The following is a 139,007-nucleotide window of genomic DNA, read 5'->3' as shown; positions in this document are numbered from 1 at the left end:
GTATATATGGTTGAGTTGGGGTGAAAAAAAAAAAAAAAAAAAAAAGTGGGGGGGGGGTCCTTCAAGGAATAAGAGGTTATTATATCATTCTTCAAAAAGTTCAATCTCAAAGACTCCCACGATGGCAAAGACATGCAGCAGAGATGTTTCTTGATATTTAGTAAACACTGCTACTCAGCTATAGCTTCCTTTCTTCAAGTTAATTCTGGTTCAGGAGCACAAGAAAACACATAAAGAACTAACATATAAAGCATGGTAAGAGGGTGAACATTTACACAGGCATAGACCAAGAAAAACAAATCTAAGTTGCTTTGCCTTTTAGCCTTTCCTATTCTCACTTTCTTGTTGTGTTTTTGTAGGAAGTTAAACTTGGAGGAGACGGTGCAACTGTAAGAGAGTATTTGGTCTATAAGATCCTGCATCTGTAAGCTCTCTGAGATCAAGCCACATGAGTGTAAATCCTCTCTCACAGACTCCAATTTCACAGACACTTTTGCAGCTGGAATAAGCCAGCAATACTAGTTATAGAAGTCGTCCCACCACTGTCCTGCATGGCTTCCTAGTGTAGCAGAAGGGCTGGCCTCAGCCTGTTTGAAAGAAGTTCATATGGCCTTTCTGTCACTGCCCAGTGACAAAAAATACAGTACCATTTCCCTGGGTCACTATGTGGTTTCCCACACAGACACATTCATCTTTTCAAGTGCTAATACAGGGAAATCGCCTCTAGAAGAAACTCAAGCAGTAAAAAGAAAAATATACAAGGAAAGAGGGTGGCCTGAAGTCAGTGCACTAGCTTTCTTCTATTCTCCAGCTGATGGCAGCTCAGGACAGTGTCCACCACACCACGTTAATAGCAACTGCACTGCCAGCCACAAAGAACCCAAGACAGGTTCATTATCAGAACTGCTTCATTTGTGTGTCCAATCGCAGTCTGTCCCACCCCAAGAACTATCACAGACAATCCTACTAACTTCCTTATCCTTTGCACAGGCTCTTGGACAAGGAGCGAAGCCCCCATCATTCAAGTTAGTGCCTCACTGCAAGTGCCCTCCTTTATCAACATCAAGCCCAAGTTTTAGTCATTTAGTCTTTTTTCACTCCAGGTGCTTCAGGGCAGATCTACCACAAATGCCACACCTGCTGCGAGGATAACCACAGAGGCACAACCAAACATTTCACCTTCTGTTAGAAAAGGGAAACGTTTGCAGTTAAACTAAGAACAAACTGTACGCAAATGAAGCTAGCCTGAACCTTCACCCATTAACTATATTTCAATCCTTCAAAGAGACAGGGATGTATTTGTAATAGGTAGTTTTTGCACACAGTTAAGGTGAAACACAACCCTGCACATTCCACTTGCCTCTGCTTCTAACCCACCAGCCTCCCTCTGCCGCTGTGGAACTGCTAAAGCACACCAAAACTTCACCCACAGCTCCTTCCTCTGCCCTCTCATCATCCCCATGGTGAGAAAGGGGCAAGAATAGGCTGATCCTAGTGTCAGAGGACCTCAGTTTTTAGCTTTTGTCCCTTTACTACTGAAATCATACAAACCCCATTGACTTCGGGGCTCAGCCTCTGATCCAGAACACACATGGGAATTTACTCATCACATAGCAAATCAGAGGCAGAGATCAAGGAACAGATCTTGAGACTTTACTATAATGTCTATACCTCGAGGTGCAATTTTGTCTTCACTAGCTCTTCTTAATTTTACTTTTCTGATGAAAATAATAATTAAAAATAACCCTACACATCAACATATAGTAAAGTGTAATGGGAAGCTAGTTTCTTCTGCAACTATGATGAGAGGCTGAGGGATATATTCAGTTCATGCTTATGTATAGTAAAGCCTTCACACATTAGGTTTTTTAGTATCACATAAGATTCTTTCATTACAAATCAATAAATAAATTTCATAACATAACAATAAAGTAACATGCTTTACTTTTACCATATTTTACCCTACCACAGTGCTCACAAATACAAGGCACCTTGTATTTAGCCGTGATGACTAGAAAACTCTTTTTTTTTTTGGCTAGAAACAAGCATAGAGTTTGCACTTGAACAAGATCTAACACAACAGAAGCATGACTGAAACTTCTGCCTGCTACTACGAGAAATAGTTCAGTTACAAACAACCCTGAACCCCCACGTTTATTAGAAAAGCATTGGAAAATCCTGAATGCTTACGTAGACTACATACAATAGCAAGTAAATACACACCTCACATATCAGAATTTTTACAAGAGAACAATGAATCCTCCTGACACGTTCCAAAATTAAGTCATCTTTCTCAATGAAGGACCAATTTTGCCAGCCTCTTCACAAAGTCTTCCCAGGTACAAACAATACTTCTTCCCCTCCCCGCTGTAACCTCACCCCTGACACCACCACCACAAAGAACAACTGCATGGCTTGCTGCCCTACCTGTACAGCAGTGCTGCAAACCCACCTCAGGGCAGGGACAAGAGCACATCTTCAGACCAAACCTCTCCCTGCGCCGAGGGCCTGACCCCAGGACTTGCTCAGGGCCTGCCATGGCCACCACAGCTCTCATTTGCCCCAGCTGCTGGTGCTGGCTTTGGCACAGCTGGGGCTTGTTATGGCCCTGCCGACTCCACACTGCTGCTTAACAGCCTGCACCTGTGACAAGAGCAAGGTTTCATCCCCTCTCAATGTGCCTCTTCAGACCTGTCTGGAGGCAAAAATTTCCCAAACCCAAGTGCAGCAAGAGGTGTGTAAAGCTGCTGCCAAAACCTCCTAAACATGAGTGAAAAGGTTGAGCAGTAAGTCACCTCCACATGGACAATTGCTACCAGCAGTAAAAAATACTATCAGTACCGCAGCTGTCCCTGGGCAGGGAAAATAGCTTTATATATGTAAAGGTTGAATGAGTAAATCATTAAGTCACTGGACGTAAAACAAGGAACACAACATTTCCTTAGCATATAGGGTGTTGGGTGGTGGTGGGGGGAGAGGCTGGAGAGCACAATGTGTCCAGGTGATGTGGTGTGCAGGGTGTTTGGGGAGAAAATGAAACACTCGGGGAGGGAAAAGGAAATGGAATCTCTTTTCTGTTTTTTCTCTGAAAGCTTCACACCTCAGCTCCCCTCTCCTGTTGTGATCTTTCTCTCATTAAAAGATGAGCCCTACTCTTCGCTTTGCCAACATCTGATTCCCTTGCCAATGCTTTAACTTCTTCCCAGGGTACTTTTTACGGAAGAATCAACTCTTGCTTTGTAAGCGCCATCTTCAACGTCTGTCTCAGCTCTGTATAATGCACATCGAGCACTGCAGTGTGCTGACAGCTATGAGTCTACATTTGCAAATACAGCCCTTCTATTTCTTCCTCTGCTTTTCTCATCTACCTGCTTGCTCTTCTTTTTAGATTAGACATGGACTTTAGGGCAAGAACTACCATGTTACCTAAAAATGTAGATCCCCCATGTGGTGGGATCCTGAGCTGCTTGGAAATATGGTTATCAGCAGAGAATACAGAGATTCAAGTGGGCTGTGTTACTTTATTACCCATCAATCATATCTGGGCTTGCAGCAGCTTTTCAAATGCGGAGTATGAGTAAAATTCAGCAGAGATGTAAAGATTATTCTTCAGAAACAGGTTAGCCATTACAGTATTATAGTTTTCACTGCCATGGTATTGTGTGGGCATGAGACATTACGGAAACTTCATGCTCGGGGTAGAGAGAAAAACCAGGAGAGAGAAAGCACAGGACATAGAAAATTAACCTGAGACATTTCCAGGGTGGATGATGCAGTGGACATTTCACAGACAGAATGGAGGCATCTGGAGCTGACCTAAGTAAGAACTGCTAGATTTCGGTTCATATAAACAGCAGTTCCTTTACTGTTTTTGCACAGTTAGCACACTACTTCAGAAACAGAAAGATGTGGTATCTGAACATACTTACTGCACTGTCAGACACTGGAAGGCGCTAATACAGATTGCTGAGTAGAAACTCTGAATCACTGCAACGCAGCCAAACTGATGCTCACTTTGCCACTCCTAATTATAATTGCATAACACGCAAGAGAAAGAGATGACAATACATGTTTTTGAAAACATATCACCATAGCAGATGTCAGCCCTTCTTTTCCATTGTACTTATGCCTATTGTACACCCAACAATGAAATCATCTGTCACTTCAGCTATCCTCAGGAAAGAGAGTTGTATATATTCACACTGACATGTCAAGCAACAAGTAAATTTGATGGATATCAGCAATATTAAAACTTACAATAAGAGGAAAAATCGTGCACTTCTAGATCCTTGTAAAAAAATTCCTTCTCTTTATAGCTTTCAAATTTCAATTAGCCAAAGAAAAGCACAGGAAGGGGGGAGAAAAAAAAAAAGGACATGACCAGCAGCACACTGGAGAAGACGTGATTAAATCCTGGCTAGATGCCTCCAAGTACTGCAGTCCAACTAACATTGTTAAGGGCCTCACTTACTCAAACAGTCAAGCCCGCAGGTCTGTAGCAAGCACACCACTCCTTTACTCTTCCCAGTGCAGGAATATCACCAATACTCTGAATCCTGGCCCTGCCCAACTCTGCTAGTGACCTGCACCTGTGAAGCACGCGTGTACTGGTTCTCACCCTGCCCCATGCTCCCTCTGCCTCGCGGCAGGAGAGAATGATTCATAGGCTCCAGGGGGGCAAGGCAGGGCAGGCTGAAAAACAAGACACTCAGACCATGCAGAGGTCAGAGGAAGCAGCTGCTGGGCTCTCACCAGCAGCGCGAACTGGCAGAGGGAATAGCATGCACGACCCAACGCCATCGGGAAAACAGCCACCAGTCATCTAAAACCAATAGCAGACCAAGTGCCAGGGCTCTTCTCATCCTCCCCCAAGCTGGGGCAAGAGATTAGTATTTTCCTCATCTCACAGTCTCAGAAGGAGAGGTAGCAGAGTGCTGACCTTATTCCAGAAGTTGTGGGGAAAAGGGGATGAAACTGTCCCTCCTCTAACAAGCTCAGTTGCTTCTCGGAGGGTTCTGGAGTATTCACAGCACGAGCATATTAGGACCCGGGGCAGTTGTATTTGAGACTTTCTGGTCTCAAAGTCACAAGTTTGAGGAATCACCCTGTTAAACTCCTAGCAGGAGACTTCATCTGGTCTCTTTATTTACATGATATACAGTAGCATCAACAGAACAAAATCCCCACAATGTGGTTTTTCATTGGTAGTTTTGGTATCAATATGGATTTCTTAATTTAGGGATAAGTTTGCAAGGCCACTTCATCTGTCTCTTTCCACTGTGAATCTCAAACACATTTCTCATCTCCAAAGAACAGCAGAGGACTGATCAGTAGTCACAGCAGCTACCGACAAACCCACAAGTATTTGGAGTAATTTTTTTCCCTGTTTGCATAGATCTGTTTTGAAAAAGATTTCAAAGAGTCGATTAGTGTTTGGTCATTGGGCATCTGTGACAGAAGATGACTAAGTGAATCAGTAGTTCCTTTCACTTATAATCACTCATTGTGGGTATTGGGTAGCAGTTGCACAAAAGTGTATGGTTACTTTTATTGTACATGGAAACGAGCTTTCAAAGCAAACGGAGGGACAAATGTTGCTGCTCAGAACACCCATTAGCCTCCTGATCAAATCTCTCTTTGATATCCAGAGTGGTGCGTTCCAAGAGCACATGCTATTGACTGCAGTACTGTGAAAACTGGCTGGTTCGCATGCAGGATTGTAATTTTGGTAAATCTGTTTCCTTTAATATACTTACTTTTTGCAGTGAGGAGGAAAAAGGGTTGTGGGGAAGAAAAGGGATGTGAGGTAGCAAAACAAGGCAGAATGCCAGCATTTTCTTTCAGTTAGTGTTCGTACCTATTAAAACATTTTGCCAAATCAAAGAGATGAATTACCGCACTGTTTCTGGAGCCTGATGCAACTCTTTTCACTCAGTCCGAGCCTGCAGTCAGCTGGTATCATTTTGCAGGCTAGGAGAGCTGCGATTTACAGTCTGGGGGATATGAACTCAACAGTTGGATCACAAGTTTTGGAACTTTCAAAGCACAACATTGGACGTCTGTTCTTTCAGGACATGTTTTGGCAGATGGCGGTAGCTGAGGAAATTCACCCAGCCTTCCATTTCCATTAAATGTTGGCTGGTGGTAACTAGTGCTCTGTGTTTATATATAGTTGGTAGTATCATCATTGTTCTGTGCTCCTGTAATGAAACAATTTCTTCTCTGCTCCTGCTGTGAATGACACTGAATGAATTGTATTATCTTAGCCAAAGTCACAGCAGGCACTGGGTCAACGGGTAAAACTGTCCAATGTAGGAAGAAATCTCACCCAACAGCTCAATCTCCAGCTGTTGACATGAACTGGAGGGAAAAAAAAAGATAGATGTGGGAAGAGACAACATTAGGTTGAAGGAAAAAGAAATTAATAATATCAGTGGGAAAATACCCAGAAATGGACTAAACCCAAAGCAAGACACACACAAAACAGTCAGAGAGAGTAATTCAGATAGGTAGCTTTTGAATTTCCACATTATCGAGGAGAATGGGCTGCAAATAGCTTAGTATTTTTGCAGGGCTCTTTGAGGTATTGAATTTCATATCTTGCACGCCCCCCACTCCAATGAATTTGAGTACTCTATTTCCTCCTGAGACCTGAGGGTGCTGTGCACATCGCAGATCAGGCTCTCTGTTCACCTGCTTTACACAATCAGACCCAACCTCCCAACATCTTACTAGCCAAGGCTGTAGCGGAGCTGTGAGCCGGTGGCTCAGAACGGGCTGGTAAATCCCCATCCCAGTCCATGGAAAGCACAGAAACAAAGACAAAGTTCAGCAAAGCAGCTGCTAGTTCATCAGCTCTTTTGGTGAAATACTAAGCACGCTCAATTCTTTGAATATTGCTGCAGAGGTACTTACTGATGATCTACAATATCTGCCTGGAGTCTCTGGGGTCTACATCTTGGGAAAAAATCCAAGAATGTCTGTTTGCAAAAAAAAAAAACCCACAAAACCCCTCTACTAAAACACTACAGTGTTGTCAGCCCCATAATTTATTACTTTCTAAACCCAGCAAGTAGGAGAGTGGGTGCTGACCTGCACTGCATCTGCAAGCCCGTAGGATCTCTTTGGGAGACTGATAAGTGCAGCAGGAACGTGTGCCTGTGATCACACAGTCCCTAGCGTAACTCTGGATTCTGGTCCAAGTGTGAAGGCTACAGGGAGTATGCTAGTAGTCATACCCAGTTGGGTGGTGGTGTTCATGTCTGAGTGGGAAGAGTAGTTGCTGTTCAGCCCTGGAGGTAACGTAGGCTGCTTGTATGAGGACAAGACATTCTTGACTGGAATTTTTGTTGGGTGGGTCATTTTAACTTTTGTATTTTATCTTAATTCCCTATTGAATTTCCCCTGAAAATGGTGGGCTTTCTTGTTAGTGTTTTTTTTAAAATCCACCTTTCAAGAACTTAATTTTATATCTCATTTGAATCGCTACATTTGAACTGCTACCTTTTCAGCAACTGCATCCTCTAATTCATCATGCCAGTGCTGGACCAGCACGGATTCCAAGACAGGGCAACAGGCCACTGATTCACCAGCATTTCCTGCAGCACAGGATTGTCCTTTAGTTATTTCTTACCTTTGCAATGGTGTCCCCTGAGCCTGTTTAGTTAAGAAGGGATAAAGTGACCTGAAATGAACTGCCCAGCCCCACCACCCAAAGAACAGTCTTTCCTCTTTCTCCCTCACCTTGCCATTCCCAGTTCCACAACTACACCACTTGCCTTCAGTGGTCCGGCATGCACCCACCCTTTTATGAACTAATTCAGCCTTCTAAAATGGCAGAGAACGGGCTCATGAAAAAAAGCTAGTAGTTTCCTATCAGGTTAGCAAGCTGGATTGTCTCAAAAGAGGTCAGGCCATTGCCAGAGCCAGCACAAAGCCAGCAGTGCAAACAGGAAACTCCAGGAGGCAGGAAGGGAGACTGCCCTCTTTATGCAGTGGAGTGTGCTTAATAGGCTCTACACATTGTAAATAAGAGAGTGGGTGCTGAGCTACACCGTTTCCCATAAGAGCGTTTCAGGGAACTGATAAGCGGAGAGGAGGAATGGAGTTCGGCACCTAGCATACTTGAATCCCAGCTCACAGTGCCCACAAAGTTGGGATCATGTGGCTGAGAGCAGGGAAAGATGGGCAAGATCACCTCTTTCAGCCACCATGAGATGACAGGCTGGCTTAACTATTGGAGTACACTATGCCTACAAAGACCTTCTGGCTGGGGGGAAAAAAAAAAAAAAGATTTTGCAAAACACCCCTTTTGTCAGCTTGGTCTACTAGTAACATTATGCTAGTTTTCTATTCTGAAAAATCGAGCAAACTCAGAGTAGAAGTTGATAAATTAAATGTTGATAAATTAAAATATACTCTGAATACAGAAAATATTTGCTCTAGCATAATTTTCTATCTTCTACATGGAAGTTAATGAGTTATTAAATAGATCTCATATTTGTTTTGTTGCATTGTTTTGCCTTATTGCCTTTGATGTGTTAAAGAGTTTTTCTTGCACTGATGAATGAACAGGAAACACAAGACAGAAAAAAATCAGTGTGTCTATTTCGAGCAGTATCACGATGGCAGTGGGCTAAGAGCCGTAGAGTGGCATTGTATTTCTTTACCTTATGATCTCCCTACCTTTTGTTGATGTTTCCATCACGAAGAAACACAGGTACTTTCCTTGTGAGAGGACATATACAACACCAATATATACCACCAATAATAGAGGTAATTTCTATTTTATATTAGAACAATTCACCTCTTTGCTGTTAGGGGGGAAAAACCTAGCACACTATCTGCCCTGGATTTTTAACACATAGGCTGTAAAGCTTGGATTTCCTGCAGTGTTTCAAAAACATTGCATTACTGGATTTTAAAAGTACGTCTTCCCTTGAAAGAACTGAGCGTGAGAGTCTTATGCACATACTTTTGGGAAGGAGATGGTGTCCAAGCGGTAATCCTGATGGAACCGACCATGTTGTTCCATGGACACAACCTTTGGATTTTTATTTAGATGTGCCTCCAGTATAGGTCAACACTGTGATTTGAAATTGTGTAAACACCCTGGATTAGCTTTAAACCAGCTTGCTCTTTACTCCTAGCAATGTAGTCAGCAGCCATGTTGAGTTCTCAGCTGATGGTAAACTCCCCTCCCTCAGGCGCCAGATAAGCATTTGAACACGAGGCTGCGCTGCTGAGGTAACGGTACCCATGCTAGCTATTTTAAAAGTAGCTTAGGCATATCTTGGGGCACGTCTTTGAAGCACAGACATCCACTTTGAATTTTTCTTGTTCCCTCCTACGCTTAGCTTCTATCCAAGATTCATGTTTCCTCCCTCAATCACCTTTCAGCAATCTTCTCACCGTTCCCTTTGATCACTGGAAACCTTCCCTGTTCCAAGTGGATTTTCCATTTTGGACTGCTACTGCGTTTTCTGTCTTTCCCATTCTCACCTACTTGCTCCTCGGTCCTCCTGCTGCCATTAAAATAACTGTCCTGTCCTTCCACTCAGTTCTTTGAATTCCTCCAACGACTTCCCGTTTCATGCCAGAGCAAGCTTAAATTGCGTGTCCGCTCACTCCTGGCACTGCACAGCTGCTGCCTGCGAACGCCTGATAGCGTGTTAATGAGGTGCTCGCGCACGACAGCCATGTCTGGTTTACATATTTCCACCAGGAGCTCCGCAAGGGTGGGTGTTTTCCCAGCCGATAGGCAGGAGGCGGCCTCAGCGGTTTCCCCACACTCAGCAGTGCATTTCAAGGTCTTGCATTCTTCCACTTCCAGATTCTTTCACGGAGGAAAGCATGTTTATTGCTAAGTACAATTTTGCCTTAGTAATGTATGGTTTCCAGCAGAATTCCTGGAACCTGCTGTTTACAAGCAGGGTCAGAGGTTACAGAAATACTTTCAATTTGCATATATGAGCGATATACCAGAAGTTCTTTGCCCATGCATAGTATCTAAACTATATGACAACTGCTTTTTTTATCGGTGGTGATAACCTCCCTGGCTCTGAAATCAACTTGTTCAGCTGTGTGGGTGGTTAAAATTATTGCTAGACAGCTTAGTAAATGAAAATTAATACTCTCCACTCCTCTTCATCACCAGACTCTTCTCCCAACACAGGCAGGACAAGAACAAAAACATCAGTAAAGCTCTCATATTTGAAGTCTTCCAGCTGGAGATCCTCTCTCAGTGTGTCAACCAAATACATGGTGGCAGCGTTATTATCTACTGCAAAATGCTCCTGCGGTGTGTTACTTTTATCCCCGAGCAAGCGAATGAGAAAAAGGATAACGTGACTGGGATGAGCATCTTGACAGTTCACCACTTGGTATGGGTCTCTCAGAAGGCTAACGGCTGATAGTGCACAGGCTTTCAGCAGGGATGTATTGAGAGGATGTTGTATGTAAGTTGACTTCTTCTGGAGAAAGGAGATTTCCCTGGTGGTATTAAAGACTGATGGTTTAATGCCGCTTTTGTAGCCATTCAACTTGTCAGAATAATGATGTTCTGCAGAGTTTTCCATTTTTTCTCCCACTGAAGTCAGTATGTGTCTAGCTGCTGCCTGACCAAGCCGGCACTGGTGATGTGCAATGGGAGGTAGGGTCACAGTAATCTCATATCTAGAGTAGTGCAAGATGACTATGGAATTAACAATACGAGGGACTCACTGTAATGTGGACTTTGGATCAGCACTTCATATTTGGTAGAATGAACACACCAATGATTTTAGCAGGCTGTCTCTATCACCAGAGATGCTTTAAATGGGAATACACGTCACAGACTGTATTTCAGAGTGCCCAAACATAGAGTTTCGTGGTGACAGCTGCTTAAAAAGTTGGCCCTCTATTTGGGATTGGAAAAGTGTGGAAAAATATCTGCTGTTAGAACACCAGTTTTCCAGCGAGATTCCTGCACTCTGGGAGGACTGATGTTGGGGTTACCCAGGGCCTCACTTCAGCAGAGCAGCATCATAAACCATGAACAGGCCTCATAACAGCCGAATTCAGGATCTAGGAAGTTCAGCCCCTGTCCTTTACAGAAGGATAGTAAGAGTACGGTTGCAATGCACTAGCATGTAAGGGGTTAGCATATCATTTAATCAAAGAAAAAATGTCTCCACATTATTCCAACAAGTAAAGTTTAAAGGTCTTAAGTTTGCTTCTAAACAGGACAGTGATCCCCACCCTAACATAAACATTTACCTAAGTGAGATTTGCATCATAATCTCTTTGGCCCTCGATCTGCTCACCTTAATCAACCACATCATTATTTAGAAAAATGTGCCTGGTATCTGTGCCTACTTCTCACTGCTCATTAACCAAAAATCAACAGAAAATGTTCTTTTTTGATGTACCAAAGACACTGAGTAAATAGCTTTCCTAGAACACAGAGATTCTCAAACTTTGCCTGGGTGTGACCACATTTGAATAAAAAGCTTATCCCATTGTAAAACCAAAAAAACCACCTCCCTTATGCATCAACTACTGTATCTGATTGCACACAACTTTTGACTGTCTTTTGGCTTAGCAACTGAAAAGAGGAATGAAGGGGACTCCAAACAGCCATGAAGCCCTTTCACGGGAGACCACCAGCAGGTATTTAGTGAAGCATGGTTTGCAAACACCTTGTGCTCAGAAATGCCAGTACAGTGAGACCACTGACTAGTTTCACCCATGCTTTTTTCCTAGCATGTCTGCTGACTTTATACTAACACAATAAGCAGCAAATCATCATCGTAGTACCTAGTTTCAGTTCGCTGATTTGTAAAATGGCCATAATAGTATCTCCCCTTTGCACAATTTTGAAGTCTCAAGCTCCACGCCACTTGCGTAAATGAAAACAGGAGGTTACTTAGGCAACTGTACTCATTTTTGCATTTCTGACATTTAGACACACTTCGTGTTGATATTCCAGTCTCTCGCTCTATGTAACTGTCACCATCTGACAGACTTATTTGAGCAGGGATGTATTTATTGTCACTCAAGCAATATCTCGCCTATTTCTAAAAGGTTGTCAAGGGTACAGCTACGTAAGGTGACCAAACTAACCTAACAGCTCGTGTATGCCAAAAGCAGGACTCCTGTTTTTTACTTTCCCCCTTGCGGCACTAATCCTGGATGCATGGCACCTTTGGGTAACATTTTGTCTTAATAGGTTTAGAGAAATGAGAATGGACATTGGCACAGATGAGCATCAGGCTGGCACTGACTCCTGCTGTTACTGGCAGCTTTAGTCTTATCTTCGCGCTACCTCCTGTAGTACATAAGACACTAGATCAAACTGGTAGTATTGGATGGTTGATGACAAAGTGTACGCAATGCTCAATTCAGTTCTCACTCCAGTGCCCAAATCAGCAATAGACTCCAGGTCACTGACTTTCTTCCTAACTGATTTTTTTCCAAGGATTAAACATCTGTGTACAAATGTGAAAGTTCTTTAATGCTTTTCCAGATTTTGGACAGTCTTGCATAATCATTTCACAATATTTATAGTGGCAGCTTGTGTTCCACCTCAGGCTGCTACTCTTATCTCCTGCTTCCACAGCAATGATGAGGTAAAAGGAAAGATGGAGTGGAAACTGTTCTGGCACATATATACATTTTCCCAATGCGCTAAGAAAACCTTTATCTTTCTCCCCTTCATTGTAGCTAACGTGTCACGGGATATTCAAGAACACAGTAAGAGTCTGTATTTATAGGAGGGGAGTAGAGCATGTCCTGTATCTTGATTTTGGAAAAATATTTGTTGCACACAATGTTTTAATCAGCAAGCTAGGTAAAGCCTGTCTAAACATGGCTATATATAGGTGGTACAAAAGCAGTAGGAAAACCATGCTGAAAAGGTAACGATCAAAGGTTTACTGCTAAAATGGAAACCTGAACTGAGGCAGCATTTTGCACTGGTTAAATTCCTATTTAAGCTATTTTCATTATGTCCTGGACAGAACATATTTTCAATAGGACTCAAGAATCTAATAGAGAGCATGCATATTAGATTTACAACTGACACTAATCTGGGAAGGCCTGTAAAGTAATTGAGAACAAAGTTGGATGAAGAAAAAAAGATATAAAAATGTAACAAAAAACAAAACAGAACACACTAGTCATTATAATAATCCACATTGCATCCACATACTGAATATTACACATAATTCTACTCCCCAAAAGGGATACAGTAGAACTAGAAAAGATTCAGAGAAAGTTGACACAGATTACCAAAAATATGGGATGTGTCTGTATGAAGCCTTTTTACAGACAGGGGAAGACTTTTCAGTCTGAAAAAGAACTCGCTGAGGAAGGATGTATCAGTGACCTATAAAATTCTGAGTGGCATGAAAAAGGTCAATAGCAAATGATTGTTTATCCTCTTTCAAAGAAAGACCCAGGCAGCAAAAATGGAATTATGGCTGGGTCAGAATAAACAAAAGGAGGTAATTTTTAACACAATGATTAGTTGAGCTGTGGAGCCCTTTCCCACAGACTGTTTTGCATGCCAGAAGTTGACATTGTTAAAAAACTGATTAATCAAAAGAAAGTTAATTCAGAGATATTAAATATAATAAAGACACCACCATCTACTTCATAACATCATGGAGTCAAACTGCTGCAGGCAGAATATCACCTCATGCTTTCTTGTTCTCGGATTTTTCCACAGGTATTTTCTATTGGTTATACTTCTATAGCTAGCCTCAAAGCTGACAGATCTTGATTTCTAATCAGCACACATTAGTGCTTAAGCTACTGACCATTGCCAAGAGCAGGATACCTGACCTGAGTGATGTTTGGTTTGACAAACCACTGCTCACACCTTCTTTTGATTATACGAATACCTTATTTATGTCACTCAGATGAAAAGTCTCCTGGTCCTAAAAGAGGTCCACTCTGATCTAACTCATTCTCTTTTTCTCCTCATGCCTGGATGAGGCATGTTCAGCCCATGTGTTTTTAATTAAAAAACTGTTTTTCTCAAACAGTATATATAGATGAAGACCCAAATTGAATTTCTGTAGCTTCTACGAGTTAGGATATGTCAACCTATTCAATGCTTCAATTCCCATTGGATAATTATTCTGATTTTGATCGGTATGTTTAGGTGCTTATCATACTGATTTACTCATGTACCCGACCAGACTACTATGGATCCAGAGCCCGAGCAGCGGAACCAGAGCCCTAAAAACATTTTTCACTGTAAAGTGATCTAACATCCCCTGTGTGGAAGGCCACAAAAGCAGACAGATAGATGCTGAGACTCTCTCCCTGAACTTTTAGTACATTTACAGCACAGACAGTCAATCAGACTGCGACTCATTCCTCTTCAAAAGACTGCCGTCTTTCCAAATTTTGCAGTCCATCAGCAAAGATAAAGACTCTTCTTAATAGATATCAGTTACAGCATACGAGGAAACATGATATGGATTGATGTATTTGGAGACCTGTGATGCTTATGGTTTGTAAGATGATGGTTAAGTCCTTCGTATGCTTTTAAGGTTGCAAAACATACCCAGAAAATCAAGATGTTACACAGTTGTTTAACTGGTAAAATCTGTGTTACAAAGCTTATGCTAATACTGTCAACACACCGGATTTGGAACATGCTCATAGGCACCAAACACGTTCAGTGACTTTGAGAAGACTCAGCACAAGGGAAAAAAATGGAGGTTTATGAAAAAGCTGCAATTTCAAGAGAAAACACTCTTCAAATTAAGTTTGGTGGTTTTTTTGGGTTTTTTTTTTTTTTTTAAAGCTAGTTAGTATACCTACTAGCTAGGTATACTAACTGGAGATTGTTAACTGGAATTACTGCCAGAGTATGCTGATAGCTGGTCTACTGAAACGGAAGTTAAAAATTTTAGACCATGAAAAGGGAAAGTATTTAAGGTGCAAATTGAAACACAATGAAATACTGAAATATTTCAGACAGTGTCACATTGACAGATTAAGTTAAATAAATCATTTAATAAGCCCTATGACCCTAATTAATTAAATTTATGCATGCTATTAATCCCTCTAATCAATCCAATTAAAGACTAAAGCAGTCTCACATGTTTGTACAGAAAGTGCCCTGCTGAAGTAAGTTTTAACAATGCAGCTAAGCAGAATGCTGGGATCAGTCAGAACTCAGTGACCATTATGTAGCTGCTAAGCAGAAAAAGTCTGTAAATTCATCTGCTTGGTGTTTTTGAGGTAAATGTTATATTGTCCAAGATTAAAATAGAGTTCACGCACTGTTACCTGTGTTTCTCTTGGAGTGTTTAGTGCTTCACAGATGAGGCTCTTGTTAGCAAATCCTTCCTTTGCAAAATGTCCACTCCTAAAAGACAAGCTCACGGTATTTTGCACAACATGCAACAGGAAAAATATTCACCCTTCATCTTTGTTTCTTCCTCATTAGGAAATACGCAGGAAAACTTTGGGGAAAAAAATAAGATTTAACATCATTGTATTTATTAGGTTCCGAAACAATACACATTCACATCCTTTTGAATACAGTACATTTGGCACAGTAATAATGTTTACGATGAAATAACACTAATGAATGGCAAGAGATTCAAATTACATCCATAAGAAAAAAAATTCTGTACAAATAAATCCTCACAATAAAAAAAAAAACCAACCCCCCCAACTGAATACATTTTATAGTTAGCCATAACTATTCTGCACATAATTTAAAAAGAGGTAATTTGTAAGCCTTTTTTGGAGAGAATTATTTTTCACCCTATGGAGAAAAATGTGTTTCCATTTTTTTATAAAGTCTATTTGGGAGGAAAAACAAGAAACAATGGATTCTTTATAATTATTATTATTAATAATCATCTTTTTGGCATTTTGCACTCATTTTACAAAGAAGGAACAGGAAAGATTTTACAGAACAGGCAGAAATGTAACAGAATGTCCATTTTTAAGAATTATCTTTAAAAAATGTTCAAGGTAAGAGACAAACCTTCTGATGTAAACCCAATGCAGAGGATCTAACTATTTATATTGAAGAAATATCTGCCCATGCAAAAGTTTTTATCTCCTTGACTTTTCTCTTAGCATCCTACCAAATATTGCAGGTGCTGAGGCCTCCTGAAATACAAACGTTTGCTAGTTATCTTCGTGTTAGAAACAGGAATACAGACTACATAGCTTGCTTACAAAAGCTTTATGGGATGCTTTTATTCCTTCAAAATAAATGCTCAGAGTTTTGTGTAAAGGCCTCTTGTTGTACAAGCAGTAGTGCACTATCCAGTAACTTGTCTTCCTAGCCAGCCTACTCACCTATGGAAAAGAACGCTTTAGCATTGTGATCAGTTCTTGCCTGGATGTCAAAAGCTAACCGTGATGAGAAATAAACAGAGCCAGTGGCGAGACACAAATTGATGGGCAGTTCTACAATATATTTCTAAAAGAGAAAGAAATTTAAACATTGAGATGATGCAATCATTAAGATGTTTCTGTGCTGGTACTCAGCTCCAGAAGCTAGTCTTTTCCCAGTACAAAAGATTACTGAAGATAAATTAAATTAAACTAGAGGCTTGATCCATTATTACACCTGTAGGCCAGAAAACACATTAATTGATATATCATAATATTTAATATTTTGAAATCATCATAAGAATATACATAATAATTACACCTGAGTTTTAAAAACAAAACAAAATGGAACTGAATGTTGTCATCAGTAACAGGCTATGAGCAGCCAGACGCAAAACTGACACAAACTCATCTGCTTGAGACCAAGATTATCTCTTAAAGCCAATGATTCACACCTTGTCCACCACGATTTGTAACATTCCTTTCTCTTTGCGAGCTCTATCATGTCATAATAGAGTTGAAGAGAACTATACAAGATATTTAGTATAGCTTAATATATGTCTACATCTTTTATAACAAAAACCTCATCTCTCTGACAGTAACTTGAACCAATACACATACAAGAGTATTGCACATGGACATTATTATAATTATTCTTTCATAGACTAACATTTTAATAGTATGCCTGAACATGCAGCAGTTGATACCTCTATATTCAATGAATTCCACAGGCCTTGCAGCAAACACTATATACAAAATCTCACCTGTACAAAAGGCAAAAAAGCTTTTTTAGTGCCACTTTGCCAATCACAAGTATATATATTTTTGTGCAGCTGGAAATCCATGTGCAACAATTAAAATGGATTCCAATGACCGCTCACTCAGTCCAGTAAAATATATAATAAAATGACCTCAGCGATACATGTACACAAAAAAAAAAAAAGAAAAAACAAACCACAGGGTACTCCTGGAAATATAAGTACATAACACTGTTAGCGTATCTACAGGAGGTAACTTCACATTAGTAATATTGTCCACATGAGTTACCATTTCAATTCATACACAAAAAAATTCAATTTACAACTTTCAATAATGTCAGTTTGTGAATGTTTGATCTTCATTTTTTTAACACACTTCCACATAATACATGTGTAGCCTTATTTTGTCTTCTAAAAGCAGATTTCTCTTCAGATTTTAAACATAAAAAACAACAAACACAGTAGTATTATGTTTTTGTAAAAGTGTGCAAAAGTAACACACTGCTGAGAAAATAAATATAAATAAGAAATTATTTATCAACTTAGCTACAACAGAAAAGGCAAATTTATAATGTTTATAATCAATTTTTAATGTAAAATTAACTATAAACACTTGCAAGCTTGCCATCATACTAATGGTTCATTTAAATGGATATTAAATTTGGTAACATGGATAGTATACCCAATTGCCTGAAAAACTGTAAAATGCCTATGTATAGCTGTGTTAAAGTACTATAGGCTTTTTATTCTTTAGCCCTTTAATAACTATCCATATAGTATCTATTTCCCGCTTTAAATAAAATTTCAGTTATCTTTGTGGCTCTTCTTATTCCTAAGAGTTTTCCATAAATTGTACGAGGAACTTCATCAAAAGCCTTAATTGATGTGCTTCTTTTTCTGGACAGCTTTATTTTAAGTTTGTACCTCACCACAATAAATTCATAATTGAGGATTACACCTCCACGAAGGCAGACTTCTTTGCTAACCAAAGCGCAACATATTAGTTATTTGTTCCACATCAGGGTGCAGATCTCACCATAACCACCAGTGCAGAAGAAACAGTTCTCACCACCTTAGCTTAAATACATATGACGATTACAGAACGTGATCTGCTAAATTGCTTTTAACAGCACGGCTTCATTTTCCATGGAAAAGATGCAATTTTGTCCTCTGGGGAGTTGCAAATATATGGCAGTGTGTTACATTTACAATTTCTGATACAAAATTATTTTGCATTGCTTTGTGAGACAGAAATTAAGAGTGCTTTCAGGTCAGAAGATTAAAGGAAAAAAACAATAAATATATACTTTAATTGGGGATATGGGCTCAGGGTAAGAAAAGTAGTTCTTGATCTACTGAGTCTCAGTAATTTGTCGATCTTTTCAGAATCACTTCTTGCAGCATCATTCATCTGTCAGCCTAACGTTGTCTATGGCAGTAGCTCTTCTCCAAAATAAGAGAACCCTTTAAATTCTTCTTGATTGATTTGTTTTATAATTGTCTCATCCACTAGTGTTAATACTGGTTCTTCTCGTGTAAAGTCTTGATCAAAGTTATTTACATCCCTTTTGGTTTTCTGAGAAGAAAAATACAAATAAGGTGAATGGTAAAACAGCACAATAAAATGCAAGGTGCTCTCCCTCCTCTCCATCCCCCCCAAAAGGCTGAATTTTCTGGAATGATTGAAATAAAAGAGGAGCTACTCACACAAAGAATAACAGACGTATGAGAGAAGCTACAGGAGCAAGTACTATAAATGAGTTCAGGAGAGGCCACAGAAGCAGTACTATAAATGAGTTCCCAGAGACTCAAGGGTCTCTCACAGGCGAAGGAATAGCAGTATGATGATAAAGCAGGAAGCTAGGATTAGGACTAGTTTAAAAAAGGCTTTGGCATACTAGGTGGTACAGCTGTTTCCTCTTAGGTTTGAACATAATGATATCTCATTTCAGAGGCATAGAGTGAACTGATTTAATTGATTTCCCCACAATATAGCCTGCTGTTTCAACTTCAAGTTAACTGTTTCTTTATATCTGTCTACACTCAGCTTTAAAATCAGATGTAGACCTCGCAACAGGTCTCAGTCTGAAATCCTTGAGCTGCACATTGGCAACTCAGATATCCTAATGCAGCCGAATGTCATTCAGAGCATCACGGCAAAGTGTGAAATTCTGGCTCCAGAGAAATCCACCTCAGAACTCTTCATTATTTCAATGGCATCAGGATTTCCCCATTGAAGCCTAAAGCATCTCACTCTTTTCAGTGAAGTTGGGCCAACAAAGTGCAACTGTACATGTTGTGGTTGGGATAAGATGTATTATCTAGAGACAGCCTTGGGGAGGCCGACTCGTCCTCAGGGCACTCATGACAGTGACTATCTGTGTCCACTTACATGTAAAAAAACTTAAGGCTACAGGGGAAAACATTCCCCACTGTCTTTCCCTTGAGATCTGCACTGTTCATGTTTTCCATGTTAGCAGTGTATTTCAGGCACGTACAGGTTCAGGGAATTGGAACAAGCATTTTCCTTTACACTGTCTCTTTTCTCTTTGTTTCATGAAATCTAATAGTTACCTGAGTGATACTTAATGGAGGCACACCAACACACTGAAAACTAGCTTTGTGTCCATCCTGCACATGTCTGAGATTAAGATGATACCAGAAATAGAATAGCTATTTGACTTGCAAAGTAAAATGATAAAATCATAAAGTGATATATCATAAAGTACATTAATGTATTCCAAATGGGATATATGCCTTCTTTCAATGTAGGTAAATTTTCCTATAAAATATATATAAATGTATTTTCTTCATCAGCTCTACTGAGGCACCAAAACAAATAGTTTTCTTTCTCACAATTGTAAAATGCTCATAGCAACCTTCACCTACATTGTTTGTAAGAACTTTATAGATATAAGGAAAAAAAGGTCTATATAAATGTGACTGTCACTTGTAAACCAAGCATTTTCTAAGTGCAAGCAACCAAAAATCCACATCCTCTATCTACAAAAGTCCATTAAAAGGAAAGGAATATGGACTTAACAAACATACATAGATGTTTATATTGTTTACATTTGTAATATTTACTTCGTACATAAAGACTGGACATAAAGTGTGTGTGACCCATATACTCTGAACTGCATAAGGCGTGAGGGACATGGCTTTGTGCTTTATGTTTTTTCACAGTCATTTGGGCAAATACTGCAAAATAATAATGAAATTCCATACCCATTTTTAAATGCATTACATTGCAACTACGTCTACATTCTTCTTGTTCCCCATATCCTACCATAGTATTTTCACACACTGATACAATGAATTTGCTACAGCAATAGTCACTAAAGCAGAAGGAGGTAAGTGAATATTTGTAGAAAGTAGAATTCAAATTCAGAACTGTTGTTATGTACAAGAGAAACATGACTACATTCACACTTTAACCACCAGCTATCCAGGGCAAGTAAGCTCTGGACTAGCTGAGAACAAATACAATATATATTATTTTCAGGTTTTCGAACTGAACGTATTTGTGAAAAGTGTTATTTCCTTGCTGAAGCTAAAAGAATAAGATGAAAAATTCCTCAAAGCCTATCAGGGGCAATTAATTCTCATCAGCTACTTTTTCCAGAAAACCATCACTAAGATTTGTGAAGGTGTTAGGTGAAAAAGAGTGCATCTGAAAAACTGTCCCAACGCCGGTGTAGACTAAATCCTATCGATTAAAAATAATTGTACTTCCTGTAGAACTTCAAATCCCAAACACTTCTGAAACAACCACCAAAGGTATTTGCTTAGATTTAAAAGCCTAGCATGTCCTAAAATACGCCTTCAAGACCAAAGGAGGCAATAGAAGTTTTTACTTTCTCAGATTTATAAACAAATCCATGTCTTTTTGGCAGCATAGATGTAAATCACCTGATTTATTAACAGGACAAGTATGGAGCAATCTAAGATTGCAAGGATACGCTAGCAAGCCTCTCACTAACCAACTGATGAAGTGAGATTAAATAAATCACAGGGAAAAAAAGTAAGTGGATTAAGCCATACAAGACAAAAGGTAGAATTCATAACAAGCACTTCTTTTCAACAGAAAGATTTATTTGAGAAACCCTCCTTAGCAACTTAGGCACTATCTTCCTGAAGCGATGACTATTTTGCAAGGCCCCATCTGCTAAGACAAAACAGGTCTGGCCACATTTCTGCTACTATTGCTATTTTAATGTACTTGCACCGTGAATACTCAGTAGGCCAACAGCACAAACCAATATATAGTTGCAGCATGAGGGCTCAGGTTGAAGGTATGAAGGGCTGTGGCTGTCTCCTAGCAGAGAAGCTGAGAAAAGAAAGAAGAACTGCAAGGTAAGGAGAGTATATGAAGGAAACAGAGTGCAGCTATAATCCAACTTTGAACATTAAAAAAATTATGAAAAAAATCTTTAGATTGGCTGGCAAATGCATCATTAGAAGTGCAGTAATTAAATGGGTGGGATTCTGTTTATTTAGCCTGCAGCTCCTGAGATTTTGGGATACATTATTTTTAACTTTTCAAACTTTTTTCCAGGTAAGACTTCTCAATTTCAGATGACTGAAGAAACTAGGGTTATTAGGAAAAAAAGAATCCCCAAAACCACAGCTGACCACCCAAACACACAGAAATTCGACTAAGTTTCAGATGCTATTTTTTTTCTCTCTAGACTACCCAAACACCTTGTGTTTAGCATGTGTAACGCTACATGAGAGCGGGGGCACAGCAGCTACCCAAGAGCTTTCAACAATACGTGCCAAATTCCACACTGCACTGAAACTGCTCTACTGGCAGCATGTGGGCTGTCCATCTCTGTCTGACAAAGAACAGCAGCAGTGCCACGGCACTTTTAATGACTAAAAATGACATGACTCCAATTCTAAACCTCATCTGAAAGATGGCTTCTCCACCAGCACGGTATCTCTGATAGTGAGAAGGAATAGTTAGTGACTCACTACCTCTCGTGCAGGAAAGTTATCTTTTATTTTTTCCAGCAGTGTGAATGCAGAGCACTGACCTAGTGTGACCTGCTTATCCTGGGAGACATGGTGGACCTGCTTCATGTGGGTGATACAATCTGCTTAGATGTAACGCTTACACTATGGAAACAGAACCCCTCGAATTAATAAATATTAACATGACCCACTACCCATCAAGGATGACAATTTTTAAGTCAAAGTAATGTTTGATTCTCTTCAAAGATTACCACTTCTGTTTGAAGAGCTAAAGATACTGGAAATTTTAAAAGACTATCTCTTCATAAAACACAATTTAATCAGCTTTCCTAGTTGGCCTATACAACTTTGGACAAAGGAATATTGTTTTATGAATCAAAATGCTTTTTTTCTTAAATCTCTTCACATAATTACTAAAATATTAAAAGAAACTTCATATGCTATTAATAACCACACATTAAATAGTGGTTTTCTGAACTGGGTTTATTTTCACTACCTTTCAATGAAAAACTAATTTTCTACCTGCAGTCTCAAGTTTAAAAAAAACCCCAAAACATGCTTAATAAGCTTTTCAGTGTCAAGGATTACCAACCTGGTCTGTTAATGATTACTAAATGACACTATATGAATTGTAACAGTGAAAAAATAAATCTAAGTTGATGTTCTTATCACTGAAAATACATTAAGAAAGTTAGAACTTGCCATTCCTTCCATTAATCACATGAACTAAATGTGATTAGAGCCTTTGGCATTGAAAAGCTGCAGAAATCCTTGCAAGAAGGCACCTGACAGAGGGTGTTCCAAACCAGGGAACTCAGCAAAGCTTGGGCATCTCATCAGCTGTGTCATGAGGCAAGAGGCTCGGTGGACTGTCTTCTGCCTAACAAGGATTAAATTAATTCTCCAGCTTGGAGGCATTAAGAGGCATCTCTCTCTACTCCATTATTTATTTTCATTTAATTTGCAGAAAATCACCAAAACTCTTTCAAGTCCTTTGCAAGCTTAATGGCTCCACTACATTGGGCTGGAATTGTCCAGCGGGTTCAAAGCCTACTCAGAGAAGGTGAAAGAAAGATGGAGGTGGTGGCTAGAAAACAACACTGTCACAAAAGCCTAGGTTTTCTATTTTAGTCTGATTTTCCTACATATTCACAATATGCTCTTTAAATATAACTGTAGGAATCCTCTTTAAATCAATTAATAGATTTCTGTTTAGATTAGTAGAATGAGGAGCTAATCCAGAACAGACAGCCAATACCAGTGAGGCCAGAAATGATCATTATAACAATGAACCAATACGTTGGAAGAAAAAATTATTGTGCTATGATATTTTTCATTAAGTGGACCTTTTGACACAAAATATATACAAAGCTCATCTGTGATTTTCACAGTCTGAGATACTGTCAGCATGGAAAGGCAGATGCAGATTGGCCTTTCTATATTACTGAATGAAACATCTTTAACTTTACTCCACTGCAATTTTCTGCCAATAGCGGTGCTTGATGCCTCTCTATATATTTTCAAGCCCATAGTGAAATCCTGGAGTTTGACTTTCGTTTGGGGAGTTTCGCCAGAGAAGCCTTCCAGTGCAGCGCCTGGCTATATCAGTAGCACATCAAACACATGACAGGCACATTATATCTGGGCAGGAAGCTGCTGCAGCCTTCAGTGAACAGCTATAGGGCACTGGACAGCAGGGCAGCAGGAACGGGACATGCAGCAAGAGTCGCACCTTCTCATACGTATTACATGGTATCATTTAATCTTATCCAGAATTTTGCTTCAGTAAGAAATAAATGATTCCCGCATTTGACACAGTATCATCAAGAAGAAATTCTTAGATCAGGATAATCAGAATTTGAATATTTTGTATTTACCTCGTCACTGATAAGATTTTCAGATTATTTTGATCAAGAGAAATGGAAACTCAAGACGTCAAACAAACTGGTTTGAAGCTCAAGGTTATGTGGCTAACCTCACATATCACTGTCCTCTCATTCACCTCTCTCTATTATGGTAACAAAAACCGCAGCACAGGCAGAGATCACTTTGCACCAATGGTTGGATCTCTTTTCATAAAGGTGTAGTAGTTTCTAAAAAGTTGAGACCACCTGTAATAAGCGCTCACTTTTGCACATAACTCATTCTATATATACAGATATTTAGTATTAATACTGTTAAAGAAACATGCTGAGAAGCAGATCATTTCAGACCTTTCTTTCTGTTTATCCTGGTGATGCCTCTTCACAGTATTTGCACGCCCTGAGAATCTGTATCAGTATTAGAAGCATTTCCTAGAATGTCTTATTTCAGAAGATATGAAATACATGTTATCAGAGTAACTTTACAAGTTACTAAATTTTTTCAGCATGTTAATTGCTCTATTCACATATGGAAGAGCTACAACAGATCAGACGTGAGCTGCAGTATATTCAACTGAAGGTTATGATGATAAAAAGGATTTTGAATCCAAGCAGTTTTTACAAGTATACCAACATTCATTACTTCCAAGCGGAGAGTAAGATTTTGTGCTCCTAGATTATGCTTTCATTAGATGTAAAGGACACCAAATTAAGAGAAAGAAGTGGGAAAAAACCCACTCAATGAAGATTTTAATAGATAGTGAAACAGTATTTGAAAAGCATGCCAACCTATGTAGTCCACAATTTAATCTGTTATGGAAGTACACAGATATTTAATAAACACCAAGCTAATTCACAGAACTATGAATTTTAAAAGGGATCATTTGTGATCCAGTAAAATGAAACCACCTTTATACTGAAACAGTATGTATCTTTCCTAGGAACGTGAAATGGGTCAAGTAGGAAGGAGGAATAACCTAAACAATTAGGGGGTACAAACATATAGTGACTACATGGCCAGGATGCCAGCCTTAGTATTTCACTTTTACACAGCCTTTCTCCTATCCTATACTCCAAAACCACGACAACAAAACAAATGGCAAGGCAAACAAAACTCTGCAGGTTCACTGACAACTGCCCCGTGTACGCAGTCTGGGCAATGAACCTCACCCAGAAGAAGTCGCTGTAAAACCATTGTCCCCTATGGCCATATTTGGGTATGGTCTTAGCATGAAGGAGTACACAGCACTAAAGCTATATATACCAAACCTGCTTTGTTCATAGCCTGATTGCTAAAGCGCAGCAGTTATCTCTGTGTAAAACATCGATGGAGATAGATTTCACAAGAGCTGCAGGGGAGGTCAGCACTACAGCTTCCCACCTGTGGTTAGTCCTTTAGCCTCAAGATCCATCTTGTCCACCTTATCAGGGCTTGCTTCCATTAGGACTTAATCACGACATAACCCCTGCACTTAAGCTATGCTATGGTAGAATACATGCATTTTTCAGAGTGAAAAAAAATGCAAGGGAAGAGTGCCGACTCTGAATTTCTAAACTGTATTTTTCCCTTATGGTAGGTTTCTTTGAGGGTTTAACTGCAGGGGAAACAATTTTGTATTTCTTCTTGGGGTGGGGAGGAAATACAAGAAGAGAAAGTAATGGAACAATCATACAAAAATACCCTTCATCTGCACAATGCAATTCCTGTTGCAAATTTTATGATCCATTCTGCAGCACAGATTTTGTATGTGTGCCTCTCTAATTCACATTATATTAGCAAGCCTTCATTGATATCCTCAGCTGCTCTAAGGTCATGACCACGAATGTCACCTCCCCTCTTACATCGTGGCACACATCCAAGACTAGTCCCTTTTTGGTTGTGTTCTCCTGAAATTGCATTTTAACCATTGTTGTTACAGCAGAGTTACAGCAGTCAGGGCTGGTGCATCTGCGACATGCTAAACCACCTGCTGGTGAGTCCTCAAATACATGTGTAGAAGCCTTTTTGTCTTCCTGATAACTAGCACTTTAGCACAAAGGACTGGCTATACCCAGAAAATGGAGCTGACTTGCAAAGAAGAGAAAAAAGTGATGCAGGAGAGTTAGCAGGTGTAGGGCACACATCCTGAGAATTCCAGTGGCTTCCAGGAGACATCCCATAAATCACTGAAAAATTACCCATATACAGATAATCTAGCAGTGCACTGAGATATTTGACCAGATTTACCCTGTAAAAGATAATATATTTACTTTGCTTTCCATTCTTTAAGCAATCACAAAGACAAGGAATAAATTAAGGAGAATCTGATGTTAGTAAATAGGTGAATGATGTAATGAAATATTTCAAGACTCAGATCTCTGCCGTGTATCCTGAATAAATACTGACCAACTGACTTTCCAACATTTTATTCTGCCTACAGTCACCTATCCCACTTAATTAAAGTAACACATTATGAAAACACCTCTATGTTATGAAATTATAAATATATAGCAGTATCTTCTGATTCTGAGCCCCTCCTCTATTGAGGAGGCATGGACATGTGCATTGTGACACTGGACGCAAAGAAACACCAGATCATGAAAGGTAATAGCAAGCACGTACAGTTGGGAGCATCACTCCAAAACTCAGCTACACACTAGAACAGTTTGCACTATAGGCCATAGAGCAGGAACGCTACAGAGTTTTTGGCAAGACTGCCTTCTTCAAAACTTTTCGGGGAAACTCATGCTCTCTGATGATGATCTCTAGCTCATTAAGAATAAAGCTTTTAATTTGACATGGATGATGCATATGACAGGCTTTCATACAGAGAAATGATACAGCAGGTCTCACCTTCTACAAACAGAGAAAGCTAAACAATGACGGTTTAATTCTAAGACTACTGAACTGTTAGAGATCATATTCTGAAGTCTAATGACTATTTTTAAGCCTTTGCAAAGACAGATTAAAATAAAGATATATGTCACTTTTTAGAAAGCAGCTGAAGCTGCTGTCTTTTTTTTGAAACTAATGCACATACTCACACAAATTGTAGATTGGGAAAAAAAAAAGGCATTGCACAATTATGCATGAATGCCTACTACTTCTGCATCTCAATATATCTCCTTTCCACCTTTCCTCCAGATACTTGGAACATGGTTTTATTAAAAGAGTGCAGTAAGACACAGCAGAGTTTGTAGTGACGTGGATTTCATTCTTGGTTCTGCTACTGATCTGCTCTGAACTTGAGTAATTTTCTCCTCACTATGCATCTAGTTTTCTTCCTATTTTTGATCTTCACATGGATTGTGATCCCTCTGTCTATCATTATCTATGACCTCTTGATTCTCTCTCACTTATACAGCTTTTTGCACAGCAGGAACCTTGTCTTACTGGGAACTCGAGCTGTTATCATGGACCTGAGGGCACAAATTCAATTTTTCTTTCTTCTTGTTCTTGTCAAATATAAACACAATCCTTCAGAGAGTCATGGGCAGTCATGACCTTCAACTCCTCCTTTTCCATACTCCATAATTAAGCAAAGGGAATCATTCTCCTGTAGGCCCTTTGCGAACATGAATATAGCGTGCAAATCGAGGAACAAGATCTGCGCTTAAGGTTTTTGATAAATATCCAGACTGAGTGTTTCCCTCATCTCACATAATTTAAGCGTATGACTCCTGGAGCGTGCTGTTGAGAGGATCAGTACAAGGTCTGAGCCTCCACAGTAATAAAATCCCTTGTAACGAGACAGCAGCACAACAAGAGGAAAGCAGCAGTTAATGAAGTGCTAGGATTCCGTAGCATTTCAAGATGCCTTCCCTGTCCTGCTACTGAAGATAAGTGCCCACTATCAGCTGCTTCAGGTCACCATCTGCATAGTAGTGCAAATAACAAAGGAATTAAGTTTTGCACTAGTATGCAGAGTCGTGAACACATACATTGACAAATTTTTGCTGCCCATTTTGGATGAACATCCTAGTAAGCCACTGTTGTTAACTTTACACTTGCATTCTCATGGTATACCGCTAATATAAAAGGTTCTGCATGAGAAATAAACCCAAAGCCAAAGCTCCTCTTATACTCTATGTTCACCGGACTCCAGCTGCGAATGGGACTAGTCATGGACTGCCAGCCTTAGACGAGTCTTTGCTTTTTTCTGATAAACTCCTCTCCACAGTCTGATAAATAGCCAGATTTTGCTGCTTCTTAAATCACCTGGTGTTTTGCCACTAGCTTTTAATGCCATGAGAAACAGGCCCAACCCAGGAATATTATTTATTATCTACATCAATATAAAATATTTCTGTTTGAACGCTTAAGAATGTACTGTAAGTAACCATGACAATATGATTTCATTTAATGGGTTAGATTACTTTCTGAAAACAGCACTGGAGATTAAAGCAGCCAAAAAGTGAAACAGAATTTGTCTTATTCCGAGGAAGCTGAAAACGAAAGCAGGAACACTCTGGCTGCTAATCACTCCATCCCAATGGGCACCACTTAAAAATGTATGTTTAACATGATTAAATGAACTTAATTATTCATACTTTAAGTATGAAAAGATTTTAGTGCTATAAGACCAGGACTCAACAAAACCAAACAAATACTGCTGGATCCCCAGTGCAGAATCAAAAGAAGTATAATAAAAGTTGTTTAACTTATAAATATTTGGGAACCTGCAGTGCTGGGAAGTAGCTTTCAAACTTCTGTAATTCTAGTGTTGTGGTAATCACAGCTAAAAACAGCTGCTGCAGGCACTGATGCTGAAGACAATAAGAAAGAAAAAATAAGACTAACGGAATGAGCAAATTCTGGGAAAACAGAACCTTGTTCATCCAAACAAACAACACTGAAATCCCTTAAAAATACCAGCTCACTTACTCTTGATTTCTCTAAGTTGTGATACAAGCTGCACATAGGCTCCTTGAAAGCTATATACTTACACTCTGAGCAAATATAGTGCTTGTACAAAATTCCGAGCTACTTGAAGTGCTTTGGAAACCAAGGTCCTTTACTTTGTTGAGGGAAGAGGCAGAAGTGTCACCGACTTCTCTGCCCCGCACAGCCACACTCTAGACCGATCAGTACGAACAACGTGGCAGTCAGTTATGGTACTGTTGTTCACAACTGTCTACTGCAAGCTAAACCGAGATCATGAACTTCATCGCCTGCCAATAGCCAATGCTTCTCAATAAGCAGCAAACCTGGCTAACACTTGAACCAGTAGCAGAAAAGTGTAACTTTTGGGAACCAGCTGACGTTAAATACTCTAATTCATGATACCTTGTGGCAGGGGCAGCATGGACAAAAAGTGTTGGACTTCAACTGTCATGGCTGTTTGTAATAAAAAGGCTAAGTCCTGAAAGTCCACATCTATTTTTCTTTAGTTTTTACAAAGGATACATGTTAACCGTTCTGACAAATACCGATTCTTCCCTGTTTCTAAACCTTTTTTTGGACACCAGTATTAATCACCACGATGTCACTCTCAGAACAAATCCCACTGTTTTCCTATGCTTGAAATGCCTGCAGCAAGTGGGGAATACATAATGTGCAATGTTTAACAATGGTATATGAGGGTCTGAGGTCTCAAGATCACTACCCAGTGTTTCGTCTAAGCAGTAACACTTCATGCAAAAGCATGCAGTATAGCCCCTTGCGTGCCCATCTGCTAAATGCTCATTGCCATGCACTGATGACTGAATGGAAATATATTATGAAACTGAAGGGACACCTCAAGGTTATTAGGCCTAAAAATGGACCTACCTTGACATTTTCCCCATATTGAAGGCCTTACCTTAAAGAGGGACATTCACACTGAAGCAAACTTGAAAAGAGAGAACATTTATACAAAAAGAAATTTACTTGGCCTGTAATTTCCTAAGTTCCTTTTGGTGTTACTGAATGATACTGCATTTTACAGGGCTTCTTCCCCACAGCGCAAAGGCAAAGTCATAATTCTGCACGTATGACGAAACAATCCACTGTCACAAAAAAATAGAGGCGTGCCAAAAAACCCCACCAAAACAGTATCATGACTTCCCAACACCAGGTTAAAAAACCCTTGTTAAAAAGGAAAAAAAGTCTTTGCCTATTAGCAGTCATGTATGAAAACAAATCTGAGATTATAAAACTTATGTTTCAGGCTAATATACTTGAAAGTTTTCTCCAGAAACGCGGTCCCTCTTTAAGGATTCCAGCCATATTTCACAGTAAGCAGACGGTTGCTGCAGCAATTTAAACACACACCTCTCTAATTGAACACATTTTTGGGAGCCGTTCAGTGAGGCACCTACCCATTAGGCAGGTGCGGCCTCTGCCTGTTTGCCTGTGCAAACAGGCCTGCTGCACACTCCGTAGGTGCTGATTTGTATTTGCTATTTATTACCCAGTTTCCAAACACTGCGGGCATCCGGCTTGTCATAAGTCATCGACAGAGGGCTGCCAAAATTTTGCCAGTTTTTCACTCATTTAGGGGAGGGGGAAAATTCCCAGTGCTCACTGACTCCAGTTGTAACCCACAATCATTGGCTAGGACTAGAATTTCGTATTTGGGAATGATTTTATTTCAAACCTTTGCTGCAGCGCAAAACTGAAAGAGGACACATTGCTGGCATCCTTAAGTCAAGACTTAACAAGGGAGTTTAGGTTCACCAGGAAACTGCATACAGACAATGTGGCTCAGATAGCGATAACTAAGGGGGGAGGGACTTCAATAATGGTTTATGATTATCTTAGTTACCGGAGCTGAGAAAGAGGTGCAAATTACCGTAGGAAATTTGAGACTGAAGATCAAGATGAAATCTGCTAACACTGAGGTCTGGTATAGCATAGAACACTCTTCCAAGGGAAGTGCTACGCGTTCAGTCAATTTAAAACCCAGGCTTATCTTGAGCATTTGGTTTTTAACACTTCTCAGTCGTACTTCTTTGCTGTCTCAGAACTTGGCATTAAGCATTACCACAGAGTGGAAACTGAGGCACGAAAAGGTTAGGTTATGAACTCTGGACCACACCATGAGTTTCTAGAAAATCTGGTAGAAGAACTTCTATATCTTGCAATTCTTGGGTCTCTGGCTTTAGCTGCTAGACCAACTCTCTACCCCTGAGAATTCAGAACTGAAGAAGGAACAAACAAATATTCGGAAAACATTCTCAGTGATGTAACAGTAGGAATGGAAGAGGCTGCAAAACGAAGGGAGTCACATTAGATGAATTAAATGGGCCGGCAGCAGCTGCTGTTGCTCCATACTGCAAGATACAATTCTGCAATAGACTATCTCGTTCATTTTGTTTCTAGTGCTTTTGAAGAAAGTGAGCTTTTAAAATGGAAAACCAAGAAATTATGAATGCCTAGAGAAAATTAAAATAATGTATTGTTCTGTGAAAGCTGCACGTTCACAGTAAATCATCTTAATATGATTATTTTGTTAACTTCATCTCCATAAAGCTACTCTATGAATGGATGGCCACAGGCACTGATAAAGCCATTAGCAATGAAACTTTGGCTTAATTGCTAAAAAGAAATACATATGGTAAACATCTGTTTTACCAGGCTTTGTATTACCCTCTGGCTCAGAGTTCTTCAGCTTTTTCATTCTGAGGACGTCTTAGTCAACGTCTCAAATTTTCCCAGCCCTGACATTTACAGCAGAGTGGATGAAAATGACAAGTTGGTCTGTTTACATGCACATGTTTCAAAGAGCTGACAGTGAGAACTCAGCCTGAAAGGACAGGAGTGTGCCTGTGGTGAGACTGTCCTTGCTGCACAGTGCCCGACAGCTTCCTCCGGTCTTACAACTCCTCGCAGCACACTGAGCCACTGTGACCAACAGCATAATAAATATGAGAATGATTTTATTGTGCTGGTCTAATTCTACAAAAAACCAGGAAGAAATCCTTCAGAGGGATGGAACACCTCTCCTATGAAGACAGGCTGAGAGAGTTGGGGTCGTGCAGCCTGGAGAAGAGAAGGCTCCAGGGAGACCTTTTTGCAGCCTTTCAATATGTAAAGGGGGCTTATAAGAAAGATGGGGACAAACTTTTTAGTAGGGCCTGTTGCGACAGGACAAGGGGGAATGGTTTTAAACTAAAAGAGGGTAGTTTTAGACTAGATATAAGGAAGAAATGTTTTACAATGAGGGTGGTGAAACACTGGAACAGGTTGCCCAGAGTGGTGGTAGATGCCCCATCCCTGGAAACATTCAAGGTCAGGTTGGACGGGGCTCTGAGCAACCTGATCTAGTTGAAGATGTCCTTGCCCATGGCAGAGGGGTCGGACTAGGTGACCTTTAAAGGTCCCTTCCAACCCAAACTATTCTATGATTCTGTAATTCTATGAAATCGATGCTCATATGAGGCTACCACTGACTTCAGCCAAATGAGCCACAAATTTTGGGCAGCGATGTTCCTCCATTCCTGGCAAGTGGGACTGGGATATCATGTATCTTTATGCCACTTGTGCACATCTCTCTGAGCTTCACTGGCTGATGTTAGTGGCATGTCAGTAGGCCACAAGTTCAGTCTGGAAAGCCTGCAGCTGGCCAGCTGTGCTCTCAGAAATGGCACAAGGAATTTCTTGCGGGGGATCTAATAAGATATGGAGAAGATTGAGGAAAAAGCAAAATATGACAAAATATACCTTTGTTTCACTGTTTCAAATATAAGCTTTGCCAGTAAATAACAACTTGGGACAATATAAATTTCATCGACACGCGTTCCAGGTGAAGCGGCAATCTGTCTCAATCACGGTTTTTAATGCGTATCTTATTGTGGGATAGACAGAATCATCCCATCATGTCACTAAGCAAGATCTACCACACTTACCACCATATCAATGACTTTGGTAAGAAATTAACCTACTGCACGCTGGTTTGCATTTGTATTATGGCAAACGCACTTTGAAAACGGAAACAACCAATTCAGCCAAGCCAGGAACATAACCATGGAAACAAAGAAAAATGGAGAGCAGAGAATCATTGAATACTATTTCAAGGCCTTTGTGGTTCTTGGGCAATAAATTATGTTGCAAACCACCAGCCTGGTGTTACGGCTACGGATTACGGAAATTTCATTCTCCAAATGGAATAAAATTCCAGGAAGAATACATGAGACAAAATATCTCAACAGAGGAATAAAGTGCCTCAGAGGGATTTCTGTCTCACAACAGTTGCTCTGGAGAAAAGGTATCTGTCTGCAAGATATCTGTCTGCACTAAAACTGTACTTATTTCTTGTCTATGCAATTACATATTCATGTCTGCATTAAAAGCAGCAGGGAAGAATAACATTATCCAGAAAATTTCAAGACACTGTGAAACTCTAAGAATTAGGTTTTAAGAACAGAGGAAATGATCTTCAAGAAACACTGTCAAGGTCGCTGGAGCTTAGATGTAACAAATATCCTCTTCATAGCTATTCAAAAGTTTGCTTGATTTCTAATGTACATGCCCCAGAGCTATTGCTTTTTCTATAGTAGCTTAACATTTATAATAGCTCTACATGGGAGAAACCCTCTAGTATAGTAAACCATATTATATATGTAAAAATTAATTTTGCCACTGAAAAGCTTCATAATTCTGGATTTATGAAAGGAAGGGCTGGTAGATAATATGCATCACAGGACTGGGGCCCAGTGCATTTTCACTCCCTCATATTCTCTATTCCAAGTAATTAACCTGGAGGAGCAGCCAAAGATCCTTCACAGCAGGTTTCAGGGCCACCAAATCTGCATCCATTGTCTCTACCTTGCACAACCTGGTGTGGCACTCCTGTCACTGCTTAGCAACCTAACCCTCAGCCATTTGTATGAGTGCTCTGCCTAGGGCACTCTTGCAAGCTTTCAGAAAACATAGTCAGTTTTTCAAGGACCCTTTGGTAATTTTCATTCCAAGGCTGAAAACAGGAAAGAAATTTCAGCTTCCAAAACATTATCCGAATAATCAAATCATGTACGAACTAGAAAGACATTAGTGGTATATTTCTGGTATAATAAGGAGTATGTTTGCATACATTCACAGCATGAGTGAGATTTAAAAAAACCCTTCGAAAGTCTGGCTAATAAATAGCCATGCAGCGTTTCTTCCAAGTCCAGTTGAAAAATTCAGACTTAAGGCTGGCAGAGCTGAAGAGACATATATGAACTATGAGAAGCACAGGCCTTACAGTACCATGTAATGTAGCTCTCCAGAAAATCTATTGTGGCAGAGAAAGGATAAAAGGTAACAGAAAAGGAAGACGGCTGTGCTAACCAAGGAACTCATGTCGTTTTGGGATGAGCGGAGTAGTGAGGCAGAACTGAAGCAAGGTTTGTTTCTACGCTAGCACCTCTGTGACCTCCCTTGGCAGATTATTCCATTGTCTGATAGGACCTCAGTGTTTGACCATTTTCCCTAATGACTTTACTTGTTTCATGTTAGCGTTTTTATTGCCCAGAGCTCATCTGAATAGACCCTATGTTTTGGGTTTTTTTGAAAATGTGTATGATACAGTAATTATAAAATTTCCCCCCTTAGTCATCTTAACGGTTGGTCAGAAAATAGATGAATACCTGTGTAAATATATGCATTCTTGCATGAGCCAAATTTTGTATGTGCATGCAAAACTCAATTTGAATGCACAAATGACTGTATATGCATTGTATGCTTCTTCCCCTACACATATGTACACTCACACACCACATGCAAGAATGTCTATTTTCTGACTAATAATCTGGCCTCTCTTCTCATAGCTATTTTCACAGATCTAGGCTCTCCTAAACATAAGATTAAAAATGTATCTTTTTAATCCCCTTTTAACATTAGAAGTCACTTTTACATAATCAACAGCCCTTTATCAATACTGAAGGATGTTAAAAACCAGAAAACATTCCGAACACAGGCATTAGTTATGTTTTTTCCATAGTTATTCCATAGCTATGGAACAGTTACACTTGTTAATCTGAATCAATGAATCTCAATGCTACATCCACAACTGAATTTAGAGAGGAACTCTCTATCTAGATTTTAAAGTAGATTTTATTTCATTAGTGTTCACCTTCTTCCCTCTTTCCTGTATTTTTCAAAGTGAGTGCAATCTCTTCTAGCTTGGCAAGTATCCAAAATCACCTTTTCAGCATTTGAAATTTATTGCCCTAGATTCCTTTACTATTTCTGAAGTTGCATAATTAATAATTAGATTTTATTTGTGTGATTCTTTTCTCCAGCCTAGATATATATCACACTTTACTTTCCAAATAATAAATCGTTCAATTTTAAGAGGACAAGTAAAAATTTTAGTTATGATCTTGCTCAAAGATTTCTACACAACAACAAAATCCAAACAATTGCAAAATTTATGCAGCTGGTACAAAACAGCTGATGGATCATAAACATAGTGTAAATATATAAGGTATGCCCTTTCTAAGTGTAGAAAAGTTATCAGTAAAAGTTGATAGGACCAGGTCACTGGGGAAGATATCTTAGAGAGAGCAGACTGAGAACATGAAAATAATAGGGATGCCTGTTACACAGACTACATGTTAGCTGAATTCACCACCATAAAAAAAAGAGTTCAGAAAAAACCCAAGCATACAGAACTACTAGACTGCAGGAATCAAATTTGGTAGAATAAAGAAAGTTGGCATATAAAATATGGAAGTAGTATGAAAATCCGACATTATAGAAGCAGCCTGAAGAAAAATGAGAAAAGGTGTAAATAAAAGACAGATAAAATCACCCTGACAATTACTAAAGAGCAAGCAGCTGTCTTGAAAATTATATAAAGGACTATTCTGAAATAATCTGAAATCACTACTAAAACTGAAATATCCAACTAAAATACCATTAAAGGAAGCAGAAAAGGAACAAAACAACACGAATGAATAAAATAGGAATGTCTTTACAATATAACAGCAGTGAAATAATTACCAGAAAGAGAAAGAAGCTGCACTGAGAAGGCAGAAGGTATTTATAACAGCAATGAATAAAAAAGTCTGACACACTAAATCCCTCCTGACTTTTAAGGAGGACTCAGGAATACTTACAAAAATAACAAAGGCCTCGTAAAAATACCTATTGTCAAAGTGACTGTGCATCTTGATCATGAAAGGAAAACAACCAATAAACAGACTAGATGTGAGGAATCTGAGACTTGCTAGACGCAGGCCTAAAGTAAAAATTATTTTGGAATTGTGCATCCTGATTTGATAACTGTATTACCAAAACGTTGATGAATACTGAGCAAAACAACAAAAATCACTGTGAGATGAAAGGCCAAATTCTTGTGAAAATGGGAAAAGAGCTACACACATGCAACTCAGCCAAACGCCGACTAAGGCTGTCTGCAACTATCTGAGGGCTGTGGAACCTGACTGGAAAGCAGTTAGTTACAGTATTAAATAGGCGTCAGGTAGATACTAATAGGGTTAATTTGGGGTTTACACTTCCTGCATCAGTGCAGAGATTTGTAAGTCAGCTCAGGCCCTAGGTGCAACCTGGCCACACCTCCAGAGCAGAGCTGGGCAGCAGGGTAAGGGAGCCAGCATGCCCAGCTGGCTGGACCCTTTCCAGGAGAGGGGCTGGCTCAGGCACCCCTCTGCCTGTAGCTAACGCGTTACAAGGCTTCCATCCTCCAAGAAATATATTAAGAAAAACTTCCCCATATGGTAACACTATATCTTACTATTACTCCTAGAAAGACATTCACAAGGGCTAACTTTCACTCACAGTTGTCAATCCCTTTGGGCTCTTTCTGCATAGCTACAGAGAGAGGGAGAGACTTCTCCAAGAGTGGACTCAGATGAGCTACCTCAGGCTCCTGTTCTGGATGGGCAGCTCCGCTTTCACTGCCTACACAAGGAACTTGGGGAAATGCATCTCACTGGACTAAAAGTAAATGCATTAAATGCAACAGACAGCAATTCTGCAATGACAGAGGGGACTTTTTCACCTCTAAATTTAAGTTAGGATTCAGTGTTGAGCCCAAAGTTTTCTTTCGTTTTTTTTAATACACCTTTGTAAACTATCTAAAGAAAGAAACAAACAAGTACCTTGATCATATTTACAGCCAAATCAAACACCGTAACTAGGAATGTGCAAAGTCAAAAGATGCAAATCAATCTCAAAGGATTTATCATAAAATTATTCTCTTGTACTGTTCAAGCACAAAATTTACTGCACACATTCTCAGCTGAAAAGCTGACATTTGGTGAACTCTAAATATTTTCATCCAGAGGAAGACAAGAATAAGTAAAGTATTTTTGCTTGGCTTTTGTAGTTTCTGCATGTGGGGCTGCTACATATTTTTGTTACCTTAAAATAGAAATACTTGATAACTACCTAGGAAAATTTAAGTATATCAATTTATCTAATCATGATGTGTATTTCTTTCCCCCAGGAAGCTGTTTCTTCAAGTATCTTCAGTTGAAATATTACTAATCAGAAATCCTTTCCTCTGTCTTTCACTACAAAATCCAGTGGCTATCGGCAATGCAGGACTGTAGCAGAGTTCACACAGAAAGTACAGACAGTATATACCCAAGTGAAATAATCTCTTCTGATCAAGGTATCTTTAGGAACACAGGAGAATAATTAAAACAGGGCCTCAAACCCTCTCCTGGTTTATGTGACTGAACACGAGTATCTTCCTGTGCCTTAAATCTATTCCTGACACTTACCTTCACAGAAACAATGACAAGGCAGTCTTTTCAGGGCGGTTTTTATGTTACTATTTCAACCCCCAAATGTTGCATCGAGTAATCTCACGTCTCAGAAAAGCCAACAACTAGAATTGTCAAACCAAGTTTCCTCTGAATGTTATGCAAAGTGCTACTTACAATCCGAGGTTTGAAGGGTGGCTTGATTTTCCTTTGTTCTAGAAGAACCCAGTCAATTTCCTTGAAAAACGGATGCTGCTTAATCGCGTCTTCCCCGTTTTGTGACGCCACACAGCCAAGTCGCTTATTTGGGTTTTTTGTCATGAACTACAGGGTGGGGGAGGGAGAGAAGGAAAAAATTAAAACATGAATGGCAATGGCTGGAAACCATTTGCGGTTCAATTATGCATTCCAATTCCTAATGCCTAGTTTCTAGAGACAGTCCCCTTTCAGCTTATTTTTTCTGTAAGAGCGACAAGGATGCCCTTCCAAATTTCAGAGGTTCCAGCCAAACTAGAAGATTCAGAGACTCCGACGTGTAAGTTTCCTGCAGGAAGCTCTTTCAACTGCCGAGACCTCCTAATTTCATCTGGCTGGGAGCGCTACAGGAACAGATTCCCTTTCAGCATTTCTAGTTCCAGCTTTGGCCAAAAATACTAAAGAAAAGAAAGAAAATATTAAACCCTCCAGAGACACTTCCAAATAGATGGTCAGTATAGCGCTTATTTTATCTTATTTGCTCTATCTTAACTATTAATTTGGCGGATAGGGGCTACATATTATGCTTACTGTTGTTTATTTTCTTTTGGCAGGTACATTGCATAATCATACACTCCATTCAAGCAAACACATGAAAAACCTCCTTACTCATTTCTAGGATTTTATTCTAAGTAAGAACAGCACCTGCAGCTATGTGAATTATACGCGTTCTGTCCATACGTTTCAGGAAATACTACATGGAGTGATCAGTACCAGCAGAAAGCTTCCCTTGAGAAACTCCATGACATAACTTGCACCTTCCCTTTCATCTTTAGTACACCATTCGTGGCAGCAACTGGAACTAACTGGTCTCCTCCGGTGTGGTAATTTCTAAACTTCTTGCTTTTAAACTCTTACTATTCCTTTCAACAAAAAGCTGTACAACCAGTGTAAGACATTGATATCAAATGATGGCAGCTGATAATATTTTTCCTGACTTTGCTCTGTTATTTCTTCCGTCTTTTATTAGCAATCACTCTACTTATTTCCTAATGCATGTGGACACAGAATCCTTGCAATTCAAGTAGCAACGAATGCTGTTCTTATACATGCACACACACTCATATTATAGAATTATCCCAAGCTTTGCTACAACTTCATATTCAGCCATTATTATAACATTCTTTAAATTTTTAAAAAAGTGTACAAACAAAACAAAACTTGATAACTGTACAGTACCTTTTTAACCTAGGTACCACATTATACTATACCTCTGTAGAAAAAAAAACATTAAAAAAAAAAAATCACTGTAATGCATACCCTTGCTTTAGTACTCCAGTTATTAGATAAGTAGCTACTGAAGCCCTTAAGATGGTTTTAGATAGCTAGATCAACCATCCACAGAAGAATACCATTGCTATCATTTTAAAGATATAACATAGATCAGCGAGGCAATTCTCTCTGTGGTTTCTGACATATACACGCCGCTCCAAAGACGATCCTTCTCTTTGGTCTTGTGTTCAACTGCTCCGCAAGTTCTTTTGCAAGTAGACAAGTCATATCTAAACTACAGACCATATTTTCTATGGGCAGGAGAAACAAAGGTTTTGAAAGGATTACTGTGCTTTGGTGAGGTCTCTTGGAAAACCACAAAACACATTCCTACATTCCTCTGCTTTATTTCACCTCCAGGACTGGAGTGAGCAGGCCAGGAACCAGCAGCCACACATTTTGCAGAAACAGAACACGGAAACTACAGGATACAGTTTTTGTACCGTATAATCCAGGTATCAAAGAAGTAAAATCTGATCCTAGTGTCTGCCATGCTCTATCTTTGTTTTAAGCCAGAGGCAGGGAAAACATCAGAACATGTCATTTTTAAGAAGCCCAGGACATGAAAATATGACTAGATAGTACAGTTTAGTACTGTACTTCACAAACTTCATGAACTTGGAAATGGATGATGACACAGAACAAATTTTAAGAACGAATACTTAAAACAAACAAAATTATCATATGCAAATATGATGAAATAATCTCAAACTTCTGAAGTGGACATTTCTATAAATTTCATCCCCTGCAGTAAATACCAATTTTTTCACCTTCTATTTCTGAAGCACAAGCTGACATTTATTCCCTGTTTATCAATAGCATCAACAATGATGCAACTGTCAGGGCAGAGACAGTGTTCATGAGATGGCTGCCAATAGAGCTGACAGCCATAGCCGTAAGTGTTGCCTTTTTATTTTCCTATATTAAGGCAGGAACCTCCTTTTATGAAAAGAGAAGCCTTTTAAGATCAGAGTTCCTACTGACTTAAATGACAACAGGACAAAAGGTTGCTGAGAGCCATGCAACTTGGGGCCCAAATCAAGGATCACCAGACTCCCAAAATTTTGCTTCTTGAAATAAATAGCACAGCTTAAAAACAGAGTGCTGCTTCTGTACCCAGAGATCTCTGTCATCTGGGTACACAGGGAACACACACTGTAGACACAACCTCCCTCCATTGCTTGCAAAGAAGCACAGAGCTAATTTCAATGAAGAATTGTTTTCCTTACCAGACAGGAAAGAATTTTAAATAGCAATTCCTGTCAATTCACAGAAACAGGACTAATAAGATCTTGGGATTTCATGGGACAAGCAACGTGCTGCCTTGTAATACTGAGCTGTAAAATTATTCTCCTTAATGTTTTGTTGGAAATAACAGGAAAACTGTTTCTTCAGAAAATAAGAAAACATTGTTACTTAATACAAGAGAACGTCTTCTTATTAAACTTTCCTTACATGCTGTTTGGAGGAGTGCAAAACCACACAGTTTCTAAAGAATAAACCCCATGTCTTCAAAGCACAATGTGAGGAAACAAAGTGTTCCAAAGTTAATCCCTTGCTACCGTTCAGCAGTAAAATACATAGACGCCTCTTTCTTTCCTCTGTTTTTCCTGTTCTTCATTTAACAGAATGTGGACAAGGATCAGATGAAGAACACAAGTTTCAAACGTGTTTCACACCATAGTTGCATAGGCAGCAGGTTGCTAAACGTAAGGAAATGTTTTCGTTTTATGTAAAGTGTAAAGTGGCACAGCTCCATTAAATTCTATCAATTTATGTCAGTGAAGACATCTTGCCCAGTGAGGAATAACCTATTATTATTATGCAAATCTATTCAATGGATGCAACTCTGTTTTTAAGGTTTATAATCACATTAAGGATTAACTTTGGGCAGAAAGATGTAAAAAAAAAAATTCTACAACTACAGCAAAATACAAATCACCATGCCTACTTATCAAAATGTTGACCCAGGAAAACAGCCTCATGAAAATTTATAGCAAAGTCAGCTTTAAAAGAAATTAGAGGGTTTATCACCCTTGCACTTACATTCACAAAAATACATAGTTTACACCTGCAGCCCACTTCTGTGTCTGCATTTGTGTGTGGTTAATGAATGACATGTATAACATTACCAGTTAGACATCTCACTACTTGCACCACAAATGATACAACAGTAAGCCACTAACTGTCAAATCTGTTTCTCCCTTCGCTCCGTAAAACAAACACCTTCTCCTAATAGTCAGAATGGCTCTCGTACTGCACACTTAACCAAGAGTTATCGGTTAACTTTTCCCCTCCAACAAATGTTTCCACAATTCAGAATAACAGAAAGATCAGTTAACGTAGATTCACTGAAGGAGCCTGTGGATGGCAAAGGAACAGATCTTACAGACTGTGACACCAAAACACTACAGAAAATCTCCTGGACTTCAGTGAAATTCAGATGCAGATACGAACATTGACAGCAACCCTTTCTCTACAGTACGCCAAAATAATCCCTGAACCCTGGATATCAGCCTAAATTCTGCAGTTCATGTCCATACATTTTAATTGCTGAACTGAAAATAATTGAAGGGTCTGGGAACAAAAATGGACGCATGGAAGTACCATGTCAGCTAATAAAAAGTCATCAGAGAGGTATCTGGGGGGAGAAGGGAGAATATGTACAAAGGTCAGCTTTAATAAATCCTCCATGTTCTCACTACAATGAATGGAGCAAAAGAGATACTCCAGCAAATAATTCAGAGAGGTTAACTTCAACTTCTGCTTTGAATCATATGCTAGAGCATCCCTCTCAGCTAGAATGATCCTGAAGATATTTTTATTAAAAGATCAAGACGAGCATTTCTGTAGAATGTGTTACCCGTCCACTGGTGTTAACATCAGAATTTGTTCAAGTTTTATATATAATTTCAAAATATAACCCTGCAGAAGATCTCTGCAGGACTTTACACTACCAGCTGCCCTCTTAACTGAAAGTCTCCCTTATTCCAGATGCTGAAAGAAATACAGAAGTGGAAAGGTAGAAACTTTCCACTTTCAAAGAAGGTGGAAAACTGGAATAAAAAAGAGGGTTTTTTTTTTTTTAAGCCAGAAATCCTCCTCAGGTTTTCAAACTACAGGGATTGGCATACTGTGTCTGTTTTGTTTTGCTTTTTATTTTAGGATGATACTAACACAGAAGAAAGAATTTATGTCAGTGTCATGTTAATGAAGTAAACCTGACTTTAGAAAGGTAGTCTAAAAACTGAAGTTGCCCAGTGGCACATTTTGACTGATTGAAAAAATTGTGGTATTTGGTGACACACATTTCTGTCAAGTCACTACTCATATTGAAAAACACCAACCAGGGCAGAAACAATTACTAGAGTAAGACTGCTTATCAAAGTGTTATATGAACTATAAAATAGAACATGCAGCTGTAAATAAAGGGCTTTCAACCCACCTTGCTGATAGGGGAAGAAAGGCAGAGGGACAGGAAATTTTATAAGTGGGTTAAATAAAAACATTGTTTCTTTAATTACGTAGTGCTTCCCCAACTCTAGTGAACACGCAGCATATAAAGTGTCAAAGTGATAGCACAGTTCTAGTTGGTTGGGTTTTCCCTGAAACATGAATCTGCGGTACACAGATTTATACAGTGTACAACCGCGTGGAAGACAAACATTCTGTTCCTTTCCCACAAGCGGTGTAACTTATCCCAGGCCCCATTACCCTAACAGTGGCACTCTGAACTGTGCTTGAACTCCCAGCGGTGACTGCTCTCAACAACTTTCAGCAAATTCAATTTTAATCAAGGAAAAAAAAAACCCAAAAACCAATCCCCAAAAAAACCATGAAGAGGAGGAGAAAAGCAAGTAATTGAAGACTCACTGCTTTTAAAATGCTGACGGCTTCTTTACTGAGCCAGACTGGATACAAGACATCATCATGAAGGATGGATTCAAAGAGATCATCTTCATTGTCAGCTTCGAAGGGGGGTTGCCCAGCCATCATTTCATACATGAGAACACCCAAAGCCCACCAGTCTACTGATGGGCCGTATTCTAACTCCTGGAGGATCTAGTATAGAAAAAGAGATTGGTTTGAATAGACAAGCTCGACAACACTCTCGGCTGCACATTTGCTGTTTTAACATGATACACCCCTTCTTTCCCCCGGTGCCTGAGTAGGACTAAATCCCACACTGATTTCGGTAACAGCAGGCATGGTTTCTTACCCATGCAATTTGCACTAACACAGCTAAGTGTCAACGCGTAGCTGTTCTCAGAAGTACTGAGTTTATCTGTCCCCTGAGTAAAAGAATATGCTCGTGAGCAAAAGAGCTGTATATCCTTCCAAACTGTTTAAAGCAGGTCACGCTATAGGGGAAAAAAGATCACATATACAAAACAGATTGGTGGAAAATGTGAAACATTTCCTTGTCTCTATCTTGAACAAAACAAACTGAACCAGCTTGTAATGCTGCAATCATCTGAGAGATTTATTCCAGTCCTTTAGGTAGGGCTGAAGGAAGCCAAAAACATTTTTGCCCATGTTCTTTTTACAGCATTAAAACACTGTACAATACATGGCTGTAGGACTCACTTTAATTTCAGAAAAACTGGCTACAGCTTTTCACGTGGCACAAGTTCAACCTTGTAGCAAATACGTTTAGTGGGGAGTAGTAGGTTAGCATGATGGAGTTTTATTGTATTGTACTTGGTGTTACAGAACTGGTGTTGTACAAGGAACAAGTTTAATTCTTGGCTCCTCCTGAAAAGACGCTTGTAGTTTGGCTTCAATGTTTCAGCATGACAGGGGACTAGGGAAAGTAGAGTGGGTGAGTGTTTAAGGTGAAGCTGACTGCCTTAAAATGAGTTGGAATGGCAACGACTCCACTACCTCCTTAAGCAACACTAGTGTTACAGTCAGAAGCCTTGTGGTGAACCCCCTGAGCTTAGTGCTGTATTTGGAATCACGACCAATATAAACCCAAATTCAGTCTTAACATAAAAACAGAAGCGAGTTTAACATTTGAATACAGAGGTCTGGATCCCAACTGGATTCTTAGTTGAATGGATATTTCATTTTATAGACATTAATTACAGAAAACGATACTCTTTAAAAGTGTACTTTTCAAGTGTTCTGGGCACTCTTTGGAACTCAGATATTGCTAAAGGAAAGGAAATTGAAACATACCACCATGATGCAAGAGAAATAGAAGCAGGAGATAAACTTCTGCAATTAAGATGACAAAACGGAAGCCTGAGTTACTGACTTCAGTGAGACCAGGATTTCATGTAGAAGTTCCTGGGATCTCATCAGTACTTTGTTTTCAGTAATAATTTTCAAAGACTTTGCCAAAGGACTCAATTAGTATACTGAATCAGAAAAGAACTCATACAAACCCCAAACCATCACACTGGCATTTATTTCTTTTAATGCCGGAATACTTTTCAAACTCCATAAAACACATGTTTATATTATGATAGTTTAAAGATGATTCACACCTTGCTAGTTGTGCTACCAAACCTTGACAGCCATAAACACTAACAATATGGATTTCTAATTTATTGTCTCTAACAAATAATAAACTAACATTTTCCCCTGCTGCAAATTTCTGGTTGATGAAAGACAAACCAATGAAACTTCTACATTAAAACTGCACACTGAATCTTCAGCAGAAAGATGCACAGGTTACGAACTAAACCGGGCAGACAAAGTCTGCCTAGCAGACTAACTGTACAATATTGATTCATTTTAGGCACTTGGAAATGCATCTCATGATATTAAAATTTAGGATATGTAAACCGAGCATGATTCTCAGTCATTTCTTTTATCCAATGAATGCCTTGAAATGACTCTGGATGTTGCCAACTGATATGCAGCATCCATATGAAAAGTTCCCACTTTTCTATACAAGTCTATACTTTCTGTTCATCCATATGATGAGAAGTACCACAAACATAGTATCTTTCACTCACAGATACTTTAAAGACAGGAAAAAAATTGTATTCCCACAAACACCCTAGGCAAAATGGCACCAAACATACAGCCTCTTCCATATGAAAACCCCCTTCTAAGTCTCATGAAAAACTGAAAACATTTTTATAACTACTAAAGACCAGTGCAGGCAGTACTTAGTTGTACCTAGCACCTTAAAGGCTAGTAAGTGTCTTCACAATGATGCTGAGTCAGAAATGAGCATACGGAGAAGAATATGGTTAAGTTCAGGGAACAAATAACAGAAAAACCATGTTTTGCCACTCCTATCAACATGGAATACTGCTTGTGAGCAGTAGAGTAACCAATTTCTGCAAGATTATTCAGGAAAAACTGCGGCACAATCTAGTCTGCATCTTCTATTGTTTTCATCTACATGTAAAAAGTGTCTAAAATTACACATGTAACAGTCTGATGAATGATAATATCTGTATTCTTAGTGCAGTTCAAAAAAATACCTCTGGAGCTATATAGTCAGGTGTGCCACAAAAGGTCGTGGTGGTCACTCCATTCAGAATCCCTTCTTTGCACATCCCAAAGTCAGCCAGTTTACAGTGGCCTTCTGCATCCAGAAGAATATTGTCCAGTTTCAGGTCCCTGAAATAAAAAGGCCCCAAATTAATAAACTCTCAAATTTTGATCATGTGCTCTTGAATTTCATCATAAACTACAGAATATGACAAACAGACGGTTTGACAAACACCACCGAGAAACCGTCCTTCACATGTGTGCATGAAAAGTTGGTAGCAGTCACTAAACAGACCCAGTTAAAGGCAATAAGGAAGCAGGCAATGACAAGCATTTTGCAAGACCAGGCCTTTACTCTCTCTTTAGCTGCATGAAAGCACAGCTGTATTCAAGACAGAATCAGAAACGTTTGGAAAAGACCTCAGTCTTGCTTGCTACCGATCTAACATTCTGTCTATGTGAAATAGGTCAACAATGTCTAATGAAGACATTCTCCATTTTTGCATTAGCACAAAGTAAGGACTACCAATTTACCCATACTCTATCATATGGGTTGAATTAAAAGGTACTTTCAGACTTGGATTATTTTGAATTGGATTCTTATTATATACTAGCAATTCAAAGTTCAGATTGCAATGAAAAACAATGCTCTCATTTTTGGGAGCATTATCTTCTGCAGTTTAAACCTGCTCAAAAATAATCTCACAGGAGTATTTTGCATTCGTTGTTAAACAATGCATCTTAGCAGCTGTCTCTGATCACTTGTACAAATGTCTTTGTGTCAAAAATACACAATTCTTCGGTTATTAAATTGGGTAAGGTCAAAAACAGGTTGAGAAAGGGATATCCACCTTTCCTGTCTTGCCCTCTTCACATTTTCTAAATCTACCATTGATGGTTATTGCATGTTCCAACACAACGGATGCTAGGTACCACTTAACTTACCTGCCACTTGCCTTAGACTAAACTATAAAAGGATCTGGGAAGTCAATGCATAAAAGAACCCTCACTTGCATGAATAAAGCTCCATAATTAAAAACATTTTATCATGTATAAATAATAAAACAAACATAAAACAAATTCAAAAAACCCCACTTATATTGCATGGACCATTTTATTTTTATACTTCTGTCTAGGCTTTAGGTACCTCTGCCATGTATTAAAAATACACAGTAATAAATGAAGGCATTGTATGTATGAATGCATACAGAGATCAGAAACAAAAGCAGAACACATGTCCTTAGGTGACATGTCCTCTGTGTGGACACTTTCTGATCAGAATGTTTTCCTAGAAGAATTAGTGGAATTTCCATAGGTGGAATTGATGAGAAATTGTAGGGAAGTTCTAAATCAGATAGAGGAATAAAATCCCATGCTAGCCTTTGTAACAAAACAAATTTTATCCCAAAAGCTTATGAAAAGATACAGGTTTTGTTGCAAAAATCCTTTATGCCAACAAATTCACCTGAGTGAGGGATGAAAAGTCTTCACCTTACTCTGAGGATTTTTTTTAGAGAAATGTCTCCCTATCAGCCCCCAGAACTTAGAATCACAGGCACCGTAACACAGTGGAAGCATTCACACACATTAAATGATTAAACAACCCTTCCAAGGCTGCACTATGTTAAGAGTTTTTATGGACATGTCCAAGGCTACAGTATGCTGGGATTCCCCCAGAAATGTACTTTTCTCCCTATCACCCCAATTCAGTAGGTGGATTTTAGTCTTCTTTTTTTTTTTTTCTTTTGACACTTGTTCAAAATGTGCTGGCCCACCTGTATCTAACATATTTCTCAAGCATGTACACAGGATAGCATAAAAACCAGATACTTCTGGGACACAGTGGACTTACTAGTCAAGGTCTGCATATTCATTGTACATCTGTGCAGTAAATCAGACACTTCTTGGAAGCACTACATGACGTACTGTGCATGTAGAGATCAGTTGTGCTGTGTTACAAAGTGGTTTGTGCATGTACAAGAAGTCTGACATGGCAAAACAAAGTCAGATTTACCTCACTAACAGTAAATCCACTGTCTCCCACATAAACTAGCTTTGTCAGATATGGTTTATGTAGCTGAAGTATATATTGGCTGTAGAAATGCTCGTTGCAACCAATACACCCTACACCAGACTTTGCTATCTCCAGATCAGTTACTCTGCTCTTGTAGGTCCTCAGCTGGTCACCCTCGTAAGGCCCCTTGGAGCAGACTACATATTTTATCATTCCTTAAGGTCATCCTTTTTATGAGTTCCTAAAAAACCCAAGATCCAGCTGGCTACAACATAATACCCTACATCTAACCATTTTACCTGTCAAATAACCACCTCTTCCTATCCCTGGAAAGTGATTGTCAAGGATTGTCCAACATCATGCAAGGGCAGACAGATATCAACAGCTTTGTGCCCTGCAAAGAAGTCGAATAAAGAAAATAAAGCTCCCTGCTCCAAAAATCACGTGCCTTCCCAAAACTGCTCTTTCAGTGAGTTACAAGTGTTACAATCAAAAGACCTGCATTAAGACAAGACTATAACATCATCAAGTAGAATGTGATCAAGTATAAGAATAGGATAAGGCTCTTGCAGATGGGAGAAGGAAATAAGCTTGTAGCTGTAGCTTTTAATCTTCCAAATGCAGTGTTATCTTGGATGTTCCTAAGCTAAGGAAGAATAAAAGCTGTATTTCAAAAAGTCAAGATGTTCAGATAAAGAAATCAAAGTATAATTATATTTGATGTAATCTGGGAACCACTTCCAGCCACCATCACAACAGACTTTTAGGAAGAAGGTCATAATACAAATGATTATGATAGGAACTGATGAAATTCAAGAGGCTGCTCAGAAAACTGGATCCACCTTAATTCATAGTGGTAAGTGACCCTCAGAAGACTCTTATATGTTATCTTAACTCTGATTCCAGAAGCAGGACTTCCCAGTGCAGGCAGGTGACACACTGGAGCTGTTAGGACCTAAAATTGTTGAAGTTTCATTTAATGCCACTCATATGCTAGCCATGGAATTGAATGGAGAAATAGTCGGTAACCCAAGAAACTCCTAAGCTAAGAGAAATCTCAACAGTAGTAAAACACTAACAGCCAGTCACTACATAATGGAGAAGGACAGGATTCTCACCATTGTCTTTATTTCCTTGAAGATTTGTATAAGACACAGAAATTAGCAATAAAAAATTAACTTGACAGTGGAAAAAGAGAATGAACAAACTGAGCAAAGGGAAAAACAGGAAGAGTCTAAATATTAAATTCTGACCACCTGTAAAGACCGACAGTGAAATTTTAAGCCTACATGTAAAAGCACAAGTCAATATAACTTTCTTACCATTTACCAAACTACAGTTCTACTCTACAGAAGAAAAACTTCTGGGACCCCTTCATCAAGCCAAAACAAAGGAGTGAAGCCTATAAGCCTCTTGAAAACCCTATTGGAGGCACTGAAGACATCAGCTTAATTACTCACAATAATGGAATTTAATACCAGTAGATTTTTATTATCACAAATACAAACCGCACCGAAGTTTCAAAAGAAATTTGGAAGAGACTAAAACAACGGCAGCATGACTCCCATTAAAGTACAGATAGGGGGTTAAAAGGTAAGCTGGGAGTCTGCCAAAGTGCCGAATTCATAGCTAGCCCGCAAGATTATCAGAGTCCATAAAAGTGCTTGCACTGAAAACCATTCAAACCCATGCTGTCAAATTACTGTTGCCAGATTAAAAAAAAAAAACAACCACACAAAAAAACCCAAACAAAAAACCCCACCCAAATCCCCTAATTATGCAACTTTGGAAAAAGAAATCTTAGTTAACTAAATAAGTGCAAGAGAATAGATAATAAGTGCAAGAGAATAGAATAGGCTATTTAACACCTCACAGGAAAAAAATTAAAACAAAAGAGACAGCGATAAGGAAACAAATGAAAAAGTAACAGAAAAAGAGTTGTCAAGGAAGCTTGTCTTTCCAGAGCAGCAGTCTCACTGAAAAAAACCTTTAAGTTTTAGTTTAAGACTTATATCTCCCCAGAACTGTTCTAAGAAACAACCAGCTCTCCTACATCTCAAAAAGTAAAGTAAACAGCTATCAATCTCTGGAATGTAAATTAATTGTCTGTACAGAACGATCCACTCTGACCCATTCTGCCTTTTAATTGATTCCTGGTATTAGCGCCAGTTATCTACCTCTAAATCAGAGCATACCAAATAATACAGTGTCAGATAGCTGAATGACAAATGTCTATTAAATTCTTCTTTTTTCTCATTTTGCATTCTCTTTGTAGGAACTAAGTAAGTAATCTGTGTTTGACAAAATGAGTTCCTACAACCTGAGTAATTACATGCAACTGCAAACAACCTAACCAGTTAAGCCAGGAAAATGCCCAGATTGCTTGAACGCAGTAATGCTACATTAAGCTATTTCTCTCCTTTGTTTGTTTGCCAAGATACTTTGTACAGTCAGTTCAATTGACTTGAGCAGTCAATTGCCTAAAATGTTTGGTGTGGTTTTTTTTTTTTTAATATTTTTTTTCTTTCTCAGAAAGCATTAAACAGAAATTTAAGCCTTGGTTTCTATTTCTGGATACCTGCCAGCATCGCAATCACCTCAGAAGCTGGAATGATTGGCAGGTTCTCAAGAAAGAATCGGGATTATAACAGTAAGGTTTACGCAAGTCGTAACAGAAGAGCAGGGGGACTGCAGGTAACCTGCGAGAAAACTTCCGTAACGCTCATTCCTTCCTCCACACGCCAGTGCCATGAGACACTGACTGCCCTGGCTTCCCACAAATGCTCAGTGGATGAGGACTTCATAGGACTGGGTTCTTCAAGTCTGGCTCCCAACAGCAGACAGCAAGATAACCGCCTTGTGTGCGTGGCCCTATGTGTCACACGCGTCATTTAGATAACAGATAATTTTCTTGTTTAAAGTAAGGCAATTAAACAGTCAAGATGGGTTTTGACCAGTAAAATCAGAAAGTCTGCCAAACATTACTAACAGTAGCCTTTGAACACGGTAAACATTAGTGACTAAATAAATCCATATTTGAAGAACAAGATCAAGTAGCTGAGAAACATGATCACAAGCTGGTTTAAGCAATCACTTTACAATGAAATATCTCTGCAGCATCTGCTTCTACTCTAAATGTTGAATGAGCAACAAAACTAGAAAGCATATACATTTCACAGTGTAGGTCAGAATGAAGCATAATAATTATTATTACAAATAACGACATCGGAAACAAGAATACTTCTTTATAGAGTGAAAGTTCAGTGAAGGACTGTACCTTACTACTAAACATCTGTAGGACATCAAAGAGGAAAGATCCGAAAGCAACACAAGTGTAAAGTACATAGCTACTGAAAAACCATTTTTTTGGGTGGTTCTCAACTGCAATAAACCCTTTCAATAGTGTATTTGAAATCATTGCCATTGCCATTGTTCCCCTGCATGGGAAAATCACATCTTCTCTGCAGGCTTTAAATAGACAAGCTGTTCATAGAAGAAACCACAGAAGGTAAAAGGGAAACTTCCCCCAACAACATGGAAAACCATCAGAACCATTCTCTAGTTACTACAGTTATTGAAATTCATAACTGAAGGCAATATGCTCATAATATCAATCAGCAATTCAACGAGTAAGATTAAATTTTTTTTTCTATTTAATTAAGGTAAGACTTCTACATTCCTAGAATTACTTTTTAACTTACTCAGTGGTATCCAAATTGCTTTTGAGACAAAGATGCTCACCTGCAACAACAGGTCTCTCCTGTACCCAGCACAAGTTTACTCTTTGCTATAATTTTAGTCAATGTTGCATTTTCAACATAAATTTCAATCACAAGCAGTAAATATCACAGAACTTGGATCATTTGTACCATACCATCTGAAATGGTATTTTCTGGAAGACTGATAAATTCACCAAAACCTTTGTCTCAGTTCTTCAAACACATCGGTGTCCTCAAAATATTGATAACTAACATACTAGTTACAATCTAAGCAAGATGGAGTTGTATATGGAACTGGTCAGAAGACAAAAAGAAATGTCAACAATTTTAATGTTCTGATGTTAGTTTCTTTATTGATTAGCTCTCACCAACTTAATCCCAGTTTCCATGCATAATCTATGGGACAGATATATTAGGACTGTACTTTATTAGTGGATTCTTTCGTTGCTTTAAGTATTTTAGTCACAACACACCAGCAAGGCTTTTCCCCCCAACAGATCAGAGATAAATGAGAAAATCCAAACCGTAACTTCTAAGAAAACGCAAACTAATAATATCATTTTTTGCCATTTGAAAAACTGTATCAGAAAGGAGCCCATATTTTCTGATGTTACTGAGCATAAACATGCAATAATAGCAGTGTCATTGGATGTCAGGTTCTACCAGTTGATGTGACCTCCCTTATCCATGGAGTAAGAAATAGGACACGCACTGGACTGTTCATGCTTATGAGTGGATTCATGACAGTACAGCAGTTTTTGTTAGCTGGGAGGGAGTAGGGAGAAACTCGAGTGAGACTAACGGTGGTCCTCCTGCTTTTGTTGTTGTAGCAGATCTCAGGAAGTTTTGCCTGTGCTTATCTGAAAGTCTTGGAATTTCTCTGCTTTGCTTTTATGTTGACCCATTAAGTAACTACTGGATTTATTATAGATATTTTCTTTGTCATTGTTACGTAACTTGATATTATCAAAGAATAAAGACATTATCTATCACAAAAACTACAGCAGAACCGTAATCAGCAACATACAGAAAAAACTGCTGCGCAGATTTGAAAACTGCTACTTTTCAGCAGTGCCAAGTTTGGAATAAAGTGAATCCACCTTATACTGATGTGTATCAGTATGTATAATGGCTAGTGGCAGATGAATTAAGAGCACAGACTTGGTTTCAAATGAAGTCAGAGATACTATAGCTACTTTTCATCGAAGAAAACAGTGATTGTTCAGATAGCAGGGTAAACATTAATGGGAAATGCCAACTTTTAATGTGACCATAGTGACACTCTCTGTCAGGGGTGTTTACTTTTAAAACCACACACACTTACTTTTCTTATATAACACAATGTCCATCACTCTGCCATTTGCACAAATATCTTGTGGACTAAGTGGGTAGCAGAGACGGGAGGAGGGATGTAGCAAAAGGCAGTTTGCTATCTACTCGCCAAGGACATCAGAGGGAGACAAACACACGATTGCTGTCTGTGGCTCTGTAAACCCTAGCTGTTACAAGGCAGAAATTCATCTTGCACGATGTGTAACATCACCTGCTCCAGCAATGTCCACCATCGAGAAAACTTTCAGGTCAGCAAGGTCCTGAGATGGAAGAGAAGGCCATGTGTTCACCACGTGGCCCTAACTATTTACTGATGTCTTAATGATGTATTGAACAAAGGTTTAATATTCATTTCCAGTAGCTTAAGGAAACCAATGACTTTTCTGGTAGCATAAAAACATCTTCTATAAAATTATTTCTATAAATGGCTTTTTAATGGCTTTGACCATAACTTTATTACAATTGTCGGTAGCAGATTAGGACATTACAGTGCCTGATCTGCTTATCTTACTATGCTGAGTTTCCTTAAAATAATGTGCAGACAAATAAATATATTGTACTTAACAGCTTTCCTTTGTGTGGCTTTTCCTTTCTTATTATTTCCACATTTTTATTTGTGAACATAAGTTCAGATACATAAGAAATATGTACAAGTTTAAATATGCATTATGTAAAACATTCTCAAAAATTGGCTACGCACAGAGGGGAGTGGTGTCTATTTCTTTCTCAAGAGAGGGTTGCCTTTTACATTCACCTCACACTGCATTATAAGCCTCATCCTTCCATGACCCCTACCTGGGAATGCAACAATTTTTCCACGAGCCTGAGGCAGTAATGGGATGTAGCGCTACAACTGTGCCTCTTGACTTAGCCTACTGCCAAAGCCCTGATTCAGACAAGTTTTGTGTTGGATCCCAGTGGCAACTCTGCCTTCCCATGGCCCGCAGGCCTGCAATTTTTGTACCAAGTAAGAACTGTCACGAATGGAGCTGGCTTCATATTAGGCCTATTGTATAGGACAAACAATCTGCCTCAGAAACTTGCAGCTAAACTAGACAGCAAATTATTTTCTCATTTTGTAAGGCTTCTTGAGATTCTACAAACCACTTGTGTTTCACGCTGGGTGAAAAAACAGACTGTTCAAAGCTTTTTGTGAAAGTAGCGTGTGAACAGCTGATGGCCTGGTGCTCAGCACAGTGACTGGCTCTGAACTGAGGCTGAGCTGCCTGCTCGTCCTGGTCCCCTCCCACCCCCGTGAGTGCCCTGACATTAAGGCTACTAGCAGTTCTCTCAGGGATTTTCTTCTTTCTTTCTCACTGTCTCCACTTTGGCTAAAACCACCATTTTCTAACCTTTTTTCTTGAAGATTTTAGCTGAAAAATTCCCAACTGGCTCTACGTATTCAGGCTGGGAATGACAGGGTGAAATCTGTACTACCACTAATGATATTTACTGTTTCAGCCTCTGTGTGCCCATGTGTTGAGTCATTGCTAAATATGTAATGTGATAAACCCCGTCCTCGCTGACACCTCGGTGATCCCACTGAAGACAATAGAGGTTCCCGTGCTTAGCCAAGGACTGACTCAAGCTGTGGTATTCTACTCTGTGAGGTTCAATGCTTCGTGCTCTTATTTTTATATCTCAAATAACATAAAAATAAGATTGCGTATTATAACAATAGGCTAGGTGAAGCGCAAACTAAAAGTGCCTACTATGTATGCCTATAATCCTTTTAAACAATACCAAATCTTTATTTGATAAAATCACTTGATGAAAGACAGTGAAAGGATGGCATGAAGCTAGAAAAGCTTGTCAGATCAAGTTTTGAAAACTCCATTCTGAAAAAATGTTACCAGAACCTTAGAAAGCAAATTTATCAGCAGACACACTAATTAAGTTTGGATCTGCTCAAAAGTTTTACTTTGGAAACCAAAAGCAATGTTTTTTTTTCCTCAGTGACCTTAGTAGGTAGGATGACAAAGTTACTATCGTTTGAACAACAATGGGACACAATTTATGCAAACACAAAGAAAAGAGTACTTGGAGTTCAAGCATACAGTTTCTGTGGCTAACTAAAAAGACTGGAATTCTTTCTTCTCTTTCGTATTTTTGAGTGAAGCTTTCTTACACAGAATAGAAAAACATACAGCCAACAAATGCATGTCTATCCAGGTAGCATCTGGCATTTCTGTAGAAGTTCTCATTCAGCTATCTCAGCAATGAAGCCTTGTAACTCTTAATAACCCACAACAAGGATATATTACTGCCTTATACAGATAATAGGAAAGACAGAATGAAAGGATATAATGTAATCAACCACTATTCCATCCATTTTTAAAATTTACCTTAAATATGGAAGTAACTAGAGCTCTGAAACCTTTTGCTCTGGTTTTATGGTAATTTTCTTTCCTGTATTTTCCAGGATTCTGACCCAGATTTATCCCACCAGACATTAGGGTTTAATCAAGGTACCACAGTTTGCCCCAGGCTCCCTCCATGGCCATCTCCACAGATATCTCTGAGTGGATGATTCATGGAACATGTGGGCTGCACAGCTCCCTGAAGAAGCCTACCCTTCTCCACAGACTGTAAATGCACTCCAGGACACGCAGGATCCTGACTTGGAAGCTTCAGTTGCATTCCTAAAGTTAGGTGAGATGAATCTGAGCCTTTGTGTATATTCAGCACAAGCTGCTTCCCGGCTTTCTGTCTTCCAGATAGAGATTTCATTCAAACTAGCTGTAGAACTTCCATTTTTGTAGGAGAAAGCCAAGCAAAGGCAGATTTTAAAAAAAGACCTGCATTCGTCTTGTTACTCATGGTGGAATTGCCACACACACACAAACACACTGTTTGCTAGGCTTTGAAGTTATGCCCTGTAATAATTCTTAATTTTTCTCATTTATGTCATATGGCACTCTCCTGAATGCAAAAACTCTGAACATGCATATCCACCAAAAAGCCAGACATTTAATTGCTCTACTTGGACACACCAAATAAAGGGCTCCAAAGCTTTATTATTCTACATTGTTTCAGGCATATAGAAAGAGCATTCTAAAAAAATGAAAACAACAGAAGAAAAGCTGCTACTGTAATCAGCCATGATTGAAGGCATTTCCTGTATTTTGCTATCAAACCAGTTGTTTTTTCCATTACATACTAAGTGAACTTTAGTAAGGTCAAGACACCAGAGAAAAACAGGATCAGAATATCTTTAATCAACTGAAGTTGACTACTTTAGTCTCTCTCTTTCAGATGTTTAGTCCTGGATCTCATCCCACATCTCCAATTTTCTTCCTTAAATCATAGATGTGCAAACCAGGTCGTTTTGAATTTATGATTTAGATAGTTGTTTTCAATGGCATTTAACTTGTTAGCTTTACACTTCCCCTAGCCTAAAGGTCAATCAACCTCATGCTGCGTAACAATACCAATATTATTTTAGTATGATATAAGTCCAACAGGGGAAACAGGTTTTCATGCACAATCACCATACTGGGCCAAAAACTTCCCTCAGTTGGAAGCCTATCGTTTCCATCGTGTTGCCTATTAAGATCAAGTGTAATGAAGTGTCATTACAAGTGTTTTGAAATGTCTATTAAACAAAAGTCAAAGCTACAATAGCATAGGTCTTGATCTTTGATCCAATCCTGTACATTGTCATCCTGCTGTCACACCAAATACAGACTGTTTTAAGGTACATAGCATTTCTGTCCTGTGCTCTCACCCTATTCTTTTTCTAGAGAAAAAGTCTTTTTTTCTGCCATGAATGCCAAATGACATCCTTTTACTTGTAACACAAATGTTGACACCTCCCTTGGAAATGAACAGTTCCAAGTGTATTGTTGACTCGGCAAAGAAGAGAAAAGCATGACATGTTTTCCCAGCAGCTACTAAGAAAACCCCGTGCTTTGGTCCAGTTCTGTTACATAAAGGAGCAGACCAGCCTGCCTGAGCACTGTGGTAAGACTGAAAGCCGACTCATCATGCAACCTTGTTATCTAACTGCTGAACACAGATGCACACAGTAGAGGCTACTGAGTGCTAGCAGATGGCCTTCAAAGCTCACCTTAAGTCCTGTTCTCCCTTGCCCCCCACCCCTTTTCTAGCTTCAAAACTTTAGTAAACGTTCTCTTTTTAATTCAGCAGAGGTTGTTTATCAAAAGAAAACTAATGACACTCACATAAATCCCCGTTTTTCAGCCAAGGGACCAGACCTTCAACATACTCAAAAATGAGAACACACAGTGAAGATGAAGAGCTCTTACAATACTACAGTCTGCTTATAAAAGTTAGCACAAACCCTTTACATCCTCAATAATGCTTATTTTGTGATTCTATCAGGAACAGACAGAACCACCATTAGATTCAGGGAAAAAATGAAAATGTGGCAATGCTGGAAACCTACTTTATAACTTGAATTGGTCGTCTTTTTCATTCATTTCTTTGCCTAAACTCTATATGCTCCGTAGACTTTTAAAGATGATGTTTAAAAACCCCAATATTTTAGTCTGGCAACCACAACATGGGGCATACAAAAAAGTGGCCAAACCCAGGTAATTGGGAGCATATCCTGAGCAAGCCATTAATGTGCCAGCATGAGCCAACATTCCAGTGCCTTTTCTGTACTAGCCTAGGCCCTCTGCAGCTTTATGATGCCCAAAAAGTGTAAAGGAGAAGGGGTGCTGAAGGTTTTTACATACATTGTTTCTTTTTATAAAAGAAACAAATTTATCAGAATTCTCTTCCCTATGCTCCCAAGGGTGTCCTTAGCAGGGAACCAACACAGCTCCTAGCAGTAAGCAGACTCCTGGTAAAGCTCCGTATCATGTTTCCATGGAGAAAAATGCTTTCTTAGTCAGAAAAAAAACCTCTGCAGTGAACTTTTGTACAGACACTGATTTTTTCCAACCTCACTTTGGTCTCAGTTCGACCTCTTGGGTCTTTTTATGGAAAGCCTTTCCACAGAGTGGTGCATGTAATATTATGCAGAATGGACTAAATAAATTATATAGCATAAATGAAATGATGTAATTCCGCAAGAATGTTGCTTCCAACAAAATGTTTACTTATATGGAATCACTAGAAGAAAGATCTTAATAATTTCTGCTTCTATTCTGATTTCGCATAGTTCACATGCCTAAACATCTTTTTACACAATCACGTGGTCTGAACTTGGGAAGGGTATGTAGGCTCTTAATTAAAAACCTTTTCTAACCCTGATGGTATCAGGGATCAAAACAGCAGCAGACAACAGCAGTTTAACAGATTTCTGCAGAAATTCTTGTAAAAACAGAGTCAAATCTATTTGTTTTTTTAACCTTCTAAAAGCATTCTGTTATACAGATAGATTTGTCTGTTTCAAAATTCTGTAGAGTTAACAATTTTCTATTGTGTTTGATGGAAGATTACCGCAGTGGAGGGATTCTGGCAAAATTAAGAAGAATCTTTATTATTTGTCTGTAAAGTATGAAGAAGATGCCTGAAAAAATGGGAGTTCCTTGCCCTTCTATGTTGATCGATACATAAAACAAACTCCTAATGCTGCTTCCAGACAGAGGACATAGAAGCTTGTGCTTTGCACTGATGGTTCCAACTCCAAACCTTGCTTCGATATGTAATTAAAAAGGGTTATATATGTTAATACAGAGAGCTATATTTTACAAGAATCTCTTTTAAAATTACGATTGTGTAGCAAAATAAAATTACTTTCACTCCCCACCTCGGCCAGAAAGCTGCACAGATATTCCCAGAGAAACTTTTCTTGTGCAGGAATTTTCAGCTCCAGCGCTGTTTCAAATGTAGCTCCCGCAGCCTTCCCCCATCTCCTTCAGAAAACACATGCTCGGGAACGCTATTTCGGCTGTAGTGCCAATGTATAATATCATCACTTAAAATCTACTTATACAAAGCGCCCCACTATTTTTAATTAATATGAATGCTATGGAAAGATGACTCATGGGTTACTCACATGAAATAAAACATGGCATGACTTGGGAAATTTACAGCATATTCACTTTTGCCAACATCAAGGTTGGCAAAGAGTGCTATACCAATTTACCTTCAGCTGTAAAGATGGAGTGGCTACAGAGAAGAGCCTAATAGTCCAGCCCAAATGAAAAAAACAGAGAGACAATTCTGAACACAAGATTTGGGAGACTAAAACATTATTTTAATCTCTAACATTTGGTACTTACTGGGTAGTCATTGCACGTAAATACTGACTTCAGTATGATTATAATGTAAACCGTTGGCCAAAGTGGACTGTTCTTGAACAATTTTGTCAACATAAAAAAAAAAAAACAACAAAAAATGTTTTGAGCCTAAGGAATTATCTTTGTAACTTCTATGTGCCCAGCCACTAGGTCTCTTGTCAGAGACCTGCTAACCAGACTCTATGCTCTGACAAGATCAGAAATTATCCTATAAAACTCCCAGATAGTTACGTGGGCAAAGACTAGCAAGAAACCTAATAATACAGCTTACAGAAGAACTATTTTACATAAAGTTTCATTAAATTATAACGTTCAATAAAGTCTCTTTGCATCCTTCTGATGGCCTTAAACTGAGAACACTGAGTACAATCTAATTCAATTATAAAATTGCTTTGCTCTTCTGGTGTCAGAAAGAGCTTTTACTATAAATGAGAATCATGATTTTTAAAGAACTGGTCTCTTATACACCAGATAGCAGCCTCTATACACCCATGTTATGTCGGAATCACATTTGTAACATACCTTTATTACGTATTATCACATTCTGAATTCCAAATAAAAATGCATGAAGAAATGAATCTCTGAGAAAGACTATCAAAACACTTTTTAAAAAAATGGGAGAGAAGCTGCAGAAGTTGTGCTATATCCCAAAGACATGTATATGATGTACTAAACTCAAAGTTGTCCAACCCTGAAACAAATGTGGATATTAGTTTAGAGTCTCTGTACCCAATTTGTAGCATTGTGTTAAGATTTGATAGTATAGCAAATGAAATATTAAGGGGCACTATAGTATGATTCTCAACCCAGACTCAGACTTTAAATGATGACATGAAGTACTCCATTAGCAATGATACAGTTCAACCCTTTACTGCCCACTCTGCCCCAGGCATCATGCCTTCCACTTTCTTTCATACCCCCATGCTACCATTGCTGTAATTAGGCAAACATAACTGTATTTGATTGCTTTTTAAATGGATCCTATTAAATAAGGTGTGAAAAAAATAAACCCCATTTTCTATGGCAGGATTTGGGGATTTTAGCCTAAATCTCTCGGGTTGGGTTTATACAGACAATTATCTTGGCCTAATTAAGAGCACACATAGCTGAGCCAGGAAAGAAAAGGCTGTAGAAGTAATGACTTACACCAGATTTGTCACCGAATTATCTCTGGCTTTATAAGCTACAGCTCACTAATGTCAGTTAATGTTTTGTTGTTATTAACTACACAGAGAATTTCCAGGATGCTGTTTCAAAATTTCTTCCAACTCTTCTACTCATGGACAGAACAACTTCTACCCAATCTGAGATGTTTTAAAAATCGTAGCCAAATCCTTTTCCTCTCAGGTCTTCCACAGAAAACCAAAACTTTTGTCCTACTGTGTGTGCAAGTTTACCACTCGCTATGGTCTCGTGGAGGCTGACAAAAGATCCCCTCCTTTTTCTTTTGTGAATTTTCAAAAGGTGAAAAGAGAACCTGCCTAAAAACAAGTGTTGTCCAAAGGGTTTCTCTCACCTCCACCCTGGGCATTTCTCCCTCTGTGTCTGTGGAAACCAGCTCTGAGAGTTTTGGCAGAGGCAGCTTCAACCAGCTTGGAAAGGACTGCCTTCCGCCTTGTGCCAACGGGTACGCTGCTGAGCTGCTGTCTACTTCCCCCGTTCACAATCTGCGGATCCTTTTATGCTATCAGGTATTTAAAGACTTTCATATAAATGAGAATCAGGGCCTCTTTATAATATTTATGGTCCTTTTGCACCTATTACAGATCATCAGCAAATGAACTGGCACACATTTGGTATGCCTTTTTATGCCCTCAGTATACAGTACCATAAATGCTTGCTGTCCTCTTACTGGTGGTTAAGTTTAGGCAAATATGTACTCAGGCAGTTTCTTAAGTGCATATTATTTTTGTTCTACAAGTACTCCTTTAGAGCTGTTTCAGATTTATTGATGTTTGGAAGCTTTTAAATATCCATTACCCACTTAATTGACCATAGCAATTCCATCTGACTCATTATTTGTGTTTGTTAGAATATATTTAGGCATTTTTTAAAATGGGTGTTAATAGACCATAGGATCTCCCTTGGAAACTGTATAATAAATCAAGTAAATACCTGGTGAAGTGCTATAATGTTTATTTGTTACTACTTAATTTTACCCTTAATATTCCACATTTTGAACACATGAAGTTCCTCAGTTCAGGTTATTCGTGACCAAGCTTTCTTTGGTTGTTTTTTTTTAGGGCACTGCTTCTGTATTATTCAGTTTCATACCAAGGTGCACCCATACCAGCTGCTATATTGGCTATCTACTGTTGAAGCCACCCCATCCTTCCCTCCCCTTGAAGGGGCAATCACATGCCCTAAGACTGGAATATCTCGTCAATAATACTTTTACAACTGCCACTGTCAAATCTACTTTAAAAAACGTACACAACTGCATGTAATATTTGCGTTTGACATGCTTTGAAGAATGGTATTTTCTGTGACTTCCATACATCAGCAGAAGGAAATTAAAGTCTGGAGGGAAAAGTATACCTATGTAAGTATTAGCATTATTTCTGGCCTCTCCCCTTTATTTTTTCTCTCTGTCAGCCCTTTCACAAGACTGACTACTGGAAACAAATTGTAGAAGCACGAGGCAAGAAGTGAAGACCCATCTGGTGTGTACATTGTGAGAAGTGCTGCTTGGGCTTCTCCTCATAAGCTGGATGTTATTTTTGAATCCAAAACATTACACCCTCAACATAAGTGGTCTTGGTGGGTCAAAATTCAATTTGGTGGTGGCAGGAGAGTGTCTCTCCCTGGTGCCATCCATCCCTGGGTGTATCACAGTGCAGAAACCACACAAACTCCCATCTCAGTAAAAGCTGGCCTTGGCCTCACTGCCTTTCCTGCTTAGTCCTGCTCCACCACATCTGCCTCCTCCACATGTACTCAATGCTGCTGAGATGATGAAGACAATGTATTTCTGACACTGCCCGTTGCTCTGGGAAGCTGCTTGTTTGGACTCTGTCAAACACTGGCAGCTGAAAAGAGGGGTAGGCATTACTTCTGACACAAGAAGGTAAGCTAAGTGACTCGTTACCACTCTGGCCTTGTTACCCCTCACCTTTCCGCTCATTTTCAGCACAGTCATGGCCATCTGATCCATTCTGTTCCACTTTCTGATTCCCCTGGTTAGACTGCACCTAGTCTGTCCAAGGTCCTTCTGATGTAATCCTACCACTGTTTATTCTGGTAGCAGTAGAGACTTTGATGCACTCCCCAAAATGCTGGGATTCTTACTGGCTGTATTTTCTCCATTTTGGTTCACTAGACCATTTTAGTTAACCTCCTGATGAACAATATTATTTCTGTTTTCTTACATTTGAATACAAGCTGTCAGCTAAACAGACATTTTTAAAGTTTTCAAGAGTTTCAATGATAACTCAGTTATGTTAGCTTTCATATTGGCTAAATTCTCATTTTCCACAGCCTTTTGCAATGGTAAGCAAAGTAACATATGGTTTTTAATAACAGTGCATTCTCAAATGTGATGATTTTCTATTTTAAAATAAACACATTTTCAATCTGAAAAGTCAAACCAAGGTCCCAAATCATCCAGGAAGCTGCATACTTCATGCATATGAATAGCCTCACTGAATCAAAATCAAGTCTATGAGTACAGTGATCTGCATGCAGAAATGTTTGCTGGAACAGTGTCTAAGTGATAAGCTCTTTTATAACAAGGAGGTGGATAAAAGTCAGGGGGAAGAAGGGGCAAAGAGAATAAATGCAAACCTTGAGCCAGAAGTAGCAAGGTTCTGACCAAAAGATGGACAAAGTTGTATGTGCAAATGTCTTTACCAAAGTGTATCAGCCAAATTTTGTTCTAAGGTTGTTTAGTATTTTTAACATCATGATTTAAAAAACACTAAATAGAGTTCCTTACATGTTTTCATCTAATGTTTTGCATTAGTCTCCAACTTCTCTGTTGCATCTCAAGAGCACAACAAAATCTTTGTGAAATGCCTGTCGCCTCAGAACCATGTTTGCTGAGCACTTCTCTGTGTTACTATGAAACTTTGGCAGATGCATTCACTAGCATGCGAAAAGGCAAAGCCTCACCCTTAACATGACATAGTTTCAACACAAATGCAACTGGGTTATAGAAATATTTTCCATTGTTTGAAGACAAACACAACTGAAGGGCCCAGCAAAATTCAGTCCTAACTTTTGTCTGTTAGCAGCAGAATTACATTTAAGAAGCACTGGCAGAGTTTTAATGCACTGCGAAACAAAACCATTCTCTTTCTTCTGTTAGAAAATGGCTTGAAGAATATGATTTTGTTTGGAACTGGTGTACATGTTTCTGTAGAAACAAAGCTGTGTGTCAGCATTTTAGGAAAACTACAGGGATTGCCTTGTGTCGGTACATTTCAGTTTTACATGTGCTGCAGCTCTAGTGGATTTTTATTTTGTGTATGTTTCTCTCAGTTAAAATCTTCTTATCAAATGCAGAAAGATAACACACGTTTCTCCCTGTTATAAAATAAAACTACAAACATCAATAATCTAAAATCACTGACATTTACCCAGAAATAAATACAAATAAGCTCTGTAACATTTCGCTGCTATTATCTGTTGAGAAGCGCTGTTGCCCTTTCTACCAAGTGTACCAGAACATGGCTGCCCTCACAGGAATGTAAACTTGGCATTAACCCTGGCAGATTCCCACTCCCTGCCCTCTCTAATTTAACATTAACTCACTCCTATACTGTTATCAGAAGGTAAAGGTCATAGCTTTATTTACACAATACAGCACTATACAAACGGTCATTAAACAAGAAAATCTTGCACCAAATGAACATGAAGCAAAAAAAACAATGCTGACCTCGCTACCGGGAACTCCCCCTGGAAGTACCTTGTCATTCCCCAAATGAGGTCAGTGGTGCTGCTCTATCCTTCTAAATATTAACTGCCCGGCACTGCTCCTCCGCACACCCAACTCCCACGCAAGAGCCAGCTGAGGACTTTCTTATGTTCCAAACTCAGGAGAAATTTAGAAAGCATTCTACTGTTGGCAAGACCGTGTGGTTCATATCCTATTCCCACAGCCTTTACTCATCCTTCCACAGCTGGAAACCTTGTCAAAGGCTCTCCTATACGACAGCAGCCTTTAGCACAATACATAAGCTGGGCAGATGGCAGGGTGGACTCCCTCGGTCCGAATGCCAGAAGCCTGGGAACCAACCCTTCTTCCTGCTTCTCATCTCCCTCAGCCCCGCTCCTCTCCACCCCAGCCCACTGCCTTTTCCTGAGGGGAAGATATCCTGCTTATTTATGCATTTCATGACTGCTGGCCTGCCTAGATCCAGAAAGAAAAAGTGCAAAGAGGGCAGGAGGCCACTGACTAAAATCGCTCACGCTCAGTTTCGGAAACTAGACCAGGCAGAGGAGAGCATGGATGTAGCCTGGGGTGCAAACCCGGCCAGGAACACTGGTCAGGTGGCGCGGCTTGGGCAGCAGTCCCTGGAGGCTCTGCGACTCAGACACACGCAGCAGCAAGTTCACTCCTTGCTTCCTGCTTTTACTGAAGGTGATGGAAATAGTTTGTTGCTCACTTGCGCCAGAAGCAAACTGTAACTTCTCTGTAGCAGACTCCTGCAACAGGCAGTTCACGTGGGGAAGGGCTTGAGTTCAGGATATTCCTGTGTTTAGGTCTGAATATGCTATCTGGGGATACAAGGTCTTTCTTGCCCTCCTTCATGGACCCTAGCTCAAGCAGCAATTTAACCTTTAACTGTTTAGAGTTGCAGTAAGATGATCTTCACATACTTAAAAACAAATTTAAACCAAAATGCTCCATGTCTAGTTTTGTATTTTAAAAAGGCAAAAAAAGAGGGGAGGAGGGGAATTTTATTTGGCTGCTGCCACTCAGAAATAACACAGTAAGGTAACTTGGGAGAATGACGACTTTTAACATGTTAACCACTGACCATGCAACATTTTCATCAGTGTAAATATAACTCCTTGTTACTCTGCCAAGGTTGCACTGAATCATACAACCGCCAGTGAAGTCAGACTTTCTAAATATTCTTATTTCACATAAAAACACACTAACGAAAGTGCTTTTAATTTTAGGTGGTTCTTCTTTCTGAAACACTGGCGTGTGTCACCCTGATAAACAGGAATGCTGGGAAAACTGATCATCCAAGGAAAAATCCAGTTAGTGTTCAAACAAGTTCTTAGGGTATTCGTCTACGGAAAAAGCCCGGAGGTATTCAAGGATTGGCATCAGCATATTTATATTTGCATTCTCCACAATTCAGTGTTAAAATATCCTTCATCACGACCAACATACTAATTAGAGAGTGCTCAGAGCCTCAGAAAGCTGCAGCAAGTTACAGGCTGGGTTATTACTTCATATTGCTGAGGAACATGATAACCCATAGTTACGAATGAGGACTCCCCCGTGACCAGATGCTGTACGATTTCAAGGCAACATCTCACAGACCTTAGATTTGAAACCAAAAGAATGAGTTAACCCAGAGCAGGTGACAGTAATTTCCCAGTTAAGACATTTTTCATCCTCTCAAGTGAACTGAATTGTGTACATTCAGTGTCCTTCTTTTGTATTTCAGAGAGAGCGCCCTTGCATGGTCTTGCAGCACGCCAAAGATCACGCGACATGCAACTACTGGCCCTTCAGGTCTTCACTGAAACACGGTTTGTAGCTCACACAGTTATTCCCTAAATCAAATATGAACTGGGGGCACCAGCATTTATGTTAATGAAGTGGTACCCCATTCTAGTGCTGTGTCCTTGCCTGGGGAGACAACAGTTCTTTGTATGTATTTCAGGCCAGAGTGGGCCACTTGTGTCACCTCACTTGAACTCCTACAACGAGAGCCAGAGACACCCACCTGGGTACTCCTGTCCTCAGCCCAGCAATTGCAGGTGAAACAAGAACAAGTAACATTTACATATATCTGCAGAAAGTGCCCAGGAATGTTGAAAGTTAGTACAAGAGGGGAGTATGGAACTGGCAGTTTCTTAACACCCAGTTTGTTCCAGCTTCCCTATGTCAGAACATATATTAAACCGATGATGACTGACTTTAAATCAGGCTCCAGGGACAGGGGACAGTGAACACAGTCCACAAGCTTTCATCACCGAGTTCAAAGTCCAGTTCAGCTCACAGGCAAAATGAGATTCATAGTCTAGCCTTAATTCCTGAAGCTTGGATACATTTTTTTAAAGTGTTGCAATTGCATAACAACAACGACTGCCAGAAACTGCGATTGCAACTTCTCCGATTGACTCTACTTGTACTATCAGGCCCCAGCTTGACATGTGGCTGAATAGCTAAATGCCAGATGAGAGGGAAGATGGCAGGGATAATGCAAATATTTTTATTAAGTTGTTTAAGTGTTTTTGACAGAACAACAGTAACATTATATCCTTAAAAATGCCAAACTGAAAATTGTCCTAAAGTTTATCTATCATACAAGATGCATTTAGTAACAGCAGCATCTTTAGACATAAAAATTGTGAGGTTTATCTTTATTTCTAACATAAACTCGATAAACAAAAGGAAGGTACGTAACTACAGTGAGCACACCGATAACTGGACAAGTCTGGGAACCACTGTTGGGCCAGTTGCAAAGATGTGAACTTACAGAATAATTTCTATTGCCAAACAGGGAGCTAGCTTTCTCTTTGAACTTCAGGGGAAATGAGGATAAACTAGTTATTATAAAAGATGATCATTTAGTATCATCATAGCACTCTCTAAAAATCTAACCAACAAGCCAAAGCATGAGCTAAAGCTAGTTATTTACTTCCAAAAATATAACTATGTTTAGCTCCAAACAAATACTTCCACATACATGGCTGAAAAAAGATCAGAAGGTATAGCAGCTATTTTGAAACCTGCATTTCCATCAAACATCTTAGTTTATTTATATATTCCCCACTTTCCTTGAAGTATTGCCCACACAAGCAGCATTTCCCACTTTGGAGAATAACCATTAATTTCACACCACAATGTTTTTTCTAGAGATATAATTACACAGAAGACAAGTATTCTTTATTAAAATATCTGAAGGCACGTCAGGTAGTTATGACTGGTAGTTATTCAGGAGCATAGGTCTTCTTTTCTTTTTTTCTTTTCTTTTTTTTTCCCCTTTCCTTTCCTTGTTTGCCAGCTAATAAGAGCTTTGGAGATGTATAGGAGTGACTTGATCCCAATGCATTTTTAACATTGTAATGAATGACACAGTGAGGTACAGAATAATCAGGCTGAAACTGTTCTGTGCAAGACAACGGTTCTAACATACGCTTGACATCAACAAATGCATTCTCCCAGGGCCTGGCACACTATGAATGAATTGTGACATTTTCTTACGATTAATTCTTTTTAGATAATCTCTAACTTCTTCCTTCTACTTGTATTTTATATGGTAATTAGGATATACATTTTATGAATTGTTGAAGCTCCTAGCACCCCCCAGTTGGGAAAATGACTTATTCTTATGGACATAACTACGTCCAGATCCAAAAGCCTGTCTCAAAGCAGCATATAACTAAATCTATTCCTAATGTTCTTCCTGTTGTTTTTTTCAGTTTCTGCTTTCATCCTACAACTCATGTTATTTCTCTTCTTTTGCCTCTTCTGATAATACACCCAATATAACACGCCACTTACAATTCTAGTGTTTTACTGTAGCATGCCAAAAACATGTCAGCATAGTCTCTGAATGAGAAGTTGAGAGTATCTTGCAAAGTTTAAATTACAAAGCATTGTCTCATTAGAATGACATTTCTCTTGGGATGGAAGCATTTTGACTATGATAAAAAGTCATAGAAAGAACGCAGGCACACGAAGCGATTCAATGCAGCTAGGAGCCAACACACAGCAGAAGCTACATACACGATGAGGGGAAAGAGGGAGAAAAGAGGGAGCCAACACACAGCAGAAGCTACATATAAGACGAGTGGAAAGAGGGAGAAAAGAGGAGAGGAGAGAGAAGGGGATGTGTGTCAAAGGATGGGAGTATGGAGGGAAGAGGGATAATGAATGCATATTCATATAAAGAAGGGGGGAGGTAATTTTACCAACTATTTCTTTTCACAGAAATCACTAAACTGACTGCTAATTACAAAGTGCCTAAACTCTAGTTTTCAGGAAGAGGAAATAAGCTCAAGTCTTTTTATGGAAACCAATCCTCAAAATCCTTCACTTTTCAAAGCACCAATCTTATCTGTTTCCCTTATGATGGTTACTTAGGAAATTCTGAAGTTGCCACCTTCTAATATCTAAATGTACAAATACATAGCTTTGAAAATAAATGCAGACAAGAATAGGAAATGTTATATGGGCAGCAAAGCTAAGAAAAGTGTTGCATCTTCAGCACTTGAAAACAAACCTACACAAAGTGGTAGGGCCTAAAGTCCAACCCAGCATGCAAACATCACACCAGTGTTAATAAAAGATGGAGATTAAGAGCTGCAGCTAGCAAAAAAGTTTTCTAAAGAAAACTGGATTTTTGACTGAAAGACCACTTTCACGGAGATTTATTTTCCTGAGAAATGCAACGTCCTGCTGTTTGCGATGTCTCTGAAAAGGAGACTCCCTCTCTGAGAAGTTTCTCTTTGAATCCCAATTGGTGGGAAAGCCAATGACCTCTGATGGAAGTTACCACTCAGTCCTGGTTACTAAACATTTAAAATTCACTTCTTTCAATTTGTAGTACTCTTGAGAGCAGCCTTAATACGAACCCAGGGATGTGACGAATTCCACATCCTCATCTTGATGTTTCTGCTCAAGAAACCTGAGATTGCCTGTCCCTGAGATGACTACCCCAAATCAAAACTGATAACCTGAAAGAGGGTGAGAATATCAAGAGAATATCAAAACTCAGATCCACAGAACTCAGAATTTTTAGTAGACAGGACAGACCTGTATCACAAAACCTGTAAGGCACTCTGCTTGCGAAAGCCTGAATTTATCACAAGCAATAACAGGCTGCTAAAAACAGATAAAAAGAGAGAGGAAGGGTGAAATGACAAGATAAAGGACTTAATAAACACACTGACATCATGGTGAAAATTTTCAAAGTGATTCCTTACTTTTAATAACAAAAGCCTATCCCTAAATGCATTCTTCAACACAGCGCGGCAATATGCACTTATATTGTGCGTGTGCATGGGTGTTGAAGATTAGAGATTTGGGTAGTGGAGGTTCAAATAGATGCGGGGCATTTGCAAGCAAATCAAAATTGTCTGCAAAGAGCCACTTCCTGCTGGTGACTACGCCTTCACCCAAACAGTCCAGGGGAAGGGGCATAAGTAAAGCATTGCAAACGACCATCCCGATTGTATCAGAGTGGAGACAACTAGGACAAACAAACTCAGGAAGTGGCAGGGAGTTAGAAACCGAGAGGAAATCTATGGCACAGAGAGGAAAGTGAAGAGATTGCGCCGACCTGCAGAAAGGTCACCTCTGGGTCGCACTGTGCCAAGCTTTTTCAAAACCGCTTTATTTGGACTATAATACAAAACTGGCACACACAGCTGGCGACTGCTGCAGAGGCTATTCAAATGTTAACATTCTCAATGATAAACAGCCAAAAAAAGTTCTATGTAAGCAAACTGGAACAAACAACTAATCTAAATCTGGTTGCTAAGAGACAGAGGATTTCAGCCAAAACCAGCCCCAAGCCTCAAGAATACTTTATTTTTGATTAAAAAAAAGTACCTGTAGATGACGCCATGTTGGTGAAGAAACATGAGTGCTGATGTGACCTCTGCTGCATAAAAGCGGGATCGAGGTTCGTCAAATTTGCGTGAGCGCTGGATTTGAAACATTAGGTCTCCTCCATTTACATATTCCATGACGAAAAAGAGGCGGTCCTGAAATTAATTAAACAGTGCTATTTAGCTAGTTTCTTTTAGTCACACAAAGGACTGCTTGAAGGTACATTTTAGGTGACTGCAGCATTTGCGTCAAGAAATGAAAGAAACAAATGCTACAATTCTGAAAAAGGAAAAGCTGACAACCCAAATCCCCCAAACCTGAAGAAAATGAGATGAGTCTCAAAGTGAGAAATGAGAAAAAGAGAATAGAATCAAAATGTAGTAAGAAGCAACACATACACAAATTTCCACACATCAACAGATACACGTGGAATTATAATCAATTTTTATATAATAACGGAGACACTTAAATGGTGCCGTTTCTTTTAATGGCACATATATAGCCATAACAATGAAGAAACAAAGTAAATTCTGTCAATTACCGACGGGCTGCTGGGCAAATTTCAGGCTCCTTATTTCTTCTCTTATCTCTTACCAGCCACTTTGTCTGCAAAGTATCTTTCCCAAATTATATAAAAATGAACTAGAATTGTTAAGCTATAGAAACCAGTGCTGCCAAACACTTATATATGACTTTTTGAATTGCCTCAAACTCTCATAAGACAATGAAATATAATTAAATTATTAAAATACATATCAAGTTCTTTTTATTTTCTTCTGATGCCTATCACTTCAAAGGTCAAATTTTCAATCCTTATTCTATGACGGAGAACTAGAAATGAACTTTCCTTGAGAACAGCAACTGAGATTCTCAGGTACTCACCCCATTTTGGTGCGTTTCAGAAAAAAAAAAATCCAGAAGTTAAGCACTCAGTGAAATAGTCAGAACTGAGAACACCAGTAAATTAAATGTGTGCTTGGCATCTTGAAACGTTTATGATCTAAACTGACAATGCAGATGGAGGCATAAGCAAAGAAATGACACACACCCACTTGATATAATTTAGATCCTATTTTTTGCAAATGTTTCTTATAAATTTTCATAGTTTCCCCTAACCTGTACTAACAGCCCTAAATAATCATCGACTCTTTGCCCATTCACCCTTGGTTTCTAAGCCTACTTCCACATTCTTTATTTCCTTACTGTAGAATATCTACATCATTATGCACATGAGTTTAGACAGAGGTGGAGGTAATTCTCATGTGACGTGGAGAATGGATCTGAGCATATACTTCTCGCTCTGCATTAGCTCACATTTCATTCTCTGGTCATATGATACACATGTGTAAGCATGGGACTTCACTGAAGGGAGCCCCTCTCCAACTTCCATGTCAGTTTGGCTCCGGCTCATGGTGTCTCATGTGCTGGGTTGAAGAAAAGGAGTCGAGATGCGGCATTGCTTTGGACGAGCAAAACCAAGAGAAGATAGAAGTTAATTAACCTCCCACAAGTGAATCCAAGTCTGCAGATTACATAGTTTATATATATGAGTCCAGAAATTCATAAATGCTTACTATTTGTCTTTAATCATCTATGCTACGGCTCAGATTCAAAGCATAGCACTTAAAAATATCCTTAAACCTAAGCATGTGCATTAATACTGCTCATTAAGTGCCTAAATGTTATACTTATCAGGGATGTTTCCTGGACGAGGCTACAAATGTTTGGCTGACTTTTTGCTGATTACAGAAAGAGGATGCAGAAAAAAAACTTTGTGCCTTTCCCCCTGTATCTTGGGAACAGAGAAACTGCCAGACTGGATCAAATTCAGGATCCCCGTGGACTGGCATTCTTGGTAAAACACTGGTAACAACTTTGTTACGTTTTCCAACGTTTTTCTTACCATTCCCTAGTAAGGAAACCCTACTAAAGAATAGCATCAAAGCTTCTGACTGTATCATACACCCAAAAGAGCACGGCTTTAGAGCCATGCCTTTGTTCTTTTTGCAATGCTTAATACTGCTGATAAGAAACATTCAAAATCATAGTGCAGATCTCTCAATGTTATTGTAAGCTTTAAATATCACCTTTGCTTGTTTTAAGCAAAAATATGGGTCCTTGTGCTGTCTTTCTGATTTCTCTCTCGGATCAATGAGAATTACAGCCTTGCTTTTAAAAGAAAATCTGATAGCTCTCAGATGGTCTTATGATTTCAGAAGCTAGAGCTTAAGGATAACACCAAATGCAATCAGTTTTGTGATAAAGTCAATCAAAAGCATAGCTATATTGGTACTGTAATGTAGCATCAAAGGATACAACATCCCTAAGAAGAAGATGCAGGCATTATCCTTCATTAGGGTCCTCATCGCTGCACTACAGACAGTATCTCTGAAGAGCAGTTTTGGTTCGAGTGTACCTTTGCAACATATTGCCTTATCTCACATGGATATAGTTCAGTGTTTCAAGTACAAAACTCATTTGGACTGCAGGCTGGGGAGTGTCTGACTAATATTTGGCTAAAGTAACTTCTCCTAACACTTGCTGAAACTGAACCTTCTTACACTGCTATTTTAACCTTTCCAAAGTCAATAGTCTGGATGTGAGTGGGCACAACCAGGAAAAGGAAGCTGCAATTCACATTTCCCCGAGCAGCCATACTCATTCTCAACTTTGCTACCTTTTTGCACCAGTATAAAACAAAAGATGCTGATGCAAAGTGATTGTGCTGTGTCTTACAGCTGTGACTCCCAAACGGTCATCCTGAACTCGCCACTGAGGTGGGAGCTGCTGCTCCCAACGGTGATGCCACCACTCTTCCAACTACTGAGGATGGTGCACAAAAGAAAAAAAAAAAAGGATGGTTTACACAATTGTATAGATCTGGGCCATTTCCTAACATGTCAGGATATATATTGTATCTTTTTTATATTAAATACTCTATGTTTGATCCAAACAGAACCAACGTTTTTTGTGACATTCACCAAATGCCTAATCGCTGATTCTAAATATCAGAAATTGAGTTTAGTTAAAACTTCAAGTTCTTTTATTTTGGTTCAGCCCTTCGTAGGACTTTGCCAGTTTAGCCAACCGAAAATTTAACCTAGATTGTTTAGCAGAATATCTTGTCATTAGACAGCCTAAACAAAAGCTTTAGCAGCAGCTCCATTCCCAGAGCTGGAGAGTGCCAACTCTCCTATCCTCCTTTCACATCTTCCTTCTTATGCACATCCCATTCTCAATGTGAAGGGGTATTTCTGGCAGATTCTGCAGCTTAGTTGACCACCTCTTCAAAAGTATACCTACTAAACCCAGAATTAACAGCTCAGTGATTGAAATTGCTCCGCTGTTGCATTTTTGTGGTATACACTGATATTTCAAACTTCTTTTCCAGCTTTCCTGGGTGCATGTTTCAGCTTCCTAATGCAAATTCACAGAAAAAAAGTAGTTTGAAAGTTCTGTTCTATGTTTACAGTGAGACTGGGAAAGGGTTTCATTTTGAGAGAAGAAAAATACTAATTCTCACCACTAACATGGGGTAAACAGTAAGATGCACAACATGCAGATACACAGCAGGCCAGAGTTTCAACATTAGAAGGTACCATCTTTTTCGATGAAATGTACTCAGTCCCTATGAAAACTACTTTCTTAAAACCCCTCTCTGATCTTTTTTTTGCTCAGGACAATGGCATGATCAGCTGCGACTCAAATTTACATGAAAAGAGGATGCAAGAGAAGAGAGAATATTTAACGAATAATGAGTTGAGATCGGTAAGTCCATTTTTCTCCTGATTCCCACAACTTAAGCAACAACAGAGACACTGTCTTGATTTTTGCTATGTAAATTTTTTCCCAATCTTTCATCAAAAGTTATTGATCAAAATACAGATTCCTAACACTCTGGATATTTCCTTTCTGTCACAATGTGTGCATACATACAGAGTGACCCAATGAGACCTCTATGACTTCAATGCAGAGAGGATTTCATCCTCAAACAGTAATTGTGAAACAACTGTATCATGCCTGATTATATGTATCTTGCTACATGTATCACCAGGATATATTCAAATATTGAAGTCGGAAAATATAAAGTGAACGCCCTAAAGAATTAAGCATTATTAAGGGACAAAACAGTGTTTACTCAGTTAAAAATGAGATGCAAGGTATGACTTTAACATTGATTGTGTTCCAAGAGAAAATTGAATGGGTTTGGGCCGCATTATTTTTGGACTACGTTTTCGTAACACTTGAGAAGTATGTTTTGATGAACAAAATAAACGTAAAGCAGTCCTGGGAACTCTTTAATTACATAAACTGAAATAAAAGGCAAAATCACAAACAAAGACATGATAGATTAATCCTCTCTTGGCATCTATAAAGCAAAAAAAGTACTGCAAAGTAAGCCAATATGTTTTCTGAAGTAATTAGACTCTTTTACAGGGTTTATGTTAGCCCTTAATCATACCTGCTTCTCCTTGTATTTCTCGAAAGGTATAGTTGAGTGAGAATACTTAAAATAATAAATGCAAAGAAAAACAGAGCAGAGAGCATGGGTAAGAGATTTCAAAAGCAAAGCGGATATGGAGTAAACAGTCTAGAAGTCAAGACAAAAAAAGTTCAACTTCACTCTGTGTTTCCATAGTATTTTCTGACTATGGCTTTAACTACTATACTAGATTGCATAACTGCCTGTCTTAACAGGGGGTTGGACTAGATGACCTTTAAAGGTCCCTTCCAACCCAAACTATTCTGTGATTCCATGATTAACATCTCTATTACTCCAATCTCACCTCTTGATTTTCTTAATTGGGATACTCTTCTGCGTGCTTTACATTTTCAAAACTGGACTCTAAAAGCAACCTCTCTTCTAGTCTCTGTCCCTATCGCTATCTGGAGAAGTACACTTGTCACTTACACCAGAAATCTTGTTTCATCTTCTCTTTCATTCCATTCCTTTAATTGTGCCCTAATTTCATTTTTCATCCTCCTTGACATTCGAAATAGCCATCCTTTAGCTCTACAGTAAATGCTTCTAACTAATTCTTTACTCTTTATTCCGATTATTACCATAACCTTCCCCCTTCTCTGATTTTTAGTTTTATTTATACATGTTTTGTTAACATCAGCCTAAATATGATGTGCATTCCCCAACAGTTTATATTAGCTTGTTTTCAGATGTTATGAGTTCCATTGGATAGAGCTTCTACCTTTTGTTTCTTTTGGAATAATGTGTAAGTTTTTAATTGGGAAAAGGGGGGCGATTTTCAGAAATATCAATAGTAATAAACTCTCAGGACATAACAGACCTAATCCAGCTCCTTTTTGTGGAGGATTTGAGGTGTGATTAATGACCAAGACCTTCCTACTAGTAAGACCAAATAATCTTGCCAATCAGTTTTGATTTAACAGATGACAGTTCTGATTTAACAGATACAGTCTATTAGTTGTTTAGATGTGGAATAATACCATTGTTGAGGAACAAGCTTCTACGTAAACCCTGTATGAAAGCTTAGACATGGAAAGACTTTGATGTATTGTTTACATTAATTATTGTGTAGCCCTTAAAAGATTTTTTTTTTAAACTGTTATCAGTCATTAGCCTGCCTGTCCTTTATTTGTTTTCCAATTAAAATCTCATTAACATCAGATTGCAGCTTAAAGACAATCCATTGATAGACATAATGCCAAGTACAATTATCACTGCAATCTGAAGAGTACAAACTTTTTTTTCCCCCCCCTTTCAAATGAGTCCTGCCAGCTGGGGGACCCAATATGCAGTTCAGCATAGCCTCATTACTGAAATATTACAAAACAAAAATCAATCATGCAATCTGTCTCCCAGTTTCAAATCTGAAATGTGCATCCATGCTACAAGCCTGAGAAGAAATCTTTTCACTACTGTTTTTTGTCTCCCAGTTCAACCTTACAACACTTAAAACAAGAGAATTTAGGAAAGGCATCAAACATGGACTCAAGTAAAATTCACAACTGATAAATCTTGCCAGTCTACTCCAACTACCATTTTTTCCTTCATTTATGTTTTCATACAATTGGCTATGAATAAATTCTTCCTGATTCTCACTAGTTCCCTAAACTAAGTTCTTTGTGGGAATATACTTTTCTCCTCCCAATTTCAGAAAGTCATATTTGAATTAGATTTCTCCAGAGGCTACTGAAAATATCAAGGAAACTAATATGTGTATTAAATACAGGTAAATTTAAATACAAAATAGTTCATATTCTAGTAGACCACTGTTACATAATGGAATATGTTCAGCCACTAAACTTGTTGCAAAACAAAAGTCAAAGATAAAACTTGTATTGCACAAGAAGTCAGATACATCACAACCTTGCTATGCTCTGTAAGATGATATTTTATTCATATCATGCATGTATGGAATTCTTTTCCAACTAGTACAAAACTCTGGTTACTTAATTCTATTTAAACAGGATGCTCAAACAGTTTGTTTAAAATTACCTAAAACTACAGCAACTGTCCCACCCCTCAGAACTTGAAGAAACATTTCCTGCTTCTGATAGAAATTGCACAGGCACGCTGTACAGAAAACTATACGCAAACCTTCAACACCCTGAGCCGAAGACTAACCAGGATGGCAGATTCACCTTCCACAATCCCAGCATTAGGAGGGACAAATATAAAACCAAGAGATAAACCAGGTACAACACTAAAGAAAACAACAAAAAGCTCTCTTCTGTTCATTTGATTCCTTTTTGAAGTTTACAGTAACAATCTTGAACAGGATAACACTACGATGCGTTATCTGTCTCCGATTTCAGTGTTTATACTCAGGGCTAATTGTGTTGTTTTTCCTGTTTTGTACCAGTGCTTTCATGGAATTCCAAATAAGAAGGGAATAATTTCTATGAATCCCATATTTCTTGGAATAAATGCCCCATACATAGGAACTGCTATCTTAAATTTCACATGGGATATTTGCATCTTCTACTTAACAAAAAATGCACGCGTTCAGATTTTGTATTAAAGGATTTTTTTGTCAACCAGACACTTCAAATTTCTATCAAGCTGGTGAATACTATTATAGCTAGGGACTTACTGCTCAGTTTTACTCAGCTTTGCCCGGTATTCAATTTCGAATCCAGTTTTTTGCCCTTAAAAGAAAGAATGATCTCAAAACATAGACCGGAGAGAGTCAGAGATCCACACAAAACTGGATGAAGAAGTCTAGCAAGGTCATCTAGCTTATCCACAACTGACAGGCAGGATCAGCTATACCTAAGCCGAGAGGAACCAACCTTTTCAATGCTGCAAGTCAGTCTCTGGGCACTGTGAGCCAGTGATCTAACCACGAACCTGAACAGCCCTGCTGAGTGGACTCCATTTGGCCCACAAAGACCTAGGAAGCAGAAGTCTCTGCTAGTCTGGTCTGCTGGAGGGCAAGTGGGTTCGTCTGCACTCCATTGCAGCGGGGTCTCCTGCTGTGCCAGAAATGCTCAGTTCCCTTCTCAGTCCCCTCGTCAGCAGCAGCAGCCAGTAGTGAATAGTATGCCTTGAACATACTCTGCCTTGCAGGTCAGAAAATTGCATCAGTTCCTGAAAGTAATCTGATCAGCTCTTAAAAATCACCACTGATAAGCATTCCTTGACCTCCACTGGCAGTCTATTTCAGTACTTACCACCATTTCAGAAAATACCACTGGGAACTATTTTCACTGCTGCAAATCATTTGCATTACTTCTTGTGCTTACCTTACTCAAAATATCAACTCCTAGCTGTGCTGCAAGCTATATACTACCTTCAGAGAAACACTTCTGTGCTTTTCACCTTTTTTTCTTACACAAAGAACTGGTTATTGATTTTTCTTGATTTTACAGAACTGATCACAAAATATTTCTATTCTGTTCGTAGAGACCCCAGACATTATGTCAATTGAGAGCCTGTGGGATAAAAAACACTAAAAGTCTTGAAAATGGTTTCAAGAATAGCTGACCCTCCTTGAGACACTGGAATAATTCTCAAAAAGACCCTCTCTACCCTATCACACCATACCATGTGAAGGGCCTGAAAAAGCTACAAATCAAATAAAATCAGTTTCCAAACAGTGCTTTCAGAATCAGTACAGAGGTTCTCAAAACCTTTACACTGTATTACTATAAAGACTTGCATTGTAGCATTTACTCACCTATAACGTGAGTCGCTGGAAAAGGTTTTTTAAGCAAGATGTTTGTCTGAGATCTCTAATCTTCATAAAGCAGACCTGGTATGTCGCTTTTGTCATGGGAGATTTATGTTGCCTCTCTGTGGAATATCAATTGATACTGGAACAGAATGGGTTTTTTAACATGTTTTTCATGCCCCTAACACATCCCATAGTACTGTTCAACAAGGAAAATATGGCTAGTGTATGTACATTGAGATAAACTGGCTGTCTGGGGGTGAAGGACATACTTGTGCCAGAACTATAGAAATCACAACTTACAATTCAAAGCAGGAAACATTAGCCAGGACCTCGTGGACATCACCTATTCTTTTCAAAAAATGTCAAGGGATGATTAGGTTTTACCTAGACTGACATTTAAGAAGGAAGTCTTGTTTAATGATTTTTACACAGACAGATCCAACAATACTCTAAAACTGAAGAGAAGCCAGCCTGTCCCAAATTCGTAGCAAGTGAAAAAATGCGCCATCTGCTTATCCCCTTAGCACTAATACTTCTAGAAAAGTTGAATGTGTAAATTATCCAAAGAATCTAATCCCACATTACTGTGGCCAGCAAATGCCACTGACTTCAACATGACTTTTGAAATGTACAGGTCTTCATCTGTACCATAAATTTTGGAATATGATAAAGTATGGATATGAATAAAATCTATACCCTAGAATCTGCAACTAACAATCATATACACATCAGAATAACAGATGAAGGTTATGTCCCTTACACAGAGCTTTTTTCCTGTGTAATTTACGAATACCTGATGTTTGAGTACAGTCTTCCTACTGTTTTTTCAGATAATGAATTCTGTCAGGTTACTGTCTGGACCAAATTTACTATGCATTGGATTAGTTGATGTATCAGGCTCCTACTAGGGCAAAGTAAAAAGAAAATATCGTTCAAAATTTCATTAATCCTGTTTTTAAAAGAAGATAAAGTTTAGACTAATTCAATGTAGCACAGAAACAGCAGGTGGAGAGTTGTCAGCCTGCTCTCCATAGAGCTGTCATTTTACTCACTGAGAATATGATATAAAATTCTAGCTCCGCTTGAGTTTCTTGAATAGACAAAAATTTCATATTAAGACCCTAAAATATTATGAGTGCAAACATTTTCTTTTTTTTTTTAGTTTCTTCCCACTTTAAAAAAGAATTACAATTTTATTTTTTGTTCTTCTCAGTCACTAATGGATATTATGCCTTCTGCCTATGTGAATGTTTTCTGTGACACCTGTAATATAATATCTAATGTTCTGACACAGTATCTACAGGGCTTAGTGGTGAGATTCTCTTTAGCTCAGATGGGGTTTAGATCAGGATTGAATTTTTAATGCTGTAATATGTGGAATTTGTTAGCCAAGGGCATGCAATGAAGATGCAGAACAAATCATATGCATTGCCATTTCATCAGCTCGATCCCTACCATCTAGCCTTAGAAGTGAACTGTAACAAAGAGACTTCTAACTTTGGGAAAATCTTTAACCCCAAATTATCCTGGAGAGATGTGTGTTCTGTTGTCACTGGATTTTTCTGGGAGTTGGTGCAAATCTTTCAGTCTGCCCCAAGTTACAGTGTTGGTAGCCACGAGCTCCATGGTGAGCTCAGGGAAGAACTGCTGCTCCCTGGGGCGGCAACGCTGATCCTCCTGCTCCCTGAAAGCCCCAGCAAGCCCCGAGAGCAGGGACCCCAGAAGTGTGCCAGCTGGTGTAATACGCTCTTTGCGCCCTTCCTCTCATACAAGGGAGAAACACAACTGGAATCCTCTGCAGAAATGGCATGTTTTGTAGTTCTAGTCACTTCAAAAGGGATATCAAGTAGGAAAAGCTTCTCAGGCCATTTCCTTAATACCTTCATTTGATGACAGATAAGCTGTGAAAAAGCGCCTTTTATGAAATTCTTTGATCTCATCTTCTTTTGGTGGTGTTTGGAAAAAAGAACTGTTCTGGTGAGATAATTTTAAAGACCTCTCATTTAATGCCCTGATGCACATGGCAGAAAATCATATCAAGCCTGCAAAATGTCATTACGCAGAATATGTTACAATGTGCAGGCAGCTATTAATATTCCTTTGTTTTGGTTCTTATAGGAAAATATAAACATTGTCTTCCAATTAGAACTACCTAAATAGTTTTTGAAGGCACTTCAGAACTTCTAAGAACAACTTTTAACCTGTTTATATTCTACCAAGGAGCTTAGAGAGAGATGGCACAGGTCATAGGTGTCTCCTCAGCCCCTAGGCTGGTTCTGGAACCTTTCTTGTCTTTGTAATTCCTGTTTTCTTATGCTGTCTGAGCATCTAGTTTATGTCTTTGAGCATATACGGATATGCATCAGATGCTACACAACTAATAGAGAACACTGGGGAATGCAGCCAGTTGGTCCAGCAGCAGTGGTATCAGAAGGAAAAGGAACCCAGTTAAGGAAGATAATGAAAATGATGGGACAAAATACTCATCCGGCAACCATCTTCTGAGAAGTTATCAATTATTGCTGAAAAAAACAACCAGAAGTAATTAGCTGAGTGGGCAAGTCTTTATAGCAATTGCAACAGTGCTTTTTGTTTCTAGGGATGCAATCAACTGACCGAAAGGCAGAAGTTGTCTTCTCAGATCTATGAAACCGTCAGCTGTGATCCAGGAGGAAACTAAAATGTCTTTACCAATGAGTTACTTGTATAAAAGCTACCTAGACAAAGAAGTCTGTTGAGATATGATCTCCAGTCACATATATCAGTACCAGCATACTGAACCAAAGTGGGCAGTACAGCAGAAACACACAAGCATATTTCATATTTAAATTTCACTGTTTACATTTTCAGAATTAGAGTTTCACTTAGAAAAATCACCAAAAAGCTAAAATCTTTGTAAGAAAAGAAATCACAGATGTATAGAGCTTTCCTCTCTCCCCATGCAACAACAAATTTTTGACATTGCACCAGCCTGTAAAAGGAGAGTTGTCTTGCATTACAGAATTCAGCACTGGAAAAACCTGCCCCTTCTTCCAGCTCAAAATAGTGAACGTAGTAGACACTGTAGAAGGAAAGAAGGTAATGCAGAAGGGTACCAAAAATTATTCAAACATTCAATGTTATATTGTAAGTTAACTTGGCTAATAGGAGCTTGACGTGAACATTAGTGCATTTATTAAGAAAGAAGTAAACCAGAATTCTCCAAATTCCCTGTAATGCGGGAATGAGCTTTGGAAAACTGTGCTGCAAGCAGGGCCAGCTTCTGTATGTACTGCCTAGATATTCCATTTATGATGCTCTATACGTGTTACAGAAACATTTGCTACCAGATATTCTTTACTGCTTTTAAATTGTTATTTTTGCCTACACAAAAAAGGGGGGTGAGTGAAAAGACTGGTACTTCCCACACAGCTAATTTTTTTTCTTAAGAGGAAACACCAAATGAAACTCAGGAACAAAGTATGAGCATTAGAGGGCTTTTCCCAATTTCTCAGTACAATCTTCTTATTCTTTGAAGCTGATAATTTTCCAGTCTCTAGCTGGCTAGCATCTCCCTTACATTCATTAACAAGTCATTCATAATTAATGTTCCCATCAGAGTGCTCCTTTGCATGTTCTTCATACTTCCTTACTCTTATAACCAACTCAATCATTTTGCACTAAGGAAAAAAAAAAAAGATTATTCACTGATGTACCTAGCAGCACACAGTATTTTGTACTCAGCAATTTTACACAAGTCAGAGCACAATAAAACATTCTCTGGCCTTGTTTTAGGACTTGATTTTCTAACTTTTGTCCATTAGACCAGGCCACTGACTCCTATAGGACATTTTGAGATTAAGTAGTAAGAAGTTGGCTCATTTATACTTTTAGAAAGTTTGCGGTGGGGGAGGACAGGGAATCCTGTGCTCCATTCAAAAGAAGGAGATGAATGAAGTCTTTGGCAACATAAAGATACTCACTACCAGAGAAACAGCTCTTCTCTATTATGTGAAGCATTTCAGTAATGTTCCCATGTACTTAAAAAAAAAAGGTCAGCCAGTGACAACAGTTGGTTCTAGCTTGACAACACAGCAAGAAACTTCTACTGCACTGTGATCATCCAGATGGAAAATTTATATGAGATACTGTCATATCAGTTCACAAACTATGCCCTGGATGCCAGAAATAAATTAAAGTCTACAGTTTACTTGAACATGATGTTCTGAATAGTAAAAAATAGTTGCATTTGTACTAACAAAACCTTGCTGAAGATTTCAAGTTCCTTAGAATGAGACATTAGCATGAGTAACTGTGTCTCCACTCACATGAAAGAAAAACAGCATAGTATTATTTTGCAGTCTTTACGAAAGAGACTTTCTTTTTGGGAACTTGGCTGAGCCAGAACAAAATAATTATGACAGCAAAAATAGATGTGTTGCTGCTCTAAAGTAAGTTAAGAAATGTTTCCATTCAGAAGTATCTAATTCCAGCTTTTTTTTCAGGACCCCTCTTTTCTTACAGGTATTAATTCATAGTACTCTAACAGTGACAGGCACGTTAACATGCTGATGCTCATTTCCTCAAATTCAAGCTCAGTCCTTCAGACTGTACATATACAAAAAAATATGTTGAGATTAAATGTATCCTATTATTAGTTGTAATAAAATACCATAACAAGACCCAACGACAGACCAACTTTCCACTGATACTGTACTTAGTAACACAGACGGAAAGCTCCTCTGCACAGCGACTCAGTATATGCCAAGAAGAGGTAGAGTTAGGATGTACAACGAGAAGCAGCAAGACAACTAGTCAAAGCAACACTAGGAAAAGTGCTTGCAGGGCATCTGCTGCCTAACCTGAGCGAGCTGCAGTCTTTGCTGAGTGCTGGAGCTGCTGCTGGAGCCTCAGGAACCGCCTCACTTTGCTAAGCTCCAGGGATTGCACGTTATACCTCACTTTTTACAGGTGCCCAGCCTATTTCCCATTGAGCAAGCTTCATCGCATTGACTGCAGCAATGAAAGAAGAGATGCTCATCTACACTTTGGGAAGCGTATCCTTCGTTCAGAGAGGACAACACAAAATTTTCACTGAAACTAGCTATTTGCTAAGAGAGAAACTAAAAGACCTGTTTCTAACTTCATGCCTGATGCAAGGCAAAACACAAAATTGTGTCCTCTCTTCACCTCCTCTTACACTACCTTTCTTACTCCTAGGCTGCCCTAGGTAACAGTTAAAATAACAGGTTCAGTAGATAGTGATAATATATAATAATTCCTCAAGATTTTCAGTGCTCTTCCTGAAACTTCTCTGTGGAAACATGACAACATCAAAATTCCCTTGTCATGGGGAGATGGAGGTCAGTATGAAGAGCAGCTTACTGGCAGAGCTTCCACCCTGGGTAAATGTTCTGAGCAAATCCCTGTGCAGCCTTCTGTTGCTAAGCAGAAACCAGATAACCTAATCTGCTAGAGAGCAGCTGCCAGAGAGGGAAACTTAACCTTCATATGTCTCTCTTGTGTCTCTAGTACACACCACTATTCCACCCACAAACTCAGTGTTTCACGCTTCGATTTGCTCTCATACAGGAAAAAAAAACCCAAACCCACAACAAAAAGGGAAAATGAAATTATAACTATAAATAAAGACTAAAAAAGTTAACATTTAACATGATTAATACAAATTCAAGTAAATATGCCTACTTCAAAATAACTAATATATGCACAGATTCTCCCATTCAGCAAATGGTAAGAGATCAGCATATATACAGAGCTACCACACAAACTGATACAGGGAGATGAGGACAGTGACAGACTACCTCAGTACAGGACCTTCTGCTGAGCTGAGCACTGTCATCCTCTGTAGCCTCAAATTCAGCATTTAACCCTCTTTGCACTTACAAAATTGCCCCTGAGGGCACTTACAGGCCCCAATGTCCCTGCCCAGCCTCCCCTGGGGAGGGACAACTCCTCAACACTGCCCATGGGAGCCCTGTTTCAGTCCAGCCCAGGGCTGTAGGTGTGCACCTCTGGCCCTGGCTCCCAAATGAACCCTGGACCTGTTTCATCCCCCCACCATGTTGGGGGCTGTCGACGGACAGCCTTACCAGCACCCAGCTCTGCTTGTCATATCTGGACCCCATGGGTCTGCGCTAGCCAGTGAGGGTGGCCTGCGCTGGGTCACTCTCAGCGCCTGGTGCTCAGGCTGGCCCTTATTCTTGCTGACAGGCAGTGCATATCTATTTCCAAAGGTATGAACAAACTTGAACCAATGGCGATTAAATTTATACCCCCAAAGGAAGGCAACTAATGTTTGGTACAATGTGATCCCCAGGAATTTCAGGTACAGGAGGATTTTCTGTCTGAAGCACAGGTTGTCCCCTGCATGACTTAACCACTAGTAAAGCTGCTGCCGGGAAAGAAAGTGGAGGGAGAGATGTCTTGGCTTACTATGGAGATGGCAAGTGCCTTACAGGTTACAGATGAGGACTTTGCTCAGTCTGAACTCCTTTTCAGACTCAGTAAAATGTCAGTAGGTTTTAAAACTGGATCAGCAAGTTTCCCCTGAAGCAACGAGCAGGGACACACACATCAAGTGATGCCATGAGGTCATTACCAACAGTCACTGACCTCTGACTTGGGAGAAGCTTTTGTGAGATCAGATTTGCACCTGCTGCTTGGAGCAGTATACATATGGAGGCTTCAGGTTGCATATATTCACCGGGCATCTTCAGTGCATACTGAAGCATGGCTAATTTAAAACATTAGTCCTGTAAATACATGCTTGCATGTGGAAATAATTGCACGTTTTGAATATACATTTATTTTATTGATGAGGTCTCTAAATTGAGTTAAGTTTGTCTGCTAGCTGCTCAATGAATTTCTATCTTCGCATGGAGGGAAAGCGTTTTGATACACAGCAAACACAGACTTCAACTTATCTACTGTGTCTAAATTATCTAGAAATCTGCTTCTTTGATTTGTTCTTTAGCTGGTTAAAGGTTAAAAAACTTTAAAGAACACAGCATCTATTGCAACATCAAAGATGATTACAGAATAGCCTGGCAGTTTACTTCCCTGCAGAATTCCCATAAAAAAGAAAGATGTGTGCATCAGGAATTTGCAGAATGTGTTGCACTATGAGATAAACTGAAAAAGGAATGTGTATGTGCATGAATACAGTAAAGTTCCTATTTTGACAGGCAGTGAAATAGCTTAAGTGGTACCCCTTTTTTGTAGATCTAGAAGGAAAGATGTTTCTGAAAGATACTTAAAGAGATGACAGAATGGATCCAGGTCAGAAAAGTTTAATTCCAGGTTAAAAGAAAATGTATCATGCTTCAAAGCACAAAAGAGAGAAATTACAAGGTGGAAACATTCAATTTACACTAGATTCTTGATATTTTTACCACCACAAAATTTTCAGCTGTCTGGTGCCATTACAAGCAGATAATGCTACCGAACAGACGGAACGAATTAACGTCAGAAATTAAGACCTGGCCATGGTTCATGAAGATACATTGCTCAACAATTGCAGTATATCTTTGAATTAAAATCCCCTCAAAACTACTTTTTATTTATTCACCTTAAAGAAATGAGGGGCTAATGTAAACTCAAGTTCAGACCAGCTCCGACTTGCAATAGCACGTGTGCAGGACTCCTAGAGTGGAAAGTCCACTGCACAAAGGACTGCAACTTCTCCCTTACCCAGAATAAGGGCCTCAAGACAAATCATAGAAAATAGGGCATTACCATCCAGGACAGTGGCGCGGTGTAAATGTTTCAGCCTAAATCCTGTACTGCCACTACCCATTATGCTGTGCCACATGCCAACACCAGTGTAAAGATACACCTCACCCAGATCACCTGTGAGGCCAACTGTCCCCTGACTCCCAGAGTGAGTGATATGTGTGTGATCCCACAGTGGAAACAGAAAAATAACTTAAACGACTTTTTTACTTTTTTATGCTCCATTTCTACATCTGTAAAATAATACTGATAGCATCATTCCTAGTCCAAACCAAAACTTGGGAACACCTGTGAGGTAGTCCAACATACACTGACAAGCACAACAGACAGGGTAGTAAACTCTGTTAGAGGCAAGACTATTTTTAAGAATATGCCTCACATGGCACTTCTCATTTGAACAAGGTGACTATGGGTAGCAAATGAAGTATTAATATCTGCAAGAAGTAGTGAGGAAATGCAGGTGAAGAGAAGAGAATGCACAAGTCAGTGTGGCATCACATGTAGAGAAAATAAGGCAAGAATAATGTAAGGAGAAGGAGAGGATTTTTCTTGAGGGAACTTCTTTAGGATTAGAGGAATTGGTATAAGAACAACTTGATACAGGAGTAAAGTTATTCCATCTGACAGATCCTTAACAAATCAGTATTTTATTACTGGCAGAAAAATGTCACTTTGTTGGTGGGGTCCCACCAAGGATCAGTTCTGAGCCCAGTTTTATTCAACATCTTTATCAATAGCTTGGAGAAGGGAGTGAACAGTGAAATGCGCAAATCTGCGGATCACAATAGTCAGATGCTGTGCTAATGGTTAAGGAACTCCAAAAAGGATCACTCAAACTGGGTGGGCAAAAAGGTGGTGACGAGCTTCATAATAGATAACTGTAAAGTAAAAATACTTTCTTTTTAAGGGAAACATATCTGAAACCACATCTACATGATGCTGAACTTGGAACAGAGTTAAAACTTCGGAGAAACATCTTGGTGCTTTTGTTAACAGTTCTCTGAATCACTGGCTCAAGGTGCAGCAGCACTCAAAAAAGCCAACAAAACGTTGGGTAACATCAGGAAGGTCAATGAGAAAAAACCTGAGGGTACTACTCTGCTGCTACATAAAATCTTCATTTTCCCACATCTTGAATATCATGTGCAGTTCTGCACAACTCAAGGAGGATGCAGTGGAGATAAAGACAGTACATGAAGGGTAACTGAAATGATCACAGGGATGAAACAGCTGCCATACAAGAACTGACTAAAATCTGGGGGCTGAGGAAGAATACAAGTGAGATTAACACAATCATGAAGATGGTGGATAAGATGAACGTGGAACTGCTGTACACCAAATCCTGCAATACTAGAACTGGGACACTGGAGAAAGTACTAAAATGGGTACAAAAAAAAAAGTGTTTCTTCACACAGTGATTAGTGAACTTCAGGAATTCGCTGCTGTAGCTGTGGAGGCAGACTGTATCAGCTACTTCAAATAGGGATTAGAAACATTCATGGACAATAGATCCATAAGCAGATAGTAAAAAGGATAAGGCAGAGAAGTCCCTTTCAACATCCTTCTACAATTCTGGATGCTGGTGGAGTATGAAGGGAACAGACTGCAGAAAATGGCACCTACAATGCCCTCTCTAAATAGCCACTTTTATTGCGTGGTGTCAGTAGCAACAATATGGATTAGACAGACCACTGATCGTACCTGGTAGAACAGTTCTTATTTTCACAGGTTACAAAAAAACTTACATGATATATATACATACATAAAGACATACACAAAATGGATTTTTTTTTAAAGATCATTATCCTAGTGAAGGTGGCAATTTATCTGAATAATAACTGCATTATTATAGTAATTATTTTAAAAGAACAATGAAGGAGGTGATACAGGCATCATCAGGACAAAGACTGAAATTATGATTGCAGCAGCTTGAAAGAAGAATGATAGCATAAAATGTAATGGTCATGTTTATTTTGGTCTCACTTTATTTTGGAAAAGAGACTGCAGATTATCTTGTTTCAGGCTTTCAGTTCATACTTGGCTATAAAAATTTTTAATTTAGGATTCATGAACTAATATTAATGTATGAAAATATTTAAACAAAAATGTTTGGAAAACCCAAGAATGAACAGGGGTCGCATAACTTGTGTGTACTGAGTCTTTCAACTCTGAAAAAGAATTTCAAAGTCTTTTCCTCTGCATCTATCAATGAATTGTGACATCTGCTAATGTGCAATAATGCAGATCAAATGTAAAAACATAGTAAAAAAATTCCATTGATTAATCACAAGCTTTCATTAAAAGCTTGTGCTTGCAAGAATGTAGTAGGGTATTACAAAAATAATCATCTCCTTTAGAATACCATGCTCTGAATAAAGCTGATTATGGTTCCAAGCCTCCAGTCAGATGGATCTATAGACTCTGCATCAATTGAAAGGTCAATTTGAAGATTTGACTGCCGAATGAGACCTGATTTTTTTTACTGGGTGTTTTACCTGTATATATGTTCTGATCACACTGAAATACTAGAAACAAATCCAGGGATGTACACCTACATAAACAGATTGATTTCAAGCTGCAAATTAAAAAAACCCAACAACAAAAACCCCCAAAAACTACACACAAGAAAACCCAAACAAAACCCCTTAAGTCTTTCAAAGTACAGTTATTTTTGTCAATGGGAGTTTTACATTGATTCATACATATTCATTACATATATTGGAACATTATGGTTGTACAAGATTATCTTCCTAAGAGAATACTTGGAATTGAAAATGGTAATATTATAAAGTAATTTCACAACAAAGCATAACCACCTTTGTTTCTGAAATATTTTTCCAAATATAGGCATTTTGCTTTTGTGACATGGGATCACTTTTAGTTTCACTTATTGTGCATTGGAAAAAATAGAAACTTGACACTGACTCACAGAACCTCAAATGCCTTTTAGAAAAAAAATGTTTCCACTCCCCCGTCAGGTGGGCTTTTTTTTTCATTCTAACTTTGAAGCCAAGCAAAACGCGTTTCTATGTCTGCAGTGAGCAGGAATAGAACAATAAAATTATTTTCAGCTACTGTAGTTCAGGAAGTAAAACAAAAACACGATGCCAGAGCAAGAAAGAAAACTCCTAGCTTTCTGTCTCCTTTTTCTCTTTCTACATTTATTATCCTGCTGCTAAAGTAATTACTTTGCTAGAAATAACTTCATCAATATTTAATAGGTTATTTTTTAGGACGATATTGCTTTGCTAGCTTCAAAGTGCTTTCTGGACAAATCATTCAGATCAAGTTCTTGTAAGCGTGAAGTCAGCCTGTGAGCAATGCACTCAGTGATGTGCATTTTTGGAGGGTATGTGCAGTGGTTGCATTAGTGTTGAAATTCTACAGAATATGAAGAGATTTTAAAAGCACAGCAGAAGGGAAGATCTTCAGTCTGGCAAGTTCAATCTTAAGACATCTTTTGCAGCAAAGCTGCTGTAAGAATGAGGAAGGTCCCTCTGCCCAAGGCAGGAAATAATTCCTTTACTTGAGTATCATTTAAAGCACCATTTTTATGTACTGCCTAGCTAGCATTGTAACATCACAAGCAATTTACTACTACTATGGAACCTTTTTAGTCTTTTCACCTCACAAGTCCTTTTCATTTTTTAAATCAGTGCAGCATTGGGGTGAATTTCCACTTTAGTGCAAGTTACTGAGGCATCAGAGCCAGCAAAATCATGAGCTTCTTTTGCACTTCTCGTATTATCCTTACTTATAAGTGAGACAAGAGTCTTACTTCTACCAAGACGGTAGTGACAAAACAATTGCTTTTACTAGACATTTTAAATTTTAAGTCCACAAACTCCACATCAATAAACCATAACAAATGCAAAGTAATTAATTTTGACCCAATGTCAACAATATAATGCTCCACAGCCGACTGAAAGCAGACGCCTTTCTCCTCCAGCCACCAAACTTTAGTTAAATCCACCCTGCCAGAAAAAGAGTCTAAGTGTAGTATCAAAGGTTTCTCTGTGAGCCCTAAAGGCAGTCTGGCAACAATCACTAAGGGCCCATTCACCACCTGGTGATCGCAGGAGCATGTTATACTTATCCTACTCCTTCTAAGGCCTCAAGGCAGCACCTTCACAGCAAGCAAAACAGGGATCTCGGACCTTCCTGGGTCTGTTAAATGAGATTCTACTATACCATGGAAATAAAACCAAACCCAGGAAGATGCCATTCAGGCTTACTGTTATTAAATGATGAAAAAAAAAAAAAATCCACTTAATTTTAATTATACAGAAACCAGACAATATGACAGTTAAAATACAGTGAGACAGGTTGGACCTGGTTTAAATAATCTGCCCTTCATATTCGCTGAATTCTGTGTTAGCCAGCATAGCAAGCCTTACCACTTTTTTCCCTGGTGAGGCTTAAAAGTCAGCCCTTTCACCTTACTTAAATGCAGTCTTGTTTTATTGAAAAAATATTTAACATCCTGGACAGTGACCTGGTTGCTTCCAAGTGTTTCTTTCCATCACAACACAACGAGTTGCTGGACCTTTGCCAAAGCGATCTTGGCTTATGGAGGGACAAGGTGCTTATCCTTCAGAAAGGGGTGGCCATGGAAGTGTCCTGAGTTGCACTGTGCTCTCTGCAGCTTGTGTAGTGTTCCAGTTCTGGTTTATTTATGTCTTACCAGAGTAGAAAACATGTAAGTTTAAGTAAATTGAGGTCACAAGAAGTAGTAAGCTGCTACAAATCTAACTCCAGCATGGTATTAAGTTCTTGGCAAGCTTTTGGTAATACGATCTCATATAAAAAAAACCCCTATTCACTTGTACAAGCAAGTCAAAACTCACTTGAATCAATAGATCTGGGATTACTTAGACCAGCCATGAAGTTGATGTGCTGTGTTTAACAGTACTGGACACTGACCAAGTAAACTGCTATAGTACTGGTACTAGATACTATTGTCTATGTACAAACATTGAGTTGAGTAGTACAAAATACTGACTCAAGCCTTTGAACAATACACAAATTGAAACTTCTTTTGAAGTTCAAGAAAATTCTTTTTTCTGTTTTCACTACCAACTACACAGAGGAAATACTCTGACACAATTCCTACTTGGGATGCAGAAGAAGAAAATTTCTAGTTTATACTAAATCAATCACTCCTCGTTTGTAACCTCTTTAAAACTTCACAAAGCTCTAAAAGCCTTTCATTCTCACTGAATCCAAAAGAGAAAGAAAAGCTTCGTTCAAAACACATTAAATAAAATCACAAAAAAAAAGTGTATTATGTAAAACCTAATAAGATCAGAAACAATAACCTGGAAATAAGCATCCTGGCAACACAACGGTTGTTCTCAATTTTTTGTGGTAGCACATCATTCAATTTCATCTAATTTTATGACACTTTATTGAGATTCATATGATCAATTTTAAAGTAGTTGCCTTTTTTTTTTTTTTTTTTTTGGTGTACCTAATAAACATTTGCTCAGCTACCAGAACACTAGATGATTCTTTTACTCATAGCCATACTAATTTTTTTCCCTGGTATAAAAGTAGAGTTCGGTTCTTGAAGGAACGATAACAGTATCGCTAGCCTTGTGATGTTATTTATCTGTGGAGAGTTGCAGGCAGTAAAGAGTTTACTCTCTAAGTAGAGCTACGTTTTGAGGCAGACCCCCTGCAATCCCCTGGAATGGGTGGGGGGGCGGGCGTGAAGGAGAGAAGTAGCCAAGGAATAAACTTACCGAACAATATTTTCCAAACCCAAGAAATTTCACTAATTATACAGTCAGACTCTGCACTATTGATTTCTCTGTGAACAGAAAGCAACTTGCTTCTGTGTGGCAGAGGAAAACTAATATATAAGGTTAAACAGATACTACAGATATTTGATAAGACTCCATGTCCCATTACCATCAGCATAAATTGCAGAAATAAGAAATGCACATAAACCTAAGTGCAATGTTACCCTGCTTGTTTCTTCTTTTTTTCAGAAGGCTCCACGAATCGCGTATCTGGGGATCCAAGCCCTAAGTGTCACACACTCCTGAGCAGTTCTCATCAAGGGATCAGCTGCTCTGCACCATCCTGGTAAGGTGGATCAGCATTTCTTCCATGGGGAAAATCAGATAAGTTTTTTTCTTAACAAATGATGTCATTCATTCCTACATGCAGGACTGAGAGACAGAAGAGCTCACTATTTGATTTCCACTGGGCTTAGTTCTCCCGCAGTCAGCACATTAATAAGAAATATTTGGACTGTATTTCAATATTTCTAGCTCATGCTATACACGGCATTCTGGCAATTGGAAACTATTAAATTAGTAACTTCTATTTATGAACAGGTGTCCATCACTTAACTGAACTGATTATATTTCAAGTGTGATTTTGGGTGTAAATGGAGAACGGGAATATGTTGTTCTTTAAATTTTGCCTGTAAAGCCATCCTCTTTTATTCCTGGAAGGTGTTCATTACACAGTCTTTGGGGGACTACATCACCTGCTCTGCCAGCTCTCTTCTGCAGAGTTTAGTAGATAACTTTTGTGAACTATTTATTTCTGAGATAATACATCACAGCAAGCATTTTTTTTTTTAAACTATTCCTTTATTACTGAATTTCACAGTTCTGTCTTCCTCGATTTATTCCTTTTTTCCAATTCATGGAATATTCTGGAGAATAGCTAAAAAATAACATCAACACTTTTGTCATCCATATATTTTATCACTGAGCACAGCAGCAAGGTGGTAAGTATTGATGGATTTGCAACATCTAGCATTGCTTTGTTTGGGCAACTGACTTGAAATAAACAACGTTATGATGCAATATTAATCTGTCGAAACCTTCTGTAGAAAATGACTGTCAGTTATTTGAAAATAATACATAAATTTCTGTCTTGCACTGAATTCAGAGACTGGAATTTTCATAAACAACTTCTCAACAACTTGCCCGTTTGTTTAGCTATCTTTTAGGAACTTGGCTTTACGTAACCAAGTTTTAAAAAATCTTCTACTACAGTTCATATGCAGTTCCAGAAATGCTTTAAGAAAAACAGACCAGCTACAATTAAACACAGTGCTTTCAAAATTAACTTATTGTTAGAAATTAACTTATTGTTAGACAGGGCTTTTTTTTAGCCTTTGAGGCCTATCACAAAGACTCAATAAACATAGCTTCAATCCCCCTGACTTCAATGAAAATGCATGGTAAGTTCACTATGTGCAACATAGATGCATACTAAATGGTAGCCCAGCACACTATCTCTCACTGGCCAGGTAGGAAGACCAGACAGACATTTAGAAAAAGCCAGCAATTTTTTTTTTTTGTTCACTACAGATAAACTCACACTAACACTTCAGCTAGCATTCTCAGGATTCCACTGGAGACACAAAGGAGTTCCTGTTGTGGTTTTCTAGGAGAGATGTGAATTCAGAAACAATGTCCTCAGGAGAAGATACAAAGCCAAGATAGATGCTAGGGCTGCAAATAATACTCTGCAAGATGTGTGCTACAGATTTACAGCACTCCCTGTGCAACACAAGCTTCCCATGTTACATGCTGTTAATTATGCACTCTTGAAAACACACAGAATGCTGGATATAGTGAAACACCACATCAACATTACATATAACTTATCCATTCCTACATAGGAAACAAGCTATTGAAAGATCTGGGAAAAGCTCTGAATTTTACCTTTCAGTTCCCTTGACTCTGAACAGATGTGATGATGTACAAACCAGGAGGTGACAATAACACTTAAACTCTTCTGTCATCAAAGAGCAGACTTTCTATTAATCACACAACAGCACGTATGTTACTGAAATCACTCTAATAAAGGAATTTATGATAGGCTTCAGACATCGCTGTAGACTTCACTTTACTGGAGACTCACAACAAATTTAGTAAATGCAGTCAAGGTAAGCCAAAGAATAGATCTTCCTGAAGAAAATAAACAGTATATCTGAAACTACTTAAAGACAAAAAGCAGCTAAAACTAGGGCCAAAGTATGTACATGCCTGAAGTAAGTGAAATTGCTCACAGCAGTAAAAACTGGATTCAGGGCTAAAGGACTAAGTTTGATTCCCGTCACTGTGAATATATGTATGCATACAAAAGTGCATATGTGTTTTGTAAATAAACATAAAAAACCACAGACAAGAATATGTAAAAGAGCATTACAGAAGCAGTTAAAGACTCAAACCCCAAGAAATGCCAGAATGAAGAATGCTTGTAAAGCTCAACTATTCCCCCTTTGCCTCTTTAGCCTGCAGTTTGATGTTGTTTACTTAAATGATGACTACATTTTCTTTTGAAACCCCACTTTATTACCACAGGAAAGCTTAAAGAAATGTTGTAAATGAAGCTGATTTTTGGAGAAAGAATGGTTTCAGAATTAATTGTCACTCTAAACAGAGGGAGTCTGTCCTTGCCTTGATTACATCATCAACCCTACTAGTCAGGCCTCTTACTTAAAAGTGTTTAAGAGTTGGTTGCTACCTATTTCTCTTCTCCTGCACCCTCTCTGCAGAAGCTGAGGACATGAACGGTGATATCTGAAGTAAAACGAAAAGTGTTGTTCATAGAGTACCAAACACTAACACTGAAAATATGTTAATATGCTCTGGGCACAATTTTATTTCATCCAACTTTAAGATAGCTAATAAAAGATGCCTAGTTTTGGACCCTTGTCAACCTCAGCTCCCTACATGAAGACAGAGTTTATCTCCAATTTCGGTGCTACAGTTAGGCAGAACGAATCTAGGCACAGGTGATGTTTTACAAAAACAAAACTGTTGAAGATTATGGCTGTGATCCCTCTGTACCTAAGATCTCCAGTTGTAAAATGGTCATAGCAGTTTGAGCTGCTCCCACGGGGTACCCTGTTTATTGTTCTGTGAAGCATTCAGGCAGCATGGTAAAAGAACCATAAATACACAGCCTGGGAAATAAATTAGCATAAGGTTTACACCTGGTACCTAAACAAGGCATGGCCCTGATTATCACAGATACAGAAAAAGACACCTCTTTTACTACAGCAATGGTCTGGGATAAAAATGTACACAATCATGGAATTAAGGACGGCATCATACTGAATATTCAGAAGGCTGAATTACACAGGAAATCTCAGTACAGTAGCAATTTTTTCCAAACTTATTTAAAAATAACTGTTTGCATATAGGAGGAAGATACTAATGTATTCTTTGCCAATCACTTTCTACTGGATGTAAGTGTGGACTTCCCCAAGAAGTTTTGGGAAGACATCATGCGAATTCTTGTATTAAAAATTCGAAAGTACAAGATTTATAAGGAGGGGGAAAAAATACCTCTCCTTATAAAAGCGATGAAGAGTGTCAGGCAAAAGTAAGAAAACTGAAATGAAAATCTTCCTAGAAGTTCTCAGTGACTTCCACAGAACCAGAATTTCACCTTGCACTACATTTGTGAATAGGAAAAATCCTCTAAAGGAAGGAAAATCGATCTTGGCGTGGCTGGCTAACATGAAGTCAACTTTAGAAACTGTTGTCTCTCTTTTTGTCTCGTCAGCAGGTAACATGGTAAAGACTAGGTTTATATCCTTGAAGGCGTGCCCCACAATATCTAGGGACACATTACGTTGGAGGTGCTGACGGAGAAGGGACATGTTTAACCTTGGCAGCGGGAAGAAGGGGAACTTAACAATAAGCAGTCTTCTTTTAAGCAGCAGCTGGTTTCTTGAACTTCACTTAAGCAGAGGAAGTAGCATCCAGCTGGGCTATTGCTATAACAAAGGCCTTGACTAGCACAGAAAAGGGGTTGGGCAGAAAAGGGAGGAAGAAAAAAAATCTGACTTCTTATATAAGATTCTTTGTATGCCAGCATACTTTCTTGGAGCTATTAATTGCTGGAATCCTCTCTTCTCCTCTAAACTTGTTGCTGCAGAAAAACTGAGGGTTTGAGCAATTTCAAAGCGTTGCAAAAATTGTTTCTAAGAAATAAAAAAGCAACTAAATATCATTGCGCTGCCTCATAGAAGCGGAATGTTTAGCACAAATGCTAGTGTGATAAGTGCCATGTAAGGAAATACACTGAGAGAAACCGCCCCCTCCAACCCCCCACAGGATTCTTGGATACCTCAGCAATACTTATTTTAGGCCTATCAGAAACAGAAGGAAAAAAAGCAGGGGTGGAGAGGACCAAAACGGATGCTCCGGCAGCTTTGGAGGGCTCAGAAGTCACTCTCTCCACTCAGAGGCAGTAATTCAGATGTGAGTGTTGGCTAGAAATTCAAACTCCCGAGTGATCTCCCCAAATATTGCCACTACTTATTACTCTTACATATTCCAAGCAAAAACAAATGAAAAATACTAAGTCAGAGATTGCGCAGTAAGAAATAGTCCTGATATGAGAAGATAAAGTGTACATACATTCTAAAAATAAATGAAGATGATCTTTGCAGTCCAAAAGCAGCAGCGAAACTCCTGACAGTCCTTGTCCAAGCAAAGTTCTGAAAAATCCATTTTAGAGGAGATTGCCAACTATACACACAAGGTTTTACACTTTGAATGGAGCCTCTTCTAGGATAGACAACCACTAACGGAAAAAGGATTACAAATTGAAGTGCAGTTGGAGAACTTCTGGCCAACAAAGTCCCCTGCTCCAAGGAGAAGAACTGTGGAAGCCCCCAGGCTCCTTTGGCAGACTCTGTTAGCAATACAGGAATGCGACTGGTACTGCAGACGTTCACTATCACCAATTACACATGAGTGACTTATAAAGCTCTAACAAAGGGGAAATAAAACAATGACTTTCTGTGTTATTGTGATCTGCAAGTAAAACTCTGACGTGGCAACGACCAAAGCCAAGAAGTTACACAAGCAATTCCCCATTATCAAAATGAAAATGTGATGTACCCCTCAAAATGCCCAGATTATTCTTGACCGTAATCCAGAAACTTCAAAGACAAAACACACAAGAACTGGAAGTCTGGATATCTACTAAAAAACCCACAATACACCCATTCCAGCAGGCTGCTCCTAAATATCAACAACTTTTGTGTCCTGTACATTATTCATGTGGAGTTCATATAATAGATTTTACAGGAGTTATGAATTAACGTGACATAGTCAGATAATGGTGGTGCCTTAATGGGAGCTTTGACATTCAGATGCTTTGAGTCTGGACAATTTGTCAGGTTGTAAAACATATGTGTTATTCACCAAAAATGATCGCTCTGGTCCAACATACGTGCCAACATATTTCCAATAATTCTGATCATCTGAGCACCAGTAAAAATGCTTCCACAACACTTTCATTTTGCCACTCTCTTGTCTGTATCCACAAATATGTACAGCTACATACCATTTCCATGAAATTATTCAACAGACGTGTTTCTGATACATCACGGAATTTCTCATAACACTTTAACAGACACTAGACTATTCACGAGGCTAATCCTGCAGAAACTGCTTTTGTTATGCTCCCATCAAATGAGTTGGAGTTCTCTGCGAATGGCCTGACTTACTGTCACAATAAGATTTGCTTGCACTATCTAGGTGAGAGACCTTGTGGCTCTGGGCAGACAGAATAAGCTGACCCTGCTTTCTAAGCCTAAATTTTACTAAGATTTTATGACCTTTTATTTGACATTTTAAAAAAAGAAGTATTAAAATATGACAGATTTAAAATAAAATTGAGTCTGAAGACACAGAAAAAGCATGCACAAATAAACAAGGGAACTTAGAAATAGAGTTAATGAACAATTCAAAAGGTCGGTAGCTCTTACAAAAATGCCCTTAAAAACCTTTAATCTATACACACACACAAAAAGGATTTGTTAACTGAAAATAAACAACAGTTCTTCCTTTTTTTCTTGCCTTTAGCATTATAATTATGATGGCATTAATGACGAACTTGTAAATAGTTTCCTCAGCACAGGCAAGCATATGTAGGAATGGTTTAATTTTTCCACTATTTTACAAGTCCTTCTTTCCAGAGACCCCACGAAAGGAAATGCAGACACCCTTCACAAGTGAAAAGGGAGAAAGTCATTCTGACTCTAGCTGGGTAACCCCTACAGGCATAGATTTTTACAACACGTGTAAATCCCAAATGGTTTTTATTCCTAGATGAAAACAACGAAATGATAGTTTTCTAAATTACAGATAGAGATGACGCAAGTAATTTTATGGCACACATTTTAAATCTGTTAGAACCTGACTTCATAAGGAAAACCGGGAAGTTTGCAATAATTTCAATTTGACAAATTCAAATTTACTCAACTCCAGTCTTCAGAGCATGAAGTCTACATTTTTCAGAGAACTGTAATGAAACTCTTCTTTGGGATATAATGTTTAATATTTCAAAATTTATTTCTTGTCAACACTATATTTCTAGAAGTTTCTATTCAGAAAATCAGATCCTAATTGTTGCTTGCATGACTTTTCCCCTATGCCACTGTTGGACTGCATAATGTTTTTCCTGCCACGTAAGCATGCCTATAAGAAGCCCAAACAAGTTCAGAAAGAGTTATATAACATTTTTTGCATTTTTTGGGGACTATAATTAAAGCGATAAGATTATGGCAGAGATCCTAGAACAGATTAAGTGCAGAATTCTATGATGAATGAAAGTTTGGGTCATTAAAAGTGCAAACCTAGATTTTTTTTTCCTTAAACCACACACAGTTCAACATCTAGGACATAAAATTTTGCACTTAACAAACACCTTTAATGGAGGTCAGCAAGAGTGCTGGTGCACACGTTAAAAAAAAAAACAAAAACAAACACAAAAAAAACCAACCCAAAAAATTGTTAGTAGCAAGCCTGACTCAAAACGTCTGTGCCGTATCTGGATTGAAAGTAATTACAACAAAAGGACATACCTACTTGTAGATGTACGCAAACATATTCCTGCAAATGTTTTATACACGTGGTTTGACCAGAAAAACAGTGACAGACTAACGTGTTTCTGTCTCCTGAAACATACTGTCCTGCATCCTCTTTTCTGATTTAGAACACGAAGCAGAAACTGTTTCAAAAAGCAGTCAAAAGTGTGTACAAATACTCAGTCAATTGGGTTTCAAGACATACGAGAAAACACCTCATGATACACAATCAAAATAGCAATGGAAAACTCACTTGCTGCTTGCCTTTCATGTCATTTCGTCTATTCGACTTTCCTATTTTATCCATTTCATCCCACAAACTCCCGTAAGAATGGGTAAGGCGCAAAGTAAGTGTAGCCAGCAGGTTAAGACTTGTATCTATCTAACTAAGCCAGGCCTTGTTCAAACACAGGATGTCAAGACTGCAGACTTCAAACCAGCAGCCATGTGCTTGGCAGTGATGCTAAGCAGAGCAGCCGTCAGGGAGCGGGGCTGATTCTGCCTAGAGAGCTCGCAGTCCTGCCAGAAGATAGCGACAGACAGTCATAGGGGATATTTGAGAAAGTTCAGACAAAATTGCCTGGAGAAAGGAGAATACACAAGGATGTGCAAACTCCTGAAAGATCGATGTGTCTGGAGAGTGCCAACATCAGTACATTATTATACAAATGCTCTGCAATCTCTAGCTGTTTTCCAAATTAAGTGCTGCATTTGATATACAGAAATCTACTGGCTGTTTTTTTCCCCTGTCCTTCAAAAATCCACATTCAGATATTTTATGTTCCATTTGGGATCAACCATTGTAAGTCCTCTACTGCATAGGTAACATACTGCCTAATCCACATAATCTAATACTGTGCAGAAGTGAAATAATTACCTCCAAGGATGGACATGAAAAATTATGGCATAATTAATTTATGTATAACAACTACTACTGAGGCTTCATTGACTATAAACACTAGAACAACAAACAAAACTAAAAAAAAACCCCCATAACCCAGAAACAAAATAGCAATTGCACATGCTGCTCACATAGCGGCAGTACCAAAAGCTGAGTTTCTAACAGATGACAAAATGACGCATCTCATCTGCAGTACATACTTCTTTCTGGTCACGGCAAAAAAAAAAGGCAGCTAATGTTTCTGACCCTCCTGAAGTCAGTGGGAATATAACCATGATCTTCAAAAGGATCAAAACTGACCCACAAATCTTGTTTTCCATTCTCATGAGCAACTTAATAGCAATCATGAGAATAAAGAGTTTAGGATCACATCTCAGGTGATTACAACCACAAAACACCAATGTGAAAAAACTGCAGTTCAAATTTTCTTATTACTCTTTTAAGAAGAAAATCCATTGCTGTCTGGACAGGCAGGGCTACATGGGATTTCACAGCTGGCTTACTGTCCCAGCAGTGAACTGCTACTGAGGAGAGCAACAGCCTCTTTCCCACTCGCTGCCATGCCGGCACCAGTGAGCGTCAGGCAGGTTGGAGCTGCTCACTGACGCAGAGATTATTGTTGCAACTTTAGTTTTCAGTTCTACCAGCAAACTGATCCAAGTCATCCACACAAGGGCTCACTGGAACAGTTGCAATGGAAAGACTGGGTACCCCTGACAGAAGGGAACAGAGGCAAGACATCCTCATCCATCAGCAGCAGCATGGTCTCAGATCAGTGTGCACGTATCATGAAACTGCACTATTAATTGGTCAATGTTCAAATGGCCTGCCATAAAACACTAGGGTTTTGTTTTTGTACAAAAAGATCCAAACTATTTATTTTCCACTTTTCATCCCTCAATAGTTACTTTCACTTTTTTTTTCCCCACTGAATTGAATGTAGTCACTATTAAAACAAACCAACCAACCAACCCCAATTCCCCCACCCCCCCACGAATTGCAATATCCTGAAAAAAGTTTTCCATGACTTATACCTGGCTGTCAGATATGGATTGAGTAGATTTTCTGTATTCTTTCCATAAACGTTCTCATCAGATGACAGACTGCAGCAGTAAAATGTTATAAAACATTCCTAGAATCTATACAGTGCCATCACACAGTATCTTGTTTTCATCATTATGAGCCCGATCAAAAGCCATGTCACTTTTATGAGTTCTGGATCAAATCGCAATTTCAGTTACAACTTTTGTAGCTTCACTTAATTGTTCCATGCAAACAGTGATAATGTAAGAACATTAACTTTACTTTTTAAGATATGGCTTTAAAGACAGAGCTTTCAGTACCCTTTTTTCAATACGAAATAAATTTATATTTTTCAATATAAATGAGATGCGTCATACAAAGATTAAAAACATGAAAAAATACGTTTTTGATAAGCAGTAAGTAAAAATTAAGAATGTTTATACACTCAGTTGTGTTGCTTACCTGTCAAAAATCCCATCCCATGTGTGTAACACCAGCAAGTTTAAAGTAGATTCAGCAGCTTTTTATATTAAGAAAATGACCAGAAACAGCCAGAGGCTTGGTGAGATTACAAGCATCAGCTATGAAAATGTCAATCGTATTTACAAATAGTGGAGTGATGGAAACTTCATAATAGTTTGAGAAGATATGGAAAACTCCTTTCAGGAATTTTTTTCACACATACGCAAAGTTAAGGCAAAATACCTTTCCTTAAATAATGCATGAATAATGCATTCTTTTTGGATAATGCAAACAGGATTGCAACTAAAAATTTTAAAAGACCACCCATAATAGGTATTTGCTGAATTCCTAAAAAAATGAGTAGTTCTATCTGCGATTGCTGACACATACTATCTCTCTCTCCTTTCTGGTAGATAGATGTCTGAGCTGCCTCCCATAAAAAAAAGAAGCTATCCTTCTTTTCATTATAAATTAACTGATTTCACTCTGTGTGTCAGAGAGAAGCATGGTTGTATTTATTTTTCTAATTTCAATTATTTTAGGCTTTAAACTTCAAGCTGTGGAGTGTTCTGTCCCTGAAGCAGCAAAGCTTTTCAGCATATCGAGGAACATAATACATGAACAACTTCTTGTTCACAGTCATCAGTTTCTTGAAAACAACAATTGGTGAATTGTGTATTTCAAAACTGATGTCAAAGGTTCACATAATTATTTTTAAAATAAATTGAAAAAAAATGCAGTAACTTCCAATGTATTTGTTTTACTTTTCCTTTATAGCAGTTGTGGTGTTACATGAAACAAGGCAAGGAGAGGGCAAAGTTTTTATCTTTCTTAGTTCAGGATCAAAAACTACACTCAGGCCACAAGAATTGAAGTGACAGACCAACACAACAAGGCGGTAAAGCAGAACGATGCAATCCGTGCCTGATAACTAACAAGAATTAGAAAGAAATCACATATTTGAGGAGAAAAAGAACATCAGTGGGATATATGTCTGGCTTTGTAAGATTACAAAATGTTGAAGTCGTAGTTCATATTTGCCCCAGTGGTTTCACATTGCATTTCTACAACTATTCCTGGACTAAAACATGTTCAGGGAATATAACATGCTGTAACCTTGGCCCAGTGCAATATTTCATTCTAAGAAAAAGTATATTAATCATTAAAAAATGTTCTCTGGAATTAGGAACAAAAGAGCAGTGGTAACAAGTTGCACGAACTTAGCCTTTGTGATTCAGTAAGTACACCAGCAGTGATTGGAAGCTTCCCATTCGGTACTTTGTGGTCGTGCTAACGCAGCATTTCAAAGCAAACTTCAGTTGTACTGACACAATTTCCCATGTCTTTAGTTCTACAGGAGAGAGAAGGTCTTTTTGAAATTTTCCCCTACTTTCACCTTGAGGCTTCATGGGACTCCTTTGAAGTTTATAATCTAAGGTTTCTATGGGACAACAATTTACATAATTCAAAGGAGAGCTTTAAGGAATGATCACAAACTGCTACTTAATTAACAGACATCTACCCTTACAGGGAAAAAGACGGAAAAGGAAAAATAATTAAAAGCCCAGGATTTTTCATTAACAGATTATCATGTTTTTAACCTTCTAAGCTTTCTACTTAAACCCTCAAATAATTTTATTTGTAGTCTGTATATCTTTCTGAGACCATAAGGAATTTGACAAAGGCAGTAACCTGCAAGAAAAACTTGTGGGTAGGACCAAAAAAATGATATAATTCTTCACTGTATCACGATAAGGTCTGGGAACATTTTTTCATAGTTTAGATTTCTTTATTCAAATATAACACAGTAAATTCAGTTTGCCAAGACACAATGTTCTCTCTGCTGTCTGTCAGTTGAATAATGTAATTTAGCATTTGCTTCAAGAATATTTTCAAAAAGAACCCATAAACTCATATGTCCTCTAACCTCTTCAAGCAGTAGCTTCCGCATTTCCTCAAAGAATGTAAACAACTTTAAAAACAACATACTACTAATGGACAAAACATTACTTTTCTCTGGACAAGGCCAGTAAATAAACCTCCATTCTGTCAACGTTATTTGCAGAATGATGTTAACTGTGCAATCAGATAATGGTTAATGAATTTTAATGAAGTCCGTATTGTGCATCAAATCCTGAACTTCGTGATATTTTAGGTTCTAGGGAGCTGCCTGTGGCTTCTTAGACCCAAATTCATCAGTCTAAATCCAGTTAAAAAGCAGAGTGAAACAATACTCAGATATTGGGTTACACATGTGGCTGAGATTACATGTTAGCCTAAGGGATATCTGAACCACTTCGAGTGTTTTATATAATAATACCACGTTGAACTGCACTGTGGAAAGCAGTTAATCTCCTCAGGCATATCACCCAGCAACAATTCTTTCTTAACTTTTCCCACAGGTTCATGGCAAATTTCCAAAAGTTCAGGGGTTTGGTGAGCTTAAGCCTCTTTAAATTCAGATTCCTATCTAAAACTCCCTCATTTCTGATCCAGAAATCTCATTAGATATGATCTTCCTGTTTCTCGTTATGCTAGAAAAGCTCCGCAAGCTTCCTTTCCTGAGCTGCTGCAATACTGCAGTTGCCATTAAAGGACTTGCTCTTGAATACTGTAAGCACAAAGGGGATGTTTATATATGCAATGCACAAAGCGAACATGTGGCACAAGCCTGTATGAATGAGACCTCAGCAACATGACCACCAAGTTTCTCACATCTGAATGCAACCAAAGAGGACTCTCCAGGAGTTAAATACACCACAGGGCTATACTGAATTTTAGACCCCTGAAGATAGCCCCTTTTCCTGCCCAAACCTTATTTCATTTTTACTCTTGTCTAAAAATACAAGTGAGATTCCTTGGATGCCCAAGAAGCTAATTAACTTCTCTTTTAGAACTTGTTTTCCTACTGTATGGGTCCATAAATGAATTCATGGGTTATACTCATCAATATATCCAACACAGCTGTCCTCATTTCTGAAAGAGTTGTCTGTACCCTATATTTTCTTTAAGAAATGCTCAAATAAATGTGTTAAAAAGTGGCTGAATTAAGTTTAAAATCATCTTTATTGCATTTCTACTTCAGAAATTCAACAAAAAACCACTGCAGACCGAAAATCTGAAAGAGGATGGCATCACTCTTTGGCATGCTTCTTAATTAAGTCTAATGCATTATGCATGATGCCCTTTTGGCTCTGGCATGACATTGCCAGCTGTGGTTCGCTGCTTACGTTCCTGATGGGAAAGCACAAGATACTGCAACACTTATGTCTTTCTTTCAGTACCTTAGCCTTCAGTGATGGAAAATGTAACTTGAGAACTGTTTATCAAATTTATTATGTACTATTTACCTGTATTACAGCATGTAATATTTTTTATATCTAATGTATGCATAACAATACATTATGGAGACGCATATCAAAACACCTGTAGGGATTCCTGTTTTTTTCTATCTGAGAAACCTCCCTATGTTTAGTTGCTATTTCCAGGTGATCAGATACATTATTTCACTATTGTAGAAGATGAAAGAGAAATAGTGTAGCTACATCAATTTGGAGATTTTTAATGACATAGACAGTACTTTCAGAAATATTGTTAAAAAGAAATGGTATAAATATTTATACTGCACTGTAGGGTTATCTGTTTGCAGATGCGGTATTAAGAGGGTTTCTCCACTCCAGGGTGGAAAACACAACACAATGATCTCCAACATTTACATTTCTAAACAGTTTCTCACTTTTAACACTTCCCACAAACAATATTATGTGCAAAGATGCCACCTCATTACATGCAAAACCACCATCTTTGGCTCAGGAAATGTCCAAGTCATCCATATCCTGATATTGGGATAGTATTCTGGAAAAATGTCATGATACGCTTTACCCTGTACTTACATTCTTCCTGGGCATGTGCTTTGGCACTGCTAGAGACAGGATACTGGGCCAAACAAGCCGTTGGCTGTTCTTACATTAGTATATCTTATGGAATCCTTTATGAGATCAGAGCCTGCTTTTGCCTTTTCTTTGGCCCTTTATACAAATTAGCTTTCCAAAAGAGGATGAAAGGAATTTAGCAAGAGGTTAAAAATTCATGTTTTAAGAGAAAAATTACATGAGCACGCAGAATTAATGAAAACTAATAAATATATGCAAAATCTTTAGTCTACACATAACATTCTCTGTTCAACATGTTTTCATAACCCTTCCTGAAAATGAAGCTCTTTATAAATATCCATTGATCTGTGTAAGTACCACACACTGCTTTTTTTTGTTCTATATGACAAACATGAGCTACCTGAGCCAGGCTTTTTCAATACCTGTTGAAAGTCATTATTCATACACCTCTCCTCACTGCCTGGATTTCTGTAGTTCTATAAATGCAACAGTGACCTTTAAAAGCATTAATTGTATCTACTTTATTTTCCATACCTTCCTGTTTCCAGAACATGATTAATTTTTGGCAAAGCATATGCTTCACACAGCTGAAAACCCTGGCAATTCACAAGTATAAATTAGTCAGACAACAGGAAACACTGTCCATACTTCTGCCATCATTTAAGCCATCCAAACCCTCCAAAATGAGTAAAACGGCACAGAAGAAAATAGTGCGTCTTATCTTCAAGGAATAGTTTTTTTTACAATTCAGGAAGCAGTTTTAAGGGGCAGAATTTTGTGTGATTATTTTAATATTGGGTTTCTGAGGATAGAAACGAGAAAATAAGTACCACCACAGACTTTTCAGAAGCCACTTACCGATTAGAGTATTTGAATTGACTTATCTTGTGTGATTCTGCGAAGCTTCTTGGAAAAACTTATTTATATAAGCTTATGAAATGGATCCCTTTCATCCTTCTATCGGCTAAATGGAAAGTTAAGTACCTAAAAGGACAATTTTCCTTCTTGTGTACTTGGCAAGGTATACATGCTCTGAAAGGAATTATAACTGGGTCTTTCTTGAATGTATTAAGGATAAAATGGGGTAGCCTCTCTAGGTCACAACTTAAAAATTAGTCTATGGAAATATGCAGACTTTCTACTAGCTGGTATTATTCCATACACAATTAAAGTAGTTAAGTTTGTAAGTTAACCTTCAGAGTGCCTTCCATGAACACTTAGTTCCCTTATAATGTACTACCTTTAAAAGAAGAAAGATTTTTTCCAGCATAGCTACAGCTATTATTTAAATTATTTAAAGTAGTGTCATTGGATTATTTTTAAGAGTCATACCATTCCGACAAAATCTCATTAATCCTTAGAGGACCTAGTGGTCTGATCGCAACAAAGCTAACCTTACACACAGAGAGTCACTGTGCATGGGAAAGAGACTTACAGTTATTAAATACACTGTGTGATGCAGGAAAAGATGGATTAGTACACCCAATGCAGGAAAAGTAAAATATTTATGCTACACTGTGTAGGAAGAGAAAGACTGTGAGCAAATTAAGCAGAGGATTTCCCTTTGGGAAATAATTTAAACCACTGTTTTATACTAGTTTTATAATATAATAGACATGTTAGTGGAATATATTCTGAGATCACAATATAAGTAATTAATGCTTCAGTAATAATCAGAATCTACTTACTATGAAAGGAACATTAACTAAAACTCACAGCCTTTTCCCTCCTTTCAGTCTCATTTAAAGGTGACTATGCACATTTTTAGACATGGAAAGTGAAGAATGGAAAAAGAAAGTCTTTCACAGTAGTTCATAGCCGTTTGCTATAAGATGAAATAGCAGAGTCCAAAGCCTAATGTTCACTGTCATGATCTCCCAATTGCTAGACACTCTTTGCATTCCTACGAACTACTGTATTAATAAGCACAGCCAGGACTTGGAAAGAGTCTTTATTATTCAGGTTTCCCTAGTTCTGAACAATTACTTTTTAATGACCAATCAGTTTACTAGAAGAGAACAGAAAGCATTAATGATGAGATACAGTTTATCTGTACATGTTTTATAGATCTAAATTTCCTGTTTCTTACTATTAGTGGAAGTTTTATATACTCTTTATACAACATTTCAGCCCTGGCATAGAGGCACTGTGGACTCACAGGCCCACAAGTGACACACCACTCGCTCTCCTCTAGAGAGTAATTTCTCTTAACTGCTAAGTTGACATTATAGATCACCTTCCTTGTCATCTTTTTAAGATGATGAACAATGCACTGAATACTTCTCAGCTTACTGGCTGGACTTGGACTCACTTTATGTGGGAACACAAAGAAGCTTTCTACATGCATCCCCACACACAAGCGTGAGACTATAGGCTGGGCATCGCTATTGTAAGTCCACAGTACTTAGGCAAGAGTAAACCCTGCTGCCATCAAAAAAGCGTGTGTGTTTCTGCTAAAAGTACTCACCCACATGCGAGATAAAATGTCATAAACTGGATTCCCTTAAATCTTCTCACACACCCATCAACAATGTAAAAATAATCTGATGGTGTGGTTTTTAGAAGAAGATAAAGTGTAATTTAAGTTATACCCTACTCAAGTCTAGCCCACCTCACACATGGTGTATGGTGGTGAAGACATGTTATGCCAAAACTAAAATTACTCTGTGTACATGCTAAAAAAAGCAATGAAAATTTTACTAAAGATGCAAACCCAAATGTTTTGTAAATTCCACTTCTTTCCCATGGTGAAATTCTCTCGTGTACAATTATCATCTACTAAGTTTGCTGTTGTTACCAAAAAACAAAAAAAAAGAAGTTGTATTAAAGTGCCCAAATGATTCCAAAGAGAATCATTTCCTGCATTTAGAAAAGAAGCTGCAGAAGAATCAAATTTTATATGCAGTTTCCTTTTTCCCAACTCTTCCTTTGGGGTGCGTTAGTTGTTTACTTGTAAGAGCAGCACCTAACAAACACAGTATTAAATGTTTTCCCACAATCACTTGGGTAAAACAGGCTTTCTTCAAACAGCTTTTAAAACAGTTAACTAGTATACATGAGGCATCCTGATAGCTACCCATGTGACCATTACATTTCCACTTATTTTAAAGATAGGTTTTATTTTTACAAACTCATTTTTATATTGATCCCATTAGAGGCAAATTGTGAATAGTGCTTTATGGCTATAAAATACAAGAGAAAGCACTAGGCGTGCTAGGACAAAGGGCCAGTGGGTTCATGTAGGTCATGTACTCAGCTCTCTTCTGTCCAAATAGGGGTGAGGATGGTCTCAAGACCTAGGTGCAGAGGAAGGACAGAAAGGCGGGTCATAGCACATGGCTGCAGGGTGACAGATCCTGATACAAACCAGTCAGGCACGTTTCTTCCAAGGGCTGCTGCCACAAGGCGGATAACCCTTATCCTTCCCACTCCTCTCTCCCAAGATGAAACTAAACTAAAAGCCACAATCCAGCCTTAACCTGCAGGATTTCATTTCAAGCAGCATTGTTCAATTATCCTGCTGGATGAGGAACAGTACTCCATTCCCTCAAAAGCTGTAAGATTAAGAATACCAGATGAGGAACCAACCAGCATGATGTTAACACAGCCACAGTGCAAGCTAATACAGAGATTTTGTGGACGCGGTAAGTGTCGGGTCTGCTCCAGTTCTGTTCAAAGTCTGCTACCCCCTTTGCCCTGTTTGGATGACAATATTCTTGTCTCCTCTGATCTCTGCTAAAGCACAGTGTACAAGACAGGAAGACTTGCCAGGAAAGTTACTGGCAAAGCATCTGGTAGATATTCTGAAAATTCCTCCCCTCAAACATGCCTCAACTGGAGAAACACATTTTTCTCAAGAGGAAAAGTGTGCAGTATGTAGTTCCAGCTACTCTGTCCAAGAGATATGAAAACAGTACCTAAAAGGGCCTTAGCTCCACCTGTTATCCTAAAAACCTCCTGTCTGCACATGATCACATCGGGATTAAAATCTTGAAGTTGAATTTTACGCTTGGCTACACTAAGATGTTTCTAACACAGTGAACTACTGTGTTAGCATAGTTAACTTTAAAAGCCTAATATGCAGGCATGAGGACCAAGGTAAATAAAATCAGTACAAACCCCAGCTTGCCCTCACCTATTTCATGATGGCAGTTGCAGTGAATTCTGGCCACAGATGCTGACTCGGGACTATTCCCAGGGTTGTCGAGGCATCAGTTGATTACAGCAAAAGCAATCCACGGAGCTGCAGCTGCAGCACTCACTTTTATACACGCAAACTAGGAACAAGCCCTAGCTTTGAAAGGGTGTGAAAGAGTCCTGTTCAGTTTGGGTGCTGTATCACCAAATAAAAGTCTTTCCTGCCTGAAAGAGAAGCATTTAGACTCTTCTGATTGATGCTGGAGGAGTAATTTCTCCTACGGGCCCTTGATGAGCCTGGCTGCACTGATAGCCTGACTTGAAGTTTAACACTAAAAGGACTAATGTGAACAATGAATCTTCAGTGAGCTAACCAGGCTTTAATAATCCTTCAAGAGCAGCTAGCAATAACTGAGCAGCATAATAGCAAGTTTCCCAAAACCGGGTCATCATGCTGGAAACAGGGGCTTGTGTGTGAGAGACAATGATTACAGTATTTAATCATCAGCTTCACCGTTCCAACTATTCTTGACCACAATGTCTACTTTTAGACAATACAATGATCGTGGTCAATGCATTCATACTGTGTAGCAGTCAACAGGAAATCTAAATTTAACATACACAGCACCCAAATTTCTGAAAAACCTTATTCTGCCAAGATTTCATGTATTTACATGACTTCTTGACTGTGTGATATATGAGACATCACCAGATACCACTCTAACTTCTAGTGCTTCAGGAAATATTCTGAAGAATGAGTCAGTATCAGTTAATTTTAATTTCTTATGATATGAACTGCCTGTAGAAACCAGCTAGGAATTAAAAAATAGCTACTATTACACATATTCTGTGTATATGCATATATAATAATCCAGGTAAATAAAATATTAAAATTGAGTTTGAATATAAATATGCATAAATGTATATAAAAAGATACCATAATATAAACAGTATAAATAACATTGTTCCATGCTTACCTACCATTTTATTCTACCTTTTTAGCAGTTAACGCTTACCATTAAGAAACCTTTGTCAGTAATTTTATATTTAAATTGTATTAAAATATTTTAGCACTGAAGTAGCTAAAAATACAGGGGCTAATTTAGTCTTTTGTCTCACACGTACAAATCCACTGAAGCAGGGATAATAATGAACAGAATTGGGCCCTAAAAAGTTCTAATTTGACACTAATCAGTAATAAAAGGCAATGCAAACTTGTGCTAAACAGATTACACCCATATAGCAATATCTGCATAATGGCTTTAGCTGCTTAGCAACGGAAGTAAAAGAATACCAGATAAAATGGATTATAAGCTTTGATTAGTCCCAGATGAATGTAACAGTGGCCAGTCAGTTAGGTTAATTTGCACTGTATATCATAAATGACACTCCTCTGAGCTATTATTACAGAAGACATTTGCTTTTTTGTAGAAATACACATAAGAGAAATAAGACTTGCTTTTACATTACCAAAGACAGTTTTGGTCACATACTACAGTGATGCTTCTTAAATTAACTTAGGAAACATGACTTAAAGACATCATAAGCATATGATTCTCTTTCCTTCTGCTGTTTTACATTTTCTTACATGAATAAAACAAGCCACTTTAAAAATGTAACTCCGTTTTACACCTTTTGCAATGTTCCACTTTTCCATACTGATCCTTGTACGTTGTAATAATATTGTACTGCTGGACTTCCAAACCCTTCTTGGAAACATTTAAATACAAGCCATGAATAGAAGGAGGACTGATTACTCTTGGTTTTTACAGAGACGTCTGATGCAGAAAGAGCTTCAGGGATTTGCCAAAATTACAAAGGAACATCGTGACAGTTGAAACTGAAACAAAATCTCCTAAATCTTAGCCTAATGAACACCAGCCTTCTAGCATTACCCAGAGAGTGCTATACACAGCGCAAATATGCAGAAAGGAATGTACCTGAAGCAGAGTACTCACAATCTAGGATAAACCAGTTGTAAGCCACTAGATAGAACATAACAGTTAAGGGATCAACACAGTGGTAACAGGGTCAGTACAGCCTATTCCTAGATGTTCTTCAGTTGTGCCACTGTCACATGGCTAATCTCTTCCTTACAACACCAGAACACAGGAAAGAAGTGAATGGTCTTGCAGGTCAGCTCAGGAGCTACGCTATGAATAGATATGCTGCTTTTAACATGCAGACAATTGTAAGGAAAAAAAAAAACCCTTTTGTGGGTGGGATAAGTCTAACTATTTACCTGTAGCAACTGACTTTCTGACTTTCCCTATCCTTTATTTAATTACTTGTTTTCTCTAATAGAAATAGCTATAATGCTGACTAAGGGTCTTTCACAAGTTATGCAACTCTATCATTCAACAGGAACATTGCTCCGTACTAACAGTACTCTCTACTATGTCTGTGTACAAAGCAATTTTGTTGAAGACAGTACTCTGAAAAGAGCAGAAGAGCACTAGTTCCAAATTTATCTAATTTAATGAAGCTGGATAAAAAAGCAAATGGTAGATGTTAAAAGCAGTAGCTCTCTAGTCTTCTAAATTTATAATGAATTATCATAATAAAGCTTTCACTGTCTTAAATAATTTTTAAAACATTTTATTTCTCAAGTATTTATTAGGATAATTCATTATAAATTATATGGTGTGCACAAATATATGTATGCATCTCATAGGGCAGAGGTCCAGAAAATTTTAAGTACTATGAAGAGAGGTTGACAGGGGTGTAGGAGGAATAAAGTGAAGTTAGTTATACCTTTATTTTGTAGAATCTCAACTTTCCTTTAAAAAAGACTTTAGTTTTCACAGTTCTGAAACTTCCAACTGTGAACGAAGTATGACAAATACAAGAACGTCTTCAGAGAAAATAGCTCTAGAAATACTTAACCCTCCTTTGCCAGCCACCTGACTGAAGAATTATCAATAAAACCTAATGTTGATACTGTTCCATAGTTGATCACTGAAGCATGGTATGAGGTTGGAGTGAAGAGGACACTGGAGAGGGGAATTGGGTAGCATCAGCATTATTGTCAGGTACGATAGTCCTTACTGAAAACACAAGGAACCAGCACATAGAAGAAGAGAAAGAGAAGATAGGAGGAAGAGTGAAAAAAGAATGTAAACAGTAGTAGTCCTGAAAAAAATTGACATTTTCTAATAAAGGACACAATGAAGTCCTGACTAAATTAAAGATGATGATAAGCAAAGGTCAATTATTACAAAAATGCTGTACCCTGTATGCTAGGCCTTGGGCTGAATGCCGGATACAGAATGCAGTATTCTTCATTTATATTCCAGCTGACAGATTACAAGCAAAACAGAAATCAAACCTCTGAATACATTGATGCATTGACCATATTCTAGCAAAACAAGAAGGGAAATGCTGCCATAGTATAGGAGTATTGAAAAATACTATCCAACTATGATATGGTTTTAGAAGATATGCTACAGTAAAATCTCGTGAGCTCCTTCCAAGTAAAAACATGCATCAGCTGAGGTCCTGCCAGTAGATTTTACATTCTTTCTAATGTGTAGGACTGGGTTGCTGAGTTCATACCTCAAACTATTGCAGACAAAACATCATACATCAGCTTCACACACTTTATCCCAAGCTTTGAAACAGAACCCAGCTCTCTTGACTTCCAGGTCACCGCAGAAGACCACAAAACAATTTCCTGAAGTACAATATTTTAATATATGTAATTTTAATATAGAATGTTGATTTGGGGGGGGGCTCATTTTTTGATGAGCTTAAAGCAAACTGGTTTGATCAAAATTAGCTTTTGGATTAAGAAGGAACATGAGAAATACCATTCCCGAGAATATTCTTTTAAAATAAGGAAGCTAGATGGGACTGCTAAAAGTAAATTCACATATGTAGGGCTAAAACACATTACTGTATAAGGAATGCTGTTATTAGACATTATTCGGCATGATTTCTGAATTCGAAGATAATTATAAATATCATCCCGTACTTCTTGTGATAATAATAGTATCATTTAGTAAATTACACTAATGAAAAGTCTGCTTCATGTAAAAAACAAATAATACTGAAGAATACTTACTGTAAAAAGCCTATTAGGCAACTTTTCTGCAGTGTCTTCAGCTTATTACTGAAGGAAAACACTGCAATATATACAGTCAAACTCATACATTCACATTTTTGTGGAAGTGGAACAAAGCAAGTAATGTCATTACATAAAGCCAACCCCTGAGTGCTTTGACAATGAATACTGAGTCAATCTTCCCACTAAGTCAGGGTGTATACGACAAATATGCTCTACTTGAAATGTAAATTTTAATTCCAGCATGATCACTTCAGGGACCAGTTCTGCAAAGTACAGAAGCCATGGCACGGCATACAACTGCAGCGTAAGTAACTAGACACTACTGTTAAACACATTTTAAACTCTGTTGTACAATAGCCTTTGTCTCAGTAAAGCTATTTTAACCAAAGACCATGTTTGTTTGAGCAAGTTTTTCTACCTGTTTTTCCACTGAATCTGAGCAAATCGTTCAGTGACTAATTTACTTGGTACATTTTAATTTGTTGTCATTCATAAATAACTTACAGCTTTAGCAGATGCATTGCTTTTGCTCTTACATATGTTTTGGTTTTTCGTTTCTTTATAAAGAGTTCTTTGCAAATTGTTCATCGGCCATGCTCAAAAAAACCCTTCAATTTTTCAACTGTGGACTTTCAATTTGATTGGGTATCACTAGATACAGTTTTGGTTGTTTGGTAAGAGTCACTAGTCTATGACTTGTAACTATAAATCACATAACTGTCAGTTCCTCTGAGTTCAAGCAAAGCCACAAACTATAGTTTCTCTCTGGTCAAGAGATCTGGGAAGAGAGAAGATGGTGAGAAGAATTTCTGCATATCTTTGAGGAATGGCTTTGGAGAGCAGGGAGGAAGGCAGAAAGCACGATACAAAAGAGGGGAGAACAGATGAGAAATACAAAAGAAAAAAAATCTCCAGAAAACCAGAGAAGTAGCAGGAGAACCTTCTGCCATAATTCACTTAATGTAAAACTGATCTTTACCAATGTTCTGCCACATAATTCACATCAGGCTGGTGATACATTTCTTTACACTTCAGGGAGTGCAATCTGCTTTAGTCTTGAAGGTCCCTCTCTGCTCACAGAGCTTATCCCTCACCCCTGCACAATCTTTTAATCACTTTCTTCATCTGAAATAATATGCTCGATTCTAGTTACAGATTTTAAAATAACATGTTAAAACATTTTAAAGAGTATGTTCACACATATATTCAAATGAAATGAAAGTCTGAATGCGTGAAACATCCTCTGTAGACATAACTTGTAAACACACCTTCCTGGGCTATTTTTTTGTGTCAACTTCAAAGTATATAAAACTCTAATGCATTTTCACACTGTTTTAAGAACCATATAAACATAAAACCATATTTGCTACCTGCATATTTGAACACACTATAATCTTGATCCTAACTAGCCATTTTCCTATGGCTTTCCCACTGCCCTATTTATCTTTCCTGACAACTTTGCTGGAAGATCTTTTAGTCACAGCTTTTCTGTGATTATACACATACAATTATTTCAATTGCTCATTTGTGCCATACATAGTTTCGGTTATATGTGAATATGTAGGTATTTACACACGCACACACATACACTCATACACACACTCAATTCCTTTCAATATGCTAATTTAATTATTCATTTAATCTGCCAAACTTTTCCATTAAATTGCCTCAAATATTCCAATGTAGTTTCTTACTAAAAAAAACAAAAACAAAAACCCAAAAGTTTGAAGGAAGCTGATTGATTTTCAAGTGTTTTATTTAAAACATACATATATACTAACATCTAAACTTATTCCCTACAGGTCAAAAACTCATCCCATTGAAATGAATAGCGTATTTAGTTCAACAGGCAAAAGTTCAAACCTTAGTGTTTTGAAATAGTAAACATTTTATCAGGCACTTTGAAAATAACAGATGCTTCTGTAAATTAAATTATATATGATTGGTATTCTATCTACAGATAGAAGATAGAAGACAGATCCACCTTGTGGGGATTCTTTTGTCCATAAAGCTTTCTGGACAATCAGGTAAAAAACTGTCAGCTCAGCTGAATGACAAGAGAGAAATAAGGGACTAAAAAATGAAGACCAGAAATATTCTGTGAACACAACTGGTTTCAAGCACTTAGACTGACTGGATTCAGAAATCCTAGAGAGTCAGCTAACCCATCCAAACGTTCACTGACATTTAAGCAGCAAATCCAAAACACGTGCTATGAGGAGGAATTCTATATGAAAAATTACCAACAAGGAACATGACATGGGAACAGGCTCTCATTATCATCTCTCTCTGCCTTTCCTTCTCCCTGCTCCTCAAGTACATGGGAGGCATTAGCCCTATAGGAACTTACTTGATAAGCAGCACACCTATTTCCTTTCTCTTTCGAACATTTTGTATACTACACAGCACAAGAAAACTGAAAAGATGAGTGTTCTGCCATAATCTCATTTCTGACAAGATCATTTTAGAATTTTCACTCTGAATACTGAATGTTAAAAACATTTGTACTTAATTCAACAAACGATACACCATATTCTTGTACAGAAGAAACCCAGAAAATGGCACCTCAGTAGTTTTTTTGTGTTTTATGCATGTGGTTTTTAAAAAATTTTTTAACTCATTTACTGCCATCTCCTGGTACTTACAAGGTAATAGTATTTACGCTATTTAACAGCAGCCAGTACTCCTGTTCAATACTACTGAAATGCTGAAATGCCAGAAACTTCTCAGAAATATTTTCGAAATATTGCTGTACTTTTTATGTTGCTGTCTTTTATTCTGGGAAGAGTGAATATTGTTCCTTGGGCAAAAACTGGTAAAAGGTTCACGTAGCTTACCTTTGTCTGGAAGCAGCAGTAAAGTTGTGTTAGGTATGGATGTTTCCGTGCTAATGCCAGAATTCTCTTTTCTGTCATTGTACAGTCTACATCATCATCTTGAAGTATGACATCTTTCTTCAAGACTTTCACTGCATATACTTCATCTTTTCCTTTTAGCTCAGCTAACATTACCTAAAACAAACAGAAATTCTGTTTACTTATGAACAACAGATACCATAAATGCAGGGTTGCATATGAGTTTGACTGCACTGGAAATATGAAGACAGTTACATATTTGCCTGAATGAAGTTCTATGTTTATAAAATTAAAAGTAAAGTAATGTAATTTTAGAAAAAGATACCTCTGGTATTCTTTACATTTGAAACAGACCATATCTATTTTGTTTGTTAGTTAAGAATGCAGAAGATAAATATTTTTTATCCCCTCATTCAAATATCTTAATGAGATCTCAAAAACTAAAAAAGGAAGTAAGTTGATATAGAACAGAAATTTATTTCCCACTTTTATCTCCCACTTCTGGTAGTGAGATTTGTGTATGATGAACTTGGTATACAATCTCACGTACCATTCTGGCTGCTTTAAAGTTGTTGATTTTAACTACTTCTATTGTTTAAGGTTCAAGTCCTACACTCTGTTTAAGGTCAGTTCTGGCTTGGAGCCAGGGTAATCTTCAGAGAAAGGATTAGAAAACAGGGAGACAAAGAACTGCTTCAGCCCTGTCCCTCTGCATCTGCAGTTCCCATATATCAAGGAAGGAAGAGTGTACTTGTGAAATGGATTCATTTTAGTCCTCCTCTTTGATTCCATGGTGCACGGCACCGTGTAAAGAAAAATCTATAAGCCCTGTAAATACAGCAATGCTCCTTCCACCTTCATCAATTCCCTCTGTGGGAAGGTATCTGGTGAGTTACACCTTTGCCGCATACATGGTATTTTGGGCAGCTGTCTAAGCCTCTTGCACCAGTCGTATCTCAGTGGAAATGCTTGAGTTCTGCTTCCTCCAGCACTGAACACACCCACTGAGGAAAAACAAGCACACAAACTGTTCTGTGAAATAAGTAAACTTGAACCGGGTATTATCTAGAAAGGGAATGAACGCAGAACTCCACAGCATTATTCCTGGGCTGATTTGTCCTGCTTGACCACAACTGATTATCTTGTTCAACAGTATGTATGTAACTGTATGCAAGTCTTCATTTCATATCCTGAAATAGTGAAACATTGACATTGTTTCAAAAGGCTTGACTCTTGTTAATGAAGTGAGCTAAAGCACAGAAGATGCCATCTGATCAGGAGGCTGATATTCCTGATCTGTGGGGTAAAAGCTGCTTTTACTCAATGGGTAAAGAATAGAAGCAAACCCCTGGGGTGGAAGGACTTTCTGAATGTCACTACGAACACTTTAAAAGCAGTACAGTCAAAAAAAGCCTGCAACACCTGTAAAAAAAAAAAAACAAAGCTACCTACCTTGCCAAAGCTGCCTTTCCCTAATACTTTGATGAAGTTGAACTCTTCAAGGCCTATTCGCTTGGTCTGGGCCTGTTTGACCTCCCCATTTTCTCCATTCTCCCCAGGTTTGTTAAGCTGGTTGTCTGTTGACGTTGTAGCAGTTGCCCTGTGTTCCTCTCCCCGATTGTCAAATGATAACGCTTTCCTAATGTTGTTTTCCAGCTCTTTGATTTCTGTGGAAATGCGAGAAAATGCATTTGTTCTAACTAAACATCAGAAAAACAGCCTGTGTTAGTCTATATCAGTTTTGGGAAGGGACATTCATCATCCCTGAATGCTGCGTAGAGCATTCTGTGGTTAAGAATACATATTTAACAAACTGCTTCTCCACCTTACAGTAATCAGCCAAAATCCTGCTCTAACAGGAAGGATAGCCTTTTAAAATGAACCTAAGAGAATGACATATCCAAAATTGACAGATAAAGTCAGAATAGTGGCCAAATAGTTGTTTTAGTGATTTTGGGTGTTCCTGTACCACAGACAAGTACTTGTTTTGAATACCCCTATCTTCCTGCAGCACTTACTCATCTTCCTGCTTCAGTATTTTAGAGTTGTATCTTCAAAAGTTCAAAGGATAGTTGGGTGTCCCAGTCCCTGAAGTCAACATGAATGGAGCATCTTACTCAGCTCCAGCTGTTATCAGACGCCTGCCAATAAAGTATTTGACCACTTCCTAGTGCCGCTTCAAGCAGCAATTGTGTAGATCTGCTAAATGGTTCTGAAGGTTTCTCAATGCTAAAACTCAGTGAGTCCTGGTGACTAACGGACTTCAGATCTTGCATAGTACTTCTGCCTGATGGCCTTGGAAGCAACAACTTTACTGGACAGCTACAAAAGTGAAATTTAAGAGAGAATTTAGAAAAATTCTTCGTTCTTATTTTAAGCAAAACATCAGATATTTAAAAAACATTATTTAACCAAAATGGTGTCTGTGAAACAAAAAGGTTGACAAATTTCAACCAGTTCTGGGCTCAGAGTCTTACAGTACTTATTACCATGGAGCTTTGGAAGTCTCTTCCCTAAAAATAAAGGTGAGAAATATCTCTACTGTAAATAATTTTCAAAGAATTTGACACAAAAGTATACGTCTTCCTATTTCTTAATGTAAAGATTTTTCATTTATCAGTTTACACACACAACGGTAACAAGATACCTCACAGACTTCTGATTTTTAAAATCATCAATCAGATCAGATTCAAAAAGTGCTGCTGACACACACGTTCTGTCAATCAGGCTGTTCAGCTCAATGAAATCAGATCATATCAGTGAAGATTAAAATATCTGTCTCCAAATCTATGCATGAAAAAAATCACTGAGAGGAAACATGGCTTTGTGAAGCCTCTAGAAACCACTGAGACACGCCAGCATAGCCTAACTGGACGGAAGTTTTTATTATCACAAATGTTCAACATGGAATTGCAAGGAGGCAATTTTATCTCAAAAACTTATTAACAGATAGAGGCTTTTCAGATAGATAAAAGCTCTCTCAAGTTCTGTGGTACTATTTAAAATGTTCTCACTCTTACAATACAATATATAACCTCCTTATATTAAAGGTATTTGGTTAGGCAAGTAAACTTAATATTTTAAGATGACTGGTTTATAATTTTCCCTTTAAAAGCCACTTAATTTCACAGATTTAAACAAAATGAGAAGTAGGCATTTTAAAAAAGTTTTTGCAGTTCATAACTTATCTTAAGTGCTTCATTTTCTGGTAGTAACTACTTCCTTGATTTGGTTCTACTAAGGCGGGGGGTGATAGGTTTTTTTACTCCTCATAAAGAAGGAAAATATGTGACAATATATATCAGTTAGGAAATAAAAAGGGATGTTCGACCTTGATCACATGGAGAAGTTGGTGCTGACTTTGACCTATCTTCTTCTGAGGATGCGCTTCCAGGAACTGGTTGTTGAGTCTCTGCACCTGCAATTAGCTAAGAACAATTCCAAAAAGGGTACTCAGCTATGAGATCCTCCCATGTCAAGAGGAAATTTAATTTAACAACATTAATTCGCAAGTGGAAGTATGAAGGAAAGTGAAGATGTTCTGCCCCTATAGATTCTCACTGGCAGGACCTCAACGATACAGTAGATGGCATCACATCAAATGGAGACCATAATACAAGCAGAGAAAGAACCGGCCATTTAAAGAAAAATAGGCTCTTAAGATGAAATAAACATGGTAAAACATGGTAATGAGCATACCCAGTGAGTGGGAAAGTTTTGAACAGCCACCTTAAGCCTGTATAGAAATCTACCCGATAAATACATTTAACTACAACAAGCATCAGCAGGCACTGCAAATTAACTCATGCAGTAACAACATGACAACATCTTTTTCCAGGAGTCACAGATCAATTAAATTATTCCTGAGTTTTCTATGTTTCTGTAACATTTTAAAACAGTGTACACAGGATACAAGTGTGCAATACCCAGGAAAATGAACAGAATCAAATGTCAATGTTTTAAGAAATTATGGTAAAATTTGCCTGTTGTCACAATCATGCAAAAAGAGACAGAAAGTGTGGCCAAATTCTCATCCAGGATATATATTACAAATCCAGAATAAGTCCATCAGCTTTGGATGTACTTGGGGTGACCTATGCTTTTTCCTTCTAGAACAGCCTAGTTCTTCCTATAATAGTGATGATAACTCTGGAACTGTCATTTGGCAAACAGCTCCTCTTCATGAGGGTCAGCACATTGGCTCATTTATCAGCATTTACAATGTTATGGAGTAGTGCTGTGTCTCAATCAATCAATTATCCAATGCCAATTCTAAGACAAAGAGACATTTATGTTTTTATGACACTGTCAAATCTCCTTCCTCTAAATTAAAAAGGGGAAATCCTTCCAGACTCTATACAGACTCCAGGTTTGCAAAATTGTAGCAGGTCAAAATAAATTTCATATAAAAATTCAGAATAGATGATTTGCACTTATAAATCAAAAGCCAAAGTCTTAGTTCTGTACTGACTTAAAAAAAATTCCTGTGCAAGCCAAGTGAGTGCGATTGAACCCCAACTAGTAAAGTTACAATACAGCCATACTTATCTCACTTCTTATGTTATACTACATACTAAAATTACCTTTTTCCTCCTCTGCCCACTATTCGTGATCTTATCTGGAGTGACTCCAAGATCTGCAAGAACTTTAGCTATGCCTCTAGCATCCACTCCACAGTTTGGTGCCACATTTGTTTCACAGCGTCGATGTACATTCATCTTGCAAACTGCGATGAAATGTAAAGTAAGAGAGTAAATTAAATACTACCTTGGCACGCATTTGTCTTACTTAAATCAGACCTTATTGGATCTACCAATAACTTTTTCAAATAAATACAACTTCAGTAGAAAAATACTTAGCTGGATTTGCAGTGACACTTTTGAATGCTAATATAAAATTATTAACCTGGTTATCATTCTTCTGCTATAATAATGCAGAACAGCGCTTTCACACAGTACCCACAACAGACACAGGAACAAATGAAAACATCCAATGATCCTGTAAATCTTAAATAGAATTTGAATTAGAAGAAAAGTCCTTCAGAGCTTGGATTCCACTTCTGCTCTTATACTGAGAGCGCAACATCAGTTCTTCGTGTATTATTGCTTCTTATTCTATTTTACTCAAGTAGATTAACACCTAATGTAGTCTAGCATAAAACCAACAGTGTTTTAAGTTCTAATAAAAATCTCTGGCACTGTTAGACACTCTCTTTCTTTAGATGAAAATCCATTTACTAAGCTCTTTCTCTTAAATACCATCTCCTGAAACTAGCATACTAGTAAGAGGAAAAAAAGATTACATTACTTCCAGGTTATGCAGTAGGGGGAGAACACACGTCCATTAAAAATAGCATAGTATGGATTTGTTAAGAGCAGATGACGTATTTTATCTTAGACTTCACTGCCCTCTTGTGGAGCAAGGCGTAAAGAAAGCAAAACTCCAAGTGTAATTAAATACTAGATTAACATTCAACTGCTCAAATTCCTCACTTCATTACTTTTTAGAGAAAAAAAAAATCAAAAAAGCATGTATTTATAAAGCTGCATTTCATTATATTGTTCATCAACAATGTTTTCACCATATAAGCCTCAAAGAAACAAACCACATTTGCCTCTGAGACTATACACAGGCACTGTATCTGCAGTAGAAAACATGCGCTTCAGAAAGCAGGTGCTTTTCCTTTTCAAGTATGGTTCAGCTCACAAGAAGAGCAAAAAGCAATTGCTACACATGGTATTTTCAGTGCATGTATATTTGGTGACAAAAGCTCAGTGGCAAGTAAAATGTTTGACCTAGGATCCATAACAGTGGACACTGAGGAACTGAACTGCTTGAAATAAAGCAAGCAGCAGAATTTTATACAGTCCACCTTCATGAACATATTTTGTAAAAAGAAGCACAGGAATAAGCAGTGAAAAAACAGAAGAAGAATAAACCTCTCATGGTGTCAATAACCACACTGGGCACATCTGTACGTCTGTACACAGTACATCTGTGAAGAAAGGAGCATTGTTTGGCACTTGTTAAGAGAGAAAACAAAGCACGGAGAAAATGACATTTACAGCTCAGGTGAGTTCTAGATTTCATGCAGACAATACTGCATTATTAAAGGCACCGATTTTATGAACATGGAGAAAGCAACATAGGCTCTCTGAACTATTGTTTCTATGCATCTGCTACACAGTAAATGCATACATATGAGAAATAACATTATTTTCTACAGTTAAGAGGAAATGAACCACTATGGTACTTGAGAGAGAATATGAAAGCGAACTAATATATTCACAGATTAAGTGGAAAGATACTATAGCTCTGATAAAAAATCAAAGAGAAAAAAAATCAGTTTTAATTGAAAAATCTCCTCTGAACATATCGCTGCCATAATTAAGATATCATTTGAACAAAATCTTTAATAGTAGTAAAGTCACGATATTTAGAGTCTAACATCTTATCACTGCTCACTAGCTAAAATCACAAGGGAAGGCTTGAACTTCAGAACGCTCTCACTGTGTATCACTTTGCCATGAAAGAATTTTCTTCTTTCCCTTGCTGCTTAGCAATTTGTGACATGAAGCATTAGGTCTGTCCTCCACCTATACTTATGTCTCATCTTAAATACTGCGAAGCATATATTTAAGAGATTACAAGTTTATACATATGTGACTGACTCCACGTTTCTGCTGTTGAGAAGTTTACATAACATAATTTTTGTATTTATAAAGATGGACCTACCCATTCGTAAAGGTGTAACAAAATGAAAATGCTTATAATTTCATTAAGTACTACTTTCTAAGAATCTGACAATCTTCATGACATCATTACCATCAATCCACTAATTGAAGTACTTTATTCACTATTTCTAAAATATTACTTTCCTTTGCAAGTGTTTGTACTGCTTTCTCCCCCTTCTAGAATATATAGATCTGCTTGAAACAAGGAGATATGGAACCAACCATTTCTGTTAGTCATCAACCATTTCTGTTAGTCAGCTATAATGACATGAATGCACCTTCCAGCAGTAACTTTGTATACAGTTACTGTACGGAGTACACAGTCCTTAAGCTGCAGAACATAATGAATCCTTTATTTTCTGGAATAGAGGGGCTACGCAGACCATCACAAAGGATGATTTAGCTGATTTTAGGATGATTTAACCATCACCACAAACCTGAAAACACAAAAGGTGTATAAGCTGAAGGGATGTAAATTCTCATGCTCCTAATCTGCTGTCAACTTCTAATTTCCTATGTGGCAATAAACCTACACAACAGCAAGTGCAAAATGTGTTTCTGCACTTCTGTCCTCGCATCTGTTACTGACTAGTGTTGCAGACAGGGTAAAGGACCATTTTCTAACCATGATGGCAATCCCTACAGCAGTCCGCTATTTACTTTCTATTAATTTCTGTACATGCTGGAAAAGACAGAATAACTTGAAGTCTTTCCAAGTCTACTGCACTCACAACGAAAAAGAAAAGCTCTGAAGTGGTAATCCTTACCTTTGCATTGTAAACCTTGTCTCAAAAGACCCCAGAGCAATGAACCACAGTGGTCACAGAAGGTGGGCACTTTGTAATTGTGAATGCTGAACTTGTGAGGCATGTTGACACTGAAACGCTGGGATCCCACTTGCTGGAAAAGGAGAGCACAGAATATTTCATTCTAATTAACATCTTTATAATCAGTGTACGCCGAGGCCCTGTTATGTTTTTGAAATCACACAGAATTCAAACAAGATGAAATAGTTCTGTGCTCAGATGATGATCTTTGCATTAGATATACTCCAACTCCAGAGTTCTTCTCACTACTTTATTTGGGGAAAAGAGGGGAAAGAGCTGCTGTTGTCCAAGAGATAAAGACTAAAGGCTACTTCCTAGTACTTCTGGGAACAACAAATATATAGCTATCAGGAAAGATCTCTTAATGTGTGGAAGGCAAGGAAGTCACTCCCAACTGTTTAGGAGCAGGAGGCCGAACTAATACAGGACTAAGAAAGAGAAACGTATCACAACCCCTTTACCTTTTCATATCCCACTCTTCTTCAGATTATGAAAATGACAATGATAATTTGTTGTGTTCAGGGATTCCAAGGTACGATTACTTACTAATTAAAGGATATCATTGGTAAGTTTTTATAGGGGCCACTGCATAGCAGGAGATTTATTTTTATGTTTTTCCTTCCCTTTCCTATTACCACTGGCTTCTCTCCAGCGATCTAGTATCCCTTCTAAACAATGAGAGCATTATATCAGCAAAGCATAAAGTCTCCACCAGTCTGGAGCCTGGGAATATAAATCTACGCAAGATTTTGTATCTTCCTGTGAGTACTATGCAAAAACAACACTAGCCAAACACAGTCCTTTATCACAGTCCTATGCAAGCAATCAAGTTTTGGATGTAAAATACTGGTTGTGAACCAGACATTAAAGAATGCTTGCAGTATGAAAAATGGTAGTGAATTGCACAGGAAGAATAAGATCAGTTAGTGTCTCAGTCAAATTCGTATCAAAGTTGAAAGAGTGGCTTAAAACCATTGTTATGCACAATTCTGATTTGTAATTTAAACCTAGGCTTTTTCAAGCATATAAATGTAGGGTTTTAACAAATAAAACTAAGAAATGTACTTTTTCTGTGTGGCCAAGGAACTGGGATCACCCACAGACTACCTCACCTAATCCTAAGGTGAAAGATAGTATAGGCCCTTGCTGTTGCACTAAACAGAACAGGACAGTGAGCATTCATTAGCTTTTCTGTTAAAACACAAACAAACACAAAACTTCTGTATAAGATAAAGCATTCACTGGTTACAGCTGAGGGCTACAACTGTTTAAAAAACCATAAATGCACTCCCCTCCCCAACTGTCCCCTATCAACCCAGCCATAAAAGAATAGCCCAAAGCCAAGGAGTCTAAGGGAGCTGAACACAACAGCAGTCACATTGCTCCCTGGTATATGACCGTCCACAGAAATTAACATTAATTTCCTAACCAAGCCTAAAAGGGTCACCTTAGCTGAGAGAGACCTTTAACCCACGTGAAAGGATTGCTTTGTTTTCTGTTCTGATCCAGAGCTCAACGTGCCATTGGCAGATATATTTACCTCCCTGACAGTAGTTCTGAAGGCAGCTAATTTCATTTTCAGGTGATGTCTTCATTTATTTAAATGTGTGATAACATGACGCACATATTGTGTTAATTCCATTAATACACAAAAGCTTGCTAGAGGTAGGGAGTAATTATGCTGGAAAACCTTTAGCTATGCAGTACCTTGTGTTATCACTACCATCTTATACAATATCCACGGGCCTTCTTCAACACACGGATGGCTTTTGTTCTACACTTTGACAGTTTGGATGCAGTCTTTGTTGAGGTGAGACTTTGCAAGCAAATTCTGGGCAGTCTTTTAAGTTGACGCAATATACCCAGGCATACTGCCTATCCTATCAGCTGCTAATTGACTAAGCCACACAAAATGGAGTTAAGGGATAAAGGGTCACATCCTGCTTCTTTTGAATTAAAATGACAAAACTTGTATTAACTCAAAAATGGAGAATATTAAAAATGAAAAGGAGTGGAAAGAGCTCACTGAGACTTTAAGCATTCAGATGTTATAAAAAGTTCACTAATTAGGAATAAATTGGTGTATAATAATTCCCATGTAGATGAAACTGTTATGGTAATCTGTCATTCCAAAGTAAATGCTACATCACAAGACGACCAGAAGGGCACCAAAAAGTCTATAACATTTATTGATTAAACAGAGGAGAGGACACTACTTTGAACAGATGAAAGACAGAGTTTTATCTAGAACATTTATTTTATAAACATTTACCTCATCGTGAGTTTCCTGTTTTTTTAAGCCAGCACACTTCGTTATTATAAGTTCATGGCATCTCTTGTGGACTACACAAGTGCAAACTACAAACAAAAAACAGATAAAAGAATGAGTTTTCATGAAGATTGATTTTAAAGCAAAAGACTGATCTCGGAAGACCAGAAATGCTGGGACTTGAAAGACTGCAAGTGACTGGTGACTTGGTGAGTCCTATGAAGTCTAAGTCTGGCTTACAAAGGCAGAAGATAATGCACTTTCAAGAGGCCAATGAATTTTAAGAGAACTAAAGCATATCTGTCAAAATCTCAGGATGTAAAACCACAAATTACCTTCTGAAATATTAACCACAATTTTTCTCAATTTTTACATATTTGATTTCTTTATCTGATAAACTCCATGATCTCCACATTGTATGAGACACAATGGCAACAACAATTCCTGTCTGAAGAGCTTCCAGAGGAAAAGGGACATAAAGATAACTCATTGTAAAAGTCAAAGAACAGAAAAAACAAAGTTGAACATTCTTTCTGTAACACATTATCATAAATTGATAATAGTAAAAGGTTTCAGGAGGCAAAAATGCTTTGTCAATATTCATACTGATTACTTTATCAATGAATAACATTTGCAGATATGACAGATAAGATTAAAAATTGCAAGGTCTATTGTACCGTGGGATTCAAGGTCATTTAAGTGAAGGAAAAAACCCTCATTAATTTCATTTTCTTCTAGCTTTGGTCATTGTTGTAAGAAAAAAAAAATCAGAACTCAAGGAACCTCTGCTCTATGTTAATACAGTGATTCTTATTATAGCATGTAAAATAGCATTTATTTATTTACAATGACATTTCATCAAGTCTTTTGTAACTGAAAAATCATCACTAACTTGATTATTTCTACTTGTCAGATGAGAATTAAGCAGAAAAACATCATCCCAAGAGGTCACTGCATAAGAAATTAAGAGTACAAGAAATTGAGTTGCAAAATGGGAGCTGAAAATGAAGCACTTCTGCAGTCTTTGCTATAACCTTCTCTAATGATGACCTCTATAATTATCTCATCTATTTAATTACAGTCTTTGCAATTACCTGGCATTTTTAAACAAAGAATCTTAAGCAGAATAAAGAATTCACAATTTTAAAATGCAAGAAGTGAAAATGAAGAAGCCAACATCCGCAGATATGCCCCCCTAGTTGGATGTGCATCAAGAGATACCTAGGATCTGCTGTTCAGTGATGTTAACTGTGCCCCACCTCGTATATGCTGCCTAAGACCAACAGTTTCGAAAAATCTTACTGTGACTTACTGTAAAGACTGTGTCTTTGGTGAGACAAACTTATTCTGATCATCTTGTACTAAATTCTTAACACTGCACATATACAATGCTTGATGAAAGTATCTTATTATTTATATATTATAACATAATACATATATTCAAACTGTCCCCCTGTAGATTTTCTCTTACCTTGACATTGGTATCCCTGTTTTCCTATTACACCCCTGAAAATAAAACAGTGTTTTAGAAAATGAAGAATATATATTTTTAAAAATGAAAAACATTTTCTCCTCTCTTTACTGGACATGCACAAGTTTAAAAGAATAGCTTCTTATAACCAATCATCTGATAACTGCATGCCTAGACTGAGATCAATTCAAAGTAGGAGCCACATTTCAGTTGCTAAGAGGCAACAAGGAGGAAGATAGGCCATGAAGGGATTCAGAAGTAAAGACACATTTACTATAATAAAATAGGCAAAGCCAAAGGGTACATAGAGAGGGAAGCCACAAGCTGGTAAAATAGTTATCAAGCAGGCCTCTAAAAAGACAGAAGATTGCATTTGCCAATACTGTTTCTTGAAATCATCTTAGCTAACCTAAACCCTAACCTGCAGACATTTCTTAGAGGAATGTACTTGAGTTCATGTACAATTCACGTCGTTTCACATTAAGAAAGACTGATTCATTACACACTCTTAAGAAATATTAATTATGGATCACATCAGACCTTATGTGTATTAAGGTGCAAATCAGTATCTCTAGGTGACTTTGGAAAACATCAATAGAGTTGCTGAAAAATAACTGAAAACTGAATGTCTCCACCACTTTTCCCTATCTGAAAATTGCGAGTTCAAAACTAATGTAAATAATTTCTAAAAAAAGAGTTCTTGATATACACTGTAATAAGAAAGGTCCTGTACACTGAGCACCCAAAACCCTGGCTTATTAGAAGTCTAATATTCTTGCATTTCATTAACTTCAGTAGGATGTATAGGAACTTGGCATTTCCTAGGATGAAAATGGTGATACTTAAGCACCTAAAGAAGAACTCAGTCATCTTGGCAAAATGTAAAGATCTAATATTAGGTCTAAATCTACACTTAGGAATCTACAGAACATGAGACTGGCTGCCTACCTAGAATTTATAATGTGTACTAGACAGGAAAAGATTGAACTTTGTGGCTCAGGGGAGAAAAAACACAAATACAACAAATTCTAACATTTGTGATGGAAGTTTAACAGCCTTCTATTATTGTCTGCAAAACTGATGACAGCTTAATATTAAAATGAAGAAGAAAAAAACTACTACTCTACACCATTTATACTTCAGCAAAACAGGAGGGTATGTTAACTCTTCAATACAAAGTTTCAAAGAAAGCAAAGTCATACCATATAAAATCTCTGCAGTGCGAACAGTATGTTGGTTGTCTAAGATAGGTGGCCATAAACTTGTGTCCATTAACCTGATGTACTCTGCGTCGCACAGCACCCTGCCGCTTTCTGGGGCGCATACGTTCCCGGAACACACGTTCTTCATTGTCTTTGGGTGCTGAAACAGAGGAAAAAACAATAAGCACTGGCTGTATCAGACACAAATATGGGAAAACTCAAATGCAATAAATAAGTAGATACGCTCCAAAAATAAAAATAATGCCCTCTAGCTAGCAGTGCAAGATAACTTCCCTATGATGTGGGTAATTTTTTTCTTTTTTAGCATCAATTACTAAAGGGCACGGGTTTTCATTGCCTAGTACAGGAACTTCTATTTGTTCTAAACCTTTATCTGTAAATTCACGCTAAGCTGGGAGTAAGTCTTCTGTGCTTTATCACTATCAAGCACATTGACAACCTCTTTAAAAGTAATTACACAGTTAGATTCTCCAAACAGCTCAGACTCTCATCTCATTTGATCTTCAGGGGGAAAAAAAAAATCCACCAAAAAATCTCAACATCCCCTGATCCCATACACTCAGAAAGTGCTGACACAAGTGCAAGAAAGCTGAGCACAAATACATGTTATCAAGCAGAACAAAAATTCCATCCAGAACTGATTACTCTGTAGAATTCCCGATTAAGATCTGAGCTTCAGGCTCTAATAATCCACTTTGATACTAATACACTTTCAGAAAAATGTTCAAGGGAAGGAAGTTGTTCCTCTTAACCAATTCCTGTTCAATTCTATATGAGATTTAATGGTAGAGGAAGTAAAAAATGAAGTTGATATGTCTCAGAATGAAAACTTTTGGAAAAAAAAAATCCTCCAGAGTGCATTGGGTCTTTTTTCCCAAGGCTTTATTTTGAGAAGTATCACTAACACCTCCAGAGTATTCTGTATGCATTAAGCAAAAGCTGAGGATGAATTAGCAATGAAGAACAGTACACGGTTGTTAATGAAAGACAGATTTTACAAGCATTCCCTGAGCCACTTCATCTCTGCAAAATAGAATATCAGATTTGGAGGGGACCACATTCAGTCATCCATTGCCAACTGAATCTATGCATTCACTACTTCAGTGCATATAACACTTTGAAATGTATTTAACGCTTGTCATTCTCTGAATTTCAGCTACCCTGAATCATTACGATGGCCTAAAGATGCCAGCTTTGGTCTGTGGCAAGCTTTTCTGCACATGAATGAGTTGCCCAAGCAACAGTACAGTATTTAACAATAACACAAAGAAAATTAAAAGTCCGAGAACAATACAATTCTCTAAAAGACTCAAATTCTTTTACAAACACTGAAATAAACCCTATTTTTGAGGGTTGTAAAATTAAAAGGTATTGATTTAGGAATTCCTAGAAAATGGTCTTAAACTAAGCCAGTGGATGGATATCCTGGGAAAACACAGAGAACAGACCCATGAATTGAGATCAATTTCTCTCACTTTACAGCAAGGGCTAAAACCCATAGCAAATTCATCTTACAAAATTCAAATTAATCTTACAAAAACTTTGTACTCAGAGTGGGTTTTCACCCTAAGATGACACAGGATGGCCAGAATGGCATTACTTTTCTATTCTAAGTGAGTTCTCAGTAAATAAACATTGACTTATACACAAAGCTGCCCCTTTTATTTATGCCAAAGAACAATCAAAAAGCAATGGCTCTAGAAAGAGATAAGAGATAATCCCTTCAAGAAAGAGATAAGAAGTACCAAATAGTTATCAATTATTTTTATTTTTATGTTGTCAATTATGTTTATTTTTATGCATTAAGGAAAACTCTGATGTCTAATAAATACCACAGCCCCTAGAGAGAAAGACTGTCTTCGACAGAGAATACGTAACAAGTAGTTGGAAATCCTACCAAAGACTCTTTATTTCCAGCTTCTAAATTATTTATTGACTTTACAAAGCTGCTGGAAATCTTTAAAAAGTTATTATTATAGGAAATAATTCTATATTAACACAGAACTGTTCTTTTGGTTATCTTCCAGACTGTAGAATTTGCTAACGTATGCAGCCTGGATGTGAGAAAGTTAAAATCCCACTCTCCTAGAAAGGGTTCCCAAAAAGTTATCTGCTTATATGAAATGAACAAGATGTTCTGAGAGTGCACAGTTCACACTTCATATGATAATCAGTCTACAATACCGCTTTTCTCCTTTTTTCATCTTAAGTGTAATTCTTCACAGATAAAGCACCTGTGATTTTACAGATAAAAATCCTCTTCTTGATTTGGCTAGATAAACACAATATCATGTTGTTTTTACCAACAAAGCCTTAAAACTAATTTTACTGTAGTACTTTCAGTTCTATATTTAATACTTTTATAAAATTCCATTTTTCACTTACAATACTTACAGTTAAAATAAAACAACAAAACAGTTTTCAGAAATGCACTGAATGACTTGAAAACAGCTACAAGCAATACACCAATCCTGAAATTATCAGATTAAACGGCAGGCCTCACTTATCAACACCACTTCCACACAAACAGTATCTCTGTGTGTGAGAAGGATGCTCAAACAGTTCAGGGAAATGTAGTTTTCTTGGTCTGTCTTGGACAACGTTGGAGGTCTGTTAGCCAGTTCCCCCAAAACTGTCTCTTCTGTCAGTCTGTTGTTCCACATTTATCACTAAAGACTAGCACTTGGCCCAATCCGCGCACTGCATCCTGCTTTAGTGTTGAACTGCACAGATGAACTGTCTGTCCAACAGCAGTGACTCCCCAGGGTGACCCTGCCTCTACCTCACCTCTCATTACAGCCCGCTTAGAGTCCCCACCTCATCAGTCGGCAGCAGTTCTTGTTTGGAGGGGCTGGAGTAGCATCTGGCATTACAGTGCATGACTGGACACCGGCCTTTCATCAAAGCAGACCAAGTCACAAGAGAAATTAATTCACCCGTGAGCTTTACGCTCAGTTTACATTAAGTTCAGCTAGCTTGTTCACTGTTACCCAACAAAAACACATAAGGAATGCTTTTCCACAGTCCTCAAGCAAAACACTGCCATGTCTTGCACGATTCACACCGCTGTTGCAGACCACAGGCACAAAACCGGGCAGTGACTTTCCCAGGTGACTCAGAGGCAGATGGTCACATGTGTGCTGGCTCATACCCAGGGCTGTGAACCACTCATTTTTAGGAGCACTAACAATAGTCTTATGTTTAAATTAAAATCCATTTATCTCATACTGAACAGCCACACTAGAGACATTCATTCAACTGTCTGAAGACAACTCCTTAGAAAGGGAGCTACACTGCTCTCCCCAAACTTCTCTCACAGTTCGCAAGCAGGAAAGCAGAGATCACTAAATGCGATCAGAAAATAGGGAGTACTTGAGAAAACCCCCAACATTTGTGGGATACAAACAACTAGCGTTTCCAAGACACACTTTAGAAAATATGAGCATTCTAAAAAAAGCTGGCCTTTAAATGTATTTTAAAAAGAAAGTCTTACAGTGGTATATGATAGATCTAGAAAATACCATTAGGATGCCCAATCGTGGCATTTCTATTCTTAGCAAAGGAGTTCAAATGAAAATTAAGTGGATTTGCTGTAGTCAGTCTATAAGCAAGTTCTAATATAAACAACAATTTCTTCTCGCAGTATTTCTACTAAATAGTCACAGAGGGTTATCGTTTCCTCAGTAAAAGCTGTTTCTTTATGTAATGTACATTCTGTTCCCTGTTTTGATTTTGAGTCCTTCAGCCCTTTATACTATTCAGTTTATCTTTTTCAAATGCATTTATTTAACTTTCATTTTCAAAAGAAGGAGTAGGAAAGGCTCATGATAATTTCCAGGTGTTCGTGGAGAATACTGTAAATGCAGCGCACTGAGGCTTTTCATGATGGTACTTGAGAACTGGCAAATTTAGAACTAATTTCTTCTCAAAACTATACCCAGTAATGTCACTACTTCTTTTCATTGCGGCCAAGAGTAACTCTGAGTTATTTGGAAAACAATAGCATATAATTTCTTTTATAGACTCATACGTACATACAAACATATTGCCTACAATTTCAAAGACTGAAAAGACTTGCAGGCTTAACTCCAAGCTCTTAGACAAGTGTTATAAGAATCAGAAGTATTTGGCATGCAAAATTGCACAAAATTCGTAAATACTTGCAAAATGGATGTTTAAATGAACTGTCTGGAACTACATTTAACACTGTTAATTATGTAGTATCTGTTAAGTATGTATTATAAGTCATAAGTTAAAAGATAAGAAAGTGACATATAATACTCAGCAACCCTCAAAGGGGGCAAGATTGGAGGAAAAAGACCCCGTACACCAAATAACAAAAGCTGGAACATGTATGGATTCAGCATAAATGAGAAGGGTTCAGTGTGGAACACTAACTGAAACAGAATTATCCTGCATAGCAAAATGTGCCATTTCAATTCTTTATCCTCTATGTTGTAAGTACTTAAAGAATTCTGACAACAAACAAAAAAATGGAAAAAAATATTGCAGAAAAAGAGAGAGAGAGATTACATGCACAGAGAGTTTTTTCAGCATTTGCTATTGCTCAGAATGCCAACTTCTAAAAGGGAACATGCTGGGCACTTCCCTTAATCCGGAAGGGATTGGCATCGAACAGCGACAGCGTTGGGGAAGAAAAAAACTAAATCAGATGTTACAGTTAAATGGCTACTGCCCCATCAAAGCCAAACTGTAGGCCATGTACAACGGTACCACTTGCAGCAACAGGTGTAGCTGCCAGGTAACCCCGTGCAACAGAACACTGACACCTCCACGGCACTTCTGGCACAAAGTGCTTTTCACCCCGGGCATCTGTTGGGTGTCTTCACATTGCTGTCATCCGTAATTACACGCAGCATCCAGAAAAACCAGCTGGTTTAACACCAACCCTTAATAATTACACCAGAGCCTAAATGAACAACAAATGCAAAGGAACAATCATTGTACTGATGTTTTATTGCTGAAGATTAAAACTAAGAGCTTTTGTATCATATTTAAACCTGACCGCTTTAACCAGTATGTATGTACTGAAATAGAGCTTTTGTTTTAGCACTGTACAACATCTAAACGGAGGAAGGATATTGAGGCAAGAGAGGTATGTCGGAAAGTGAGAAGGGGCGGGAGCAATGTCCAGGACTCCTCAGGTTTCAGGATGGAGTGTAACCAGATCATTATGCATCAAAATTAGGCCTCAAAGGATTATTCCCAAACTCTATTTTGGGCCTCTACAGTAGAAGCATATATACTGTCATCAAGATCTCTCCAGGCAGAAACTGTTACAGGATTTTGCCTTTAAGGTTTTAATCTTCTTTAAAGAAGGAAAAAAAAAAAAGAAAAAAGCTAAACACCCCCATATATTTACATTTCTATCTCCTTTCTTTTAAAAAAGCCTTGCTTAGTAGTAACACATACAACAAACTGATTTTGTAACTTTGAGATAAAAAATAGCAAGGTAAATGCCACAATGTAATTTCATAAAGCTGTTACTGATGAACACAGAAAATAATTGGATAGTTTATCACAGTCATAGAAAAAGCGTGCAATTTTTCTATGTCTTTTTCTAGAAGTATAGTATTTCCAGACTATTTCTTTAACAAGGAATAACGACACAGGTTTTGCTTACTATGTCTTGAATCTGCTTTCCTTAGGAAAGTTGGCAGGAAATTTCTTGTTTAATAGGAGAAGAATCAGATCCTTAGATAACACTATATTGTTAAAGAAAACAAAGATGATGAGTGTTACTAAAGAAATGAAAAAATGCTCACAGAATGGGTGAGTTTTAGAAGAGACAGGTGTCTTGACAAGTCTTGTCTGATAACATGAGCTATTTACTGAATGCATTGAAGAATAAATTGCATTTTAAAGTATATCAAGCCCAAATATGGTGGGTGGCTTTGTAGCATGGGTTCAGGCTCAAATTGATTTGCCTTCAAACACGTGCTTATCTTTAAATGCTTAAATTCTTGTCTAAAAGAGAGATTCTGCCTATATGTATTTAAAGACTTCCCTTGACATGCAAATAGATAAAAGTGATTGGGATTGTGACAGGCACACATTTTTGTTTCAGGGCTTGTTTTACCTTCCTTTTTTAAAAAAACAAACAAACCCAAACCTATAAAGCTATCCAAATGATTATTTACACATGGTTCAAACCTTCTCTACATACTTAATTACTACCATGAACACATTCATTAGCTCACTCAAAGCTGAAGGGACAAACAGTAACTCCCCACATCCTTTCAAATGGAAATACTTCCACATTCAATTCACTTAGTAAAGGAGAACATAAAGTCCAGAAGTACTAAAGAGTCTCATAGCTACTGAAGGTCTCATTGCACACGGAGAAGTCTGATTTAGTTTTCAGAAATGTCCCAACCTTGCTGTCTGGCAACCATTTGGACCAAGTGTTGAAAACCAGGAGCACGAAGGCTGGTACCTGAAGGGACGCTGCTGCCACAGCTGCAGGCCATCCGCTCTGCTGCAGCAGAGGCCGGGGGTGAGGGAGGATTAGTTCCTATATGTGCTCAAGCAAAACTCTCCTTCAAACGATTTTGAGACTTTCCTTAAGAAAGCCTTCAAGATGAGCCCTCGCATGTTTCTGCTCTCTATCTGCACAGTGCCCGCAGAATTAGTGACAACATACACAAGCTTAAGGTATTATAACAACATGGAATTACACATGGTCTTCTTCAGATGATCACACAGCACGCTTTAATAAATCTAATATTTAATGAAGAGATTTCTGTTTCATAGGAACTGTTGATTGGACAACTGGTAGGGATGGTTATTAATATAAGGTGCTACAGCCATTTTTTAGACCCCTGGGGGCCCACACAGATGACAGGGGTGCTGACCTCATCTTAGAAGGTGAATGTAGCAATTCCTACAGATAAACAGCTGTCAGATCCACAAAGTAAGCAAATCAGAGATAGATTCCTCCAACTTCCTCTCAATTTTTTTATTGGTGGTATTTAACATTAATGATTTTAAGAAATACGGCATTTCTGAAATAAAAATCCTGTGACTACAATTTTCACATTGCATTTTATTTGGCAAAAAAAGTTCTATTGCTAGAAATACCACAGGAAAGCCATTGCTATATGACAGGTTTTCTGAAAAGTCCATTTCACATCTCAAGGCTTTTAAAATAAAATTTCAACTTCCAAGACTTTTTCCACAAGGCAGAATTTAGAGCTTTTTCAGTTGGAAAGGAGACAACATCACAGACAACCGGACCAAAAAAAAAAAAAAAAAAATCAATGCTAACTAAGGTTATTTCGGTCTTCCAGTGTTATCTTTCAGGAGGAACAAACAGCCTCACTCTAAACACAATGCCCTTATGTCAATAAATCTGCAGCTGAAATCAGAGAGGTGGAAATGCATTCTACATATGGTAAATACTAAAGCTATTATTCAGGAGAAAAATCTTACTCCACAGAATGTAATGGGTCTACTCATATAATAACTAGTAATGTAAAATAATAATTTGTAAAATGTAGAACGTTTTTTGTGCCATAACTTCACATGATAAACTTACAGGAAGAAAATTAATTTTGTTTGTGGCAGTGACATTCAGTTCATGTTGATACAGTGTTAGTAATGAGTAGTATTAGTAGCCTGGTGTTAGTATTGATAGTGTTAAGTCCTGACAGGCTAACAAGGTGCAATAGCTCTTATTAAATCAACTACTTATTAAAGCTAAAAAAGAACATAATCTTTTGATTGAAGAAACTACATATATAAGATGTTACATTATTATTTTAAGATTATTATCACTATGATCAGACCAAAAGCCATCCCTGAGACTAGATTTCCCTGCCCTTACTGCTGCAAGTCTGCAAACATGTCCTGCAATGTGACTGCAGCGTGCTCCTCAGAGCATGCCCAGCCACTTGTGGTGGTGGTGGTCAATACTCTGGTGACACACGCTCATATTGACCGTCCTTTGGCTGTCTTCAAGGAAAGAAGGAAAATGTGACAAAACACTATGGTCAAGGCTGCTGTGGAAGATGAACTTTCAAAGCAGTGTACACATGCATGTTTATTTTAATAGAGCTCCAGGCTATGGAAGTATCTGCAGGGTCAACTGACCTCTCTGCAGGGTCAACACCTGAGCTGCTGGCCTTTCTCAGTTCCTGGAAAGGAAACGGTGTTGTGGTGCTAAGAAGGAAAACAAGCACTGTGAAAATTGCAGGACAAAGCCCTTTCCCAGAGGTAACTATTAAACCAGACAGATCCCGAATGACAGTACTTTAAGCATGTGTTTGTGATAAATCAGAGAAGTTCAGCAATCTTTTTCTAAGAGTTGCAAAAGCTACCCAGAGCACGATGAAACAGAACCTTGTAAGACTGGGGTTTCTGGTCTTTCAGAAAAGAATTGTTTTCTTAAATATTTTTTCAACCCCAGCTTTGCTCCTTTGCCATAGAATAACACAAGCGTAAGTGGCAGGCACCTAGGAGATGCCCGAGCCCAGCCTCCTGCAGTGGGGAAGGGTCTCATGCACTTCAGGCATCCTCAGCTTCCATTTTTCTGATGGTTCTTGAAAATCTCTAGCGAGGGAAATTCCACAACACACTCATGTATCTTGTTTCACTACTCTGGCAGGCAGGCTGTTTTGCTAATGGCCAACCTAAATCCTTTTGCAGTAAGCTATGCTGGATGAGTGAATGGCAACCTGAAAAAGCAAGTTTTTTGCTAGCACAGAAACTACTTAAGTATCTGTAGCAAGGCAACCATTATCCTGTTGTACACCATGCAAAAGATTAGGGGCTGGGGAAGGCCAGAGACACAGCAAGATGTCACAGAAAAGACAACTGTAGAAATTTTGCATACTTCTCAGGCAACAGCAAGACAGAAGCTGCTTTGAACTAAACAGGTCCCCGTGGATACTCCAGTCCCATGATAGCTGCAGAAAAGCCGTGGTATCGGAAGGTAAAAAGGAGAATGAAAACCACTTCCTGCCTTTAAGCTACTAAATCTTACGGTTGTCTTGTTGATCCCATTTCCAGATCCCCCTCCTGATAGCGACAACTTGCTTCCATCCGAGTTTAGAAACGCATGTAAAAAAGCTCACTTGTGCTAGAATCTCCATATTAAATCCGATAATTCCACGTAACCACATTGAGAAGTACATGAGAAGTACAGAAACTTCAGTAAGTTTACTTTCTAGAAGTGATTCTTTTTACATTTTCTTTTAATTTTTCTACATTTGTTTCTCAATAAAGTACTAACTACTTGCTTGTATCCTCCATGGGGCAGAGGGAGTCCACTGCAGAACTGCTTGCGATTCAAAAGAGCCTCACACAGCGCCCACGTAATAACTGAGAAAGCCAGAGAAGACTGCGTAGCACTTCCTTTGTCCCAAGCAGGAAGAATTCTGACTAATTTTGGCATAAATTAAAAAGGCACTGAATCCTGAATACTTCGCTCAAAAAATGCTCAGGAAGGCCAGAGGGAGTTTCAAGAGCAGGCAGAATGGCAGTGATACATTAACATTTTATTTACAGACTTTTTTCTTATACTTTCAGATAATGGCAATGATATTTTTTAACAAATTAAAATAGAGGCTGTAAAAATTTGGAAGTTACTTCCCCTCAACAGTATTAAAGTAATAAGACAAAGTATCTGTACCTTCGTGTAGATAAACCCACTGATGAGACTAATGGTTCTGATAAACAGAAGAGGATTTGACCCCAAGCAGCAGGACGTGTTATTAGAAATAACAAGTGAGACAATAATCTTCATAGCCACTGTTTGCCAAATAGGTTCAGGATGCCTTATACCTGTTTTATCTCACTGTAACTGTACAGTAGCTTTGTCTCCTTAGACGAATAATTTATAATACTATTAAAATTTCAAATCATTAAGTGTTGGGAAAGAAATCTTTTAGAATGCAAACTATTTTTATTTCAAAATAGCTTAAAAGGCTCTGTTCTCTGCAGTAACTTGATACTTCAGGTTGTCCATAGAAACAGTATCTAGCCACTGTTAAATTATTTCGTGTTCTTATGCCATGTTCTCTGTAATTTCTTGAGTATAGAGAATGCACCATAATATCTCGATACATGCTAGAAACAAGTACCTGGTTGCCAGTATCTGAACTCCTTTATGCCAGCTCTTCATCTAGCCAGGAAGCCAAATCTGGTAAAACTCTGGACAATCTGCAGGAACAGCTGAGGATCGGGTTGTCACTGAAACATGGTCCGAGACAGTCCCACCATAGCAACCTGAGGCACTCGGTCTGCGTCAAGGAAAACCTGAGAGCTACCTGGATGGCAGCCAGGCAGCCTGACAGAAAGATCAAGCTTTCTAATATAACTCTAAGCAGTTTTAATCACATTTCTCCTTTTGTTTCACCAATTATATCTTTTATAAGTTGGTTCTGCATGCTAAAAACACATGATACGCCTTTGCTCTGCAGTGGAGCCTGCAGGGCACCCAATGGGTAAAAGAGTGGGTCCTGATTTGAACTGCACAGATAATTTTTTCCTTTCTTGGATGGAGGGTGCAAGAGTCTATAGGTAATCAATCTTTGGACTTTTCATTTCTCACAACTCTACTGTTGAACTGAATAAAACAAGTGAAAGATATTAATGTTATTCATCACCTTAGAAAGGACTGTTCTGCAAGACAGCTGCTACCAATAAACAACATCTGTCACTACTTTTCCCTTTTTGGCCCAATATATAACCCATAACACACCTTCACCCATGTTCCAACATGTCATTGCTCTTTCTGGTTTACATCTTTTATTAAGGGCCATATTATGACAATCCTGTCACCCTCCACCAAGATCCGCATTTTGTCC

The 139,007-nt window shown here is 38.3% G+C and overlaps 1 protein-coding gene across 1 annotated transcript; it reads right to left on the bottom strand.

Moving 5' to 3' along the window:
• Positions 1-18,286: 18,286 nt before the first annotated feature.
• PRKCE (protein kinase C, epsilon) lies at positions 18,287-128,313 on the bottom strand. Its single transcript, XM_009576550.1, has 13 exons — positions 128,158-128,313; positions 126,956-126,990; positions 125,488-125,573; positions 123,156-123,288; positions 120,238-120,380; positions 118,986-119,082; positions 117,107-117,321; positions 115,637-115,810; positions 69,569-69,723; positions 45,535-45,673; positions 42,965-43,153; positions 37,742-37,888; positions 18,287-18,684 (listed from the first exon to the last, which is right to left on the bottom strand). The coding sequence occupies exons 1-13, from the start codon at positions 128,277-128,279 to the stop codon at positions 18,538-18,540; spliced, it is 1,782 nt and encodes a 593-aa protein (XP_009574845.1). The 5' UTR covers positions 128,280-128,313; the 3' UTR covers positions 18,287-18,537.
• Between the last annotated feature and the right edge of the window lie 10,694 nt (positions 128,314-139,007).

Source organism: Fulmarus glacialis, unplaced genomic scaffold (genome assembly GCF_000690835.1).
Source record: "Fulmarus glacialis isolate BGI_N327 unplaced genomic scaffold, ASM69083v1 scaffold6184, whole genome shotgun sequence".
Lineage (NCBI taxonomy): Eukaryota > Metazoa > Chordata > Aves > Procellariiformes > Procellariidae > Fulmarus > Fulmarus glacialis.
The sequence above is the reverse complement of the archived record's forward strand: the minus strand, read 5'-3'. Positions and strand labels throughout refer to the sequence as shown.

Coding starts and splice junctions, on each gene's coding strand:
- PRKCE (XM_009576550.1), bottom strand. CDS start 128,279: ATGCGCCCCAGAAAGCGGCAGGGTGCTGTGCGACGCAGAGTACATCAG. Junction 123,289..125,487: donor AACAGGAAACTCACGATGAG/GTAAATGTTTAT, acceptor CTCCTTTTCCAG/CAAGTGGGATCCCAGCGTTT. Junction 18,685..37,741: donor CACCCTTCAAACCTCGGATT/GTAAGTAGCACT, acceptor TTTTCTTCTCAG/AAAACCAAAAGGGATGTAAA.